The sequence below is a fragment of the Physeter macrocephalus genome, chromosome 14, assembly GCF_002837175.3.
Source record: "Physeter macrocephalus isolate SW-GA chromosome 14, ASM283717v5, whole genome shotgun sequence".
NCBI classification, from domain to species: Eukaryota; Metazoa; Chordata; class Mammalia; order Artiodactyla; family Physeteridae; genus Physeter; species Physeter macrocephalus.
In genome coordinates, this window is record NC_041227.1 from 21,992,431 (window position 1) to 22,132,420 (window position 139,990).

Here is a 139,990-nt window from a genome sequence, read left to right on the forward strand (position 1 = left end):
GGCCAACCCAGAGGGGGAAACTCACTGGTTTTGTGGCGACTCGTTTGAAGTACCTGGAGATGTTGGCGGATCAGGATGGACGGTCGTCAAGGGAGGCTGGAAAGAGAAAGGGGATCTCAGAGCGTGCCTGGATTCGCCCCAACGAGCTGTCCCTGCCAACTGCGCCAGCCATTGGAAGTGAGGAGTCCCAAGGCTAGGGCCAAAGGACACTGCCACTCCATCGGGCAAGAATGGTCACTCAGTATGGGACCGGCTTTTAGGTCTTCGGAAGAGTCGCCTCGGCCAGGACGCTTTAATCCCCGGTCTCCAGGGACCTCAGACCATAGGCAGTGTAGAAGAGGGGAAAAGACCGTTTCCAGAACGTACCCCTTGGGTCGACAGCGAGTCGGAGTCCCGTCCCGCAGGCCTTCACCTCCCGCCGGGGACCTTCAATTGCCTGGAGTCAGTAGGCTGATCGCTACGTGGTGGAAGACGGATCGGAAAGGGCAGAGAGAGCCCCCTACCTGCCACCAAAATGCCGCGGAGCGTGGCGATGGGGATGGCAACGCGGGCGGTAAAAGAATTTACTGAGCCAGGGACTTCCCTGGCAGTCCAGTGGTTAGGACTCCGCGCTTCCACTGCAGGGGGCAGGGGTTCCATCCCTGGTGGGGGAACTAAGACCCTGCATGCCGTGGTGCGACAAAAAAAGAAAAAAAGGAAAAAAAGGAATTTACTGAGCCAGAAGTGAGGGTACAAGTAGTTGTGGCACACAGGCTTAGTTGCTCCTCAGCATGTGGGATCTTCCCGGACCAGGGATCGAACCCGTGCCCCCTGCATTGGCGGGAGGATTCTTAACCAATGCTCCACCAGGGAAGTCCTGGATAGAAATTTTTAAATGGGAAAAAAAGAATCAGATTTTGGTTCTGTCAGGGCATCATCAGTAGAACTAGGCACCATTCTGTGGTCCATTTAATCCTCAATACAATTCTGCGAGGTAGGCAGTATTTCCCTCCTTTCGCAGGGGCTCAAAGAAGTGAAGCGATTGCACGAAGCCCAACGCCAGATACTGTTCGAATTCCAACAAGCAGCTTCACTCCCTTAAGGCGGAGCTACCAAGCAAAAGTCGCCGAGCTCCTCTGCCTCAAACCCGGGCAACTTCCGGAAGCTACCCGAGAACCTCCGCGCGCTTGCGCCGCCCCACCCCGCCCCGTGACGTCAACCATTCCATCCCGCCCTTTCTGGAACGCGGAGCTGCTGAGCGGTCTGGCGGCCATCTTGTGAAGCGGCGAAAGAGGTGGTGGCTGCTCTGGGCTCCGGGAAGCCGTTCGGGCTGGGGCTACCGACCGCGGGGCGGAGGCACTCGCGCGGGGGGTAACTCGGGTCTGGGTTCGGGTGCCGCGCAGCTCTCCCCGGTAAGACTCCCGCAGCCCCGGAACGGGCGGGGCTGTGCGGGGCTCGAGCCGCCCCTTGGTGGCCCGGGGCGGGGCCTTCGGAGGCCTCGGAGCCCGCCGCAGCGAGCGCCCTACGCTGAAGGGTCGGGGCATGGCTGCGGGGGGCCTGGGGCGCCGCTTGTGCCTCTCGGTTCTGAGCGGTTGCAAGTAGGACACAAGAGAGGAGGAGCCTGCCTACCGAAGAGGGGACGAGGCTGTAGCGAGGACGCCCCCGTGGTCTGAGAGGGAGGAGGCCAGAACTGGGTGGCCCAGCGGCCTGCGAACGAACGGGAACTGCAGTGAAAACACACTACATCCCGAATGAGCAAGATTCTCTATGCCCCCACGTGGGGCAGAGGTTATAACTGTGTCCCGAAGTGAGGAGATAATCGTAGTGAGGACACTCCCTCCACCGGAAGTGGAAAGGAGGCCCCGGTGGCCTACCAGAAAAAGGGGACTACAATCTGGACACACCTGGGGGGAGAGAGCTGTAGTCGGTGCTCTCCCGTGAGTGTAGGAAGGAAGTCGGAATTGGCCGCCTTCTTGGCCTGAAAAGTGTAGGCGGTTGCAGTGAAACGCTTCTAAGGCCCAGCGTTGGGGCGGGGCTTACCCTCCGGGGTGTCGTTAATTTGAGAAGCCGGCCCCGGTAGCGTGGGGTGAGTCCGCCTCCCGGGCCTCTTGGTCCCCGAGTAGGGAGGGGGCTGCTAAGAGCATCACCTTTACGCGTCCCTTGGGAGAGAGCTTCCAGCTTCGAAGAAGGAGGAGGTCCAATGGGATGTGGAGGCTGGGTTATTTTGATGGAGAGTGAACTGAGTTTCTCTTTTGAAGGCTGGAGGTGGTAGTTTGCGGCCACGTGAAGTGGGTGCGAGGGGCTTTGAGAATCTGCAGGTTAATGACGGGGATGGTCACTAGTGCAGGAGGCTTAGCTGCTGGATTGATAGTGCATGGACTGTATGTGTGCTTCCAATGTGTGATTTATAGTGAAAAATTTGAGCTCTGGTGAGGGTTATTCAGCCCTGAACCTGCCGAGAGTTGTATACTGAAAATAGCAGGCTCCGTAAGAGAGGTTTCTGGACCCTAAAACCCTCCTTGGCTCCGGATTCCCAGAGATGACCTAATATAAATTGGGATAGTTGGCAGGAACCATTTTATATTATTCAAGACTAGAGTGATGCCAGTCAATATAAGCTACTAACAAAAAAATGTGATCGCAACTGAAGGTTTTGTTGAAGGAGAGACTTGTGACGAGTATTTCTTTTAGAGCTTCTTGCTTGAATGGTTGTAAATGGTATAATTTTTGTAAAATGCAGTACTAGCAACATGAATTGCCTTGGACTTTGTTATCTAGTTTACATTGTTAATGCATTTCAGAGCCTTTGCAGTTGAAAAAAAAAATCCTAGAAGTCTGGACGTATAGGCCGTTCCTGTTGGATTTTGTTTTTTAATTATAGAAATATAATACAAGACTGGTTGTATTTGTTTTTGAAATTTGGTAGTTTGATAGCGTAGAGGATTCTGGATTTAGTGGAAGGAAATTGTGCTCAGGCATTTTCCAAGAATATTAAAACAATTGGGAAAACTGTTACAGGTGGTTAAAAAAATTTATGGTAATTAATATTTGAAGAAAAATGTTTGACGTGTTTATATAAAAGTTGAGGATGTGCTTAGTATTACTGGAAAAAAATGACGCAGGGAATGCATTTTTATATCATTTATATGCTTGATTATATATTGATTATTTTGTTTATGGATTGTGATGCATAATTTCAAATTTTCTTATGTTCATATTTGTTAGGTGAAAAATGTGAAGCTTTAGAAACCATTGTGGTAGTTACTTGGAACATACTGTTACGTGCTAATACCAGAAAACTTCAGGCTTCTTTCACTTCCTTTGACCTACCAAATGACTTGATTTTTGCATGAGTTTGGGGATTGTTGGTACAATTTGTAGATGTGAAACTTGATTTTTTGGACCAGTGTGTTCCAGGTGCTGAAATCCACTGACAACGTTCATGCTGTTTTTATGCCATTTTGTAGGTAGTCACTCCATCGTTTCAGTTGAATATTTTCTTCAGTAGATGAGGTAGGAAGAACTTCTGTCAGTAACCGTTGCACAAAAGATGTTTTTAGATATCCCTCCCTAAAATGCAGGGACTGTCATCCATTTCTGTAATCTTCTGCCTGGCCCATAAGTGCTTGATAAATATTTGTGAATAAGTGAATATTGTTACGTGTTTTAGGTCAACTAAGAAAAATCACTCAATTTTTAGTTTTATCAGATTTTACTACTACCATACATATACATTTTGGTTTGCGTAGTTTAGTTCATTAAGTTTAAAGCCTTAAAACCAGTAGTGAGGGTGAATGTGGTTGGCTAAGTTAGAAGAAATATTGTTTCTTTGAAGTTTAAAGCAAGTAAGATAACGAACATTCTTGTTGGCATTTGGGGGGATTGAAAAATAACTTACTATTGTAGTGTTTTGGGCAAGAGAATAAATACCTTATTTAGAAATGTCTTTTGATTTGCTGCCTTTGAGTACTGACTGGTGGTTAATGGGACAGTTGAGTAACATGCTATCAAAGGTTTATATCTCCCTCAGTGTCAGAGAATTGTTTTATTAAGAATGGTCCCAGAACCTGAAATGTGATCCATTTGGGGATGGGGACAAAATCAAGTTGATGAAGCTGTGTTTTTTTCCATAATGCATACCAAAATGTGATGATGCTGCTTGTAGCATTGTGCCCATTATGATTGGTTCTCTGTTGCTCATCTCTGTGGTGAACATTTGAAGGGTGATTTTTGTTTCTTTTGAATCTGAAGAACTTAGGTCTGCTGTACCCTGGTTCTTGTTGATCAAAGACTTACTGTTGAACAAAGTTAAAATTCACTTTTGGATGTTTATTACCAAATGAAGAGTGGAAATGGTCAAGTTCTGATTTTTGCCTTGGCTTCCTGGTAAAGAGGATTGTTGTCAGACATTTTATCCTGAAATTCCAAGTTTTTGGAATGGCTAGTATTTAAGAAAATCTGTCTTGTCATAATAATATGCTAAACTTTTGTAGTAGATATTTGTAATTGTGCATATGTCTGGAATTTGTAAGAAACAAAGCCACTATGTGGCTTAATTCTCAAGATAAAGTGCAAAAGTATACTAAAGCTTCTTGTCATAGATCTTCTGAAATACATCAATGGATTTAATGGCAAATCAAGCCCATTTTCGCTTTCCGTCATGCTCTGTGAATAGGTAAAACATGTATTTTAGGTGTTTTGTTGCTTAGAGTTGTTTCAGTCTTATCTTTCTAAAATTCACCAAAGTTTAAAGGTGACTGGAGTGAATTTTTAAAGGTCTCTGGAGTGACTGGTATCCTACATTCAGTTGCTAGCTGACATTTAGAACGCAGGAATAAGTAGGTTCTTGGAAAATAGTGATACTTCTATTAAATTATTGTGCCCCTGTCAAAGTGAGGTGTTGAAAACAAAAGTATTTGAGTTCTCAATTTCTATTTGAAGGAAGAGCCATAACACCAAGAGTTGTGAAGTTCTGGCTGCTAGCCTGAGCTTTCTGTGTACTTTCCTTTGGCATGGGGTGAGGTGTAGCTTCCCTTGTGCTGAAATAGAAAAGATTAACAAATTTATGACTAGATTGATTTTGTACTTTAAAATGAATGAGTTGAACTAGGGATTTGCTGAATTCAACTCGACCTTTCAGCTTTTCTCCTTGTTTAGTAATTTCTGGCAACCCTGTAAACATTTTAGGGAGTAGACCTAGAATGTTCTCTTTGGGCTTAACTGGCTGACCCCAAACTTGTTCCTCTCCAGTGGACATATGGTACCTTCTTGTATCTGGAAGGAAAGGGGCTGAGGAACCTGTTTCCTTTACCTTCAGGCCATGCGTCCTGGCCCCACACCAGGTCTTTTGAATTGGAATCTTCAGTAGGAGTCATCTCAAGTGCTTAACTAAAAAATTACCCTGATTTTGAGGCTCATAGAGTTAAACTTGTACATTTAGAAAAAAAAAATATTGCAATAATTCATGCTCTTCATTGTTGAGTGTAAACTTTATGTAAAGCAAGCTTTTTTCTGTTTTACATTTCCCTTTGTGACCCGTTAGATAAACTACTAGATGTGGCTTGTTTTTAAATGAAGACTTAAAATTCTAGATTTAATTAGGATTGATTGTACAACATTTAAAAGATTAACACAATGCTCTGGGCTTCTGAAGGTGTTGCTTATGACATACAGCATAGCTTTTTGTGGCAAAACAATCTCACTGTTCTTTAGTAATTTGAGTGGTTGTCTAGGTGATGTTTAGCTTGTTCTTTAGAAAAAGTTTGGAGTAATGCTAAAACGTTTGAATATGTCTTTCTGGTGATGAATATTAAGCTCAATGGTGGTATCTTGATCTTGAAAGATAGTTAAAAATAAGCATCATCATTCTAAGTAGGCGTCTATGGGTAATCTTATACCTAACAGTGACAATTTTCTTCTACTCTTTTGAATATAGTTATCTAATCATTTGGTCATATAAATTGCTTGTGAATTGTTCATAACTTCACTAGTTTGGCAGAAATTCCGGTGAAAGATGAGTGACCTGTTTTTACTTTGGAAGGACTCTTAATATGCTGGACTTTTTTTTTTTTTTTAACAACTTTCTTGGAACCATTTTGGTGTTAGAAGAAAAAGCACTCTTCCTTAATATATTGAACTCTAGTGGTTTTAACCACGAATTAGTCCTTATAGGCCAGACCTTTCACTTCACTTATGTTTTTTGTTGTTGTTCGATTGCTATTTTGGTGCAAAGGAAAATATGTTGAAAGAGTAATTGCAGTAATTTCCATGAATATCCTTGAATTGATGACTTAATTTGTCCAGGAACTGTTACTATGTGAACTTGTGCTTTTTCATCAAAAATTTGGTGGGAACCTGAGGAAATAGGTCGCCGTTGGACTTGTATTATGGAATTTTCTGGGCTGGTTTAATCATCAAGTGATTAAAGCAATTACCAGCTGTGAAGCTGATCTTTATGACTGTTTTAGTTTTCGATTGATTCTTTCTTGGGCTAATTTATGACACATTCTTGATGTATGTAAATATATAATGCTTTGAGAGAAAGCAATTTGAAAGCAATACCAAATAATACGCGTGTGGGATTTTGGTACGTCTTTTTTTTTTTTTTTTCCTAATACATTGTAATGATGTACTCCGGTGGTTTCAGACTCGCCCTTTAATATACAGTTCAGTGTGGCCTGTGCGTGTTTTGTGTTTCCTGCATTGATTTTTGCCTCCATTTATTCTCTATTGCAGTCTAAAAGTTGGTTTTAATTGGTTGCCCACAGGATTGACTTGGCCTCTACTTCTTGTTAAGAAAATACAGCTCTTGTTTTATCAGGTAAGAGATTTTGAATAGAGGGTTTATTGTTATACAAAATAAATTGAGATAGCTTATTAAATAACATGAAAATATGTGTAATAACTAAATTGTGGTTTTTTGTTTGTAATAAGCTTATTTGAGGGATGGGAGAGGGGTGGACTGGGTGTCTTGAACAGTTGTTGCTTCCTTTGGGAGTCAGTTTTCTGTGGATGCATTTCTCCTGCTGAATTCCTGATTATTAGGCAGTAAGTAGCTGTTTTTTTCGCTCAGTAGCATTCTAGACTGACTACAAATATGGGTGCTTGTTATTGGTACGGTTTTTTAATATTCCTTTGCGGAATAGATATAGAAAATGGGTCATGTTTTAGAGTACAAATTGACTTTAGGTGGAACCTTAGTGATTGGAATCTAGCTTCTTGTTAAATAACTAAGGTAGGCTCAAGCAAGATAGGTTGAAATGACTCATCTGTCAAACAGGTACTTTGTAGCAGAATAGCAGATCTTACTTCATGTTTTTCAGAACGTAAAAACTTTTCCTGTTTAGATGACTTTATGAATAAATCTTGTGCACTGCTTTGGTTTACTCAGCCCTTTTCTAGATGGTAATCTGGGCAGACTTTCAATATCATGTTTTCACATGTACCTTGTACAGACTTTCACTAAATCCCTTCCCTCAGCTGCAGATGGTTTGAAGACTTAATTGTGTATGTCACTTTAGCCCTGTGCTTAATTCTTGGGACCATATCAGATTTCCATTTTATTGTCCTAATGCAAACTAACATCTCTCTCTCTCTCTCTCTCTCAAGTTTTGGGGATCTAGATTACCCATGATGTTTCCCCCAATTAGTGATTAAGTGATTTTTGAAGTTGAACGGAATTCTGTCTCATCTTTGCGTACAGCCAATATTCTAGAGATAGTAATGAGTGAGAATTTGATTTAATGAATCAGAACCTTCTTGATGAACTTCTTAAAGACTGCTAAATAGTAAATAAGGGCAAAAGAGTCTGTTGGTGTGACGCTTTTAGTATTAATTTTTCTTGTTGACGCTTGCAGACCAAAAATGAAAAGCTTCCCCCTGCCCCTTCCCAAATTTCTAATGTTTTATATGGTCTCGTTTTCGGTTTGCCAGTGCATCTTTCTGAATTAAGTTTGAAGGTGGCTTTTATTTTTGTGTATGTGTGTGTGAGAAAAGTGTAAAAGCCAAACAATATAGTTCTCTTTTGTGTGCAGCAGTTGTAATATTGAGATATAATTGCAGATTTTGTTGCCTTAGATTAGTATTCATGTAATATTTGACGTTGAAAAACTGCTTTCATGGAGTTATAGAATTCTTAGTGCTTGGAGCAGGAAACTTTGCTCTTCTAATGTTCTCATTTGAGAAGTGATGAAACCAAAGCTCAAATAATTTATAATTTTCCTAAGATCACAGAGCCAGTTTAATATAGGTTTATATTGAAAAGTTGATTTTAAAAATGCCTTGGAAAACACCCTTTGTTGTTGACCATATAAATTTCAAATTAATATTTTTTTCAGTTGCAAGAATTTGTTTTGGATTACTTTATACATGGCTGCCTTTCCATTTACTCTTAGAAACCATATGAATTGAAATACTGAAATTTTATTTAAGTCTGGGAAAAACTTTTCTTTTTTGATTATATCAAAATGGACATTATCTACAGAGATTAGTGAGTACCCAGAAATTCCACAGGAGTTATGTTGGGTCACAACCACTGAATAAAGCTCGTACACTAGTTCAAAAATTAAAAAATCCCTCCTTCTCATTATCAGCCCTCCCCTGTGGGATAAACAAGACTTTTTATTAAATGGAGGGCTTGAGAATGAGTCTTTGGACCTGGGTTTTAATTCAAATAGCCATGGTGAATGGCACTGTAACCAGGTTCTAGTTTTTGGAGTGATGACTACAGGTAACTAATGTTTTGGCTGTTTTACTCAGTATTTCTTCTGGATACTTAGTATGTATTAACATTATATGTAATATGTAATTCCATATGTCATTTTCTTTAATAAATAAAGCTATTTCTTTAATAAAGTGGTTTCATCCTAGGATGAAATATGAAATCAGTTCTCATTTGAGACTTGAATCTGCTTTAGTGTTAAGTATTATTTGAAATTCATTATTATTCCTGCTTTGTTTCTGTTGTTTTGAGATTAAGCCATATAAAATGATACCAATAATTCTACAAAGTTGTCAAAAGTTTATAAGGAAGATGCTGAGCCAGTTTTAAATATTAACTTTGATACATCCTTTGTATCTTTTACCCTGTAGATTGTTAAACTTTGTTTCCTGATGTGACTTACACATTTCTTTTAAATCTTATTGAATAATTAGTGGTCTGAATGATGATATAATTGGTGATTTTCTTGTCCTATGGTGGTTTTTTCCTGAAATTTTTGAGTCTTGGGGCTGAACTTCTAAGTGTTTTCAGAATTAATGCCTTTTGGATGTTGAAATTGGGTTTTACATTGTAAACGGCATATAATATTCAGTTTTTAGAATATCCAAATTTAAAAAACGACATTGCTTGTGATAGTTTGAGGGAATACTTGAGGGCCTAATACGGTAGATGGTCATTCTTGTAGCTGAAAACTTGGTGTGATAAACAGGAGTCTGACCTGGCCGTTGCCTTTTCTCATCTGCAGGTGTGTGTGGTTTCAGCGCAGCATGGCTGTGGTCATCCGTTTGCAAGGTCTCCCAATTGTGGCGGGGACCATGGACATTCGCCACTTCTTCTCTGGATTGACCATCCCTGATGGGGGCGTGCATATTGTAGGGGGTGAACTGGGTGAGGCTTTCATCGTTTTTGCCACTGATGAAGATGCAAGGCTTGGTATGATGCGCACAGGTGGTACAATTAAAGGGTCAAAAGTAACACTATTGTTGAGTAGTAAAACGGAAATGCAGAATATGATTGAACTGAGTCGTAGGCGTTTTGAAACTGCCAACTTAGATATACCACCAGCAAATGCTAGTAGATCAGGACCTCCACCTAGTTCAGGAATGAGTGGCAGGGTAAACTTGCCTACGACAGTACCCAACTTTAATAATCCCTCACCCAGTGTAGTTACTGCCGCCACTTCTGTTCATGAAAGCAACAAAAACGTACAGACATTTTCCACAGCCAGCATAGGAACGGCTCCTCCAAATATGGGGGCGTCCTTTGGGAGCCCAACGTTTAGCTCAACCATTCCGAGCACAGCCTCTCCAATGAACACAGTCCCACCTCCACCAATTCCTCCAATCCCAGCGATGCCATCTTTGCCGCCAATGCCGTCCATTCCTCCAATACCAGTTCCTCCCCCGGTACCTACATTGCCTCCTGTGCCTCCTGTGCCCCCAATACCCCCAGTCCCTTCTGTGCCACCCATGACCCCACTGCCACCCATGTCAGGCATGCCACCCTTGAACCCGCCACCTGTGGCACCTCTACCTGCTGGAATGAATGGCTCTGGAGCACCTATGAATCTGAACAATAACCTGAACCCTGTGTTTCTGGGTCCATTGAATCCTGTTAACCCTATCCAGATGAACTCTCAAAGCAGTGTGAAACCACTTCCCATCAACCCTGATGATCTGTATGTCAGTGTGCATGGAATGCCCTTTTCTGCAATGGAAAATGATGTCAGAGATTTTTTCCATGGGCTCCGTGTTGATGCAGTGCATTTGTTGAAAGATCATGTAGGTCGAAATAATGGGAATGGATTGGTTAAGTTTCTCTCCCCTCAAGATACATTTGAAGCTTTGAAGCGAAACAGAATGCTGATGATTCAACGCTATGTGGAAGTTAGTCCTGCCACAGAGAGACAGTGGGTAGCTGCTGGAGGCCATATCACTTTTAAGCAAAGTATAGGACCTTCTGGACAAACCCATCCCCCTCCTCAGGCACTTTCCAGGTCAAAATCGCCCAGTGGGCAGAAAAGGTCAAGGTCAAGATCACCACACGAGGCTGGTTTTTGTGTTTACTTGAAAGGGCTACCCTTTGAAGCAGAAAACAAACATGTCATTGATTTTTTTAAAAAGTTGGATATTGTGGAAGATAGTATTTATATTGCTTATGGACCCAACGGGAAAGCAACGGGTGAAGGCTTCGTAGAGTTCAGGAATGAGGCTGACTATAAGGCTGCTCTGTGTCGTCATAAACAATACATGGGCAATCGCTTTATTCAAGTTCATCCAATTACCAAGAAAGGTATGCTAGAAAAGATAGATATGATTCGAAAAAGATTGCAGAACTTCAGCTATGACCAGAGAGAAATGATGTTAAATCCGGAGGGGGATGTCACCTCTGCCAAAGTCTGTGCGCATATAACAAATATTCCCTTCAGCATTACCAAGATGGATGTTCTCCAATTCCTAGAAGGAATCCCAGTGGATGAAAATGCTGTACATGTTCTTGTTGATAACAATGGGCAAGGTCTAGGACAGGCATTGGTTCAGTTTAAAAATGAAGATGATGCACGTAAGTCTGAACGCTTACACCGTAAAAAACTTAATGGGAGAGAAGCTTTTGTTCATGTAGTTACTCTAGAAGATATGAGAGAGATTGAGAAAAATCCTCCTGCCCAAGGAAAAAAGGGGTTAAAGATGCCTGTGCCAGGTAATCCCGCAGTTCCAGGAATTCCCAGTGTGGGAATGCCCAGTGCGGGACTGCCCAATGCGGGAATGCCCAATGCGGGAATGCCCAATGCAGGAATGCCCAATGCAGGAATACCTGCTGCAGGAATGCCAGGTGCAGGAATGCCCGGTGTGGGAATACCCAGTGCGGGAATGCCTAGTGCAGGAGGTGAAGAGCATGCCTTCTTGACTGTAGGATCTAAGGAGGCCAACAGTGGGCCTCCATTTAACTTCCCTGGTAATTTTGGTGGGTCAAATGCCTTTGGACCACCACTCCCTCCTCCAGGATTAGGAGGGGCCTTTGGTGATGCTAGGCCTGGAATGCCTTCAGTTGGAAATAGTGGTTTGCCTGGTCTAGGACTGGATGTTCCAGGTTTTGGAGGTGGACCAAATAATTTAAGTGGACCAGGATTTGGAGGGGGCCCTCAGAATTTTGGAAATGGCCCTGGTAGCTTAGGTGGGCCCCCTGGCTTTGGAAGCGGCCCTCCTGGCCTTGGAAGTGCCCCTGGGCATTTGAGTGGGCCTCCAGCCTTTGGCCCTGGCCCTGGCCCAGGCCCAGGCCCAGTCCATGTTGGTGGTCCTCCTGGCTTTGGATCTAGTTCTGGAAAACCAGGACCAACAGTAATCAAAGTACAGAACATGCCCTTCACTGTGTCTATTGATGAGATTTTAGATTTCTTTTATGGCTATCAAGTGATCCCAGGCTCAGTGTGTTTAAAATACAATGAAAAAGGTATGCCCACAGGTGAAGCTATGGTGGCTTTCGAATCTCGGGATGAAGCCACAGCTGCTGTCATTGACTTAAATGACAGACCTATCGGCTCTAGGAAAGTAAAACTCGTATTAGGGTAGCTGTTCACATCAGTTCTTCATAGGGTAGATATAGTCTTCGTAGTGCTGTGATAAATGCATTCAGATTGTTTTCCTAGTGTTTCCAGGTTAGAGCCTGTGGATTGTTTCAATTGCATATAGATTGGTTTCCATAACATAGAGCATTGGTTGACTGTTTACAGAAGACTCAATACCAGGATAAACATTGCTGTATGTTACAGTAAAGCTGTCCGGAGAAAACACAAAAACGATTTTGGCATACTATTAGAGAAACCATTTGTAAAACTCAAATGACCACATAAAGTTTATCCAGGAGTCTAGATTGGTTTTGTTTTATACCATATGGGATGAAGAAAATAGAAATGTCAATAGAGCTCACTGAGGGTGCTCTTGCCAGCTGCTGAAAAATAGAAGCTGGCTACTCTTGGAATTTGGTTTAAAGCTGGACAGATTTGCTTTGTTATAGGGTCAAAGCTTTGTCTAAAGTCCTCATTTTCTTTTAAAATTGAATAAAATCTCTGTATACAGATTCACTGTATGTACCTTTATTGCTTCTTGAGGGTTCTTGCTGTATAGACAGTCCTTCTGAAGTTGCTGCTTTATTTGCCTAATTGACTCATTTGTAAATGAGCAGAATTGTTTTGTTGATGTTTTTCTAATATAAAACTCCACACTTGGTTTGTGCTATAACCTTGAACTTTGAATTCTAATGTCAGTCACACTTAAAACTGTGTGGAATAAGACGTTTGCCACAAAAATAAAATATGGAGTCCTCTACCTACCAGAGCCTTTTTGGTTTGACCGCCAAGTTTTAGTTTAGTCAGTTTAAAAATCGTTTATGTTGTTTGGATGGCATCAAAAACCAGAAACCACTTTTAATGGTCATTGTTTAAGATGCCTGATTTGAAGTCTTGCCCAAGATAGACTAATGTTCTGGCAATTTCCTTCTGTCCCAAAGTTATGTGAAATTTTGACCTGTAACTAAACAAAAAGGGTTTATTCATAAGAAAGCATTATTATATATAGGTCTTTAAAATTGTAGTTGAAATTGTTAGCTTTGTTAGCAGTAGTGTTAACAGAATAAAAGATCCATAAGCTGGTCCATAGATCAATATATATTTAATCCTGTTAATTGGAGGCTTTTTGGTCTAGTTGTTTGATCAGGAGCCTGGTTACAAAAATTCCTTATACAGAGTACAAGTGCAGCTGCCAGAGGGGAGAGAATTGAGGCTCCTTGCCCTTTCATACTCTGGCATTCAGGACTAAGGCAGGAGGACCACGTGGGTTCTGGTTGGTGATTGTCCTTGTCACGAAAACATTTGCCTTACAACGTCCTGCTCACTGCCACAAAAGGCTCTACTTATGGTTACTTTTCTTCTTAGTTAAAGTGCTCTAAAGATGTGTCACATTATATTATAAACATGGAATGGGAGATTGGTGAGATATCATGAAAAACAAATTTTGTCTTTTACTTGGGCCTCTGTCTTGGTTTGAAACATCCCCAACATTTCCTACAAATCAATTTACTTACAAAGGGGTCAGCCTTTTAAAAGAAATATTTTCTATTTAAGAAAAATAGTGCCTTTTGGGTGTTGCAATTCAGTGGAACACTGAAATACAGCGTCGTGTAATTTAGAGTTAAGAGTGGCAACAGTTTAATTTGTGTGCTAAGATTTGGAAAGCTTTTTCATCACTACAATCTTAGAGGATTGACAGTACAGGATATTTTATTTAGGGAAAGGATTATTTAGACTTTCAAAGAAGAAATGGCTGTGTTGTGGGTCTTTTGCTAATTCACGAATACAAATTTGCTTTGACAGATCACTAGATATTGCCTCCTCAACTAAAAAAGCAATATGATGTTTGTATATGCTGTTCAATTTAAGTTTTCTGTTAAGTAATCATTTCTCATTCCAAAGACAGAGTGCAAAAAACTTCAGCGCTGCTTGGGAGTCTTATTTCAACTGCAAATTATTTTCCCCATTGGAAAGCTGACTATTTTCATTTTAGAAAAATGGGTTGTTTGAAGATGAAAGTCTTTTTATCTTTTTTCACAGTTTACTTTGGTTATGTGTTCGTACGTTCTTATTAAATATTTCGTATACTTTATTGCAACTACTTTGTTATTTCTACGTTTTAGATTAATGCTGAAAAGGAAAACTTGATTTCATTGTTCATCAAATTAAATAAATTAAGAAAATAGTGGTTTGTGTAGAAATTGGAGAGAATTGTGTTTCATATTTGGTTGAATCACAACAGTGCTTCTCTTGTTGTGAAATGTAATTAAATGCTTTGCCCTCTGGTACTTGATTTTTGTGTATCTGAGACTTATTAACATAGTGCTAACTGCTGAGCATACTGTTCATCTTGTTCTGGGCATTGGAGTTTGACTTTTTAAAAAATTCTTGAAAATATGTTCTGTGCAACTATTCATACCTCTCTTACCTGCAAATTTTTTCGTAAGAACTAGGTTTGGGGTGAAAATTTACATTATTTTCTCATTTGCTTTGTATGGTATGAAGGATTTGTAAAGCTTCGCTCAAAGTGGTGTGTATTTGTAAACGCTATCATGATATTTTTAATCTTATGTGTAAATTTTATTGCCTGTTTTTGGTGACTGACATTAATAGAAGAGAAACTTTTCCATTAGGTTTAAACCTTCCCCCCAACCCCCCATTTTTTTGTTTGCTTGGTTTTTTTTTTTTTTTTTTTTTTTTTTTAAGCTTAAAGGGTTAGAGAAATCTACAAAATGTATTTTATAAATAAGCAAACTTGTAAACTTTTCCTGAACTTTAGTGAAACAGTTCGTAAGCAAAATTTGGAGGTGTGTTCTGTGTTTCCACTGTAGTTTGAATGTATAATTATTAGTGGCTTTTTTTTTAATGCAACACTGTTAAGTGAAATGTAGTTTCTAGCTTTGTGCTCCAAGTTGTCAAAGCATTGATAGTGGAAATGGCATTAGGAAACTTTATTCAGAATTTCAGAGAGGTAACAGTGTAATTAGGTCAGTCTTAACCCACTGGATGAAAATCTAGGGCTGTGTATGGAAGTAAGCAAACATACATTTTGGGTGGAAATACCTTAGATAAAAATGAGGATGCACGAAAGCCTTAATCAAACTCAAAGTCCCTTTTATTGGATTCCGTCATTGTGTACAGGTGTGGGTCAAGTGTTTAAAAATAAATCCACTCATCAGTTGAAGAACACTTTAAAAATGAGTAAAGAAAATGTAAAATTGCTGCTAGTCAAATCTTCTGGAAAGAATTTCTGGCAGTGATCACTTTTAAAAATTATTTCCCATCTTGCAAACATTTAAATTGTTTTACTGGCAGTTCTGTAGTAGTCCAAACTTTAGAAACCAAACACAATAAAATAACTCATTGCCAATATGGCCACAACAGTGCCAGCAAATACTGCCTTGGCTTCGTTCAGCAGAGATTTTTGTTTATATAGATGAAGTCTTGAATACTGTTCAATAAACTTGTCACGAAATAAAACAGGCTGATGCTTTTAATGCTTTAACTGTACACGAGTACTCTACTGAGCTATACCATCAGATATTTGGGGTTTTTTTAAAAAACTCCTGAAAATATTTTGTGCCTTTGGAAAGGTGGCTTTGGTGATCTTGGAGGTAACAATTGTTGCTTATCCTTGTCTGCTAATGCTGAAGTGTGGAAAGAAGAGGATACCTGGAACTGCAGGGAGGAATCTTGACTCTAGGTCAAATCTGTGGTATCCACCTTTTCAGACTTACGTGAGTTTTGCTAGCCAGTCACTTTCTTATGTGGACTCAGAACTGGAAACGAGATGCTCCTTTTCACAAAAGGAGTTTTAAAGGGGGCTGTGAATTGTTTTTTAAAAACTGATTAGGAAGTGGGAAAACAAGTTTTCAGAATACATTGTCAGTTGCACATACCTCTAAAGCTTTGTTTTTCTTTTTTGTTTACTTATTTGTTTTTGCATTAGTATGTGAGGTATTTGAGGTGGGGAAGAGGGGAGAGGAATCAAAAGTATTGCTGCTGTCCGACATTGATGCTCTGGTTTTGTCCTTTCCACATTGGTTCAACTTCTACTGAAAAAATTAGCAAATAAAAAGTTTCCGTAAACTCCGCAGAGTCTCTTTTAAAAAAAAAAAATCTGGATTGGACTTGCAGAGAAATTAGTGGGCTATTCCTTTTAACCAAAACTCTTGAAAAATGTAACTTTTATCTTTATCATGAAAGTTTTAGCCTGTATTTGAGTTTGAATACCCAACTTGTTTTAGAGACGTTTAGACTAGACATAATTATTTCCAGGTAGTTGCTGATCTGTTTTTAAAATTACGACAGTTTGACTAAGCATTTGAAAAATCACAGAGTGAAATCGGCTGCCTAAGGATATCCAGAATGGCGTTTACCATCTTAAAGGGGTGGACTATGTGCTAATATGTCTCCGTTTCTTGCTCAGGAGCGATCACTCAACTTCTGTAATTCATTGTTGTCTGCTTTCCATTGTTTTACACTAAGTAATAGTCTTATCAATTTTGTGCATCGCCACTGTTCTCCTTACCCCCCAAAAGTAGAGCTTTTATGGGATATGGTAGAATCCAAACTTATGGCTGTCCTTTTTAATTAAAAAAATTGCTTGATACCGGTTTTTTCTTTTTAGCATAAAATCTTTAGATCACACTGACTTACTGTAAAATGTTCTGGAAAGAGTGTACTCTCGTGGTGGCACAGTTCTCTAATGCTGTAGTGACTTTTCTGGGAAAACTCTTCTGTTCAACAAATTAGCAAGCTCATCTCTTATTGGTGCCTGCTCACGTAAATCTTAATTCTTTAATGTGCTATTCCTTGGTGCCTTGAGCTATTTTGTGCCAGAGGATCTCACAAGCATCCTAGAATATGGGTCCTTTTCTGGATCAACATAACTAGCAACAAGCAACTAAGGTGGCAACTGCTTTTCTACATATTGCTCTACTACTGAAGGGGCAAAAAGCCACCTGATGCAAACATTCCAGCCCCAGGGACAGAGGGCAGCACCCCAAAACTCTGAGGACAGGGAAGTAGTGCTCATTAACCATATTCCTTGAATTCTGTCAAGAGTCCCAGGAACCTCTCCCCGGCAAAAATGTTGACCATTAGGTCATAGAGACTAAGCAAACACCAGCTGTAGAGAAGTGGTTAAAGAGCACAGCAGAGCATTGGAGTTGGCACCCTAGCTGTTGCGGACATCTGGACTCTGATTTCAGTGACTTAATAGTTTCATGTCATTTTTCCTAGTAAACTGATGGCCTGCCATTTCATGTTGAGAGAAGGAGGAGGTGACTATTTGGGGAAAATAGAGCTGTGACCGGCAAGAGAACATAATTAAATATGGACAGAGTTAAAGATGTTGAATAAGCATAACACATCCCAGTATTACAATATAGCAAGCTATGCCGTGTTCAAACAGACTGCCCCTTGGTGTTTGATTCCCTCTCTGTTTTGATGCTTTCAGTTTTCCCCTTTTACCTGCTTGTAAAATAAGCCTGCTGGTAACCAGCACTATGAGTTTTACTTAGACTGAAGCCCCCTCACTGGTGTCTCTGTAGCCCTAACCTCCTAATTGGGGTGGGGGGTGGGTGTGAGTTCAGTCACAGCTCTTGATTAGTGAAATAAGATTTGTCACTTAACGCATTTTGCTACACGTCAAATGTAACAACGACATTGTACTGCAAATCACTTGTTAGTCCTCGAAGAGTGGGAAAGTCTTAAGAAGGGTAAAGAAGTTCAGCTACTTAAGGGGTCTTAAATCGTACTAACAGGTGCTGTTGCTAATTTCCTCGTTTTTCTTTTGTTCCACACTTCTGCACATGTTGGGTTGCGGTACAGAAAGCGTCACGTCCTTTATACATAACTCCTTTCTGTAGTGTGGGCCCAGCAGGATCCCTTGGCTATAAATCTGGCTTAAGTAGTGAAAGACAAATGCACCTCTTACTGAAGTAGATAATGCTAATTACCTTTGCTTCTGTGACCACTGAATTGACAGGTTGGAATTGGAAACATCTGTTACCTCCAAACTTTTAGGACAATTTCACATGGATATTCAGCTTAGCCATAGCTGTAACCCATGCTAATTAAATGTTTTGAGCGGTGTTGTGCACCTAGCACTTAACGCATTGTGTTGGGAAAGGAAGTAAAAAAAATGCCTTTTCTTCAAGACTTTAAAGTCCTAAATGATACAAGTAAGTGCTCAGTTGTACTTATACATGTTCAGGGTATACTTATGACCCACAGGAACTAGATAAAGGGCTTCCTGGCCAGCTGCTAAATGGTCAGACAGAAATAAGTGTAATGGAATCCTTAGGTGTAAGCTGAGGGAAGGTGCGATCTCTAACCAGCGTTCTTGGGGACACAATACTGTTAGTTTAGTAAAATGAAATGATTGTGTGAGGGAGCACAGTAGCAGTATCTAAAATTGTGCCTGTCTTGAAAGCTCTTAAAATTGTCCCATAACAGCATAGCTTGAGGTTCTGGCAGCCTAACTGGTATGACTGAGCTGAATGGTCTACAGAGCAGGTAGGCAGGCAAGGCAAAGGTTGGTTCTAGGGATGTCCTGGCCTAGCAGAGGGATAGAACCTTTTATCTTTTTTAATAATCTTTTGACTAGCTGCCAGATAACAAATGCTCTAATATGTTCATAAACAACTCAGAATTAAGTGAATTTCCCCATCAATTTAACCACGTATATGCATAGTTGTCTACCTGAAATTCATTCCTTTGTGGTTTTAGATCAATTTGATACAGAGTTTTAGCTTTTCTGTATGAAAGTCCACCTTTTGGTTCTTGTTCTTCTAGGCCAACACTGTCCAATAGAATTTTCTCCAATGGAAATGTTCTCATGTGCACTAATATGGTAATTAAATTTGAATAGCTATGTGTGGCTAGTGGCTACTGTATTGAACAGCACAACTGTAGATTCACAATGCAGCAGCAGATTTCCTCTCCCAGGTCTGATCTTTGGAGATCTTGTTAGGCAGCACTATCCAATAGAAATAAGAATCACTTGATGTCATTTAAAATTTTCTGGTAGCCACATTTACAAAAGGTTAAAAGGAGCAAGTGAAATTTAAGAATACACTTAATACAACATTGTAAAGCAACTACACTCCAATAAAAATTAAAATATATATATTTAATTTAACCCAGTAGATCTTAAATGTTACAGTTTCAGCTTATACTCAATATAAGATTATTGAGCTATTTTACATTTTTTTTTGTACTAAGTTTTCAAAATTCAGTGTATATTTTACAGCACATTGTGATTCGAACTAAGCATCATTTCAAGTGCTCAGTAGCTGCATGTGGTTCGGGGCTACCCTTTTGGACAGCACAGATTTAGAATATTAAAAAAGTTATTCCCTGCCATTTCTCTCCTAGTTCTGCTGCCTCTTTCAGCTGTTTGTTCACTTTTCGGTATTCAAATTTTGTTGCATTCCTCCTAACCTTTACCCCTCCTGTTGTGTTGCAGGTTAGTTTTGTTTTTGAGAACTTGCCTCAGTTACCTTTTTTATGGGCAACACTGGAGGTTAACTAGGTGACAGTTTTATATTGTAAAATTACTAATCCTGCACTAGAAGCAGCCACAGAACTAGAATCTCTCCCCTCCACCCTGTACCCCATCCACAATGGCAAGTGGGCAAATCATTGTGTGTCTGTAACGTAGTGTCTTTATTTTTGAAATCCTCTCTCTTTAATTTCTCAACTTCCCTAACATAATGAATTCTGAAGATCAACCCATCTTAAGATCTCCCATGTATCCCAAGTAAATTTATTCCAGTGAGGGGGCTTGCATTAGCAGCAGTAGGTTGGTTTTTTTTCCAGGGGCTCTGGTCTGCTGCTTTTGTTCATTAACTCAATACCTTTTGTGCCATTGGTCACACTGAACACTGGAGATGCACAAGTTTTTGTTGATGCCCTTGCCCTGGAGATGGTAAGGAAGGTGGTCCAGTACTGTTGTCTTAGACACTCTGCAGACAATAGAGAGGCAGGTGTCTCATTTAAAGAACATAGATAGATTCCACCAGGGCAGGATGGGGGCAAAGGTGGCTGCCCAGTAGGTGTTCTTTGAAAATTTTGGTATAAGTCACATTTTCTACTTTATTTGCTGTATTCGTGCTTGTTATTTGAAGTTTATTCCTTTGATTCTTTTGCCTTGGCAGACAAGTAGGGGGAATGTGGTGGGTGCAGAATTATTTTTGATCTGTGTGCAAGATTAGTGTAGATCATGGGAAGAGGCCACATGAGCCTCACTGCTCTTTTAGTGGCCAAGTGGACTTCAGATTGAACTGGATTACAAGGTGTGAGCTGTTGGTAAAATGGATGGAAATCACATCCTTAGGGAAGCGAGTTGTGGTTCATCCAAGTTACTGTGTGTCCCAGGGCTAGTTATTTCCTTTCTCTGTGTTCAGTAGTAGTGATGGGATTAATTAACAAAATGGAGTTAAATTAGATAATCTCATTATATTCAGTTTTAAATTTCTGTGATTCTGTGAACCCAGCTATTTCATTTCTTCTTGGAAATCTGTAGTTAATTTGAACCTTAAAAGAGAGGCCAGTGGAACTAAAAGTTTTGGTCTGGCTACTGCTTGTGATAGCAGTTCCACACTTAAGCTTGAGAATTTCATTAGGAGAGCAAAGAGGGAAGGGTCTTCCTTTCCCTTTTTGGAGGCTGTTCCTTTCCTGCCATTTAGGTCCTCTGGAGCAGGTGGACCGAGGCATTCCTCCTGGGTGTCTCATCAGGCAACAAGTAGATGGTGATACCATACAGTAAAAGGATCCGTTTATGAGCACTGAAGAGAGGAGCAGTTAACACATGTAGGGCACTTATACTGGGTCAGGCAGGGGGCACTTTCCATGGTTAGCCCCATTTAATTCTCAAAATAACCCTCTAAAGTTGGCATTATTGTTATCCCCACTTTACAGATGGAGAAATCCAGGCAAAGAGAAGCAAAATAACTTGCCCAGAGTCTCATTGATAAGGGGTGAACAGAGATTATTCAATCATCATCTGTCTGCATGACTCCAGAGGCAGAGCCCCTCCTTTCCTCAGTTTCCTTCCTCTCCCTGACTTTTGGGGGGGAGATATGGGAGGCCAGTGGCAGCACTCTTCTGTCTTGGGTCCCGAGCTGGCTGGGGAAGGGGCTCCAGCCTTGTGCCAATGCTCCAAATGCTTATTTTGAAGTAAGAAGGTGGCGGCTTTGTTTAAGCACATTCAAAGTCGAGGGGAAAAATGTCCACTCAGATACAGTTCTGTCTTGGTGGAAGGCCATGTGTTCCTTGTTGGTTTGCTTCTTTCCCATATCTAATTCTCTCCTCAAGCTAGCTTCCCTTTGCAGAGTTGCACACAGGTTGGATTTGTCCATTTTTGGATAAGTCTTTTTGGGACGTTGGAGTTGGATCAGTGGCTTCCAAACTTTTTTGACCATTGTAGAATATAGCGGGATGGGAAACCCTGTGACCATTTACTATACCGTTATTTTCCCACTTTTCACTTTTTGTGTGAACATGCACATTTTAAGCTTTCTAATATTGCCAAATGCTGCATGGCAGCCAGACTTCGTAGTATTGTATGGATCTAAATCAAATTATTGCTTAAGATTTTCGCTTATAAACACAATTTTAGTAGCTCTTAGTCAGATGTATGAATAAAGAATGTGTAATTTTGTAGTAAGGATTTGCATATTTGATTCAGTTCGTGACCTAAGAGGACTGTCCTTGAGGCTGCTGATTTAAATTTGGGGAATTCCTGAGTTATAGAGGGAGAGGCAGGGGTAGAAATACTTTGTCTACCTTCATCATGTCCCTTGAGGCAGAGAGGGAAAAGAAGAGTGGTGGTGATGGGCGTCGTTTGTCTTTTTCAGTCTTACGAGAAAAGAGTACTCTGTGGGGTGGTGTTCTCATTGGGAGCTTATGGAGAATTTCCTGATGGGTTTTCAAGATTGATCCAGCATCTCAGCTGCTCCATTGCGCCAAGGTAGGCAACAGGAGTGAGAGCGTGGCTTTGGTTTGTGAATGAGTGATCCTGCCATACAGATGGGTGCTGTGTTCCTCCTCACAGCCTGGAAATGGGGTTGAAGTCTGGTGCCTTGCCTTGTTAGGCTTTTGGGAATGGAGGAAGGCAGTGTAACTCCTGAGCGTGAAGGACTGAAGAGTTTCAGCTCAGTTGGCACTGAATTGGATCCAACTAGATCCAGGAGGAAAGATCTGTTCTTGGATTTATGAAGAGCCAAGATAGAATCTCCCGAGGCAGGAGAGGGGAAGCTAAAGAAAATGAAGGGTGAGTTACTGCCAATTGGCAGTGAGATTCCCTATCAACAGTCGTGTGCTAGTAAACTGGCTAGCTGGGCGAAGGGAAGCCCTGATTTTTAGCATTTGCCCAATTTCTGTGGTTTAAAACTTAACAAGGCCACCTGCTTACAAAATTCCTTTACAGTTCTCTCTTGCAAACTGTACAAGCCTGCTCCGGCACTCTGCTGCAAGCCTTCCTCAGGTGTTTTGAATTTCCATTATGTTTTCAGGTCTGTGCTGTGTAATATAGGGGATACTGAAGCAGCGTCTTTTCTAAAGAAGCTTGTTATTTCATTGACAGGAGCTGGAAACATTGACAGGGTACAGTTGTGGTGTGGCTTGAGTATAGCTGTCCAGAATAAGTTGTTGAGTGCTGGAAAGATCATGAAAAGGGAAGCATATGAGAGCTAGGCTTGAAGGATAATAATAGCTAACACTTACTGGTAATAATAGTATCAGAGTCTGTACTAAGCATCTTGCATACATTATTTATGTCAGTCTTTTTTTTTTTTTTATGTCAATCTTTAGAAATAGATAATATCCCCTACTTTACACCTGAGTAAAAATTTTGCCCAAATTACAGAGATAGGACATCATTGTGGTGGGTGTGTAATAGTATCTCATTGTGGCTAGAAAGGAGTAAAGCCAGTACTTGGAGCCTGGTTACTTCACTGCAGAGCTCATACTCTTGCCCACTATATCAGATTGCTATTAAATATAAGAAGGGAGGTTCTTTCAGTAGAGAAGGGTGTTAGCTACAGTCCAAAGTCTTAAGACTAGGTAGGAGTCAGAATAAGAGTTCTGGTCCTCATTTTACTTAACGATATATGTCTTCTTAGCCAAATCACTTCTTCCCTCTCTGCCTTGAATTGAGGAACTTGGATAAGATGATCACTCAGTTCCTTTTAATTTCTGACATTTTGTGAATTTTAAGTTATAAAAATGAGAGTGTGTATAGCTTCTTTAAGGAATACTGGAGAAAGTGCCCTGCCAGGGTACGAGGCTTGGGAAGCACTAAGGTTGGCTGGCGATGGGGGTAAGCAGAGGAAAGCGGTCTACAAGGGCGAGTGAAGGGAATGAGACTCCCAAGTGGTAGAAAGCAAAAGCAGGAAAGGTTGGTGCTGAATACTCAGTTGTTTCCATTTGCAGTTTCCCAAATGGAAAGGTGTGGATTGTGGGTGCAAACAGAGATAACAAGCTAGTCTTTTGTATTGAATGTTCCTGGAAAGCTCACTTCTCCCTTGATGGCTTCCGCAGCAGGCCAGGGCTAGATTTGGGTTATTTCTGAGAATGCTTGGATTATCACTTCTTTCTTTTAGCATTAATTCAGCAGTTATTTATAAAGCACCTGCTATGTATGAGTCACTGGAATGGAAATAAGACAGATCTGGTCCATCCCCTATTGAATTTATATAATCTGGTAGGGGAAATAGATAATAAGCAAGTACACATCACTTCTCCCTTGATGGCTTCCGCAGCAGGCCAGGGCTAGATTTGGGTTATTTCTGAGAATGCTTGGATTATCACTTCTTTCTTTTAGCATTAATTCAGCAGTTATTTATAAAGCACCTGCTATGTATGAGTCACTGGAATGGAAATAAGACAGATCTGGTCCATCCCCTATTGAATTTATATAATCTGGTAGGGGAAATAGATAATAAGCAAGTAAGTTACACATTTTGATAGGTTTATGAGAAGCTGGGTTTTGTTGGTTTGGAGTCAGGGAAGATCTCTGACTTCAACATAGAAGAGAGATTGGAAGGGACTGAGAGTGGAAATGGGGAGACCAGAAGGAGACTGTTACAGACATCCAGGCAAGATATGCTGATTCAGAAGAGAGTGCACAAAGACCTGGCGAGTATTAGCCAGATCTCTCTTACAAAAATAAATGAAAAAAATTTCTGAGACTCCTTTTATTGAGTCACTTAAATGTAATATTTAACAAACTTTTGTAAAGCTCCAGTCCTATAAAGGATGCTGAAAATCCCATGACATTAATGACACTAGATGAAAGGTAAATTAGGCTGGTGTAAAGTATGTAGCTGTTAAAGGGATAGGGGACAGAAGAGTGACATGAACTAGTTTTAATTACAGAAGATTTCCAAACAGAGGTAGGTTCGGAGGTAAATTTTAAAGGAGATAAATAGGATTTAGGAGATATTAGTAATCCCATGCATTAGATGATTTAAAGGGAATATGACTCAAAGGATAGAAAACTGCACATTATAAAGATTTGCTTATAAGAGTCACTAATTCCAATGAGAAAGTAAAAGTCAGATTTGTGAAAAAACAAAACTAGTTATCCAGGAAGCTCTGACCTCTCAGAATGAAATCTAGCCCCATGTGCTCCTGAGGCATATGTGGGCCCACAGCATTCTGGTTGGGGTTTTAGTTTGGGCAGAGAAGAAACTGAAAAAAGAAAGAATAGGACCAGCTGTGGAGAAAGTGGTAGAAATGGTAACAGACTAGAAAAGAATAGTCTATCAGAAATAGAGGCCTAGCACAGGAGGAAGCTCCTGACCCTCTGCATTGTATTTGGCCCCCACCAAAAGCATCTCTTTCTGGGATCTTTCAGAAGTTATGGAGTGAGGGGAAGGGCAGCAGCTCCAGTTGTTGCCTGTAATCTTACCACCACAGTTAATTACTGCTAATGCTCTCATAGTTCACAACGTTTTTTTTTTTTTTTTGGCCGTGCTGCATGGTATGTGGGATCAGGGATCAAACCCATGCCCCCTGCAGTGGAAGCTCGGAGTCTTAACCACTGGACCACCAGGGAAGGCCCACAACAAAGTCTTTATCAGGGATAAACCTGTAGTCCTCCATTTAAATTTTTCCCCAACATTTTATTAAAACTTTCAACATACAGAAAAGTTGAAAAAAATGATAACAGTGAATTCCCATATATCCACCATTTAGATTCTACAGTTTATATTTTCCTATATTTGTTTTACCACATCCATTCAGCAAACCATTTTAATTTTCGGTGCATTTCAAAGAAGTTGCGAGCATCAGCACACTTCACCCATAAATATTTTAGTATGCCTTATCGTGAGCTGAATATTTGTTTATGGGTTTGGGGCAGGGGTTGATAAAATTTACATGCAGTAGGATGTATATACCTTAAGTGTACCATTGGATGAAAATGACAAATTCACCTGTGACTCACATTCCTACCTAGGTAAAGGACTTTCACATTCTCCCTAGGTTCTCTTCTGCCTCTTCGCAGTTAATACCTCCCCCTCCCCTGGGGAACAGGGGAAGAACAACCACTATTCTGAATTTTTTCACCATAGATTAGTTTTGCCTGTCATAAAACTTTATAAAGTGTAACTATGCATTTTATGCTTCAGGTTCATCCATGTTGCAGATATTAATAGTTTGTTTCTTTTGCTGAGTAGTTTTCTGTTACATATACAAACATATTATGGTTTGTTCATCCATTCTCATATTGATGGACAACTGGGCTGTTTCATATTTTTGGCTATTATAAATAAAGCTGCCATGAACATTCATGTACACATCTTTTTGTGAACATAATGTTTTTATTTATTTTGGATAAAAATCTAGAGTGTAATTGCTCTCGGGCTAGATATACGTTTGGTTTTCTAATAAGCTGCCAGACCGTCAAAATGGTACGTTTAGTGCCTGCACTAACAACGTATGAGAATTCCACATCCTTGCTAACATTTGGTGTTGTCAGTTTTTTACTTTTAGCCATTTTGATGGGTATGTAGTAGTATCTCATTGTGGTTTTAATTTGTATTTCGTTGATAACTAGTGCTATTGATCACTTCCTTTGATTATTTCCAATTCATATGTTTTCCTTTATGAAGTATCAGATCAATTTTTTTGCCCATTTTTTAATTGACTATCATTTGGCATTGACTTCTACGAGTCCTGCATTTAAATTTTAAAGCTTAGTTGTAGAAGAGTACAACTTCTGCATTACTGCTGGACATTAGTTCAAATGGAAAAGGCATGAAGGTTTGAGTTGAGCAGAAGCACATTTACCATTTATTCAGTAAATGGTTATGAGTACCACCTAAGCACTAGTATTAGGGATACAGAAACAGTACCTAGCCCTAGTTCCAAGGAGTCAAGATTATGAGGGTAGACAGACAAAAGTAAAAATTCTGTTGTAGTGGTTTCACCGTTAAGTCACTAAATATTTACTGAGTACCTACTATAGGATAGGTACTGTTGTAGGTATTGTACATGTAGAGGTAGGCGAACCAGACATAGTTCCTACTCTAATACAGCTTATTTGTTTTCTGGAGTGTATGTGGGGGAAGACAGTGCAGAGCCCCTGAGATAGGGAATGAGATTGATGTTGAGTGTATGTGCATCAGAAGTGAAACCTGGCTGGAACATACTTGCATGACTAGATGATTAGTTAGGTGAGGGTCAGGTCTTGCAGGGCTTTGTAGACCATGGTAAGAACTTTGGATTTTATTTTGAGTGTTTTGGGAAGCCATTCCAGAGTTTTAAGCAGAGAAGCGGCATGAGCTGGTTTCTGTTTGGCTAATAAACGCTGGTGTGTGTGTGTGTGTGTGTGTGTGTGTGTGTGTGTGTGTGTCTGCGCGCATGCATGTGCACGTGCACACACACACATACAGAAAAACTGGTGAAGAAACCACTGCAGTCATCCAGAGGAGAGATAAATCCTTTGAGAAACGAGAAATAGCTTTGGATGAGTAGTTGGGTGGACAGTGGAACCGCAGGAGGTAGAACAGTCTAAGAAGGGCTTTGAAGGTTGAATTACAGATGCAGGGTCATCGTATTAGACAATTACTTAGTTCTGTATAGATGGGCCCTCTGGAGTTGTGCCACAAGGTGGCCATGGTAGGGAGTTAGGCTTTGAACCTAAGGGTCATGAGCAGCTATACAGGGCTTCTAGTTAAGAGATTTTCTGGAAGCTGGCGTCAGGGATGACTGGGTAAGGCACTGGTAAGGATGAAAGACCAGGGAGGAGGCAAGAAACAATGGGGCCTGAAGTTAGGTAGAAGTTGTTGAAGTGAAGGTATAGAGGCTTTGGGGTTAGAATGAATTGTCATGAGGACATGAGGTGTGGATTAGGGCAAAAAGCTAATGAGTCCCTTTAAAAAATACAAAACAAACAGTATAAAATATTGAAACAATACAGAAGTGTATAAGAGTGTAAAATTCTCACCTTTATTCCATTCCTCTGAGGTGTACCTAAAAGTTGCATTTATTTGGTGTGTCTTCCATTTTTTGTGTGTATTTATTTTGTATATGTATTTATTGTATATACACATACAGTTGAAGTTTAAAATGGGGTTATACTCTTCCTACCATTTTTTTGCAACTTTATTTTTTCATATGATACCAATATACTTCTGCCTTAATTGTTTATTTACCCGCTACTTGGCATTCCATTGACTAAGTACCATAGTTTACTTAGTCACCACCTAATTGATAGACTTTTAAGTGGTCTCAGGTTTTTTACTGTTCTGAGCAATGGTGAAATGATCATTCTTCTTTATTTGTCTCTGTACTATGCAAACACTGCCTGAGAGAATGTGTGAGGTGAGAAGCATGGAGTCAGATTATGACGGGGGAAGTTGTGGTTCTGTGCCCTCAGGAGTATGTATTGTGCTCTGGATCTGTCCTTGGGGAACCTCCAAAGCAGTGATCAGGCTGGTCAGAAGTCTAAAAGCCACATTCTGGTGGCAATATTCAAAAGAACTGGGGCTCTTTTTCCAGATTTTAGCTTGCGGCTCACTGCTTCCAGGTATCAGATGGTTCTCAGAGGGAGATGGAATAAGGCTTTCTTGTGGAATTTTAGATGGGAAGCAATAGGAATAATGTGTAGAAGTGAGAATTCAACAGACTTGGGTTAGTTTGGGTAGGACTTTATGGAGCAGGACTTTCTGATGATTGGATTATAAGAGTGGTGGGTTTTCCATCATTGGATGCATTCAAGCAGAGACTGAGGTGCTATGGAGGGGACAGTATGTGAAGCAAGTTGAACTCTAAGAATCATTCCAATTTTGGTTGATAACAGCATTCAAGACAGAGACCATGAGGCACTAAGATGGGAATAGCACTAACTGGGGCTGGGTTGGGAGAGGGATTGACTGAAGGTCAGTTTAGGGGAGGTTGAGGCTGGAGGCGTCCTAGGGTATAGTGCTGGGAAACCTGGAATGCTGAGTGAAGCTGGGTGAGAGATCTGACCTCATCTGCACTCTTGGTACAGATGGTCTGCAGGCGTATCGGTCAGCGGGGACATAGGGTTAGTGAGGAGTCTGAGGATAACTGTTTTGGTGACTTAGGAGGCAGGGTTTATATGGGAGTCATGGTGATCCATGCAAGAAGATAGTGTTTCTAGCACAGGGAATGGATGAATTGGAGAAGCTTGGTGCTGTTTGATTGCCAGTCAGTTTGGAGATGGCTAAGCTGGGAGCAGAGGCTGGAGATGGCCTTTTGGATTTCATGCAGCAAATATTTATTAGGTGCTTGAGACAGAGCAGTGAATAGAACAGACATATCCCTTCCCTCATGGAGGTTACATTCTAGTGGGGAAGACAAATTACATAAATATATATAGTATATTAGACAGTGATAAATGCTAAAGAGAAAAAACAGGAAATGGGTATGTGATGTGGTAGTAGGTAGTAGTGGTAGTAGGGTTGAAATTTTAGAGTGGCCAGAAAAGGAGAACCTTTTCCTTCAAACTGGAGAAGATGATTTTTTTGGGGGGCGGGGGAGCTGCATTGGGTGCTGCGCATGGGCTTTTGCGACGAGCGGGGGCTGCTCTTTGTTGCGGTGCTTGGGCTTCTCACTGCAGTGGCTTCTCTTGTTTCAGGGCACAGGCTCTAGGCGCACAGGCTTCAGTAATTGTGGCTCGCAGGCTCTAGAGTGCAGGCCCAGTAGTTGTGGCGCACGGGCTTAGTTGCTCCGCGGTATGTGGGATATTCCCGGACCAGGGCTCGAACCTGTGTCCCCTGCATTGGCAGGCAGATTCTTAACCACTGTGCCACCAGGGAAGCCTAAGAAGATGATTTTGAATAGAGACCTAGAGAGAATGTGAGGGAGCAGCAAGCCGTGTGGGTTATATGAGGGAAGAAAATTCTAGGCATTGAGTTAGAAACAAGCATATTTGAGGATAGACAAGCAGACCTGTGTTGCCAGAATGGAGTGAGCAAGAAGGTGTTAGGAGATCAAGTTAGAGAGATCTAGAGCTTTCAAAACCTTGTAGGCCAGTGCAGAGTTTGGATTTTTTCTAAGCAATGGGAAATCATTATTGGGTTTGGGTAGAGGTATGACATGACCTATGTTTTACCAGGATCACCCTGGTTGCTGTATTGAGAGTAGCCTGTTGGTGTGAGGATGAGGGAGTAGAGGTGAGGATGGCATAGGATAAGCCTGGTGAGAGATGATGATGGCTTGGACTAGGTAGTGCAAATAGTGAGGAGGTGGACCTGAACGGCTGATTATAGGCTAGGAGAATCAGTGTGGGGATCATAACTCTGCCTCAAGATGTAAGGTCCCAGGGTTAGTGGGAAATCATTGGAGGAAGAGATTTTGGGGAGCAGAATCTGGATCATGGCTGTATTGGGGGCAATATTGGGCTTGGAACTTGGATTAGGGTCTGGTCTGGGGCCAGTAAAGGCATCAGAGTGAGACTCAGGACTGTGAGAAGATCAGGGTTGGAGTCTGGGTCTGGGGAGCATTATTAGGATTGGGACCAATTTTGGGCTGAGGACTAGTTTGGGGTCAAAGTTGTTGATGGAAGCCAGTGCACTTTTTCGCATCTTCCCGTCAAATTCTTGGACCAGGGTTGGTTGTAACCACCATCTCCCATCCCATTGAGCTTACCCAGGGGGATTGGAGGAGTATGGAAGCTATAGGGCCTTCTCTTCCTTGGGTGTCATGGGGGTAGACACAGGCTCAGCCCTGCCTGGTTGAAGCCAGCTGACTTTACAAGTTGGGACCTACAGTCAGGGAAGGGTGAGGAAGGTGCTTGATTCAGGTCTTTTTCCCCCCAGATGGCCCACTGCGTGACCTTGGTTCAGCTGTCCATTTCATGTGACCACCTCATTGACAAGGACATCAGCTCCAAGTCTGACCCACTCTGCGTCCTTTTACAGGATGTGGGAGGGGGCAAATGGGCTGAGGTGAGAAGGACTATGGGGGATAAAGTTGTGGAGGGAGGCTAGGACTGTTTTGGGTTGGAAGGTGCATGACTGTGATGCTTATTGGCTTCTGCCCACAGCTTGGCCGGACTGAGCGAGTACGGAACTGCTCGAGCCCTGAGTTCTCCAAGACTCTGCAGCTTGAGTACCACTTTGAAACAGTCCAAAAGCTCCGATTTGGCATCTATGACATAGACAACAAGACACCTGAGCTGGGGGATGATGACTTCCTAGGAGGGGCTGAGTGTTCCCTAGGACAGGTATGCAGAGCCAGGGATTAGAATCCTTCAGACACAGGTTAAGTAAGAGTGCTGTCAGATAAACCAGACTGCTTGGAACTTGGAGGTTGGGGTCAAACAGGACCTAGCCTTGTCTGAGTCCTTGGTACCCCACCCACCCCTGCTCTGCCCCAGATTGTGTCCAGTCGGTTACTAACTCTACCCTTGATGCTGAAGCCTGGAAAACCTGCTGGGCGAGGGACCATCACGGTAAGGAGGAACTCTGCTGGGGTTTGTGGGTGGTTGTGTACTTATATCCATGAGGAATTCATGAGATGATACAGTCTCCTGCTTCTTCCCCTACCTAGGTCTCAGCTCAGGAGCTGAAGGATAGTCGTGTAGTGACCATGGAGGTGGAGGCCAGAAACCTAGATAAGAAGGTGTGTGTGGAAGGAGGCCTTGGGAGTTCAAGAATTAAGCAGGCAGGGATGGTGTGTTGAAGGGGGAACGGTGGGAAGGTCTTTCATAGTGGTTGTCAGGTGCCTGAGTCTTAACTGCGGTCTCTGTGATATTGACAGGACTTCCTGGGAAAATCGGATCCGTTCTTGGAGTTTTTCCATCAGGGTGATGGGAAATGGCACTTGGCATACAGATCTGAGGTGTGAGACCCCTGGGATTGGGTATGATGGGGTAGGAGAGAATCTCCTGGGGCTTGTGATTACCAGGGTTTGGAGCACAGGGCTAAAGAGTCTGCATATGGGTAGGAAGAATGGCAGCTCCCCACATGCCAACGCAGAGCTCACTAGAGGCCTTGCCCTCCACCTTCAGGTCATCAAGAACAACCTGAACCCTACTTGGAAGCGCTTCTCTGTTCCCCTTCAACATTTCTGTGGGGGAGACCCCAGCACACCCATCCAGGTGAGGAGCTTGCCTCCTGAGTGGACTGAGCAGGGGCAGAGAGCCTGGGGAGGGATTTATTCTCACCTGCCACCTGCCTCCTGGTCTTTATATACACATACACACCCTCCCTCCTAGGTGCGATGCTCAGATTATGACAGTGATGGTTCACATGACCTCATTGGTACCTTCCACACCAGCTTGGCCCAGCTGCAAGCAGTCCCAGTGAGTGCTGGCTCAGGGGTATTGAGGTGGGCCTGGGGGCTGCAGCTCCAGGAAGAGAGGGAGGGCAGGGCAGCTCCAATCCTGGCTAATGCCCTAGAAGTTTCCTACTCTTAATTTTTCTTTCCTTACCAGGCTGAGTTTGAATGCATCCACCTTGAGAAACAGCAGAAAAAGAAAAGCTACAAGAACTCTGGAACTATCTGTGTCAAGATTTGTCAGGTGAGACAATAGCCCATGTGACCCAGTCTCTGACTTCTAAGCTACATGACCCCAACTCCTTCACTCCAGCTATGACCCTGGTTTCATCTACAGGTAGAAACAGAATATTCATTCTTGGACTATGTGATGGGAGGCTGTCAAATCAATTTCACTGTAAGTTGCTGCATCAGGGGCAAGAGAACAGATCCGGGGCGCAAGATGGCCTTCAGTTCCCCTCCTCCCCTCCTCTCAGGTGGGCGTGGACTTCACGGGCTCCAATGGAGACCCTTCCTCACCTGATTCCCTGCACTACCTGAGCCCAACAGGGGTCAATGAGTACCTGACAGCACTGTGGAGTGTGGGCAGCGTGGTTCAGGACTATGATTCGTAAGTAACTTTGTCTCTTGCCCATCCCCACTCCCTGCAGATGCTTTAGCCTCTGGGCTCATGGTCCTCTCACTGCTTCTTCCCCTATTCACTGTCTTCCCATAGGGACAAGCTGTTCCCAGCATTTGGATTTGGGGCCCAGGTACCCCCTGACTGGCAGGTGAGTGTTTTCTTCCCCTGCCCTACTCCTGTTTTTTAGTTTCAGGATCCTGATTTTGGGGGATGTGGTAAACTTGCTGCTTGGCACCCAGCTTTATGAGGAGTTGCAGGGATGTATCCTTACAGGCATGTATATAACAAATGCTCAGGACTAAATACTTCCTGTATGTTGCTTGGTACATACCATAATGCCCTTTTTCTTAGCACAAAAGTGGTCATGGGAAACATAGGGTGGATAGCTAGTGGGAAGCAGCCGCATGGCACAGGGAGATCAGTTCGGTGCTTTGTGACCACCTAGAGGGGTGGGATAGGGAGGGTGGGAGGGAGGGAGACGCAAGAGGGAAGAGATATGGGAACATATGTATATGTATAACTGATTCACTTTGTTGTAAAGCAGAAACTAACACCATTGTAAAGCAATTATACTCCAATAAAGATGTTTAAAAAAAAAAAAGTGGTCATGGGGAAAGAACCTCGTTTTTTTCTTGCCCTCAGGTCTCCCATGAATTTGCTTTGAACTTCAACCCTAATAACCCCTACTGTGCAGGTAAGTCCCCGATCCTCCAGCGTAAGGTATATCTGTCCATATCTAGAGAGGCAAGGGAGAATGGGTGTGGGGAGATAGACACCTGACTCCATTGGCCAGAGGAGTGGATTTTAGAGCTAGGCCTCTGGAGTCAAATCTTCATCCTGCCACTTGCTAATCATATGACTTGGGGCCAGTTGCTTAGCTTCTGTGTGCTTTGGCTTCATAATAAGACTAAATATTATAGGATATTGAATATTTAAGAAGATGCATATAAAGTTTGAAGCAGTAAGCCTGGTACATACTAAGTGTTCTCTAAACTATGATAGCTGTTATATTATCATTATTATCTTTGCCTAGAAGCTCACAGGGCATCACTGGAAGCCTTGGTGCTTCTCTGCAGCTCTATTCAGGGTACTTTTTGCCCCACACTCTTTTGTCTAGAGAGGGCCAAACCCAGTGTTTCCCTAGCACCCACACAAGAGCAACAAGCTGAAGTGGGAAAACTTGACCTGACCTGATCTGACCTGGGTTTTTATTTTTGACATGGGTTCAGACTTAGAGAAAAGTTGCAAGAATAGTTAACAGGGATTCAGGTCACTGGGGATCAGGGGTCAGGGCCTGGGTCACAGGGGCTGTTGTTTACCTTCATCCAGATTCCTCAGACATGGACATTTTACCACATTTGCTGTGTCATTCTCTCTCTCACTCAGATTTTCTCTCTTCCTCCTCTTTCTCTCTCTATATATACATTTTTTTTCCAGAAATGTTTGAGAACTGTGGTGAATAATCCCTGCCCCAAGTCTGCCTCCATGGCCCCATCAACTTTGCACTCATCATCATCCGCATGGCCCTTTATCCCTGAATACTTCAGTATTCCCTAAAATCAAACATTCTCTTATATAACCACAGTGCAATTCTCAAAATCAGGAAATTAACATCAATACAATACTATTACCCAATCTATAAAATTTATTCAAAATTTTCCAGTTGTCTTCTCTTTTATAGCAAAAGAAAATCTTGGATCACACATTTCATTCAGTTATATTCCAGAGTTCTTCATGTCTTTCATAATATTGACATTTTTTAAGATTAAAGGCCAGATCATTTGTAGAATGTCCTTCAGTTTGGGTTTACCTGATATTTCCTCATAATTAGATTCAAATTATGCATTTTTGGCGGGAATACCACAGAAGCCATGCTGTGTGTTCAGGAGGCACACGATGTTCATTTATCCTCTTACCAGTCATATTAACTTTGATCACTTGGTTAAGGTAGAGGCTACCAGGTTTCTCTACTATACAAGTACTGTTTTTTTCTTTATATGTAATTTTAAAAAATTATTTTTATGAAGTGTAGTTGACTTACAATGTTGTATTAGTTTCCGGTGTACAGCAAAGTGATTCAGTTTATATATATATATATATATATATATATATATAAATTCAGTTTATACATACACACACACACATACACATACCTTTCTCATATTCTTTTCCATTATGGTTTATTACAGGATATTGAATATAGTTCCCTGTGTTACACAGTAGGACCTCCTTGTTTATCTATTTTATGTATAGTAATTTCTATCTGCTAATTCCAAACTCCTGATTGATCCCTCCCCTATCCCCTTTCCCCTTTGTTAACCATAAATTAGTTTTCTATGTCTGTGAGTCTGTTTCTGTTTTGTACACAAGTTCATTTGTATCATATTTAAAAATATTTCACTTTTTATTTATTTATTTGGTTGCGCTGGGTCTTAGTTGTGGCAGGTGGGCTCCTTAGTTGCAGCTCGTGGGCTCCTTAATTGCGGCCACTAGGCTCCTTAGTTGTGGCATGCGAACTCTTAGTTGCGGCATGCATGTGGGATCTAGTTCCCTGACCAGGGATTGAACCCGGGCCCCCTGCATTGGGAGCTCAGAGTCTTAACCACTGTGCCACCAGGGAAGTCCCTGTATCATATTTTAGATTCCACATGTGAGTGGTATCATATGGTATTTGTCTTTCTCTTTCTGACTGACTTAGTGTGATCATCTCTAGGTCCATCCATGTTGCTGCAAATGGCAATATTTCACTCCTTTTTATGGCTGAGTAGTATTCCACTGTGTGCGCGCGTGTGTGTGTGTGTATGTATCACGTCTTTTTTTAAATTCTAATTTTTAATCATTTTTAATTTTTTAATTTTTATTTTTTGGCCATGCTGCGTGGCATGCGGGATCTTAGTTCCCTGACCAGGGATCAAACCCATAGCCCCTGCAGAGGAAGCACAGAGTCCTAAACACTGGACCACCAGGGAATTCCGTGCATTTCTCTAATAATTAGCAATGTTGAGTATCTTTTCATGTGCCTATTGGCCATCTGTATGTCTTCTTTTTTTTTTTTTTAATAAATGTATCTATTTATTTTTATTTTTGGCTGCATTGGGTCTTCATTGCTACATGTGGGCTTTCTCCAGTTGTGGCAAGCAGGGGCTACTCTTCGTTGTGGTACACGGGCTTCTCATTGTGGTGGCTTCTCTTGTTGTGGAGCACGGGCTCTAGGCGTGCAGGCTTCAGTAGTTGTGGCTCGTGGGCTCTAGAGCACAGGCTCAGTAGTTGTGCATGGGCTTAGTTGCTTCATGGCATGTGGGATCTTCCCAGACCAGGGCTCAAACCCGTGTCCCCTGCATTGGTAGGCGGATTCTTAACCACTGTGCCACCAGGGAAGTCCCTGTATGTCTTCTTTAAAGAAGTGTCTGTTTAGGTCTTTTGCCCATTTTTCGATTGGGTTGTTTTTTTTTGTTATTGAGTTGTATGAGCTGTTTGTATATTTTAGAGATTAATCCCTTGTCAAACGCATCATTTCCAAATATTTTCTCACAGTCTGTAGGTTGTCTTTTCGTTTTGTTTATGGTTTCCTTTGCTGTACAGAAGCTTGTAAGTTTGGTTAGGTCTCATTTGTTTATTTTTGCTTTTATTTCTATTTCCTTGGGAGACTGACCTAAGAAAACATTGGTACAATTTATGTCAGAGAATGTTTTGCCTATGTTCTCTTTTAGGAGTTTTATGGTGTCCTGTCTTATATTTAAGTCTTTAAGCCATTTTGAGTTTATTTTTGTGTACGGTGTGAGGGAGTGTTCTAACTTCATTGGTTTGCACGTGGCCGTCCAGCTTTCCCAACAGCACTTACTGAAGAGATTGTCTTTTCTCCATTGTATATTCTTGCCTCCTTTAGCAAAGGTAATTGACCATAGGTGTGTGGGTCTGTTTTTTTCCTTTTAATTAATAATTAATAAGTATCCTTTGGGAGGATATTTTGAGGCTGTATAAATATCCAGTCACTCATCAATTTTTACCCTCTAGTTTTAGAATCCGTTGATGATCCTTACCTGAATCAATTATCTCTGATTGTCAAATGATTTTATAATTTCTCCTTCTACATTTATTAAGGAAGAACTTTTCCTTCTCTCCCATTATTTAATATCTCTGTGTATTCTTATGTTATTAAATGGGTGATAATTCATTATTTTATTAAGTGGGTTATAATCTGATGCTCTCAGCATGCCTAGATTTGTTCAGGGGATTCCCCCTAATCTGGGTTTTAATTCAAGCTGTGATTTAGGGCATGTGCCTTTCCTCTCTTTGGCCTTAATTTTCTCATCTGTAGGAGAGGGTTAAGAACTGTGGGCTACAGGGGTGACTGAATGAAATGCACCCAGGTTCCTAAATCTCCTTGGCCAGTATAGAGTGATGTCAGGACTCGCTGAACGCTGAGAGGCCCAGTATTTTATGGTATTCTTTGCCTTTCTTCTCTAGGCATCCAGGGCATTGTGGATGCTTACCGCCAGGCCCTGCCCCAAGTTCGGCTCTATGGCCCCACCAACTTTGCACCCATCATCAACCATGTGGCTAGGTTTGCAGCCCAGGCTGCACATCAGAGGACGGCCTCGGTGAGGGTCATGGGAGGTAGTGGGTGGGGAGGGGGGACTTGGTCAGGGGCTCCTTTGAGGGCTATGTAACAGGAGACTTCTTGTCAGTGTGGGAATATGTGGCTGGGATGTTTAGAGGGTCTGCCTCAGTATATGAACGGACTTGCCCTTAGCAATACTTCGTGCTGTTGCTGCTGACCGATGGTGCTGTGACAGATGTGGAGGCCACACGTGAGGCTGTGGTTCGTGCCTCCTACCTGCCCATGTCAGTGATCATCGTGGGTGTGGGTGGTGCTGACTTCGAGGCCATGGAGCAGCTGGACGCTGATGGTGGACCACTGCGTACACGCTCTGGGGAGGCAGCTGCTCGTGACATAGTGCAGTTTGTGCCCTACCGCCGCTTCCAGAATGTGAGTAGGGACAAGCTCGGGGACAGAATAGATCTGGGAGTTTAGCCTTCCACCTCTCTCTGATGTGAGTGGGGATACTTACCCTTTCATCTGAGCCTGGGGCAGGGTTGGGTGTTGGATTTTGTATCCTTTCTGGGGTATGAAATGTAGACCTGGGGAAGCTGTCATGGGTCATCACTGAACTTGCCCCTCTTCTCCTTGGCAGGCCCCTCGAGAGGCACTGGCGCAGACTGTACTTGCAGAAGTACCCACGCAACTGGTCTCCTACTTCAAGGCCCAAGGTTGGGCCCCATTCAAACCACTTCCACCTGCAGCCAAGGGCCCTACACAGGTCCCTCAGGCCTAGATTCCCTTGGAAGGGTAGACTGTGGCCAGTCCTCAGTCCTGTGTTCGTAAGGTCCCCCAACCCTGAACACACATTCCCTAGTGCTAGCATTTTATGTTTTATACTTTATGCTTACTTTTATACTTGCTATAGCCACTCTTGATCTCACCTGCTTGTCCCTGGAGCCTCTCATTCAATAAAGATCAATGAAGACCACACTTTTCTACCACTCTGTGTTTCTGGGTGGGAATCTGCTATTAGCCATGTTTACTTCTCTCTGAGCTTATTTGTTGACCTTAGGGATTGTTGAGTGAAGGATTCATCTTATATAATAGCCCCACTCAAAGAAATTGGGTATTCCTGGCCACATATCTAGAGACACTGACTCTGTTTTTGAAAATGCAAAGATTGAATGTAAGCCAAACACCTAGCCTGCCCTGCCTCAGAGCAGAGCTGAGCTGTGAACACAGACAAGGTGGAAAGTGCTAGGGGAGAGTTTTAAGATGGAGCAGGGGCTATGCTAGACTTCCTGGAGGGATGGAGCAGTGGTGGTTCTAGTCCTAAAAATAGGCTATAAGCCTGAATTTTTTTTTTTTTTTTTTTTTTTTTTTTTTTTGCGGTACTCGGACCTCTCACTGTTGGGGCCCCTCCCGTTGCAGAGCACAGGCTCCGGACGTGCAGGCCCAGCGGCCATGGCTCACGGGCCCAGCGCTCCGCGGCATGTGGGATCCTCCCGGACTGGGGCACGAACCCACGTCCCCCGCATCGGCAGGCTGACTCTCAACCACTGCGCCACCAGGGAAGCCCCCAAGCCTGAATTTTTTAATAGCTAATTTTTTTTCTTACTAGAAAATAAATATGTATATTCATTATAGGAAAAAATAAATATCACCCAAACTCCCATGTCCCAATAAAATATTTGGTGCATATTTTTTAATACTTTATGCATATTTTGAGTGATACATGTTTTTTGTTTTACAAAATTGGGATCATACCATACTTACTATTTTAGTATGCTTTAAATGTTTTTTAAATGTGTGCTAGTTAGCACAAAATTATTTCAAATATAAATATTGTATAAAATAGATTATGGAGCAGGGTGTATTTTCTAGGTCTGACAGATTTTTCCCTAAATAGATACTATACTGCTTGCACTTTGTTTTTATTATGTTTTGGGTATTTTATCCATTAGAACTTATTGCTGACCTCATTTTTTCTAATGCTTATGTATTACTCTGTGTATGAGTGTACTATAGCTTATTTAGCCAATCCCTAATTTATGAAGATTTGGATCCCTTCTAGTTTTCTTCTGTTATAACAAACAGTGCTGTAAGGCATATCCTTCTACATTTATCTGTGCATTTACAGGAATGTTTCTGAAGGATTTATTCCTACAAGTGAAAATGCTCAATCAAAAGATAGGAATAGGGCTTCCCTGGTGGCGCAGTGGTTAAGAATCCTCCTGCCAATGCAGGGGGCACGGGTTCTAGCCCTGGTCTGGGAAGATCCCACATGCCGCAAGAGAAGTCACTGCAGTGGGAAGCCCGCGCACCGTGACAAAGAGTAGCCCCCGCTCACTGCAACTAGAGAAAGCCCGCGCGCAGCAATGAAGACCCAACACAGCCAAAAATAAATAAAATTTTTGGAAAAAAAAAAAAAAAAGGAATATTTAACATTTTAATAGATATTGTAAATTGCCTTTCATAACAATTTTTTACCCAATTTGTTAATCTTGACAGGCAAAAAAAATCTCATTTTTAGTTTGAATTTATTTATGAAGGCTAGGTATCATTTTATATGTTTATTTGTCGATTGTATTTCTTCTGAACAGCCTTTTTATAGATTGTTGTTGTTGTCCTTATAGCCCTTATTCTGTTACAGTTATTCAGTTATTAATACATGTTGAAAATATTTCCTCCAAGGCTATTGTCTTTTCAGTTATAGTATCTTTTGGTCTATGTAACTCTTACCAACCTAGCTTGCTTTTTAAGAAATTATCCATATATCATTATTTACTTTTCAGGACATTAAACATTCCCTTATATTACCATTTCTATTGTCTCCATATTATTTTTGTAGTGTACTTCTTAGATACTACTTCCAGTTTTTTCCTTCATAAACAACAGTATGATGGACATCCTTAAAGTATTAACTTAGATTATATCTAGGTATCCTTTGGATCCATGCTTAGAAGTGGAATTGCAGTGATTAAAAAGTATTAAAAAATTTAAGGCTTTTGGTACTTACTATGAAGTTGCCCTCTAGAAAAGCTGTATTAGTTCATTAGTTAGAAAACCTTAGGCTTTAAGAGTAATAACCCCAAAATTTAAACAGATGGATGCATGTTCTACTCCCCCCACATACTCATGCATTCCACTTTCTAGAGGTGTAACCACTGTTAATAGTCTATATATTCTTCCAAAACATGAACACACTACAAAGGATCCTAACAGTCAAGATGTTGCATGTTTCTTTGTTCACACTTGTTCCCCTTTTCTCCTCTCGGCCTGGGTAGAACTCATTAACCCTTTAATGTCCGTCTCCTCCCTCTTTTTCCCTCCAATTCTACTTTTGACCCTTAGAGTGAAGAGTTCTTGGATAAGTCTATGAATTCTCCCGTTTTCTGGAGCATCGTCTCTCCCCTGTCAGGCTCCTTGAGGGCAGGGACTGGTAAATACTAGACCACCTGTACTGTGCCTAGCATAGTCGGGCACTCAGGTCCCAGTAAAGACAACCTGAGTAAAGGCGACCAGGCCTGCATCAACTCTGACTCGGATGCTTCCTAGAGGTTCTCAAGTCTCCCTAGTTTTTACCTGAAGGGGTAGTTCCTCTTCCACCTGCACCTAGCAAGAGTTGGGGTGAGAACTGAGGTGCACAAGCATGGCTTCATGCTGACTGGCAGCTCTGCAAAAGGGTGGTAGGCTTGGGGTCCTGCTGTGTTTCAGCTCTTCGTTAGCTGTGTGACCTGGAGCAACTTTCCTGACCTGAGTGGCTTCCATCTCTGTGGTTGTGAAGATTAGTTAGGGTAAGGCATATAACGTACAGAGTGCTGTCTTGTCCACATGGTAAACACTCCATAAACATCGTCTACTGCTGCTACTGTATTGATCTGGACTTCTCAAAGAGGGCGTTTTGGTAGACCCCCCAACCATGTTTATATACCAAAGGCAACTAGAGCGCCGCACACCCCCCTTCCTGCAAGAGACTTCCCAGCACTGATGGAGCTTCTTTCAGCACAGACCTCCACTCTACTCCAACAATCAGCATGTTTAATGGGCCCCCCCTGTGGCACTGTCCCCTGACCCCTCTGAGGTTTGAATGCCATGGGCTCGGACTCGATACAAGCATGTGAAATGGGGGTGGCCCCAGTTGCTTAGAATCTGGATCTTCACCTTGGGAAAGGCAGTTGGGGGGTCATTCTGGGGAGACAAATGGATCATGCCAAGGCCCGGTCTCCCAAGGGCTGCCTTCCTCCCCAATCTTCCTTCACTGTGAGACAAACATACCTCTAGGTGGAAAGTCTGAATCTCAGATTTCTCCACATCGAAGGTGAATTTCCCCAAGAAAACTTCAGTCTCATCATCAACCTGGAGGCCCTAGTAAGTGAAGAACGAGTGGAGGAACAGTGAGGCACAGGTGGAGGAGGGAGAGAGTAACTTTGTTTAGCACCTACTCTGTGTTCAGTATCTATGCATACTCTCATTTATTTTTTGGTGTTAGGATAGTATAGTGTGGAATGTGGGCTCAAAGAAATCAAGTTGCAAATTTTAATTCGGCCACTTGCACTTCATAGGTTGTTGTGTGGATGAAAGGATATATAATCCATGTAAAGTACTCCGCACAGAGCACTCAATAAACCGTAACTAATATTTGAATATTATAACCTACAGCAGCCTTGAGAGGCAAGTGGTAGTATCTCCATTTTATGGATGAGTGAGCAAAGGCTCAGTAGTCTCAGTTTTCATGACTGCCTTGTGCTCTCTAGGCAAAAATCCCCCACCTCCTTGGCCTCAGCCCCACTTACATAGACTGCAAAGTCACGCGGGGCGCTCTTGGCTCCCCGGGTGTGTGCCACGCTGGGCGGTGGATGCTGCAGAGTGATGTCGCTCAGCTGCACACGACCCGGCAACTGGATCACCACCTGGCCCTGGTCGCCCTCAAAAGCCCAGCAATTCCCAGGGAACACATCTGGCTGCAGGCGGGCGGACAAACATACAGCCCATCAGAACCACAGGACAGGTTGACCCCATCATGGGCCCCGCCCAGTCCTCCACCCCCAGCCCGGTGTCCGCCCAGGGCCCCAGTACCTAGCAGGGCCAGGTCTCTCCAGTATCACGTTGTCCTTGGCCTCACCCAGAGCCTCACCCCAGACAAGCCAGGCCCTGCCTCCAGAACTTCTGCCCAGCAGGGCCCTGCCTGGCGCCACGACCTCAGTTCAGTCAGGTCCCACCCCAGGGGAGCTGCAGGGGTCCTTTCCCCAAAGTCCCGCCCCAGGTCCCGTTCTGGGATCTAGGTTCCAGGCCCACCTCCAGGATAACCGTGGGTGGTCGCGCATAGTTCCAGAAGCTGAAGTGATTCCAGAAGTAGGCAGTGTTCGCATCCTCATAGTCGGGGGACGTCTTCTCTAGGTCGATGGAGGCTCCTGGAGCAGGGAGAAGCAACCACTCAGGGGCTCCTAGGCCTGACCAACAGCTGGGGCAGGGTCTGTCTGAGGTTGGTCTCCTGGAGCCGGTCATGTGCATAGTTCTGTCGGTGTCTCTGAGTCTCAGTCTCTCAGTGTCTCTGGGTCTTACCCACAGAGCTCAGCGCATAGTCGGGTTTCCGCACAAAGTCCTCACTCAGCCTCTGGAATACGAGTTTGGCCACTCTCTGAAAAGAGAGAGGGCGGGGCCTGGAGGGGCGGGTCTTGCGGGCAGCTTTTATAGTGGGGCAGAGTTCTCTGGGCATAGACTTTGTGGGCCCCGGAGAAATTCCGAAGGCGGGGCTCTAGGCAGGGCCTTAAGGCTCAGGACCCAGGGAGCGGAGCTGCAAGGTGGGCCGGGACTGTGCAATGGGCGGAGCCACGGGGCCAGGCTCCTGGGGCCGGAGCTCCTGGACCTGGTTCTGAGAACAGGATGAGTCTGCGGGGCTCACCTCGCTGTTGGCTGCGCGAACGCTGGACACCTCCTTGTGGAGTTTAACCAGCTCAGCCTGGAGCTGCTGCAGCTGCTGTCCCTGGGAAAGCACGCGCTCGTGGTATTCGCTGCAGGCAGAAGGTTGGCACGGTGCAGTTGGCTCCCTGTCCCCCTGGACACTTCAGCACCTTTGAGGCCCCCAACTCCCCACCCCAGGTGCCCTCTCTCACCTTAGAGTCAGCATCTCCTTAGGTTCCTGTTGGAGGGAGGAGGGAGGGACAAAATACAGTGCTGCTGAGCTCCCACCCACCTCTGTTCCCACTTCAGTGTGGGAGGTCAGACTCAAGGGGCCTTGCTTCTGAGGACTGCCAACCCCTGCCCCCCTGCCCCCCTTCCCTGACCTTCCAGGACCTCTCAGAGACAGACCCTCAAGCACCTCTGGGCACAATCCCTCAGAAATCTCCTGTTTATATCCAGCCTTTCCTTAGGGTTATAGCTTCCAGCACTGCCCCGCTCCCAGTGGCCCAGGGGACTCCACACAACCTCCAGGTTCACAGCCTGCCAACCACCCACCCTGGGACAGTCTCCCCGACTCACATTCTCCAAAGGAGGGGCCAGGTACAGGAGCCCCCACCAGAGTGCTGGAGAAAGAGGGGGCTGGTCTCAGGGGAAGGGAAGGGAGAGGGTTTCCCTGGCATAAAGGGGACAGTGGGGAGAGAAGAGGCTTGAAGGGGCTGAGTCTGAGGGGGCACTAGAAGGCTCTGAAGGGGACTGTGAGGGGCTGTGAGCCTCTGAAGAGACTGAGTGGGCTGAAGGATACAGGAGAAAATGTGCCAGGTTTGCCTCCAAAGCAGCCAGGGCTGAGACCCTAGGGAATTCACCGCCCTCTCACCTGCCAGAAAGAGGCTCAGCAGTGACACAGCCGTGAGCAGGAAGCGGATGGAACAGACCTCCCTGAAGAACCGGAGGGACGCTGAGGCCCGGATACCCTAGCGAACCCCACAGACCCCACCCCAGTGTCCTAGACCCAGCTCCTGTGAACACAGGTGTGAATCGGCTCAAGCCTCAGCCGGGTCTGGCCCTGCTCCCCACCCCCTCAAGGAGCAGCCCCTGGGGCTCCCCTTTCCCTCCCTCTGACCTGTACACACTGACCAGCACACCTCCTACCAGGGATAACAACACGCTCAGCACCTGGAAGAGTGGGCCTGAGGAGAAGAGAGGGGGCTCAGAGAAGGGACTAGGCTTAGGGAACGGGAGAGGTGAGGGGCTCACAGAGCGTGGTGTTCGAGGTTCAGAAGGGGCTTAGGAAGGGGGCTTGGGGAAAGGGGCTCAGGAACAGCGGTGTGGGCTAGGAGAATTAGATGCGGGCAAGGAGAATGAGTTGGATTCTCATTCTTTGAGAAGATGGATCTGGCTCAGAGAAAGGGCTGGAGAATCAGACACGGGCCGGGGGCTCAGAACTGAAAACAGGGCTCCAAAGGTGAGAAATGGAATTAGGAGAGGGGGGCCGGAGGGGATCTGGGCTGGCCTGGCCCGTACTCAGGAAGCTCTTGGACACTCGCGGGGGAGGTATCTCCTGCCTCAGATCCAGAGTTGAGAGAAGGTCGAGCTGCTCCTCAGGGACACCGGGAGAGCCAGCCGGTTCTGCGGGAGCCCAAGGGGCTCCATTGGGGCCTTGCGCACCGCAGGCCCGCTGTTTCCCCGGCACCTGGCCGCAGGTTCCCCAGCCCAGAAGCAGAGCAGCCTCAGAGGATTTGGTCCAACCGCAGCCCCGTCCCGGGTCTCTCGCAGCACTCTTAGGCCCCGCGCCCGGAAAGCTCAGTCTAGCCGTGGTCCCACCTCTCAAACGGTGGCCCCGCCCCCAGCCTTAGGTCTTGATACGGCCCTATTTCCCTGGTAGCCACTCATGCTTAACACCGAGGCCGCGCCTCCTCAGTGGTGCCCAATCACAAGACTTTCCCCGCCCCTCCCCGGGACCATGCACCACACCGGGGCCCCGCCTTGGGGCATCTTATCTAGTGCCTCCTCTTTTCACCCTACAGGTCCCGCCCCTTAGGAGGCGCCCAGATAGTTTTATCCCGCTTCCGCGCCAAGGCCCACCCCTTAGGCCCCACCCACTCCCTCCTCTCACCCGGGTTCGACCCCGCCCTCACCCGAGGCCCCGCCCCTCACGGTTGCCGCGCCACAGGCGGTCGGCCCATTGTGGTTCCGAGGCGCCGGCTTCAGCCGAGAGCTTTCAGCCCTTGCGGTTCTTCTGGGCACTCCAGCACTCAAGGCGGGCTCACCGCAGCTAGAGCCCCGGGCTCTTCTGCCCTCGGGCTCCCCGGGCTCCGGCCCAGCTGACTGGTGCCCGCAGCTGTCCCCCGAGGTGACGCTCACAGAGCTGTTGCTATTGTCGCTGTAGAAGTTGGGCGTGTGCTTCTGCGGGAACGCGGCAGAGCCCGGGCGGGGTCTTCGCCGCATCCTAACCCCGGGCTGCCCCCCTCACGGACGCCAAAGTCACCGCCTGAGCCTCGGCCCTCCCTCAGCAGGTGCGCGCCGCCGGGAACCCAAGGACTCTGCGTGCAGCCGGCGTGCCCCGCGGCCTGACCCAACCCTCTCCCCTATATCTGGGCCTGGCTGCTGACTTCATAGAGGAGACCGGGGTCTCCGCCGAACGCTCTGGTGTGGCGTCACAGAGCTAGTCGTGACGTCACTGGGGAGCCTTGGCAGTCTCTCTTATTCTTTCCCAGGTTATAAAGCAAGCAATGACATCACAGCACTTCCCAGAACACCCCGTCCAAAACTACACTCTGCGTAAAAGAATTTCTATCCCCCTTCCTGCTTTGTTTTTCTCCTTAGCACTTATTACTGACATGCTATGTGTTTTCTTTTTCTTCTTTCTTTCTTCCTTCCTTCTTTCTTTCTTTCTTTCTTTTTCTTTCTTTCTTTCTTTCTTCCTTCCTTCCTTTCTCTCTCTCTCTCTCTCTCTCTCTCTCTCTTTCTTTCTTTCTTTCTTTTTGTGAAGGCAGGGATTTTTGTTTTGTTCTCTACTGTATCCTCCAGCGCCTAGATAGGCCTAGCATGTGGTAGGTGCTCAAATATCTGTGAACGAATAAATGTTAAGGAGCAAGGGATCACCCACAGCACTTCTCAATAAAGTCTTTTAGTTTCTTAGTCTCTTTTGCTCTACAACCCTTCAGGCCCCTCCTCTCATCCTAGTCATTAGGCCAGAGAACTCTGACCTCAGGGATCTGTGGGCTCCTCTCCCAGACCCATATTCACCAGGGGTCTGTGGGGTGAGAATTCAGTACCCAGCAATCTCCATACCCACACTCAGACCATCTGAATCACCTAGAAGGGAATGAGGAATCACACATGATCACAGCCAAGAGACCAGATGTTCCCAAACTCCTGCTGTGCAACAGGATAGTACCAGTGCATCTTATAGAAATTCAGGTTCCCAGGCACACATTGAGATATTACTTTAGCATTTCTAGAGTGGGTGCAGGAATGTTCATGTATTTTTTTAAAGATTTATTTATTATTTATATATTTTATTTATTTTTGGATGTGTCAGGTCTCAGTTGTGGCACGCAGGCTCTTCCTTGCGGTGCGTGGACTCCCCTCTAGTTGTGGCACGAGGGTTTTCTCTTCTCTAGTTGAGGCACGCGAGCTCAGTAGTTGTGGCATGCGGGCTTAATTGCCCAGAGGCATGTGGGATCTTAGTTCGCAGACCAGGCATTGAACCCAGGTCCCCTGCATTGTAAGGCGGATTCTTTACCACTGGACCACCAGGGAAGTCCCAGAATGTGCATTTTTAAAATAAATTATTTATTTATTTATTTATTTATTTATCTTTGGCTATGCTGGGTCTTTGTTGCTGCACGCGGGCTTTCTTTTTTTTAGTTGCAGTGAGCGGGGGCTACTCTTCGTTGCGGTGCGCAGGCCTCTCATTGCGGTGGCTTCTCTTGTCGCGGAGCACAGGCTCTAGGCGTGCGCGGGCTTCAGTAGTTGTGGCACGTGGGCTCAGTAGTTGTGGCACACGGGCTCTAGAGCGCAGGCTCAGTAGTTGTGGCGCACGGGCTTAGTTGCTCTGCGGCATGTGGGATCTTCCCAGACCAGGGCTCGAACCCGTGTCCCCTGCACTGGCAGGCGGATTCTTAACCACTACGCCACCAGGGAAGCCCAAAATGTGCATTTTTAACAACCACATGTGTGATCCTGATTAGGGACCATACTCTGAAAAGCAGTGCAGTTCATCCTGTGCATATTACACAGCTAGGCAAATAGATCCAGAGAGGGGAAAGGATTTTCCGGAGACCAAAGATTAGAATTCCAAAATCCTGCCCTGGAGTTCAGTACTCACCAGTAAACCACCAGTAAACCCCAAGTGAAGGACCTCTAGCTTTTGGTTAAGAAGTGTTTTGAACACCTGCTATGTACAAGCTAGGGACACACATTCAATCACTCATTAAATTCAATAAATGTGTTGAGTGCCTCCATGCTAATGCTGGGAGCTAGAGTATTCATTTATTAATACATCCATTCGGGCAGTGTTTTGAGGGTTTGCAACGTGCCAGACCCTGAGCTGGACATTGAGGACAGTGAGGTGAACAAGGAACAACATGAGGTTCCATGTCCTTGAGTCCTCACAGGCTAGCAGAGACCAGCCTGGGGTCTGGCCCTCTCCCCTTGCCTCCATCCCCACCCTGTCGCAGCTCCCACCCTACAAGCAGGTAGGAAGGAGTCTGAAGCTGGTGCAGGCAGGGAGGACTGAGCTGACCACAGGGACCTTACCCCTATCTCTCTGTCTTCCCACTTCCTCCCTACCCGTGACCCCCAGGCCTGCTGATTTTGTGTTTGACTAAAGGGCAGGGATTGCTGAACCTGCTGGGTGAGTCCAGTCAGTCAGAGGCGATTCAGGTGGGTGGGCAAGTGGGCAGGAGGGCAAGCAGGCAGAGGCAGAGCCAGTGGCCCTGGGACAATGGCTCTGACCGTGTGTGTGCGGTGACTGACAGGGCTGCCGGGCACCCATGACCAACAAGTGAGGCTCAGCTTTCGAGGTGAGGTTTGCAGGGGTGCTCTGAGAATTTTTGGAACTGGGGAGCTCCAGTTCCTCCATTCCCCAGGCCCCCCACCCCATCCCTAGGCATCTCTACAGCCTGTCCCCTTTCTCCCCAAGCCCAATGTCTCCAACTCTCTGCTTCCTTCCCTCCCTATCTTCTATGTCTCTTTAAGGGTGAGTCCAGGGGGATTAGACCCTGGGCCAAGGGTGAATGGAGGGATGATGTTTTGTGTGCGTGGGGAGGAGCTGATAAATGACTAGATTCAATTCTGAGCAGGTTTTATCCAGAAAACAAGGAGAATTCACTGTGGTCAAGAAGCAAATATCGGTGAGGTCAGTGGGGTTGGATTCTGGATGGGGAGAAGCCGATCTGTGCCCCATCTGAGTCCATCCTGGGTTTGGGAGGTTTATTCCTGGCTTTGGGAGGTATAGTCTCAGGAGGTGGGGTTGATTTCCGGCTAGAGAGGTTAGACTCAGTTTGGGCAAGTCAGAATCAAGACGGGGGCAAAAAAAAAAAAAAATGGGGTGGATTAGTTCTTGATTGGTAGTTAGCCCCAGATCAGCCCTAGTTTGGGAGGGTTGGTTCCAGGTTTAGGAGATCAGTCATAGAGTTAGCTCTCAGTTTTTAGGATTGGCTCCTATTTCAGGCTTGGGAATAGGCTCTGGATTAGGGGTCAGTGTCAGCCCAGCATTGGGTGTCATAAGGTTCCTCCTATTCCCGGCTGTTCCGTTGGCCACACTATGGGGCTCCACTGGCTGGGGAGTGACTGTCTGCACAGGTGGTCAACTGCAGCCGTGTGTTCAGCCCCAGGTGAGCAGGTCTGGGGAGCCAAGGATGCAAGTAGGGGTAGAGGGTGGCTTGCGACCATTCTCCTGGGTCATTCTTCTGCTTCATGCCACACACCCAGGTCTCTAGGGACGCTGGTGATCTCCCTGCAGCAGCTACAGACTCCAGGGCATCTGGTGCTTCAGGAGGCCCTAGTGGATGAGAATCTGCACGTGTCCCCGGTGAGTTCCGTCAGCCCCCAGCCTGCCACCCCCAAGCCTGAGAGTCCCTCTAGATAGAGGGTTCCGTTTGTCCGAGGGGAAAACCCAGACCCAGACAGGAGTGGTAACAAGGCCTCTGAGACAGGGCGCCTTTCATTACTGCCCCCAGGCCAAGATTCCAGTTCAGCTCTGAGGGCCAGGGTTGTGTGGCAAGGGGAGAAGATAAGGAGCTCCGTGCTGCTCCCTGACCCTGTACCAGGCATAGCTCCTGTGGGGGACGAAGATGAACCTGGCTGGATTTTCCTGGTGTTTCATGGAGGGGCAGTACAGCCTGGTAGAAATGAACCTGGGTTCAAATCTCGAGTCCACCACTTCCCAGCTGAGAACTTGGACAAGTTATTCAGCTTCTCTAGGCTGTTTCCTCACTTACCTTATGTGGAATTGTACAAAATGTCCAGCTTTTCATTCAGTCTGTTGTCATTCGCTGAGCTCTGATTATAAGCCTAGTGCAGTGCTGAGCAATGACGATTGAGTGGTGAACAAAACCAGATAAGGACTTGCCCTCTTAGAGCTCCGTATCTGAAGAGAGAGGCAAACATTAAACAAATATTCACACAAATAAATGTAAAATTGCCACGGATGGGTGTTACAAAAGAGCTGGTAGGGGGCTGGGAGAATGTATAACAGAGGGATGTGACCTATTTGGGGTTCAGAAAAGGTTCCCTGAGGAAGTAATGTTTGAGCTTGGAATTGAAGGATGTGATAGGAGATAAATAAGTGGGAGAAGAGAATGTTCCAGGCGGAAGAACCAGCATATGCAAAAGCCCAGCGCCCTGAGAGAGCATAACCAGGGTGCAGGGCAGGAGCAGACCCCATAAGGGATGGGGCTGGAAATGTTGGCAGGGACCAGATCACGCAGAGCTGTGAAAGCCACATTAATGGATTTCCAAGAGCGATGAGATAATTTTGGAATTGTGTTGGCCCCCTTAAAGAGGTTTCTTGCACCAGGTAAGTTCTTGATAGCTTATGAGTACTCACTATTATTAATGATCATAGAAGAACCACAAGTCATCAGAGATGCAGGCCAGGAGGGTCTCTGTTTATAGGTGGAATAAAAGGCATTGTCTTTGGGCTTTTCTTAGCATCAGGGTAGTGTGAGGGGCCCAAGGCCTACTGTGTATCTGGTTTTAGATCCAGGTTGAGCTTGATCTGAAGTACCAGCCCCCAGAGGGTGAAACTGGAGCCTGGGCAGAAGAGGACTTTGGAGCACCCATTCAGGACAGGTAACCCTCCCACCCACCTAACCAAGGCCCAGGCAGGCCTTGGTAAGGGAGAAGTGGTACCCAATTCCACTGTGGATCTGCTGGATATGGTGACCCTTGGACCCGTGCTGCCCAGGTTGTAGCTCTGTAGTCAGGCCTGGCCCTCTCCTGTCATTTCTCCTCCCAGATCAGAGCTGATCATTCCCAATGTGGGCTTCCAGAAGCTGGAGTAAGTATGTGGGGATGACCTGGGATTACAGGGTCAGTCTTGGGATTGGGAGCCAGTGATGTGGGGTCAGTCCCTGGGTCTGGGATCAGTACTGGACCAATTCCAGGGTGAGAAGTCAGTCCTAGAATCAGGGGTCAATTCTGGAACAAGACGTTTCCCAGGTTAGGGGTCAGACCAAGGGGCAGGGGTGGGTCCTAGAGTCAGGGAAGTCAGAGATGGGTGCCCAGAGATGGGTGATAAGTCCAAGACATGCTCCTTGATGGCCTTTCCTGTCAGACCTGGGGAGGCCCGGCTGGAGCGGTGGGCAGTGGCATTGGGCCGCAGGCTAGCTCGAGGAGTAGGTCAGCAGGACGATGGGGACAATGAGCTGGAGCTGGAGGATGAGCCTGATGTGGAGCTTTCTGGCGTCGCGTTCAGCCCCCTCAAGAGGTAACTTGTACCCACTGAACACCTGCTCCCATAGCCTACCAGTGTGTCAACCTCACTCGCTCATACATGCAGGCCCATGCCTGTCCACCCTCACAAACACATGGTCTCAGGGTATGGGTGGGGAGTGGATATTCTGGGGTCAAGGGTCATTCACTCCTAGGCATAGACACTGCTACATTCACACACAGTTACACTGGCTCACACATGGCTTCTGGAACCCATGAAAGTGATGAAATCCTAATAAGGGCAAGGAATTTTGCCTCCTTTGTTCACTGCAGTGTTCCAGTGCCTAGAACAGTGTTGGTACGTAGAAGGTGCTCAATCAATCTTTGTTGAATGAATGAATGGTTTTAGGGCTCCAGGATTGAGTCAAATTCTGTGTAGGACTGAGATGGAGACAAGATAAGGCTAGGACTCAGAATCCAAAAGTTCAGAGGGAGAGAACTTATCGCCAGCACCAAGCAAGGGTGTGTGTGTGGAGGGCGGGGTGGAGGGGAGGAAGTGAAGTGAGAGCTGAGTGTAAGCCTCTCCGCAGCTGAGCTCGGGGCCTGGCCCGCGGGTATCCCTTCCAGGTATCCAGGGCCCAGGACTTCCAGGTACTGCTCCCCCTCCAGGCCTGAACCCTTGGGGAATACCACCCGCCCTCCACACCCTTTCTTCCCTCGTACCGAGGCAGGCTTGGCTTCCTTTTCTCCTCCTTCCCCACCCTTTGGGTGGGGGTCACGGTGCTCGAGGCCCGGAAGCTGGTGGGAGTCAACATTAATCCCTATGTGGCCGTGCGCATTGGGGAGCAACGCCGAGTGACCGCCACGCAGCGCGGGACAAATTGCGCCTTCTTCAAAGAAGTGGGTGCAACAAAGGAAGGGGGAGCCTGAGGGAATGGGCGGGACCCAGGATAAGAACTGGGTGGAGGGGGCGTGGCCTAGGTGGAAGCGAGCCTATTGGCGGGCCTGAAGCTAAGGGCTCTGAGGGAAAGGGTGCAAAGAGGTGTGGTCTCCGAGTTGGGGGCGGTGGTGGTGAGGAAGGGTGGGGAAGGAGAGTGTTCTCTTTGCCAGAGGCAGGGACCACCTGGCGTGAACCCTTCACATATAACCTTCTCTCACTTCTCTCGCTTCCCCACTTCAACCCAGTACTTCTTGTTTGAGTTTCATGAGACCCGGCTTCACCTCCAGGACTTGCTGCTGGAGATCACGGTGAGGGGGGTAGGGGTGAGAGGTTTCCGTCAGAGAAGGGGAGATGCCGAAGCTCCAGGACTAACGCCACCTTTCCCCAGGCTTTCCATTCGAAGACCCTCCCCTTTATGGCCACCCGGATAGGCACCTTCAGGATGGACCTGGGCATTATCTTCGACCAGCCAGGTACTGAACCCTCCCCTCACTGAGACTCCTCTGCACGGACAAGGGAAGCTGAACCTCTGGGCCCTGAGCCCAATGTACTAACTTGTGAGACAGCAATCTCTTCCGACGTCTGACCTCCACGCACTCCCGCTCCTCCTTCCTGAGCTGGGCTTGAACCCCGGCCGTTGTCCAACACTCGGATCGCAGCCCCACGACCACCCTGCGCATCCCGCCGGTCTCCCCTGACCCCTGGTCCGCTCCTCCGTCCCCAGATGGCCACTTCTATCAGAAATGGGCTTCTCTGCACGACCCCCGGGATACACTCGCCGGGACCAAGGCTTCGTCAAGGTCACTTTGTCCGTGAGGGCGCGCGGGGACCTGGCCCCTCTGCTGCCACCCCCGGGCCCTGGCCACAGTTCGGACATCGAGAAGTGAGCTGGGGTGAGACGGGGAGGGGAGACTAGGACGGGGCGTGGCCTCCGGGACGCAGAGAGGGGAAGGGGCCGAGCCTCGGGCTTCTGGGCCCCTCAGCGCCCGGCTCCCCTAGGAACCTGCTGCTGCCGCGTCGGGTGCCAGCGGAGAGGCCGTGGGCGCGGCTGCGAGTGCGCGTGTACCGCGCCGAGGGGCTTCCGGCGCTGCGCCCCGGCCTGCTGGGCAGCCTGGCCCGCGCCCTGCACGACCAGCGTGTCCTCATGGACCCCTATGTGCGGGTGTCTTTCCTGGGGCAGCAGGTTAAGTCCCTCCCGTCCCCACTCGGCGGAGGCCGAGGCCCTGATCCGCGCTGACCCCTCTCCGCCTGTCTTCGCCGCCGCGCTCAGGGCGAGACGTCATTGCGTGGCGAGGCGACAGCTCCCGAGTGGAACGAGCAGCTGAGCTTCGTGGAGCTCTTGCCGCCGCTGACGCGCGGCCTTCGTCTGCAGCTACGGGACGACGCGCCCCTGGTCGATGTGGCCCTCGCCACGCACGTGCTGGACCTGAGGCAGATCTCGCCTCCTGGCCGGGCTGGTGAGCGCATCTGGCCGACGCGTGCCGCCTCCGCCTGGGCCCTGTCTGCCCTGGTTCCCGCCCCGAATGCAAACCCCATCCTCGCGACCTAGCTCCGCTTAGAAAGTCAGGTCCACGCCACATAACAACCTTGCTGCAAGCCGGCTCCTTCCTTCGGAACCTCACCTGTCTCCCGCAGACTTCAAACCCTAACCCTCGGTTTGGCTCCGTTGACAAAATCCTAATTGCAGCTGAATATCCAGTAATCACTTCAGCCCTGTTCTCCCTACAGATTTACACGCACGAAAACAAGCCCTGTCCACATTAACCTTTTACTCAGGACCCTTAGGGGGTCACCTGTAGCTCCACCCGAGTCCTGATTCCACCTCCAGGACTCTGGCTCCGCCCCTAGGGCATCTCTCCTGTCCGCAGCGCCTTTGGGAATACAACAGGTTTAGAAGTGCTCCCAGGTCTTGGTCCACAGCTGTCGGTCCGCAGCTGTTCGCAGGCTTCCCTTCCAGAGCAGCCGAGGCCCAATCTGACACCCCTCCCCCTTTGACCTTGCAGGAAATAATTCCGGGTGTGGTGCATAGACTGACCCAGTACCCACCTGCTCCATGCTTCCCTCCCAAACACTGTTTTTGTGTCCCCCACAGCGGGGTTTAACCCCACCTTTGGCCCGGCCTGGGTCCCTCTCTATGGCTCACCCCGCAGTGGGGGGCTCCGGGATGGTCCTCAAAGTCTCAATGAAGACGTTGGCCAAGGCATTTGGTTCCGCGGCCGCCTGCTGGTGCCTGTGTCCGTGGAAGTGTTGGAAGGGAGAGCTGAACCTGAGCCTCCCCGGGCCCCACAGGGGTCCAGGTTGTCCCGGCTCATGGGAAAGAAGAAGAAAGCCAGGCGCAGCCAGACTCCAGCGAGGATTCAGCAGCACCCGGATGCCAGCTCCAGTGCTGATGCGCCTGAGATTCCTAGTGCGATGGAGGTGGAGGTGGAGGTGGAGGAGTTGCTGCCGCTGCCAGAGGTGGGGGCTGGAGTTTAGTAAAGGGGCAGGGTCACTCTCAGCTCTGGAGTGTATAACCGGCTCCCAGGCATGAAACACAGGGGTAGGGATTGTCTCAACTTGGGGGCCTGGGTGAAGACTGCAGTGTGTGTACACATGTGTACAAGAGCTCATGTGGAAGGAGGAGGGCTGACAAATCAGAGGTGAGCCAGAGAGGACTAAACCCCGGGTCCAATGGGTTGGGACAACAAGGGGCAGAGGAAGGGAGGACACCAGCAGTGAATCTTCTAGGACTTGGTTGCAACGTCTTTCTGTGGGCATTGTAGCCAAGCATAGCCTGGGCTGCAAATCGGGAGGGTGGAGGCTGACTCCAGGCTGACCCATCTTTTCCAGAACGCCCTGGCGCCCTGCAAAGATTACTTGCTCCTCACTGTGCTCTTCAAGGCCACCATGATAGACCCCGCCATGGCCTCCCAGCCCATCAGCTTCGAGAGTTCCATTGGTGCGCGGCCTAGCCAAAACCCCAAGGGCCATGGGTTTGAGGGTGGTCACTCTTGTTCCAGAATTAGGCCCCTGGGCTCTGACTTCTATCGAGGCAGAGGAGGTTGAGGGAGGGGACCCTCAGACTCTCAGCCTGGCACCCGCTGACCCTTGCTGCTCCTGACAGGTCACGCAGGTCTCTGGAAGGAGCAATTGAGCTGAGGGTCCAGGGCCAGGGAGGCAGCAGAGGGTGCAGAAGGGGAGGCACAGCCTCTGCTGGAATTGGAAGTGGGAGTCGGGCCAGTGGAGGAGGAGGAGCTGGGGACCCCTGCTCAGCGGCCTGAGCCCATGGAAGGCAGCAGGTGAGTGCTTCTCATGGCGGCAAGAAAGGCATTGGAGGATTCCCAGCGGCCAGGACTGCCCCTCCTTCTGCTTGCCCCTGCGTCACCACAAGCCCTGCGTGCATGTGTGGAGCCACTGGGAGGACCACTCGTGGAGCCTGCAGAGCACTAACTGCATGCAAAAAGTGGCTGAGAGGCTGGTGAGAGTCCAGGATATAGGGGCTTTCGGGAGCCTTGGCCTGTGAAGGGAGTGCTGGAGGGGGGCTAATGGGTAAAGCACCAGGGTTACTCACCACCTCGTTGCTGCAAGGCCCGAAGGCCAAAGAGCGCAGCTTCTGGGAGAACTGAGAAGGCCAGAAATTGTGGGAGGCTGGAATTCAGAATTGTTGGACCCAGGAAGAACAAGAGAAGAGCTGCTGGGGGCCTGGCCTCACAGGTGCGGAGCCAGTAGAGGGCTTGAAAAACTGAACAGAGAACTAGCTGGAGTCAAAGGGTGGGGCCAAGAGGTGCAGTTTTGAGTGGGCGGGGCCTCGGGATGAGAGTGGGATGAGAGTGTGGTATAAAAGAGGTCGGAGTCTGACCTTCTCACCTGGTGCCGCAGGACCCGGGGGCTGCAGGAGGTTGAGTCTGCAGCGCAGGCCCACTTCCGGGGCCTGCACACGGCTGAAGCAGGCACTGGAAGAGCTGGTGGCTGGGAGCAGGTGAGCTGAGAGCCTCCCCCTCCTTGCTGCCAACTCCAGGGTGAGGGAAACTCATGATGGCTGTCTGGACCCAAGGGCTCTGGAAACCGCGTTTACTCAACACTGTACAGAAGAATGAGGAGATGATTGTTGAGGGAACTTGATAGAAATTATTAGGGGTTAGGCCACTCCCCTCCAATAAACTCCCTTTGCCGAGCTCCTATAGGCTTATGCATTTCCCCCTCTCCTCAAATCTCCCCTGCTCTGTTCCTCCACACTCCTTCCAGCTAATGACTTCCTTTCCTACTTCAGGGAGAAAATAGAAGCCTCACCTTCCTCCATCCAGTCTACTGCCTTGCCAGCTTCTGCAACCATCTGCTCTCCTTCTCTTCCTGCTACAGCAGAGGAGGTGACCTGCTCCCAAAACCACAGCTGTGATCCTGATTTCATCTCCTCTCACCTACTGGAAGAATTAGCTCTGCAATTGTCCACTTTCTCTCCTGCAGCATCAACTGGTCCCTAGTTACCAGGTCATTACTGTAACCACATATATTTGTTCTAGTCACTAACATCTTTGACCTTCACTGCCCTGGATTCCATAACCTGCTCCAGGTACTTCAGTGTTTTTCTGATCCTCTTCTCAAAAGGGTTGTTTATCCATTTATTCACTAATATTTATGAGACTGACTATGCCAGACACTGTTTTAGGCACAAGAATAACCGTGAATAAGCATTCTTGTCCACAAAGATTTCTGGAACTTACATTCTGGTGGGGGTGGAGGCTGAATGGAGACACAGATAATAAACATGTAAACAACAAGGCAGAAATATAAGAAGTACGATAAGGGTAGTGTTAGGGAGAAAATAAAGCAAGGAAGTATTTCAGAGAGGCGTTGCAATTTTAGAAAAGGTGGCAAGGGGAAGCCATGGTGATGTTGACATTAAGAAGATGAAGGAGCAAGCCATGTCTGTAAGGGTGTTCCAGGCAGCAAGGACAGTATGTGCAAAGGCCCTGAGGTGAAGCATGCCTGGTGTGTTTGAGGAAGAGCAAGGGACCAGTGTGAGTGCAGCAGAGTGAACAGAGTAGCTGAGGCTGGAGGGTGTGGGGGTAAAGGAGGATGATAGTGGGGAGAGGCATGTGGGAGTCACATAGGCCATTGTAGCGGCCTTGGCTTCTTCTTTGAGTGAAATGAGGAGCCACTGAAGGTTTTGAAAAGAGAAGGGATATGCTCTAATTTATCCTTAAAAAGGATCTGTGTGGGAGGGATGATATGATAGGAAGCAGAGAGATTACTAAAGAGGGCATTGTAATAATTCAGGTGACCGATAATGATGAAATGAATCTAGGGTGGTTGCAGTGGATACAGGGTGACAGGAATGGATTCAAGAGCAGTTGAGACTTTGGAAGTGACGCCTCAGGACTGGCTAATGAATAGACTTAGGGGAGGAGGAAAATGTGCAGAGGAGAGTCATGAATGACTCCCAAGGTTTTGACTTACACAGCTATGTAGATGGTGCTATTTACTGAGCTATGGAAAACAAGAGAAGGAGAAGTTCTGATGGGAGTGGAGGGGATATCAGAAGCCCCTTTTTGGACATGTTAACTTTTTTTTTTTAATAAATTAATTTATTTTTATTTTTGGCTTCCTTGGGTCTTTGTTGCTGCGTGCGGGCTTTTCTCTAGTTGCAGCAAGCGGAGGCTACTCTTTGTTGCGGTTCCCGGGCTTCTCATTGGGTGGCTTCTCTTGCTGCAGAGCACGGGCTCTAGGTGCGCAGGCTTCAGTAGTTGTGGCACTCAGGCTCAGTAGTTGTGGCTCACGGGCTCTAGAGTGTAGGCTCAGTAGTTGTGGTGCATGGGCTTAGTTCCTCCGCGGCATGTGGGATCTGCCCAGACCAGGGCTCGAACCCGTGTCCCCTGCACTGGCAGGCGGATTCTTAACCACTGCACCACTAGGGAAGTCCCTGGACATGTTAACTTTGAGATAGATGCCTGTTAGACTTCTAAATGGATATGTCTGCCAGGCTGTTAGCTATAGGAGTTGAGCTCTGGGGAGAGTTCAGGGCTAGAAATGTAAAACTGGGGGGTGATAATATGTAGATGGGATTGGATAAGATCACCTAGGGAACAAAAAAAAAAAGGAAAAATCTGGACTTCCTTCCTTGGTGGTCCAATGGTTAAGATTCTGTACTTCCAAGGCAGGGGGCCTGGATTTGATCCCTGGTCCACATGCTGCGCTGTGAGGCCAAAAAAACCCCAAACAAACAAACAAACAAATCTAAGGGCCTGGCAACCTCCAGCATTTAGAGGGAGGGTCAAGGAGGAGGATTCAGCCAAGGACTGGGTTGTTGGTCACTTTTCTGTCCTCATCTTACTCAACCTTTCAGTATCAGTGGACACAGTTGACCCCACCCTCCTTCTTGAAAGACTCTGGTGTTGATTTCCATACCCTTGGTTTTCCTTCGGCTTCCCTGGCCATTCCTTCTCATCTCTTTTGCTCACTGTCTATCTTCTTTACCTTTGAATGTTCCAAATGTTCATATGGGTATGTCTTAGGGCTCATTGTAGGGCTCTCTTCTCTGTCTACATTCTCTATGTCTCCAAAAGAGCAACCAACTTTAATCCAATTTAATTCCTTGCTTGATTTTATATAAGGTGCAATTAAACTCTTTCCATTTTCACTTTACTGAAATTATTTTATTACTAAAATTATTCTTGGGCTTCCCTGGTGGCGCAGTGGTTGAGAGTCCGCCTGCCGATGCAGGGGACACGGGTTTGTGCCCTGGTCCGGGAAGATCCCACATGCCGCGGAGTGGCTGGGCCCGTGAGACATGGCCGCTGGGCCTGCGCATCCGGAGCCTGTGCTCTGCAACGGGAGAGGCCGCGGCGGCGGGAGGCCCGCATACCACAAAAAATTAAATAAATAAATAAATTTATTTATTTTATTTATGGCTGCATTGGGTCTTCGTTGCTGTGCGCAGGCTTTCTCTAGTTGCGGCGAGAGGGGGCTACTCTTTGTTGTGGTGTGCGGGCTTATTGTGGAGCACGGGCTCTAGGCTCGTGGGCTCAGTAGTTGTGGCTCACAGGCTCTAGAGTGCATGCTCAATAGTTGTAGCACATGGACTTAGTTGCTCTGCGGCATGTGGGATCTTCCCAGACTAGGACTCGAACCCGCGTCCCCTGCATTGACAGGCGGATTCTTAACCACTGCGCCACCAGGGAAGCCCCATGCCTTACATTCTATTTGGAGAGATGGATAAAGCAGAGTATGAGGGTGGAGAAAGTAGCAGGGACTGTTTAAAGGGGATGACCTGGGAAGGTCTGTGAAGAGATAACATTTGAGCAAAGACCTGAATGAAGAAGGGGAGAGTGAGCCATGGAAAGACCTAGGGGCCTGACATTCCAGCAGAGGGAGCAGCTAATACAAAGGCGCTGAGGTAGTAATGGGCTTGGTGTATTCAGGGAGCAGCAAAAAGGCTAGTGTGACTGTAGGGCTGTGTGTGAGGGGAGAGTAATATTTGGTGAAGACAAGGAGACAAAGAGAAATAGAGCATGTAGGGCCTTCTAGGCCATTTAAAGAATTTTATTTTGGGGGTTCCCTGGTGGCACAGTGGTTAAGAATCCGCTTGCCAATGCAGGGGACACGTGTTCAAGCCCTGGTCTGGGAAGATCCCACATCGGCATGTGGGATCTTCCCAGACTAGGACTCGAACCCGCGTCCCCTGCATTGACAGGCGGATTCTTAACCACTGCGCCACCAGGGAAGCCCCATGCCTTACATTCTATTTGGAGAGATGGATAAAGCAGAGTATGAGGGTGGAGAAAGTAGCAGGGACTGTTTAAAGGGGATGACCTGGGAAGGTCTGTGAAGAGATAACATTTGAGCAAAGACCTGAATGAAGAAGGGGAGAGTGAGCCATGGAAAGACCTAGGGGCCTGACATTCCAGCAGAGGGAGCAGCTAATACAAAGGCGCTGAGGTAGTAATGGGCTTGGTGTATTCAGGGAGCAGCAAAAAGGCTAGTGTGACTGTAGGGCTGTGTGTGAGGGGAGAGTAATATTTGGTGAAGACAAGGAGACAAAGAGAAATAGAGCATGTAGGGCCTTCTAGGCCATTTAAAGAATTTTATTTTGGGGGTTCCCTGGTGGCACAGTGGTTAAGAATCCGCTTGCCAATGCAGGGGACACGTGTTCAAGCCCTGGTCTGGGAAGATCCCACATGCCGCGGAGCAACTAAGCCCGTGCACCACAACTACTGAGCCCGCGTGCCACTGCTACTGAAGCCTGCGCGCCTAGAGCCTGTACTCTGCAACAAGGGAAGGCACTGCAATGAGAAGCCCGCGCAACGCAATGAAGAGTAGCCCCCGCTCCCCGCAACTAAAGAAAGCCCGCGTGCAGCAATGAAGACCCAACGCAGCCAAAAATAAAATAAATAAATTTTTTTTAAAGAGGAATTTTATTTTTAACTCTGAGATGAGAAACTTCTGGAGAGGAGTGAAATGGTCTGGAAAGCATTGAAAAACTCATTCTGGATGCTATATTGAGAATATTCTGTAGGAGGGAGGGTAAGAGTGGACGTGGTGAGAACAACTAGGAGGGTGTTGCAATAATCCTGGTGAGAAGTGATGGTGGCTTGGACTAGGGTGGTCCTGGAAAAGGGGGAAAGTGGTCAGATTTCGAATATATTTTGAAAGTAGAGCCTAAATGATATGCTGACAGGATCAATGTGGAATGTGAGTGAAAGAAAGAGCAGTGAAGGATGACTTGGAGGTTTACGCGGGCCTCTCACGGTTGTGGCCTCTCCCGTTGCGGAGCGCAGGCCCCGGACGCGCAGGCTCAGCGGCCAGGGCTCACGGGCCCAGCCACCCCATGGCATGTGGGACCTTCCCGGACCGGGGCACGAACCCGCGTCCCCTGCATCGGCAGGCGGACTCTCAACCACTGCGCCACCAGGGAAGCCCAACTTGGAAGTTTTGAAGTGAAGCAGGGTTCGCTTTCAGGGTGGGGGCCTGGGGCAGTCATTGGAACTCATGCACTTGGTTTGAGCATGTAATGTTTGAACTTTCTTTGGTCAATGTTGGAACTTTCAAGTACAGCCCACGTGAGCCTTTAACATGCATTTGAATCCTCCAGGGTATAAAAATGCAGATTTCTGATGCAGCAGGTCTGGAGTGGGGCTGAGCTTCTGCGTTTCTAAGTAGGTAATACCAATGCTGTTGGGCCTGGGCCACACTTTGAGTAGCCAGGGCAGTAAATAGTTAAATGCTAGTACATTCTGGGTCTCCAAAGTGAGGCTGGCCTTGATGAGTTGGGGAGTGGTTCAAATATAGAATCCATCCTTGGCTGAGGAAGGATGCCTCCTTGAGAACAAGACTGAGAGGACCTGTGACGGAGGCTGGGCATGGGAGGTCTGCTCTGAGGGAGGTGGCCCCAAAGGGTCAGTGTTCCCTCCTTTGACTCCCACCTGTCACGTCCGCTCCTGCTCTTGCAGACAGTTTTGCCGCGGTGTTGAGCACAGGACAATGACTCGGCCCAACACGCTGGATCGATGCAGATGCCGAGGGAAACAGCTGGTGTATAGCCTGGTACAGTCTGGGGAAGGGGGATCAGGGGCACCCAGCAGGGACCCTCCACTCATGTTCTCTTCCTGCCCTTTCAGAACCTGTTGGCAAAGCAAGGACTGCGGCTCCTTCGGGGCCTGAGACAGGGCAACGTGCAAGAGAAGGTGGCACTGGCCAAGAAGCTCCTGGTGAAACTACGCTTCCTGGCCCAGGAGTTAATGCCTCGCCCACCCATTTCCCCACCCTGAATACCCTTTCTCCTAAGCCTACCGGAGGTCTTTGGGCAGGGGTGACCTAACATTTGTCCTGTGGATTGATACCAGGCCATGGGACCTGTTGCTCTGAGCATAGGACTAAGCTCCATTTGGAGCAGCTAAGGGTGATGATGTACATTCTAGGGCCCAGCAGGGATACAGGGAACATGCAAGATCTCTTTGGAAGAAGGTTTGAGAGTACATTTCCTTGGCATAACTTTCCTGGTTTGAAGCTCTGAACACAACACATGGGAAGGGTAAAGGAAGTTCACATTTATAGAAAGCTTCCTTTGCTAAGCATCTGCATGTGTTACCTAGTGTGACTCAACAGCCTTGGGAAGATGTTACCCCCATCTGACAGGTGCAGAAACTGAGGCTTAGAGAGGGAAAGTGACTGATCCACCATGTCATAGCTGGTTAAGTGGCAGAGCTAGAATTCAAAGCCAGTTCTGCCCCACTCTGAAGCTCAGTCATTCCCAAAGGCACAGAAAGTTTTGACCGCTGAGGCCAATATGTCCTCAGGGTCAAACAGTGAGGAGTTTGGATATTGGTCTCAGATCTCGAAGGGCAAGTTGGAGTTTGGCAAGTATGAAAGAATGGAGAGCACATGCAAAGGCGCAGCTGGAAGGCAGAGTAGTGGAAGGAGATACAGAATAGAGACCTTATTAAAGTGAATTTTAGTGCAAAATTATTTTTTTTAATTTAAAAAAAATTATTTATTTATTTATTTTTGGCTGCTTTGGGTCTTTGTTGAGGTGTGCAGGCTTCTTACTGCGGTGGCTTCTCTTGTTGCGGAGCGTGGGCTCTAGGCACGCAGGCTCAGTAGCTGTGGCTCATGGGCTCCAGAGGGCAGGCTCAGTAGTTGTGGCACACGGGTTTAGTTGCTCCACAGCATGTGGGATCTTCCTGGACCAGGGCTCAAACCCGTGTCCCCTGCATTGGCAGGCGGATTCTTAACCACTTCTCCACCAGGGAGGTCCCAAAATTACTTTATTTATTTGGAATGAAAACCTTCTATTGTCAGCTGACATTTAGTAAAAGGCGAAAGATTTATGCGTTTTGAAGAGAAACCAGAGTTGTCAGCTGACATTTAAAAACATTTTCTGATTTAAATATGCCTCCTGAAATAATATAGGTTAGTTTCGCTATTTTTCAAACTGTGTATAATACTGTTTATATTATTTTGCTTTTTTTAAAACTTAATATTATGTTTATTGTATGTAGCTGTAATTTGTCCATTTTCATTGCTGTATAATATTCCACTGTATGACTATACTATAATTCACTTATCCATCCCACTACTGATGGATATGTGTGTTGATTACAATGCACAGTGATTAGAAACAATGTTTCCAAGACTATTTTTATACATGTCCTGGGTGTAAGTGGAAGAGTTTCTCTAGGGCAGTGATTCTCAAACTTTTTTGGTCTCAGGACTCCTTTACAGCCTTAGTAATTACTGGGGATCCAAATGAGCTTTTGTTTATATAGATGTATCTACTGATATTTCCTATTCTATAAATTAAAATTGAAAAAATTTAAAACCATAGAAATAAAAAATTATTTATTAACTCATTTAAAATAACAATAGTAAACCTATTGCATGTTTTTTGTATATTTATATAGGGAAACATAAATATATTTTTAGAAAAATAAGTATACTGTCCAAAACAAAAAATGTAGTGAGAACAATGGCATTGCTTTACATTTTTTGCAAATATCTGGCAAAGAATTTTTATACTCTGTTATATTAAAATCCATTGGTCTGTCTTGCACTTTGAATGGATCTATTATCCTTGAATGACTTTGAATCATCATACATAGGTTATTTGGAAATTTGGTTCCCTGAATTATGCATACTTTCCAAATGTTCATGCAATTCATTATACAGTATTAAGAAATCACATTCGTTAATATCATCACAAATCTCATTAGAAAAATCTTTAAGTGTTGGGAAGCTGTCAAGCTTACAATGGCTGATACAAGAGATACAGTTTTTCCAAAATTGTAATTTTCCATTTTGTTTTGTTCTTAATCTTGGAGGAAAAGCTTTCATTCTTTCACTATTAAGTATGATGTTGTCTGTGGGTTTTTCAAAAATGCCCTTTATCAGGTTGAGGACGTTAACTTCTGTTCTTAGTTTTCTGAGTCAGTATGTTTTTTTTTTTATCATGAAAGGATGTTGAATTTTGTCAGATGCCTTTTCTGCATTAGTTGAGATAGTCATTTGTGTTTTTTCCCTTTGTTCTATTATTGTGGTAAATTACATTGATTGATTTTCTTAGGTTGAACCTCTCTAGAATTCCTGAGATGAATCCCACTTGCTCATGGTATATAATCCTTTTTATATGCTGTTGGATTCAGTTTGCCAATATTTTGTTCAGAACTTATTCCTAAGGGATATATCTATATTCATAAAGGATACTATTCTGTAATTTTCTTTTCTTATGGTGTCTTTGTGTGTTTTTCATATCAGGGTAACGCTGGCCTCACAGAATGAAATAGGAAGTGTTCCTTCCTTTTCTGTTTTTGGGAAGAGCTTGAGAAGTATTGGTGTTAATTCTTCTTTAGATGTTTGGTAGAATTCACCAGTGAAGCCATTTGGTCCTGAGCTTTTCTTTGTTGGGAGGTTTTTGATTACTAATTCAATCTCTTTACTTGTTTTGTCTGTTGAGATTTCTAGTTCTCCTTGAGTCAGTTTAGATAAATTTTATGTTTCTAGGAATGTTCTCATGTTCATTTCTTTTTTAAAAAAATTAATTTATTTATTTTTGGCTGTGTTGGGTCTTCGTTGCTGCGCGCAGGCTTTCTTTTTAGTTGCGGCGAGCGAGGCTACTCTTCGTTGCGGTGCGCAGGCTTCTCATTGCGGTGGCTTCTCTTGTTGCTGAGCACGGGGTCTAAGTGTGCGGGTTTCAGTAGCTGTGGCATGCGGGCTCAGTAGTTGTGGCTCATGGGCTCTAGAACGCAGGCTCAGTAGTTGTGGCACGTGGGCTTAGTTGCGACATGTGGGATCTTCCTGGGCTAGAGATTGAACCCGTGTCCCCTGCGTTGGCAGGCGGATTCTTAACCACTGTGCTACCAGGGAACACCCTCTTTCTTCTTTTTATGTGGGCATTTATAGCTATAAATTTTCCTCTGAGCCCTATCTTTGCTGCATATCATAAGTTTTGCTATGTTACATTTTCATTTTCATTCACCTATAAGTATTTTCTAATTTCCTTTGTGATTTCTTCTTTGATGCAGTGTTTAAGAGTGTGTTGTTTAATTTCCACACATTTGTGAACTTTCTAGTTTTCTTTCCATTATTGATCTGTAGTTTCATTCCACTTTGGTCAAAAAAAGATACTTTGTATGATTTCAATCTTTTAAAATGTATTATACTTGTTCTGTGTGTGCATTTGAGAAGAATGTGTATTCTGCTGTTGTTGGATGCAGTGTTTATATATCTCTGTTAGGTCTAGTTGGTTTATAATGTTTTTCAGGTCCTCTGGTTCCTTGATGATCTTCTGTATAGGTGTTCTATCCACTATTGAAAGTGGTATATTGCAGCCTCCAATCACATTTTTTAATTCAATTATTTCCATCTGGCTCCAGTTTTCTTACGTTTGTTGAAATTATCCATTTTAAACTCTGTACTTTTCCCACTAGATCCTTTAGAATTTTTATCACAGTTATTTTAATATCACTGTCTAATAATTCCAACATTTGGGTTATCTGTGGGTCTACTTCTATTGATTATTCTTGTCTTGACCATGGGTCACAATTTTTGCTTTTCCTATTCTTATAATTTTTCATTATGTACCTGGAGTTTTGTATAAAAGAACAGTAGAGGCTAAAATAAATAATATCTCCAGAGAGTTTTGATGAAGTCTACTTTAACTAATTTTTCTTTTACATTTATTGTTTTCTGATGCCTGTGTAAGAAAATTTTACTACCTCCAAGCCACAAAGATATTCTCCTATGCTTTTAGGAGAATAAAGATAGTCTCCTAAAAGTTTTATGGTTTTAGATTTTACATTTGGGTCTCTGACTGTTCTCAAGTTAGTCTTTGCATATGGTGTAACATCTGGGTCAAAATCCTATTTTTAAAATATGGACATTGAGATAGTCTAGCACCATATGTTGAAAAGATTTCTTTTTCCTGTTGAGTTGCTTTGGCTTTTAAATAGAAAATCAAGAGGCTGTATAAGTTCCTCTGTTGAATTTTTCATTTCAATCATTGCACATTTTTTTGCTTTGTTTTGTTTTTCTTTTTTTTTAAATTAATTAATTATTTTTGACTGTTTTGGGTCTTCACTGCTGCACGTGGGCTTTCTCTAATTGTGGTGAGCGGGTGCTACACTTCGTTGCGGTGCGCGGACTTCTCATTGTGGCGGCTTCTCTTATTGATGAGCACTGGCTCTAGGCATGTGGGCTTCAGTAGTTGTGGCACATGGGCTCAGTAGTTGTGGCTCGCAGGCTCTAGAGCGCATGTTCAGTAGCTGCGGTGTATGGGCTTAGTTGCTCTGCAGCATGTGGGATCTTCCTGGACCAGGCCTCGAACCCCTGTCCCCGGCATTGGCAGGCGGATTCTTAACCACTGCGCCAACACGGAAGTCCCTGTACTTTTTATTTCTGTAAGTTCTATTTTTTTCAAATCCACTGTGTTATTTTTCACTGTTTATTATTCCCAGTAAGTATTTATCAGGTTTGTCTTTTGTTTCATTTAAGAATAGTAAGCAGAGCTGTTTTTATAATGTTAGATGATTCCAGTAGTCGGTTTTTGGGGGTTTGTTTTCACTCTCTGTTTCTGCTGATACTTCCTCATGGTTGTTTCCTTCTGTGCTTAGTTGCTTTAAACTGTGAGCTATTCATTATAGTTTCCTCAAAAAATTATTTGTGGGGCTTCTTTGAGTCCTGGAATAAAGGTACATTCTTCCAGAAAACATATGACTTTGCTTCTGCCCTTGATCACCTTAAACTGAAATTTGATGTTTAACGACACCCAGGCACAGTGAAAAAAATTGGCTTATGGTTATTCTTTTCAGGGACAGTTTCCAACTTCCACTACAGTCAGCCAGACAACTCTCTTTGTTGATCACTGGATGTGAGAAAGTGGGGCAGGTTCAATTATGGTTTATCTTTATCCTGAAGGTGTGATTCTCTGGGGTTCTAGTTTTTAGGGAGGGGAGATATCTCCTATGAGACTCCTGTTCTGAATGGTATCTGAGCTCTTTATATTGTTTTTACTCATTGCCAGGTCATGAAAAGCTCAGGGTTGCCAGGTTTGGCAAATGCCCTTGTGGCAAAAGTTGCTGAAATGCTCTGTTAACTTCTCTGGATTCCTATCTTCATTCAGGGCTTGGTATGATAATTCTTCATTCTTATTATCTCACCACTGCCTTTAATAAATATTTAAAAATATTTTATCAAGTCATTTTAGTTGGTTTTAGTGAGAGGTAGGTCTTAATTCCTAGCTCATGATATTACTGGAGATGGAAGTCAGGCATGATGATTTTTTTTTTGTGATAATTTTTAAAAATATTTATTTTATTGAAGTATAATTGATTTACAATGTTGTGTTAATTTCTGCTGTACAGCAAAGGGATTCAGATATATATATATATATATATACATATATTCAGATATGTGCATATATATATATATTCTTTTCCATTATGGAAATACTGGATACTGAATATAGTTCTCCGTGCTATACAGTAAGACCTTGTTGTGTATCCATTCTGTATATAATAGTTTGCATCTGCTAATCCCCGATTCCCAATCCATCCCTCCCCTACCCCCCAATCCCCTTGGCAACCACAAGTCTGTTCTCTATGTCTGTGAGTCTGTTTATGTTTCATAAATAAGTTTATTTGTGTAGTATTTTAGATTCCACATAAAGGTGATATCATATGGTATTTGTCTTTCTCTTTCTGACTTACTTCATATAGTATGATAATCTCTAGGTCCATCCGTGTTGCTGCAAATAGCATTATTTCATTCTTTTTTATGGCTGAGTAGTATTCCATTGTATATATATATCACATCTTCTTTATCCATTCATCTGTTGATGGACATTTAGGTTGCTTCCATGTCTTGGCTATTGTGAATAGTGCTGTTGTGAACATTGGGGTACATGTATCCTTTTGAATTAGAGTTTTGTCCGGATATATGCCCAGGAGTGGAATTGCTGGATCATATGGCAACTCTATTTTTAGTTTTTGAGGAACCTCCATACTGTTCTCCATAGTGGCTTCACCAATTTACATTCCCACCAACAACATAGGAGGGTTCGCTTTTCTGCACACTCTCTCCAGCATCTGTTATTTGTACATTTTTTAAATGATGGCCATTCTGACTGGTGTGAGGTGGTACCTCATTGTAATTTTGATTTGCATTTCTCTAATAATAGTGATGTTTGAGCATTTTTTCATGTGCCTGTTGGCCATCTGTATGTCTTTTTTGGAGAAATGTCTATTTAGGTCTTCTGCCCATTGGGTTGTTTGTTGTTTTTTGTTGTTGAGTTGTATGGTCTGTTTATATATTTTGGAAAGTAAGCCCTTGTTGGTCGCATCATTTGCACACATTTCTCCTGGTCTGTTGGCTGTCTTTTCATTTTGTTTATGGTTTCCTTTGCTGTACAAAAGCTTGTAAGTTTGATTAGGTCCCATTTGTTTATTTTTGCTTTTATTTCTATTTCCTTGGGAGACTGACCTAAGAAAACGTTGGTACAATTCATGTCAGAGAATGTTTTGCCTATGTTCTCTTCTAGGAGTTTTATGGTGTCCTGTCTTATATTTAAGTCTTTAAGCCATTTTGAGCTTATTTTTGTGTATGGTGTAACTTCATTGATTTACAAGGCATGATGATTTTAAATAGGGGAAGGAGAGGGTCAGCTTTGGAGTGATCAGTTCTAGCTATTGTTTGTTTGCTTACTCAATGATATTTGAAGTCCTATTTTATGCCAGGTTCTGTATGAGACCCTGGGGGTCCACCCCTGTCATGTTTCTTGCCCTTTTGGGGCTTATGTTCTGGCGAGGGAGACAGACTATGCATCTTAAATGCATAAGAAAAATAATGATGATCTGTAGGTATTGCTAAAGAAGATGTTATAGAAGCTAAGGGGTCAGGGGAGAACCAGCTTACATAAGGTGGTCAGGGAAGACTTCTCTGCAGAGACAGCATTTAAACTGAGACCCAGAGGATGGGAGCAAGACAGCCATTCATGAGAGAATGAGTTGGAAGGGAAGACTGAAGACGGGAAGACTGTCTCAGTTGTCTGGACAAGAGTGGACTGTCTTGATCTAAGAGAGTGAGGAAGGGGGACATTGGCAGGACTTGGTGACTAGATGTTGGAGGAGAAGGCTGACACCAGCTCAGGTACTTAGCTGATGTGAATGGGCACACAGTGGGGATCACTGGGGAGAGATCAGGTTGAGAGGAGGGAAAAGTAAGGAAATCAGGCTGACACAGGCTCCAACATGGTGAACCCTGAAGACCTTATGCTAAGTGACAAAAAGCCAGTCACAAAAGGACAAATGATTCCACTCATATGAGGTACCCAGAGTAGTCAAATTCATAGAGAGAAAGTAGAGTGGTGATTGTCAGGGCTGGGAGAGGGAAATGGAAAGTTAGTGGGGTGGTTTCTTTGTTGTTTTCATTTTCTTTTTTTCTTTTTTCATTTTTTTTTTTTCAGGCAAGGCTTTATTGGGGCCCCTGCTGCAGCAGGGGGCAGTGACAACAAATAACAGTTTCCCTTGCCGGCTCACTCCCTGAAGCGGGGCGAGCTTGTTCCTTATATGGGGTGAGGGTAGGGGTGTGTCCAGGGGTCGGGCCGGCAGGGTGGCTTAAGTGTTTTGCCCACCCCTTAGGTGGTGTGGTGTGCAGGGGGCATGCGCAGTACGCTGCTTTTGCTCCCGACCCCCCTGCTTCTGCTCCAGGCTCTTCAAAAGTGGCAATTGGGCTTTTTGGTCTCTTTGTGTTTAACGGATACAGAGTGTAAGTTTTGCCATGAAGAAAGTTCTGGAGTGGTCGGTAGTGATGGCTACTGAGCCTACGCTCTAGAGCCCGTGCTCTGTAACGAGAAAACCACCGCAATGAGAAGCCCGCGCACCACAATGAAGAGTAGGCCCTGCTTGCGGCAACTAGACAAAGCCCACGTGCAGCAACAAAGACCCAAAGCAGCCAAAAAAAAAAAAAAAAAGTGAATGTCATACTGAACTGTACACTTAACAGTGGCTGAGATGGTAAATTTTACGTTATTTGTATTTTAACACAATTAAAAAAAAAGAGAGAGACCAGAAAATAAAAGTCAGGTTGGATTTTTGAGTCTGATGTGGCCTGTGGGGGCATCCACAGGGGAGAGATGTCCAGGAGGCAGGTGGCCAGATGGATCTGGGGTTGAGGGGGAGGTCAGGGCTGGAGATGGACTTTGGTCCATCCATCCAGTGGCAGCTGTGGGAGCAGGTGATCTCAACTCCAGATTCACCTCCGTAACCCAGTTCTCTGCCTGCAGCCCCAGCAATCCCTCCTGGATGTGCTGGTCTGGATGCTCAGTGGGCGGCGCCATGTGGCCTGGGCCCGGTCCCCCGCCCAGGATGTGCTGTTCTCTGTGGTGGAGGAGGATTGGGGCCGGGGCTGTGGGAAGATCCAGAGTCTGCTGCTCACAGTGAGGGGTCCCGGGGGCGAGGGTGCTGGGACTAGAATGGGCTGAGGCTCATAGGGCAGCACAGACACTGGGGTGGAGCCATGTGGTGCACAACAGGGGTCCCCAAACTATTTATTTGTTTATAATTTTTGGCCACGCCATGCTGCATGCGGGATCTTAGTTCCCTGACCAGGGATTGAACCGGTGCCCTCAGCAGTGAAAGTGTGGAGTCCTAACCACTGGACTGCCAGAGAATTCCCTCCAAACTATATTTTTAAATTAAGTTTCTGGTCAAAAAGTTTTCAAATTTTAATTTTTTTCAATTAAAAAATGTTTTAATTAAAAAATTTTTTAACTTTTAAAATTGTTTTAAAATTATTATTTTTTAAAGTGTACCAAACTCTTTTTAATTATCCAAAGTGCCAAAAGGAGATTGTGCCTTTACCCAGATGAGCTTTGATGTGAGATAAACCCCAAATATTGTCATCTCTGGGCCTGAACTGGCCCTTTTGCTGACTAGGCTCTGACAGATGAGCAGGGTTATGAAAATGGGAGTGTGACTAATTAGTTCCTTATAAGTGCAGCTGATTTGGAGGCAAAAGATTTGTAAATGAGGTGTCCCTGGGAGAGACACCAGCAGGGGTCCCTAGTGGTGAGAAGCTGTGACCACAGGGTTAAGGGACAGGGAATCTGAATGTGTTGGGGATGAGGGGACAGATGGGTGAGGGTGGGGTAGGGGAGAGCAAGCTCAGAGCATAGTTTTGGGGTCTGGGGTCTGGGCTATAGGACGTGGCAGTGTCGGGACAGGGGGGATAGGGAATGAGAGGGAGTTTAAGGGTGATAGGGCATCGGATGGAGGGCATGAAGAGGGTGGGGTACAGGAGTACTCTTTGGATTAGTGATCTGGTGATGCAGAGAGTAGGGGCCTGCCTTGGAGGAGCAAGATGGTTGGCCTAGCTGGGGTAATAAGAGGTGGTCCCTAACATGCTTCCTCCCCGCAGCAGGCACCTGGGGCAGCCGCTGGCGAGGTCCGTGCCAAGCTGGAGCTCTTCCTGGGGCTGGAGCTGGGCAAGCAAGCCAAGGCCTGCACCTCAGAGCTCCCCCCGGACCTGCTGCCTGAGCCCTCGGCTGGGCTGCCCCTCAGCCTGGACCGGGACCGTGAGTGCGGGGCGTGGGGCAGGCGGGCCCAGTTCTCCATTTGCCCGAGGTGTGGGGCTAGATGCTCAGCTGGGGGTTCGGATCGGAGGGGTCTGGGGTCAGGGACTCCAGTGGTCCCTGAGCTAACATGACCCCTTCCTTCTCTCCACTCCAGACTTCAGCTACTTCCAGCTCCGGGCTCCCTTGTACCAGGCCCGAGGTGTGCTGGCAGCAGATGACAGTGGGCTCTTGGACCCCTTTGCTCGAGTCCTCATCTCTACCCAGTGCCAGACCACACGGGTGAGGGCTGGGCTGGGGTGTTGGTGGAGGAGCACTGGGAGACAAGGCAGGGTGGAGGCTGAGCTTTTCCCAAGACCCTTAAGTCTCTCTTCCTGCCTTGGATTTTCAGGACAGGATATTGGATCAGACTGCCCTGCTTTAGGGGGTGGCGTAGAACCAGAGGGTCTTAGGGGTGAGGAGTTCTTCTGACAACTGCTGTTGCCTCCTTCCCTGCGTGTCCCTCAAGGTCCTGGAGCAGACGCTGAGCCCTCTGTAGGATGAACTCGTGGTGTTTGATCAGTTAATCGTGGGCGGGAAGAGGCAGCACCTGCAGGAGGAGCCCCCACTGGTGATTGTCAATGTCTTTGACCACAATAAGTTTGTGAGTATGGCCTGGGCTCCACCTGGGTTCCCACCCCCAAGGACCCCCTCTTCTTGTCTTGATGTGCCCTCCCCTGGTTCCTGAGCCTCTTCTACTTTTGTCTTCACTGCCCTGCTCCCCGAAGGGCCCCTCTGTGCTCCTGGGCGGGACGCTGGCCGCCCCGAGGGTAAAGCTGATGGAGGACCCTTACCAGCGTCCTGAGTTGCAGTTCTTCCCCCTGAGGAAGGGGCCCCGGGCAGCCGGGGAGCTCATCGCCACCTTTGAACTCATTGAACTGGACTACAGTAGCTGACTTGAGGTCAGAGTGCTGTGGTCTAGCTGGCACACACCGTGGATCGCTTCTGCTATTTGTTTAGGTCATCCAGCTCCAGGGATGTGGGCGTGTCCCAGGGTTGCCCCTCCAACTCCCTTACCCCCAGAGAATGCAGGCTGCTGGTCTGTCCTGGGACCGCCTCATTGGACGTCCTGACTCCAGGTAACACTTGAAGTAGACCTACCCTAGGGTCACCTTGCTAGGCCTCCAACCCCAGGGAACCCAAGCCCGGTTGATCCTCATGCCTCAGACACCCAGCCTCCTTCCTGTACATGGCTGTTTTCTGAGACACGCCCCTCCCATCAATCCAGCCTTGCCAGGTTCCTCTGGATTTATATTTCACCAGCAGTCCTCCATTCCTTTTTCCCGAGCCCAGGCTTTCGCTCCTTTGGCCTATTCCTCTTTGACCTCTGATCTCTTGCTCCCTTCAGCCCTCAGTGCCTAGTGATGTGGAGCCCCAGGACCTGACTGCCCTGGTTGAGCCCCTCTCCGGACGCCTATCCCTGCCACCGCACGTGCGCCCAGTGCTTAGGGAGTTCCATGTTGAGGTAGCACCAGGCACTCACATCCTCCTCCCTTCCCTACACTTGGGTGTCCTTTAGTCAGGTACAGGCCCCTGAATCTCCCACTTCCCAACCCCAGGTACTGTTCTGGGGTCTGAGGGGCCTTGGCCATGTGCATCTGTTTGAGGTGGAGCAGCCCCACGTTGTGCTGGAGGTGGCCGGTCGGCGAGTGGAGTCCGAAGTCCTGACCAGTTACCGTGAGAACCCCAATTTCACTGAGCTCATCAGGCATCTGACAGTGGTGAGGGCATGGGCTGGGGGCCAGAAGTGCTGGGCTGAGAAATGAAAGAGGGCAGTGAGATGGTGAATTCCCAGCTGGTTATATTACATTAACCCAGGGGTCACCAAACTTTCTATAAAGGGCCAAATAGTAAATATTGTAGGCTTTGTGGGCCATACAGTCTCAGTTGCAATTACTCAACTCTGCCATCATAGCATGTAAACGTTCATGGGCGACAAGGAAATGAATGAGTATGGCAGTTCCAATAAAACTTTATTTACAAAAACTGGCAGCAGGCCAGATTTGGTTTACAGGCAATAATTGGCTGATCCCTGGATTAATTCATGAACTGGTTGTGCTCTATTGGCTCTGTTGATTGAGTGGATTAGCCAAAAGTTATGAAGCCTGAGTCCAAAGGAATCTGAGACACCAGGTGCTATGAAGACAAATACATTCTTTGTTTAATTTGTAATTACTGTACTCTAGTATGGGCTTTGGAGTCAAATTCTGGCAATGTCACTCAGGAGCTTGTCAAATCACTTGTCTGATTTGAGCTTTAGTTTTTCTGTTTGTTTGTTTGTTTGTTTGTTTAAAAAAGGGACGAAAGGGTGCTATAAGGAGCCAATGAGAGAAAGGATCTTGGTGAAAGGGCTTTGTAAACTGAAGAGTGCTGTGCCGGGGCAAGGCAGTGACTGGGACAAAGCACAGCGGTTCCGGACTGCAAGGGGGAGCACAGCAACAGCAACAACAAAAACCCAACACTATTCATGACTCTCTTTCACATGCAGCAGTTTTCAGTTTGAAAACTTCATTGTGGGGGCTTCCCTGGTGGTGCAGTGGTTGAGAGTCCACCTGCCGATGCAGGGGACGCGGGTTCGTGCCCCGGTCCGGGAAGATCCCCCATGCCACGGAGCGGCTGGGCCCGTGAGCCATGGCCACTGAGCTTGCGCATCCAGAGCCTGTGCTCCGCAACGGGAGAGGCCACAACAGTGAGAGGCCCGCGTACCACAAAAAAAACCAAAAAAACAAAAAAAAACTTCATTGTGCTATAAGATGATGAAACTGAAAGCACTTTGCTCACTGAACTTCTAGGGGGTGTTCCTCTCATTTCCCATTTCATAGTGCAAGTTGAGGAAAACACCCCTGTCTCCACTGTGCACCTGAAAAGAATGTGAATGCTTCTGTTGTTGGGTGGAGTGTTCTATATCAGATACCAATCAGGTCAAGTTGGGTTGATAGTATTATTCAAGCCTTCCAAAAAAAAGCCTCCTTGGGAATTTTATGTCCAGTTGTTCTATCCGTTATTGAGAATATGGTATTGAAGTTTCCAACTTTTGTTGAATTGTTTGTTTCTCCCTTTATTTTTTTGTCTTTTTTTACTTGTATTTTCAGTTTTTGTTGTTAGGTGCATATATATTTATAATTGTTATAGCTTCCTATGAATCGATCTGTTTATCATTATAAAATGTCCTTGTTTGTCTCTAGTTTGTCTCTCTTTTTTGTCTTAAACACTATTTGTCTCATAATATAGCTACTCCAGTTCTCTATGGTTAGTATTTGCATGGCATATGTTTCCCAGTCCTTTTACTTTCAAACTATATGTATCTCACGAAAGTGCATCTCTTAAACAGCATGTAGTTGCATCTTTTTTTTTAATCCAGTTGACAATCTCTGTCTTTGAACTGTTTAATACAGTCACATTTGATGTTATTATTGATATGGTTGGATTTACATTTGCCACTTTGCTATTTGTTTTCTATAAGTCTCATATTTTTTGTTCTTCCTTTACGGCCTTCTTTTGTATTACATAGATATTTGTTAGTATACTGCTTTAATTCCTTAGTTGATATTTACTTAGTAGTTGCTCTAGGGATTACAGTATGCATACTGATTTTTCACAATCTATTTCAGATTAATACTAATTTAGTTCCAGTAAAATAGAAATACTTTTCTCCATTATTACTCCATTCATTCCTCCCCCCTTTTGTGCTGTAACTGTCACATATATGTAAAATAAAGCCAACAATACAGTATTATAACTGTTGTCCCTGCCCCCCGCTTAGGATCCATTGATAGATATAGAATTTCTGGATTAAAGGGCATACATAGTTTTATGGTTCTAAATCTATATTAGCAAACTGAGCATTGGTCCTTTACATAATGATAATAACAACAACAACAACCTCATATTTCTGATGGCGCTTTGTAGGTTCCAAAGTACTTTTGTACTGTTATGTCATTTGATACAATAGTCTTTCCAGTCCAGGATTGTGTCCCCTTTTTAGCTGGGAAATGGGTTCAGAAAGCAATGACTCACCAGAGATGACTCAGTGAGGCTGTGGGCTTTGAATGCATATTTAGCTACACTGTTTTCTCATCTATCTCTGCTGCTGCCTCTCGTCCCCCTGCAGTCTGCAGACACAGGTCCTCTCTCCCTACCCCCAGGACTTGCCAGAGCAGCCTTATCTGCAGCCCCCCTCAGCATCCTGGTGATTGAGTGCCAGGCCTTTGGCCGCACAGTGCTCGTGGGTTCCCACATTGTCCCCCATATGCTGAGATTCACACTCCGGGGTCAGGAGGATCCCCCTAAGGAGGAAGGAGAGGAGGAGACAGGGGACCTGGTGCCCAAGATACCTCAAGGTAAGAGGCTTTCCCCTTAGGGGCCACCAGACAGAAGTCCATCTGGTTCCTGGCTGAGATGGCTCCAGGGGACACTCCAGTGGAGCACTGAGTCTGACTTCTACTTACCTGACCTTCTCCTGGTGTCTTTTATCCCCTCTCAGAACAGAGGTCCCGGGATCCCTTCTTGGCTGAAGTGGGGATACCCAGGCGGCTCCTAAAGGTGATGGAGTATGGAGGATGGGTGGAGAAGGGACTGGCGGGGCTTGGGGTGGTGCTAGGTTAGAGGCGCTGAGTTCTTGCTCCCTCAGGCTCCTCTGAAGAAGCTCCCTCTGGGAGGCCTCCTGAATCAAGGCGCAGAGCTGGAGGAGGACATCCCAGATCCTGAAGAGCTCGACTGGTGGTCCAAGTACTATGCATCTCTTCAGGAGCTCCAGGGGCAGGGTTCTGGGGGTTGAGGTGCTGGAGACAGAGGGTAAATGGTAAGAAGAAGGATCTCATCAAACATGGAGCTCTGCAGTTTTTCAGAACTCTTTGTTACAGCCATCTTTTCTCATCTTCACAACAATTTGAGAAGCAGGGTATTATTAACTCCATTATCTAGAGCTGTGTTGTCCAACAGAAATATCGTGTGAGCCACATATGTGATTTTAACTTTTGTAGTAGCCACATTAAAAAAAGTAAAAGGAAACAGATGAAAATAATTTTAATAATATATTTTATTTAACCTAGTATATCTACAGTATCATTTCAAGAAGTAACCATAAACAATTAATAGTGAGATTTTTTTAATTAATAGATTTTATTTTTTTATTATTTATTTATTTATGGCTGTGTTGGGTCTTTGTTGCTGTGCGTGGGCTTTCTCTAGTTGCGGTGAGCAGGGGCTATTCTTTGTTGCGGTACCAGGACTTCTCATTGCGGTGGCTTCTCTTGCTGCGCAGCATAGGCTCTAGAGCTCAGGCTCAATAGTGGTGGTGCACAGGCTTAGTTGCTCTGCGGCATGTGGGGTCTTCCTGGACCAGGAATTGAACCCGTGTCCCCTGCATTGGCAGGTGGATTCTTAACCACTGTGCCACCAGGGAAGCTCAATAATGAGATATTTTATAGTCTTATTTTATACTAGTCTTTAAAATCTGGTGTGTAGTTTATACTTCCAGCACATCTCAGTTTGGACCAGATGCATTTCAAGTGCTCAATAGCCACATGTACCTGGTGGTTACGTATCAGGACTATATGATAAACTAAGGCTTTGAAAATGCAAGTGGCTTACCCAGCTGGAACTTGAGCTAAAGTTTTCCAACTCCCTATCCTGGAAAAGGCGTAGATTAAGGAGGTAAAGGGTAGGGAAGAATCTTTGACCTGCGCTTTTTTTTTCAGACCAACTTTTTAGGGAGAGGCAACCCTCTGGGGCCCCTTATATAAGGGCCCCAATTCTGCCCTCATGGCCTAATCACCTCCCCAAAGTCCTACCTCCAAATACCATCACACTGGGGTGTTTTTTTTTTTTTTTTTTTTGGGGTACGCGGGCCTCTCGCTGCTGCGGCCTCTCGCGTTGCGGAGCACAGGCTCCAGACGCGCAGGCACAGCGGCCATGGCTCACGGGCCCAGCCGCTCCGCGACATGTGGGATCTTCGCGGACCGGGGCACGAACCCGTATCCCCTGAATCGGCAGGCGGACTCTCAACCACTGCGCCACCAGGGAAGCCCCTCAGACCAACTTTGATGAGGATGAAATGGATGATGCTGGGGATTCAGGTAAGAGATTGGCTTTCTTGTTTTTCCTCTTTCTGTCTCCCTCCCTCCCCCACACCAGTATTTCTAATGGGACACATCTGCTGTTCCCAGATGGGGGCAATCTCCTTTCTGTGGATGGGGAAGCCCAAGACCAGGGTAAGGCTGAAGTCAAAGGCTCTGTGTCCCAAAAAGAAGCAATCGCCACTCTGAAGGTAACTGGGTGTTGGAAGAGGGGATTCCGCTCGGATTCTGGACATGGAGCTGTCACCGAGGCCCTCGCCTTTCAGATTTACAACAGCTCCCTGGAAGAAGAGTTTAACCACTTTGAAGTCTGGCTGAATGTGTTTCCCCTGTATCGAGGGCAAGGGGGTCAGGATGGAGATGGAGAGGAAGAAGGGTCTGGAAACCTTGTGGGCAAGTTCAAGGTATGTTTGGGGGAAGGAATGGGGGACCAGGGAGCACAAGTGGGGATGCAGGAAGAAGACTGTCTTACCAGTGTTTTTTCTGCTCCATACCCCCCCATCCCACCCAGGGCTCCTACGTCATTTACCCTGAATCAGAGGCAGTGTCCTTCTCTGATCCCCAGATCTCCATGGGGATCCCACAGAATCGGCCCATCAAGCTCCTAGTCAAAGTATATGTTGTAAAGGTGAGCATCCATTGGCCTGGCATGCCTCTGACTCTGGCAAAGGTGATGTACACAAAACCTACAGACTGAAGGGATCAGAGTCCAGCTTTTTCATTTTTCAGATGGGAAATCTTAGGCACAAACTTAAGAGACTTCACAGGATTACACATCTTGCTCATGGCAGAACCTGAATTTAGAGCTTAGATCCCCTAATTCCTTATTTGTAGTTTTAGTCTCATAGAATGGGGAGTGTAATTCCAGGAAGAGCACAGCTCTGTAAAGCTTTGTGATGGCCTGTCATCAAATACCTTTGTACAGGTCCTCCCATCCCTGTTGAGACAGGGCCCTGAAGTTTCCTTAAAGGCATCTCAGGGAGTGAGGGGAATGAGTGGGTTGCTACCCCTTCACTCCCGGCACAGAGCAGATGCTGTACTTTTATCTAGTTTAAATATAGGCATTCTGACTAAGATGTAATTTAAAGAAACATTCTGTGGCACTCTTCTACCATAATGTAAGCATCCTAGTGCATACATTAGATATAGTAGACATCATCTGGACCTTCTACTTCTAGCAACATTGCAGACCAGATGGTCTGAAATAAATTCTTGATATAATAGATCTAGAAATGCTAGATAAACAATCTTTTAAACAAACGTTAAGCTCATAAGAAAGGGAATTCCCAATGGGCCAAAATGAGGAAACAGCAGGAATCCCTGTACAAGCCCTAAGTCAGATTCTCTTGAGAGGGTTTGTCCATACCTGGACCCCAAGCCTTAGGTTCTAATATTTAATAGCCTATACAAGGTGGGAGACACAACCAAGACCCTTGCACGAAGCAGCACCCAGGAAGGGCTCTACTCTCAGTGAAAGGTGGGCAAGAGGAAGCCCACCCACTGGGAAAGAAGCCTGTAAGGTAAATGGTCTATCTCAGCCTCTGTTCCAATTGGGGGAAATAGAAAAAATGCCTTCCCTGAGGATTTACTATTAGAGTTTTGCCCTCACATTGATTCAAGACTTGAATTTTTATTATCTGCTTAGTCCACAAAACTCAAAGTTGAGAGACTGGCTTAAAGGAGTCCCAAATCAGGCTTCACAGACTTCCCTAGATTTAGATAACCAAATTTGGGTTCACAGTCCCAAATTATAAAATATATAAGAAAACAATCTCAGGAAAATTTGTCAGAAAGACACAACACAAAAGAGAATTAGATCTCTAAGGGCTTTGGATGTTAGAATTTTCAAATATTAGAAATATAAAACAGCTTAAAATTACTCCACAGTTTAAAACAGTTTAAAATGATTTCACACGCAGAGAACAAAAGGCTATAAAAATTGGGCAGTTTTTGGCTTCCCTGGTGGCGCAGTGGTTGAGAGTCTGCCTGCCGATGCAGGGGACACGGGTTCGTGCCCGGGTCCGGGAAGATCCCACATGCCGCGGAGCGGCTGGGCCCGTGAGCCATGGCCGCTGAGCCTGCGCGTCCGGAGCCTGTGCTCCGCAACTGGAGAGGCCACAGCGGTGAGAGGCCCGCGTACGGCAAAAAAAAAAAAAAAAGAAAAAGAAAAAATTGGGCAGTTTTGAAAATAATAAAATAAAATTTCTAAAGATGGAAGACCATTAAAAATCAAATCTTGGGCTTCCCTGGGGCGCAGTGGTTGAGAGTCCGCCTGCCGATGCAGGGGACGCGGGTTCGTGCCCCCGTCCGGGAGGATCCCGCGTGCCGCGGAGTGGCTGGGCCCGTGAGCCATGGCCGCTGGGCCTGCGCGTCCGGAGCCTGTGCTCCACAGCGGGAGAGGCCACAACAGTGAGAGGCCCGCGTACCGCAAAAAAAAAAAAAAAAAAAAAAAAATCAAATCTTATTAAATGCCCATACATAGCAGAAGGGTTGAATAAACTATGTTATGTCCGTACAACAGAGTACTATGCAGCTGTAAAATAAAATGAAGAAGATGTCTCAACAGATACGAAGTGATTTCCGGGACACAGTATAAACTGAAAAAAATCAGAGTACAAAAGAATACCTACAGTGTGCTACTCTCCATGTAAGAAGGAAGAAGACCCAAGAAAATACACGTTTGTTCCTTTGTGCCCCAGAAATACAGGAAGGATAAACTAGAAACTAAAGGGAATGGTTTACCTAAAAAGTGTGGACAGTTAAGGGGTGGAAAGAAAGGGAGAATGGGATTCAAGCAGTATAGTGTCCACTATAAGCCAGGCACAAGGCTAAGGGTTGCTACCCTGTAATTAACAAGCTAATTCAAAAATTTCTATGGAAGAACGAAGCACCAAGAATAGTCAAGACAATTTTGAAGAACAATGTAGGAAGACAAGAATTATGATAAGCTATGGTAATTAAGACAGTGTGGTTTTGGCATGGGAATAGATGATTAGGCCAGTGGAACAGGGTAGAAATTAAAAAAACAGACACAGATGGAAATTCCCTGGTGGTCCAGTGGTTAGGATTCCGTGCTTCCACTGCTGGGGGCCCGGGTGCGATTCCTGGTCGGGGCACTAAGATCCCGCGAGCCGCCTGGCACGGCCAAAAGGAAAAAAAAAAAAACAGACATAGATAGAAACTTATACCAGAGTTGGCACTGCAGATCATTTTGGGGGGAAATGGGACTGTTCTATAAGTGGTTCCATGAAAATGGATTATCTATGTGGAAAAAAAAATAAAATGAAACTCCTAACTTACAGCATCCCCCCAAAAATCCAGCTAAATCAAATATTTGATTATGAAAAGGAAAACCGTAAGGAAATATTAAAATATCTTTATGATCTCGTGTGGGGGTAAGTTTTCCTAAATTAGGAAAAAAATGATACATGTAACTACCTTCAGACTAAACTTCTGAGCATCCATAAACACTTTAAATTAAATGATGGACTGGACACAGACTGGGGTCAGGTGTTTACTCTCTGCATAATCAGTAAAGGGCTAGTGTCTGCAGTATGTATAAGTAACTCCCACAAATCTGTAAGAAGCAGACAAAAAAAGAGAAAAAACATGAAAAGGCAGTTGACTGAAGAAGAAACTCCAGTGGCCAATAAACATATTAAAAAACCCCTACACCTTAATTGTAATCTGACAGGCAAATAATTGAAACCATGAGAAACCAATTTCCCTCCCTTAGATTGGCAAGATTAGACAGGGGCTGGGGCAGCGGTGCTGGTGGGAAGATGTTCTTTATTGCTGCTGTGACCAGTTACCACAAACTTGGTGACTTAAAGAACATAAATCTATTATCTTACAGTTCTGAAGGGCAGAAGTCCAAAATAGGTCTCACTGGGCTGAAATCAAGGTGTTGGCAGGGCTGCATTCCTTCCACAGGCTCTTGCGAAGAGTTATCATTTCTTTGTCTTTTTGACCTTCTAGAGGTGGCCTGTGTATCTTGGCTCACGGCCTTTTCCTTCATCTTCAAAGGCAGCAGCACCTTCAGATCACTCTCTCTGACTCTCCTGTTTCCCTCTTTCACTTATAAAAACATTTGTGATTATATTGGACTCACCTGGATAATCTAGGCTACTTCCTTCATCTTGTGATCCTTAATTTTTTAAATTAATTAATTAATTAATTAATTTTTGGCTGCATTGGGTCTTCGTTGCTGTGCACGGGCTTTCCTTAGTTGCAGCAAGCGGGGGCTACTCTTCCTTGCAGTGCACGGGCTTCTCATTGCGGTGGCTTCTTTTGTTGTGGAGCACAGGCTCTAGGTGCGTGGGCTTCAGTAGTTGTGGCACATGGGCTCAGTAGTTGTGGTGCACGGGCTTAGTTGCTCCATGGCATGTGGGATCTTCCCAGAGTAGGGATCAAACCCATGTCCCCAGCATCGGCAGGCGGATTCTTAACCACTGTGCCATCAGGGAAGTCCCCTGTGATCCTTAATTTAATCACATCTGGAAAGTCCCTTTTACCATGTAAAGTAACATATTCATAGGTTCAGGGGTACTTAGACATCTTGTGGGGACGGATTATTCTGCCTGCCACAGAATAAATATAAATTGCTGTAACAACTTTAGAGAACAATTGGCAATATTTAGTTAAATGGAAGATTCTCATAACCAATACCCAGTAATTATACTTCTAGATATAATCTTAGAGAAATTCTCATATGTGTGTATAAGGAAACAGATAAGAATAGCTCATTCTAGTGTTATTTGTAATAATAAAAAATTTAGAAATAACCTAAAGTGTTCTGAAGTAGGAGAGGGAGAGCGTGTGTGTATTGGTCATATAACAGATACTACAGTTCAATTGAACAAACTACAGTAACGTATCAACAAGGATACATCTCCCAACAGAAATTTGGATGAAGTAAGCAAGTTCAATGATTCCCAGTCTGTGGAAAGTGGCACCAATGGGGCGTTTCCCCTTCCTCTTCCTGAAAATCACCCCAAAACAAAGAGAACAACTAACAAAAAATCCAGCTTCCAATTATGGTGAAATCAGAGCATGAAAACTGCAAACCACCAGGAAGGCTGGAAGATCTTCCAAGAGCTGTGCAGGTGGAGTTATATGCATGAGGGAAAGGGGAGAGGAGAGCACTCAGCAGAGTTCAGGCTCAGCAGAATCTGTGTCTCAAGAGGGAAGGGCACACCCTGACGATTAAAGCTTGCATCACTCACCAAAAGCTAAAAATGCTGGATAAAATTTTAAAAACATCCTTTAAAAAAATTTACTGAAGTGTAGTTGATTTACAATGTTGTGTTAATTTCTGCTGTGTATCAAATTGACTCAGTTATACATATATATATTCTTTTTCATATTCTTTTCCATTATAGTTTATCACAGGATATTGAATATAGTTCCCTGTGCTATACAGTAGGACTTTGTTGTGTATCCATTCTCTATATAATAGTTTGCATCTGCTAATCCCCAACTCCCAAACCATCCCTCCCCCAACCCCCTTCCCCCTTGGCAACCACAAGTCTGTTCTCTATGTCTGTGGGTCTGTTTTGTAAATAAGTTCATCTGTGTCATATTTTAGATTCCACATATAAGTGATATCATATGGTATTTGTCTTTCTCTTTCTGACTTATTTCACTTAGTATGATAATCTCTAGGTCTATCCATGTTGCTGCAAATAGCATTATTTCATTTTTTTTATGGCTGAGTATTATTCCATTGTATATATGTACCACATCTTCTTTATCCATTCATCTGTCAATGGGCATTTAGGTTGCTTCCATGTCTTGGCTATCATGAGTATTGCTGCTATGAACATAGGGGTGCATGTATCTTTTTTTGGTTATATTTATTTATTTACTTGTTGTTATTTTTTTGGCTGCACTGTGCGACATGCAGGATCTTATTTCCCTGACCAGGGATCGAACCTGTACCCACTACAGTGGAAGCAAAGAGTCCTAACCACTGGACCACCAGGGAATTCCCTGTATCTTTTTTTTTTTAATTAATTTATTTTATTTTTGGCTGCACTGGGTCTTCGTTGCTGCGCGTGGGCTTTCTCTAGTTGTGGCAAGTGGGGGCTACTCTTTGTTGCGGTGTGCAGGATTCTCATTGCGGTGGCTTCTCTTGTTGTGGAACACGGGCTCTAGGTGCACAGGCTCAGTAGTTGTGGCATACGGGCTCAGCAGTTGTGGCTTGTGGGCTCTAGAGTGCAGGCTCAGTAGTTGTGGCACACGGGCTTAGTTGCTCCACAGCATGTGGAATCTTCCCGGACCAGGGCTTGAACCCGTGTCCCCTGCATTGGCAGGCGGTTTCTTAACCACTGTGCCACCAGGGAAGCCCTCCTTGTATCTTTCTGAATTATAGTTTTTTCAGGATATATGCCCAGGAGTGGGATTGTTGGATCATATGGCAACTCTATTTTTAGTTTTTTGAGGAATCTTCATACTGTTAAAAACACCTTTTAGAACTTCCATGGTGGCACAGTGGTTAAGAATCCACCTGCCGATGCAGGGGACACGGGTTTGAGCCCTGGTCCGGGAAGATCCCACATGCCACAGAGCAGCTAAGCCCATGCGCCACAACTACTGAGCTCACATGCCACAACTACTGAAGCCCACGTGCCTAGAGCCCGTGCTCTGCAACAAGAGAAGCCACCACAATGAGAAGCCCACACACCACAACGAAGAGTAGCCCCTGCTCACCGCAACTAGAGAAAGTCCGTGCACAGCAACGAAGACCCAATGCAGCCAAAAATAAAATATAAATAAGTAAATAAATTTATTTTAAAAAATCTTTTAAATGCAATGCTGAGCTTCCAAGAAAGTAAGAGATTTTAGAGTGGAAAAAAAAAATCCAAAATAAAATCAGGAACTGCTTTAAAACGTACCCAGGATTTTGTTCTTATCCATGTTTGGTGAAGCCAACAGATCAGATGGTTGCCATTGAAAAGATAGTCTGTTGTTTCAATTTTCTGGGGTGGGGGTGCATGCTGTACCCTGCAGGGCCACACGGGGAAGCATGAGGGCCAGTCCAGAGGCAAAAGGAGGAAGGGAAGTGTGAGGGCCAGAGCCTTTATTGTGGTTTCTGCAGGAAAGGCAGGGCAAGGCAGTGTAAGCAGGCTTGGGATTGGCTAGTTTGAATAATCCCTGTGGGCTCTGCGGTACAGGGCCTGTCTCACTGTCTCTTGTTGTCTGAAACCTGGCCCTGAGGATGATTAGGGCAGAGGAATATTACTTCCTGGAGTATAAGAGCCAGATAGAGGAGGTGGTTGGACATTGTATGGGCTCTGGATTGGTTGATTTGTATATGAAAGGTGCTCTGGCAGGTGTGTTGTTTGCTAACTCTAGGAATTAGTAGCCCTGGCAGGTGCAGTTTCTCCCGGGTCAGTATGGCTCCAGATACCAGAGCATCAAGATTACAGAAAATAAGAAAATATAGTTAATAACAGGGACCTAGGGAAAAGGAATGCTAAAGCTGGCTTTCACCCCACACTTACTGCTGACCTGGGAAACCTCATCTTCCTCGTGGATGGTTGACAGGCAGTGAGGACAGAAGATGAAGTCCTGGGGCTACCTAGGGGAGGAGTTTGACTGAATGGCCTTATATAAAGTGGAGCCCCCCAAATTACACCCTCTGCATAAGGATGAACAAAAATAGGAACTTGAAAGTCAGAAGGAGACACCAAGGAAACTTGCCTGTCTTGAACTTGGCATTGGTTAGAGGGGAAAAGTCTCCCCTAGCATCCATGACCACAAGCTGGCTCTAATACAGTTCAGGGCCTGAGTTCCCACCATCTGTGTGATCCCCAAAACCTCAAGTGGAGGATTTAATTTAAAGTGGCTGCAGGTTGGTAGTTTGCCCAGGAAACTGGCAGGAGTGAAAACAAGCTCTCTCTGGCAGAGAACACCCACAACAGCCCCTCAACATGAGTTAAACCAAATATGAATCATGATTAAAAAGTACTGAAATATAAAGAAAAAAGCCATATGGGAGGGTGGGAGGGAGATGCAAGAGGGAGGAGATATGGGGATATATGTATACGTATAGCTGATTCACTTTGTTATAAACCAGAAATGAACACACCACTGTAAAGCAATTATACACCAATAAAGATGTTTTAAAAAAAAAAGTCACCATGAGTAAGAATCAGCAAAAATAACAACACATTCAGACCCCCAAGGTCATTGATATTGGAATGACTAGATAGAGAATGTAAAATAAGTATATATGAAATGTTTAAAGAAATAAAAGAATGAATTTAAAATGAGCAAGGAACAAGAGACTATTAAAAATAAACAGCAAGTTTAAAGGCCCAGTTAGAATGTTTAGAAATTAAAAGTGTAATTTTTTTTTTTTTTTGCGGTACGCGGGCCTCTCACTGTTGTGGCCTCTCCCGTTGTGGGGCACAGACTCTGGATGCGCAGGCTCAGCAGCCATGGCTCACGGGTCCAGCCGCTCCGCGGCATGTGGGATCTTCCCGGACCGGGGCACGAACCCGTGTCCCCTGCATCAGCAGGGGGACTCTCAACCACTGCGCCACCAGGGAAGCCCAAAAGTGTAATATTTTAAAATTTAAAACTCAATAATGGAGCAAAAAATTTGAACAGTCACTTCACAAAAGCAAATATATATATAAGGACAATAAGCACATGCAAAGATGCTCAACATGCTTCATCAGCAGGGAAATGCAAATTAAAACCACAATGAGCTACAATTTCACAAGCGCTAGATTGACGAAAATAAAATGACTGACGATACCAAGTGTTGTGAAAGATGTGGAGCAACTGGAACTCTCATACATGGCAGGTAGGAGTGTAAAAAGACTAAAAATATATTGCTGTGTATAAATTATACTTCAGTAATTTATTCATAAGTTATGAATTTAATTCCATAGTTATCAAAAATAGAAAAAGTAAGTTTACCACATATAGTTTAAACCATGCAATACAGTGCTATATATTGCTTAGGGACGTATGTATATGTAGTAAAAGTATTTTTCCTTTTTTTTTCTGTGAGTGAGAAACCCCAAATAAAGGGTTCTGGCTACTTCAGGGATGAAAAGGGAATTAAGTCAGGTCAGGGGACTCAGGGGACATTTGTCGGTAGTGTTTAATTTATGAAGCTGGGCACACACATGCTCATTGTATTATTTTTTAATACAATTAAAAAATTGTAATTATTTTTATTTAGTTAAAATATTCTTAATTTATAAAGTAAAAACATGGAATAAAAAGTAAAATATGCTCATTGTAAAAAATGAAGGTCAAACAATATGGAAAGTTACAAATTGAATAGTAAGATGTATAAGGGTGTACATCTTTCCACATATGTTCTGTTTCATTATATCTTTTGTTATACTTACTTGTATGTCTTAAGTATTTCAATAATTAATTTAAAAGTAAATACAAGTCATCTTGTCCAACCTCTCAGCTAACTCCTTGAGGTGGAAGATCTCTCCCTGGTAACTTCCTGTTTACACTCAATCGGAGATTAGGTCCGGCAAGAGCCACCTTGGGTTATGACAATGACATTTCTTTCATTTCCACCCCATACTGTCTCCCTAGGCTACCAACCTGGCTCCTGCGGACACCAACGGCAAAGCAGACCCCTATGTGGTGGTGAGCGCTGGCCGGGAGCGGCTGGACACCAAGGAGCGCTACATCCCCAAGCAGCTGAACCCCATCTTTGGAGAGTGAGGCTGGGCCCTGGGCTTGGGGATGGGGAGCAACTTTGCCATCCTGCCCTGTGGCTCTCACTCAGGCAGCTGGTGTGGTGTGCGGGAATGGACAGAAGCTGTTGAGTCCCCTCACACCCCTACCCCTCACAAGACTACGTCCTAGGGTGTGGAGGTGTTCTCATCATGCTCTCTCCTGGCCAGGGCCCTAGAGTTCAGCATCTCTCCCTGCTGAGCCAGAGCTGACCGTGGCTGTGTTTGATCATGACCTCGTGGGTTCTGATGACCTCATCAGAGAGACCCACATTGATCTGGAAAACGGATTCTATAGCCACCACAGGGCGAACTGTGGGCTGGCGTCCCAGTATGACGTGTGAGTCCAGCAGGGCCCTCAGGAGTCATTCTAAGTCTGACCAAAGACATTCAAGTTCGCATCCCACCTGTCTGTCCAGATCCTTTGATTTCATAGAAGGGGACTCCCCTGCGACCAAGACATTATAGCTTAGTGGTCAAGAAATGGGCTTGGGAGTTGGGATCCTGTAACTAATAAGTCACTTGGCTTTCCTGAGCTTCAGTTTCCTCATCTGAAAGACGGGTAATATCAGTATCTCCTTCATAGGAGCACCTGGCATGCATATTTGATTTTCACCGTTACCGTAAGCGAGGACTAACCTGTCCCGCAGAGGAGTTACAAACCTGGATCCCAAGTCCTCAAGGGCACCCATCCCTGCCCCTGTGCCCAAGTACGTTCATATGTTGGATCCAACTGAGGCACATTCCTTTTCTGCCGCAGGGATGCCTACAGTGCCTGGCGTGACGCATTTCGGCCTTCGCAGATCCTGGCGGTGCTCTGCCCACCCTGTGGCCTCCCCCCACCTGAATACCGAGCCGGGGCTGTCAAGGTGGGCAGCAAACTCCTTCTGACACCGCCAGAGACCCTGGCCCCAGGTACCAGCCCCTCTCCACTGCACAGTCCAGAGGGGGCAAGATGGAAGAACAAGGTACAGGGGGACCCTGGTGCCCAGCCTAGTGTGCCCCACAAAGAGCCCGCCTCCCTCTGCAAGCAGAGGAGGTGAGTTTTGGCTAAGGATGATAGTGGAGAGAAAATGGTCTTTGTTGGTGAGTGTGAGATCTCCAGGGAGCCCTAGTGAACCCCTCAGAGCCATAGCTAATTGGGGACACAGGGGTCCCATACAACATAAAATATGGATGCAGAATTTAGCTCATGCTTCATATATGGCCAGTGGTCTGTTCTCTAAACAAGGTCTGCACAAAGACCACAAACCCTCCAATCCCACTGTGCCCCTGACTGCTGGCTTTTCACTGGCAAAAGTTGTTAGAGCTTTCTGTGCATTGTGGACTTGCCCTCCCAGCCCATGGGTTTGTCCAATGCAGCAGCTGCCTCAGCCTAGAGCATCTATTGAGGGCAGATGGAGGAAGGGAGGAGAGTTGGGAACTGTGCGGAACCCAAGCTCACACACCTCTTGTTGCAGGTAGTGGGGACTCCAAGGTGGCAAGTGAGGTCCCTGAGGAGGCCCAGGCATTGCTGGTGCTGCGGCGCTGGCAGGAGACACCTGGGCTTGGGATCCAGCTGGTACCTGAGCACGTAGAAACACGGCCCCTCTACCATCGCCGCAGCCCAGGGCTGCTGCAGTTGAAGGAGGGCTCAGCACCCAACCCCGGGACCCCAGGACTCCTAGCTGGTCCTGGACCTGGGCCCCCAGGATGCCCTTTCTCCAAGACCTCCACCTGGGCGCTGCCACTTCTAACTTGGGCTCCTGATCCTGGTCCCCAGCATCCCCAATCCAGTCTTGGACTTCCATCCTGGACCCCATACCCACACCCTGGACTCTGTTTCTGAAGGATCCCCACCCCTGGGCCACCAAGGCTCAGACCTGGCACTCTCAACCTGACCTCTACCCCAGATTCCTAGGATCTGGACCTTGGAACACTAGATCTTACTTTTGATCTCAACCTTCCACTTCTGGGGCCTCATCTCTGAACCCTCAGGCTAACGTCAACCCTGGAATTCCCAGTTCAGACTCCACCTTCATCCTCATACCCCAGGATCTGCCCTCTTGATCCCAGCTCTTCTCTCCACCTGAGGCAAAGCACAACCTCTGGCCACAGGGCCGTTGGGGGGGTGGGACCCAGCAAGACCCTTTAGCCTCTTCCTGTGCCCTCAGGGATCCCTTCATGTGTGGATTGACATCTTCCCCCGAGATGTGCCTGCCCCACCTCCAGTTGACATCAAGCCTCGGTGGCCAATCAGGTAAGAGAACCTCCCATGGGGTGGGCACATCTTGGACAGCCCACATCTTGGACAAGGGCGCTCTGAAAACCTGTGCGAGGGCCCCCATGAAGCAGGCAGAGCTGATCCAGGCTTCAGGTAGGTGAGCCATTAAATTCCCTTTTTTTTTTTTCATAAGCCATTGTGAGTTGGGTGTCTGTCACTTGCAACTGAAACAGTCCAAATACCAGTTAACCCCCTTTTGACCTGAGCTACTCTGAGTGGAGGGTGTGTGCACTTCAGATGTCAGCAATCTGTCACTTTCTACCTCTGGGCTCTGTTTTCCTTGGTGTCACTCTCATGGAGACTTACGCAGTCTGGGGTCAAAGTGGCTTTTAACAGTGGAGGCTTACATCTTACCAACCGGACTACTTGAGCAGGAAAAAAAAACCACGTCTTTCCCAGTTAGAGCAAAAGTTTCGAGCTGACTCTCACTGGACCAGCTTGGGTCAAATGCTGATTCCTGAACCAGTCTTTGTGATCAGGGAGCTGTAATGCATTGACTGGCCAGTCCTGGGCGATGTCGTAGGTGATATACCCACCTCTGGAGCCAGAGAGGGGTTGGTCCGTCCCGCCAGGATCACACAGACTGACAGTAGTTGGGGGTGGAGTGGGAGTCACCAACAGAAAATCAGAGTGCTGTCAACAAGTGAGGGGAAATTGATACGGGGCAAAAGAAAACAATAGATATCCAGGAAACCTCATGACAGACAAGGACAGGGCTATTTGGGGTAGGATCAAGAATGTCGCAGCCCTTCCTCCTGTCCCCCAGGGGCTGCGTGCTGTCATCCCCACTTGGTGTCTGTCTGCAGACTGTCTCTCTCTGCTTGCACAGCACTTTGGCTTGTGGTGGCTCCAGCTCTGCATCTGATGCTTTTTGAGTCAACCTTTCAGGGTCTTGATTCCAAATTTATGGGAGGGAGAAGCCCATTGGCCCAGCTTGGGTCAGCAGACCATTCCTGGTGCCATCCGGGGCGGGTGGTGGTGGTCGGTGATACCTGGGGCTGTCCCTTCAAGGGACCACAGACATCCTGATCACCCAGCTGGGCACACATCAGGTGCTCCATGCATGTCAGTGGCCCTGGCCCAGGTCCTTCCTGCAGCCCCTCCCAGGACCCCTCTCGAGAGTCTGAAAACCCTCCCCCAATACATCCCTCAGCTATGAGCTCAGAGTCATTATATGGAACACGGAGGATGTAGTTCTGGATGATGCAAACCCACTCACTGGAGAGACGTCGAGTGACATCTTTGTGAAAAGGTAGGCCTACAGGCCAAGCGGGCACATGGCTGTTCACTGAGGTGAGATTTCACACAGGGGCTTGGGCCCTGGGCTGAGCCAGAGCCCTGTCCCCTAAGCCCTCGATGGCGCCCGGAGCTGGGTGGAGGGGCCAGTCTGGTGGTGAGTGGAGGGGCAGGCTAGGTGAGGAGCCGGTTTCTGGGCTCCGTCCAGCACAGATGCCCATCCCCTCCGCCTGCACCTTTCCCCTGGCTCCAGCTGGGTGAAGGGGCTGGAGCAAGACAAGCAGGAGACAGACGTTCACTTCAACTCTCTGACAGGGGAGGGGAACTTCAACGGGCGCTTCGTGCTCCGCTTTGACTACCTGCCCACCGAGCGAGAGGTGAGCGTCCGTTGCTGGCCTGGACCCTTCGCCCTGGAGGAAACTGAGTTCCGGCAGCCGTCTGTGCTGGCCCTGCAGGTCTGGGACTATGACTGCATCTCCGCCAACGAACGACTTCCTTGGTACTGCTTAGCTGCCCTCCTACCTCAACCCCTGGCCCCGATTTCTGCTCTCATTGCCTTGTCCCCTCTCCCCTGGGTTCCTTACTCTAACCCAACCCTCAATCCTGGATTTCAGACTCTAGGTCTGCTTTCTGGCCTAATTACTGAACTTATTCAGCTCTGAGCACCATAACGTCCATTTCCACCCAAATCTCCCACTCAGTCCTCTAATTTGACCTGAGCTCGGGTTACACTGGACTCTGACTCCGTGGCCTTTAGTCCCTGCTTTGGCGGTCTGGTCCCATCCTGGGCCCTGTATCATCAGGGTCTGACAACCTGCTGACATTTGGGCTGTGGTGTGATGTCCATAGCTGTGGCCTGACCGCCACATTCTAACTCTGGATGCCCCGATTTACAGTCCCGCTGTGCTGCCCCTCCCCCAGGATGCTCTCAGCCATCTTGTCACTTTCTACCTCTGGGCTCGGCTTTCCTTGGTGTCACTCTCAGGGAGGGGAGGTGGGCTCAGATAGACCTTGAGCTCCTGCCTAACCCAGAGAGCTCTGGACCTGCACGATCCCTGGAGCTGCAGCTACCGGACATGGTGTGAGGGGCCCGGGGCCCCGAGCTCTGCTCCGTGTGGCTGGTCCGGGCCGGGGCCGGGCCCAGGTGTAATCTGTTTCGCGGCCGCCGCTTGCGGGGCTGGTGGCCTGTAGTGAAGCTGCGGGCGCCGGAGGCCGAGGAGAGGCTCAGGCTGGCAGGAAGAGGAGGAGGAAGAGGAGGAGGGGCCGGCCAGAAGACTTAAGAGTTCTCGGGCTCAGGAGGCAACGTCTACATCCTCACGGTGGGTGCGGCCAGGGCAGGAACCGGGCCAGGCAGGGGCCAGGCCTGAGCCGGCCTAAGAACTTGGCTTGCGTCACCCCTTTTCCAGGGGAAGGTGGAGGCAGAGTTTGAGCTGCTGACTGTGGGGGAGGCTGAGAAACGTCCAGTGGGAAAGAGGCACAAAGAGCCGGAGCCCCCGGAGAAGCCCAAGGGCGCGGGCGGTGCGGTGCAGGAGGCGGGGCCAGAGCCTGGGGGAGGGGGGAGGGGGCAGCCGGGGGGCTTCCTCATCATTCCGACACCACCTGCTTCCCCGCAGCCGCCCCAAAATCTCCTTTAACTGGTTTGTGAACCAGCTGAAGACCTCCGTCTTCTTCGTCCGGCGCCGGTACTGGCGAATCCTGCTGCTGCTGGCGGCGCCGATCACTGTCTTCCTCCTCCTCCTCTTCTACACCAGGCCTGGCCTGATCAGCCAGGTCACCGTCCGCCCCCTCCACCGCCCCTGACTGACCTTGGACGCTCATCCCGTAATGCCAGCTCCTCAGCTCCTGCCCCTGGTGTCCTTCCCTGCTTTCTCTGTGTAAACCTTTCGGGGTATCCACTCTGTCCCCTGAACACATGCTGCAGATAATAAATGACACTAGGGGCAGAGAACAGATGTGTTCTTGGATGGCCTCGGGTGCTGGGATTCTCTGCACTGATGAATACGCAGGATGGGAGGCTGCCCACGTGGCCCTAATGCCAGGAAGAATAGGGCCTCGCGGGCGGGGGGGGTCACAGCCGAGGAGCCCTGGCCACTGAGGTGTCAGGCCCTCGAGCGGCCCACCTGCTGCTGCTCCTGCCAGCGGCTGGGTCCCTCTCACCCCATCTGCTGTGGCTTCTGCTGTTCCATGACAGCTTTCTGTGCTCCGTGAACTTGTACCAACCCTGACAGTAGGCAGATCACTTAGGACACTTGACTGCAAGTGATAGAAATCCCAACCCACGCTGGCTTAAGCAAAAAGGGAATTTATTGGCTTACACAGCTGTAATTCCCAGGAGTTGCTTGGCTTCAGGTGCTGTTTGTCTCAGGGTTCAAACAATGTCACCAGGACTGGTTCTCTGCCTGAGCTTGCGGCTGCAGTCCTCAGGAGAAGCTCATTTGCAGACAGGGTCTCTCCTCGGAAGTGTGGGATGGCTGCAGCAACCCCACATCTCCCCATACTCACATCCGGAAGGAAAGAAAGCTTTCCTAGGCCTGACTGATCCTAGGTTGCTCTGGGTCACTGGGGTGGGGGTGTGGGATGGGATATGCTGATTGATTGGGGCCCTCCCCTGGAGCTTAGGGTGGGAGATCAGCCCTCTTCCCAAATCACACAAGCTGAGGAGTGGGCAGGGAAGTTCCCAGAGGAAACCCAGGATACCGTTAACAAGGGGGAATGGTTCCCGGGTGACCAAAAAAGGCTCACTACAGCTGACAATATCACCCGCAACTCATAAATGAGACAAGGGCCCACCAATAACACGTCCAAGGTCACAGCTCGTAAGTGGCCACATCAGAGCTGGGTCTCATGTCCGGCTGCCTCCAGAAGTTTTGCTGTCATTGCCCTACTCTGCTTTCTGTCCTCCGCTTCTCCCCCCACTACTGTCTTACACTGAAACTCCCTGAGAAATGACTGGCTGAACTGACCAGCTACTAATGTCCCTGGTTCCCTGGGCTGTGCAGTGGTGAGGTCTCAGGGCCGGTTCCCCACACATCTTAAGGGCTGTAATGGGAAGGCCTGACTAGGTCCAGGGCCAGAGTCTGATGCTAGCCCTGCTCCAGAATGGCCACCACTACCTTCCCTCCCCGTTTTTCAGTTCTGTGTCCACCCAGGAAATTGCAAAGGACCTGGCTGTACCCCTCTGGGCACCAGGAGCCAGCAGGCGCTTGGCACGTCGCAGGGTCAGTAAGCAGGAGGGGATCAGGTGACTGAGCCCAGGGTGGCAGGGAGGGGCCCCAGCTTTAGCCACCACTGAGGTGGCAATCCCCAGCCTGCAGCCAGGGCCTATTACCAGTGGGGTCGGAAACTCACAAGGCTGGGGGCCAGGATGACTCCAAGAAGCTCATCCTGGACAGGTCCATCTAAGCCCTGGGGCTGAACCCCAAAGGCCTGAAGGCCACGGTGGGAGGGACTGATGATGGGGCTGTGGAGTGAACATCAGTCTGGTTTGAATCAAGTCCTATTAAGCAGGGGACTCCACGTGGGGCTCCCAGAGGCACCTGGTTCTGATCAGTCAGTCCTGACTGCCTTCGATAAGTGGCTGTGATGAGGGTTGCTCCCACGCTCCAGCCAGACCCAAGAACCACACAGAGACCAGCGAGTACTATCACAATCGATAGATTTACCAACCTGGGGCTGCAACTGACTCTTTGCAGAGGGGGTGTGCGGGGTGGGTGGGGTAAGAGGCTGGGAAAATGACCACAAGGCCAAAGAAAAACAGGGACTTGTTGGGGGGGAAGGGACGGACAACTATGTTGTCTTCCCTAGATCAATTTTCTTCTGGATGGCTCGAGCTGAATGGTAGATGAGAGAGTCGATGAGTCCGGCCACTGGGGAGAGAGACGAGGGCTGGCACTGGCCCAGGCGGGCTCTTGGCTTGACCTCCGGGCCTCGTCACCTGACTGGCCAGGCCAGCATCCCCCCTTGGCCCCTGAAGTGCCCCTCCTCCCTCAACCAAAACCTAGTGGGGGGAGTCAAGCTTTACACTCCCCACCACGCCCTGAGCCCCAGACAGACACCCTCGAGCTTCTAACCTGTGAACATGCCGCCGATGATAGCGCACACGCCTGTCAGGAAGTGTGTGAAGGACCTGGCAGAGGGGCGGGGGAGGGTCAGCAAGGCACCCCGCTCCCTGCCGGCCCAGGCCCCTCCCTTTCCCCGCCCTCACCTGTGCTTCTCCGTCAGCTTCACCATCATGGGCGAGAGCTCGTACAGCACGAAGACTCCAGGAAGCCCCTGATCGCCCATCAGCCCATTGGCGACCTTCTCATGTCTGGTCACAGAGAACTGATTTGTCCTCAGCACCTGGGACGGGAGGGGAGCCTGGGCCAGGGCCGGGTCTATGACCTGGCTCCCAACCCTGCCACCCCACCCCTGCTCCCACCCCTGATGTTGCAGTGCCTTGACTGTGTAGAGGAGAAAACAAGGCCCCATGTTGGAAACAAACACTGCAAGGCCTGGGACCACCTAGAAGCCCTCTCCCAGCCTGACCATCCCAGCTTCCCCTCCAGTCACCAGCTCTTTACAGTTTCTCAATCCCAGCTACGTTTGGTGGACCCTCTCAATGGGGGTCCAGGGGTGAGAAGCAACTCTCCAAGGCTGTACCACAAGCTCCTGGCGAGGCTGGGCCTGACTTCCTCTCTGCTCAGTCCCATGCATTCTACCAGTCTGCGGAGATGCTGCTCCACAGGCCACAGCAGACGCGGGAGGAAGGGGCACGGGAGGGTTGACCTTGCTAGCTCCCGGCTCAGGGCAGATAACGGGGGACAGTGAGGCAGACAGAGAGTGGACACGGGAGGAGTGGATGGAGGCACTTTGGGCAAGTAGGAAAAGTGCTTTGAAATCTGACAGCCTGGGGCCTGAGCTCTGGCTGTGAGGGCAAATCACCTACCCTCTCTGAGCCTCAGCTTGTCACCCATCATATGGGGATAAGAGCAGGACTTCACTTCCCAGCTTGAAGGAACTCAAGTGCCTGGCACCAAGAGGGTGCCCGGATGTCTGAGCTCCCTCAGACTTACCTCCCCATCTACCTTCATGTACACCGTGGGCACCACCTTCACAAAGTACTGGAACATCATGGAGGCTGCAGGGAAAAGAGGGCACTGGGCGTGGGTGCAGGCAGGCCTTGGGTAGCTGGGGGCTACCTCCCGGGCTGGTACCTTGGGGTGCAGTGACGTTGGTGTGGTCCAGGGGGTTCACAATGCCCGGGTAGTCCTCCCCGAATGACAGGTGCTGGATGTAGTGGGTCATGTTGATCTGCAAGCAACACCAGCTCCTGGGTCTCGGAGCACTCGAGGCCCCGACGGGCCCCTCCCTCTCCAAGGCTCTTCAGACAGGAGCAGACAGGGGCACCTGGGTCTGGGGAGTGGGTGTGTGGAGATGGACCAAGGGCTGGGCCCTGCCTAGGAGAACCTGCTTGAGACAGGCACCCCCACCCCACCTAGGAACTCCTTCCTCAGGGTCTGGGGGCTCCTGGGGCTCCAGAGTTTGAGGTTCTGGCTGCACCCACCCATTAGCCAAGCACAGACTGGACATGGGCCCTGTGTGGCAGGTGCTGGCTTTGCCTGGAGGCGCCCCAGATCTCCCAGCTCCGGCTCCCGTCCTGCTCCCATCTAGATCAAACTTAGCCACTAGAGGGATCTTTTAAAAAAGTGCGAATCTGATTATGTCATAACCCTGCTTAAGGTAAGCCAACAGCCTCCCAACTGCTTGGGAGAAAGTCCAGACGCCCTAGCCGGCCTGCCAACCCTCCAGCCTCATCCTCATCCAACCACATGGCCCTGTTGTTCCTTAGAAGTGCCCCAACCCTCCTGACCTCAGGAGGCTCCCTCTTCCCGGATGCTCTTGTCCAAGCCCATCCCGTCTCCAGCCCACGCGGATCTCAGTTCAAAAGTCACCGCCAGTACCCTCGGACCGCACCCCCTGTCAGAACATGGTTTATTTTTCTATATCTGCTCCCCACCCCAGGATGTCTCTACAGAGAATGAAGGCAGCAGCATGCTTCCACCTCCACCCGCCCTCCATGGTTTCTACCTGGTACGTACATTGTCGAGGCCGAAGCTCTGCAGGTCATGGACTAGGAGAGAAGGGAGAAGATGTCAGCAGGTGGAGCAGGCTCCCCACACCCTCGCTTGGGCCTCCTCACTCCTCCCTCTGGACTGTGACCCGCCTGGCTCGACCTCCACCCCTCATTCACTCACCAGCCTGGCCCTGCTTGAGGGCAGCCAGAGGGCCTGCCGCAGGCCTGCGTGAGAGTCCATGCCCTCCGCAGGCCCCACTTCCTCCCTCACAAACACAGGGAGCCCTTCACGGGCATCACTCCAGGCCTTTGCTCCCACCAAGGCCCTGCCTGCATCTCAGGAAAGAAAACCCACTGACTCAGGTTTAACGAGAGCTGATGGCCAATCACTGAACCCTAGAGTGAGGTGGGACCTGAGAATGTGGTCAAAGCTCTTTCCCTGCCTCCTCTGCCCTCACCCTCAACCCACCAAAGGAAATCCCACAGGCAACCTGCACCCTCTGTTCCAGAACAAGCTCTTCCTGCCCTCTAACCCTGATCCCTCCCTGCTACAAGGAACCCCACCTAAAAGATACATCCCACTGCTTTTTATAGTCAGTCGGCAGCCATCCCGCCCATCCACACCTCCGCCCACCCTGGGAGGGCAGGCTGCCCCAGAAATGGGGGCTTGGCCTCCCTGGGAGGGCAGGGCCACTTACTCTCCACAGCATGTACTGCAGCATGGGGGAGGGAAGAAGAGAGAAGGGGGAAAGAGAAAAAAGATTCAGAGCTTCACAACAAGAACTACGAGAATTACGGACCAAGATATGTGATAGAAGGGAAGACTGGATATTCCTGCCTCAGCAGCAGGGTCTGGACTCAGCTAACAAGCCTCCTCCTGGTCCCCTCCCCAGAGGAGCCCTTCCCTGGCCAGAGAAGAGGGCAAGGGGGCTTGGGGGCAGAAGTATGGTGGCCTAGGAAGAACAAAAGACTTAGAGCCCAGTCACTTTCCTAGCTGTGTGACCTTGGGCAAATCACTTGTCCTCTCTGAGCCTTGGTGTTCCCCTCTGCACAGGGCTGTCCTGAGGACCAGGCAGGATCTAGGATGGGAAAGTACTTGGTAAACTTTACAATCTTCCCCTTTTCTCTCCCAATCAACATAATGTCAGAAACTAGCTCCCAGGCCTTCAATTCAGCCTCTGGCCTCGGGCAACTGTAGTTCTGTGTTTCGAACATCCTTCTAGGATATGCAGTGCCTTTTGCCCTGGGCTCCCTGACTATGACAACAGCCCAGACAGAGAAGCAGAGACGCACCACCTCTTACTGAGTGCCTGCAGGCCCTGCGCCCACAGCTCCACGCTGATCGTCTTCCTAATCCCAGTAAGACCACCCTTCCCCAGCCCCCTCCAGATCCACCTGCCTGCTCCTTTCCAACACTCAGCCTCATCCCCGACTGCCTTAAAGACCAGCAGGGCCATCTCCATCAGGCCTGTCACTCCTGCCGTCCTTCGTCACCGGGCAGCTCAGGACTGCCAGGTCATCTCTCATCCCCTGGACTCGTCACCATGCAGCTCTGTACATCCCCTTGGTATAATCCAGACTCCCATCCCTCCCAGACCCTTCCACGTGCCCTGTTACTCATCAGCAAAACCTCGACATCCTCAACCTCCAAACCTTCCCTCCACCTTGTGCTCTGGCGGCAGCCCAGCTCTCCTCTGAGGGCACTATTTCCCTTGCAGACCCCAAGCAGTGACTATTTCTCTCCCACACCCGTCCTCCTCCTTGGCCTTAAGAGAGGTCCTCCTTGCTCCTTAATGCTCCTTCCAGATCACTGTCCCTTGATCTTCCCTAAAAGTCTCCAGGTCTGCAGCTCCTGGAACACTATACCACCTCCCATCCCCATCTGTTTGCTGGAGAGCCACACAGAACTGCCGGTCAGTCCTCCCATGCCGGTTCTCAAGAGCTTTAGCCACTGTCACGCTCTCCCATACGTATGATGGTCCTGTCACAATTCCTGGTGATTTCCACATCACTCAGCTGCCAACCTACCCATACCTGTGTAGATCTGCCCTTCCTCCTGTTGCCAAGTTGGGGCTTTCTACACCTCTAAGGCACTACATTCTGTCTTCCTTTTCCTTCTCAAGGACTTCACTCCAGTAAATGTCTCTCTCATCTCCGGAGCATCGCTTCTGCTCTCTTCAGTAGGTAACTTCTGACAGCATATTAACACACTGCTACATCACACATCTTACAAAACCCCCCTTGACTCCACATTTCCCTCCAGCCACAGCCCGCTCTCTCCCTTCCCTTTAGAACAAACCCCACAAGAGCTGCCTCTGCTCACTGGCTCCAGCTCCTCTCCCATTCCCTCCTGAACCACTCAGTGGTGCTCCCTGGCACGCCACCCAAACTGCTCTGTTAAGGTCACAATGACCACTGCCACGTTATACACCCAATGGTCATTGTACTTGATGTCCAGAAGCATCTGATACGGTTTTGGAAACACTTTCATCCATTAGCTTTCAGGATGCCTGGTTCACACTCTCATCTCCTCGGTGTTTCTTAGCAGTCTCCTCTGATGCTTTCTCCTGATGCCCTGTCTTCTAATGCTGGGGCCCGGTGCTTAGGCTCCTGAGCTCTCCTGTTCTCCATCTACCTTCACCTCCACCCAGAAGGTGATTCATTCAGTCCCATGGTTTTAATACACTGATGACTCCAACATTTGTATCTCTAGGCCAGACCTCTCCCCTAAACTCCAGACTTGAATGGCCAACTTCTTACTTGACATCTGAGGCGTCTAAAAGGACACCCACATCCCATTGGTCTGAACATGTTGAAAGTGGCTTTATGCCCCCCATTCCAACCATCTAAACTTGTTCCTCTGAGTCATCCCCCATCACTAAATGGTAACTTCATCCTTCTCGCTACTCAAGTAGAAAACTTCGGAGTCATCTTGACTCCTCTTTCCCTCACCTTCGCATCCATCAGCAGCTCCACCTTCAAAATACCCACAGTCACTTCTCACCACATCTACCACCACTCTGGCCCTGCCCCCATCACCTGGTACCTGAACGGATCGCCGTAACGGCCTCCTGATCGGCCTCTCTGCCTCTGTCCTTCTCTGCCACACCCCCCACCCGGGCCCCCGTCTTCTCCACAGAGCAGACGGTTGCCTGTCTTTTCCAAGTTAAGTCAGATCACGCGCCTCTTCTTCAGAGCCCCACGACAGCCTTCCATCTCACGCAAAGCAGCAGCCCGAGTCCCTGCAGTGCCCTCCTGGGCCCCGTTACCTCCCGCACCTTACTGCTAACCACGCAGCTCGGCTAACTGTGCTCCGGCCACCCTCACTTCCTCACTGTGCCCTGAGTTCACCCAGCACATTCCTGCCTTAGGGATTTGCATTTGCTATTCTCTCTGCTTGAAACACTTCGCCCCCGTCATCCACATGGCCGGTCCCTTCAGTTTCTTCAGGTCTTCACTCATATGTCATCCATCAGTCTTCCCCTGACCACCCGATATGGAATGGTACTCACACACCGTCTCACCCAACCTCTCGGCCTCATCATCCTTATCCTGCCTTTTTTGGGTTTGAGTTACTTAATAGCATCTGATATTCCATATATTTTACATACTTGTTTATTGTCTGTTTCTTTACTAGAATGTTCTGAGGGCAGGGACTTTGTTTTTTTTTCATTAAAAAAAATTTTTTTTGGCTGCGTTGGGTCTTCGTTGCTGCGTGTGGGCTTTCTCTAGTTGTGGTGAGCGGGGCCTACTCTTCACTGCGGTGCATGGGCTTCTCATTGCGGTGGCTTCTCCTGTTGCGCAGCACAGGCTCTAGGCGCACGGGCTTCAGTAGTTGTGGCTCACGGGCTCTAGAGCGCAGGCTCAGTATTTGTGGCGCGTGGGCTTAGTTGCTCCGCGGCATGTGGGATCTTCCCGGACCAGGGATCGAACCCGTGTCGCCTGCATTGGCAGGTGGATTCTTAACCACTGTGCCACCAGGAAGTCCCAGGGACTTTGTTTTGATCACTGCTGTATCCTTAGCACCTAGACTAGCACATGACACACAACAGGTGATTACTAAATATCTAGTGAATGTACGAATGAATAAATGAATGAGAATAAATCTCATTTATTCATCCTTGTGAACAACCCTGTAAGGTAGGCACTATTTCAGGCCCATTTTATAGAAGAAGAAATTGAGTAGGGCTCAATACGTCCTAAATGCGACACAGCGTGGGAGAGGCAGAACCTGGGTTCCAAATCAGCTCTGCTTCCCCCAAAGCCTCACACACAGGTCATCTGATACTGGGGGCTACCATTTAAATAAGTACCTACCACAAGCCAGGCTCTGTGCTATCATCTTTAACCTGCCCAAACAGCATAGGAGATGAGTACTATCATTCCCACTTTAAAAAAGAGGAAACTGAAGCTCAAAAAGTTAAGGAAATTTCTCAAAGTTTCAGACAGGCTGTAAGGTCTAAAACTGAAATCTGAAGCCAGGCAGTCTGGCTCCTCAGCCTGTGCTCTTAACTGTTTACCAAACTGCTGCCCTGGGTTGAGGGTCTGCTCTGGGCCAAAGACAAAAGAGCAGCAGGCAGTCGAATGGGCACTCAAACTCGCCAGGTGTCCAGGGGCTAAAGCTCCCAGCTGATGTCGGGTCACTTACCGTGCACGTGGGACTGCTGGAAGCTCTTCCCGGGGGCAAAGTGGAAGTTTCCCGCCACCTGTAGGGGAGACGCCCTCTCATTCTCCAGCCATTTCCTGCCTTCCCTTTGTCCCCTCGATTCACAGTGGAGTGGGGCCAACCCACAGCCCAGCCGGCCCTGTCCCGTCTCGGCTCCTCCTGTACCTTGTTGACTTCCAAGAAGCCGTACACCTGGCAGCCTTCATTCTTCTGCTCCTGCATCTTCTGGCTGAAGCCCTCTCGCCGGCACTGCTCAATAGTGTCTGGGTTCTTGAAGGCCCAGCCTCGACGGCGATATGCCTCCCGCACATCCTCACAGGAGTTACAGCACCTGTAGGAGAGGAGGTGCAGGGGGAGAATGTCAAAGAGGCACAGAAACAGCGCCGGCACCTTGGGAAATAAAGCAGTTCTGCCCACTAATGAAGCCTCTGCCAGCCTCATCCTTGACCATCCAGTGTTCTCAAAGTATGTTTCCTCAGCGGCAGCAGGACTGTTAAAAATACATATTCCCATTTTCTTTGGGGCGATGAGAAGTTTTAGACCAGATTGTGGTGATGGCTGCACAATGCTATGAATGTAGTTAATACCACTGGATTGTACATAGGAAAATGGTTAAAATGGTAAATTTTATGTAATATATATTTTACCTAAAAAATTTTTTTTGAAATACATACTCCCAGGCCCTGCCCTAGACCTGGTGAATCAGCCTCTCACGGGTCAGGGCCCGAGAAACAAACCAGCAGTTACCATATATGGGAGGCTTAATTAATAACCTGGGCTGGGCCCTCCATCTCACTGCTTTACATACATATTCCTTATGTGACTCTTATGAGAAAGGTGCCATTATGGTCCCCCTTCACAAGAGAGGGTTATGTAGCTTGGCCCAAGGACCCATGGGTAGAACCCAGGCAGCTGGACTCCAGAGACTACCTCTGAACCAGAGCAAGGACCACTTCAACCTCATCCCCAGCTCTGCAGCCCCCAGGTAGGGCCTGGCCACAGAGCCTCAGTCGCCTGCACCAGGATCAGGGACCAAAGCATGCAGCCTGTCCCATCCCGTCTAAATTCTTGGTCTAACCCACAGAGTCCAACAAAGGCTGAGGATGACTGACAAAAAGCACCTGATGGGGGCCCTGCTCCCCACCCCCCACCTCGACCCCTGACCCTGGCTCACTTGATGTCTTCCGTCTCGGCACCATAGCAGCTCTCACAGCGATTAGGATCCAGGGAATCAGGGTCAAACACCTTCATCTCAACTTTCCCGAGCTCTAAGGGGAGGGCAGAGGCAGGGGCATCAGCTGGGGGCAGGCACAGTGAAATCTATACCCTTAACCCTTGCATGGGCCCTTTGGGTTAATAAACATTATAACAGCTAATAGTTACATCATGTATACTATGTGTCAGGCACTAAGCATTTCTACACATATATTATTTCTTTTAATAAAGGTAATAGTAATAAAACAATAACAGTGAATACTAATATTAGCTGAGTACAGGTTGCTGTACTTTACATATATTGTCTCTTTTCAACCCCACAATGACTGTGAAGGTGGAGGTTATTATCCCCATAGTACTTGAGAAGGTGCTGAGGCTCAGAGATGAAAAGTGATTTTGCCCAATGCAACACAGTAAGTGGCAGATTTCAGCTCTAAATCCAAAGTGTAAGCCCTTAACCATGGTGCTTGTCCTCAGACTGCTGTCTCTGCACCTGGCTCCCTGCCTTTAACTACTTCAATATAACTGGCGATTTCAATATTCAATACCCTGACCTCCTGTCCTCCAATAATTGTTCTATTTTTGTCATCCAACCTCAGCCACGCATTTCCATACTCAGTTATTACCAGTTACTACAAACTTTCCAAAATTCAATTTCAAGTATCCCAATCTTCAATCTTATCCTCATCTTCCCACATCACTCTCTCTGGTACCCAGAATCTACCAATTCTTTGACACCACTGACACTATCACCACTTCACATCCTCACTTCCCTCCGTGTTTAAATTCTATGGTCCGAATGAGGAATGAACAGTATCTTCAATAAATGGTGCCGGGAAAACTGGATGTTCACATGCAAAAGATTGAAATTATACCCCTACTTTACACCACTCACAAAAATTAACTCAAAATGGATTAAAGAATTAAATGTAAGGCTTGATACCATAAAACTCCTAGAAGAAAACATAGGGAAAGAACTCCTTGATATTGGTCTTGGCAATGGTTTTTTGGATACGACACCAAAAGCACAGGCAACAAAAGTAAAAATAAGTGCAACTACATCAAAATAAATAGCTTCTGCACAGCAAAGAAACAATTAACAAAATGAAAAGACAACCTATGGAATGGGAGAAATATTTGCAAATGATATATCTGATAAGGGGTTAATATCTAAAACATGTAAGGAACTCATATAACTCAATAGCAAAAAAATCAATTTATTAAAATGGGCAAAGGACTTGAATAGACATTTTTCAAAAGAAGACATACAGGTGGTCAACAGGAACATGAAAAGGTGCTTAACAACACTAATCATCAGAGAAATGCAAATGAAAACCACAAGATATCACCTCACACCTGTTAGAATATCTATTATTAGAAAAAACAAAAACAAAAATGAAGTAAGTATTGATGAGAAAGTGGAGAAAAGGGAACCCTTGTGCACTGTTCATTGGAGTGTAAATTGGTACAGCCATTATGGAAAACAATATGCAAGTTCCTCAAAAAATTAAAAATAGAACTACCATTTGTTCCAGCACTCCCATTTCTGGGTATATATACAAAAAAAAAAAAAGAAATCAGTATCTTGAAGAGATATCTGTAGTCCTATGTTTATTGCAGCATTATTCACAAGAACCAAGACATGAAAACAACCTAAGTGTCCCTCAGCAGATGAATGGATAAGGAAAATGTGGTGTGTGTGTGGGTGTGTATATGGTGTGTATATATATATGGTGTGTATATATATATATATAAAATGAATATTATATATGTCATATATTAGAATATTTTATATGTATCATATACATATATTGGAATATTATTCAGCCATTAAAATGAAGGAAATCCTACCATTTGCAACAACATGGATAAACCTTGTGGCCATTATATTAAGGGAAATAAGTCAGACAGAGAAAGACAAATACTGTATGATCTCATTTTATATGCAGAATCTTAAAAAAACAAATTCATAGAAATAGAGAGTAGACAGGTGGCTGCCAGGGGCCGGGGGGTAGGGGAAATGGGGAAATGTTGGTCAAAGGGTACAGACTTTCACTTATAAGATGAATAAGTTCTAGGGATCTAATGTGCAGCATGGTGACTATAGTTAACAATATTGTACTGTATACTTGAAAGTTGCTGAGAGTACATCTTAAATGTTCTCACCACATACACAAAAAAGGTAACTGTGAGGTAATGGATGTGTTAGCAAACCCTATTGTGGTAATCATCTGACAACAAATATGTATGTTAAATCATCATGTCGTATACCTTAAACTTACACGATGGTATATTTCAATTATATCTCTACAAGGCTGGAAAATAAATTCTCTGGTCCACTGCTGCAATTATTCTCTTGCACATAATCACAAGTCATTTGTTCCTCTCTCCCTCTGTCGTACAAGTCTAGCAAAACTCAAATCCGAGTTCAGTTCAACTCCCTGTGCCTTCTTGCCTGTGCCTCCCTTAAGACTGCCTGGCAATCCTACTTCCTTTCAACAATCAGTTCACTATCCCATTCCCCACGATGACTAATTTCTATCTTTTCCCCTTTCCTTGGGCTTCCAAAATCCCTTCCCCTTTCTCCACTCTTAGCTAATGACTTTGCTTTCAATTTCCACTTAAAAAAAGAGAAGCAATAGAACCTCACTTAATCTCAACACCAAACCTACCAACCCGCACGCACTCTCTTCTAGCCTCCACCCCACTTCTCCGCTCTGTCTCGAAGGGTCATCTATACTTGATGTCTCCACTTGCTTTTCTGCTCTTTGGTTAGATTTTCGTCCCCAACAGTATCAAAACTATTCCTTTCAGTCTCCAGTGACCTCCGTGTTGCCAACTGCAATGGTCAGAACAACCCAACCAAGTCACTCCTGAATTCCTGACCCATAGAAACTGAAAAAAAATGTTTGTTGTGTTAAGTCACTAACTTTTGGGGTTACTTGTTACACAGTAGTGAATATATATTCCCCTACCTCTCCCACCTACACACACAAATCTTCTTCCTCCTTTCTGGTCATCAAGTCATTCATTTCCTCAGACCAAAGCCTTGGAATCAACCTTGACCCCACGTCCAATCCTACAGCCAATTCTAATGGTTTTACTGGTGTTCAACATATATTTGTTGAACAAATAAATGATAAAGCTCACCAACAGAGAAATCCCTAAGGTGTGAAAAATCATAGCTTTCAGGAAGGTTTTGTTATGGAGGGAAACTGACTTAATGGAGGCATTGGGAGGACACCTAGAGAGAAGAAAGGAAGCTAAAAGTGAACAGACACTCTGTACTAAGCATTGTACACATATTACTTCATTTGATCCTACAGTTCCACGTGGTGGGTACAACTGTTTATCACCACTTAATAGCTGAGGTCACAGATGGCAAGAGACGAAGCTACATCCAAACGCAGGCAATCTAACTCAAGAACAAACTCAACCTTAAGCCACCCTTCATTCCAAGAGGGAAGAGCATTCAGGGCTGAAGTCAGTCTATGGGACAGGGAAGCAACACCCAGAGAAGCGTGGGTCCACCTAGAGGAGTTCTGCCAAGGCAACAGCACATAGGACCCATCCTCAAACTTCTGTTACTCAGACCACAACAGGCAGGGATTGGGGACCTCTAAGAATGACAGCCCTGAAGAGTACTCTTCTCAATATTTAGAGGCTAGAAAACTGGATTTCAGCCCACTCTGATTCTTAATAGCTGGGGGACCCTAGACAAGCCACTTGACTTCTCTGGGTCCTAGATGTTTCATTTGTCACTGGGCCGGTCACAGCCCACTTGCCAGAAGGTAGTGCTTGGGCTTGTCCAGCTCTGGGATTTGAGAGCTGGACTCTCCCCCCCAGTTACCATGACGTTCCGCCTCTGAGCTCACGGGAAAGCCATCCTTATCTAGCCGTTTTTTGAACAGGTTGTGTTCCACATCCAGCTGCTGCTCCCCAGCCACATCCATGGCATCGATGCTCAGATCTGGAAGCAGGAAATCAGGGTAAAGTACTGGGAACCTAAGGACAAGGGAATCTGGGTTTTGGAGGGTAATGGGATGCTGGGCTTGTCTTGGGGCAGCAGTGGATTAGGGGAAGGAGGTTGTCCTGGAGTCATGTCCAGAACCTAAGGCTGGAGGTGTGAACCTGGAAGCCGATCTGAGAACCCTGGGACTTGCAACTCCCACCCATGGTGAGGTACTCACAGGCACACGGCATGTGTGGAAAAAGCACATTGATGTTGATCTTCAGTTTATCTCCCCGTGACTTGTCCACGTAGAGTTCAGGATGCACCTGGGGCAGGACGACCTCTGTAAGATTTGGCCCCAAGTCTCTTTTTCCCCATTCCCATCCCTAAAGCGCCTTACCTCTAGAACGCCAAGCCCCGCCCACGTACTAGGCCCCGCCCCTTACCTCAGTGGTGAGGTAATACTGCAGCTCGGACAGGAACAGTAGCAGCATGAGAAGGCCACTGACAATGGTCACTGCAGGGCAGGGAGCGAGGGTCAGGATGGCCTCTGTTCCTCTCCCTCAGCCCCTGGCAGGCCGGGCAGGTTCCAGGCGCCCCAGCCAACCTCTAGGACACCCCACTCCCCGCCACCCCGACCCCGCCACCCCGACCCCGCCACGGCCTACCCGTGGCGCCCCCGCAGGTCTTGACCCGGAAGTCCTCCAGAGTCTTGGGGTAGGCATCGAACTGCTTCAGCTTCCCCAGAGCCTCCATGGGGACCAGCCGGAAAGAGGACGCCAACCGACCCGCCCCTGCAGCCTCCCGCTTCCGGCCGAGCTTGAGCCACGCCCCCTCTCTGCACGCAGGCGCAGCAATGCGTACGCTTGGCCCCACCCTTCGCCCGCGTTCTCACTCAGGCCGCCCCGCCCACCCGTGCTGTTGGCACTTTTGTCCAGCGGCTAAGGAGGGCTCCAGCGGAAAGGGAGCGGGGGAAGGCGGGGTGGGGGGTAGATCTTTTGCGGAACTGGGTCTCCGGAGGAGGACTCCGCCGGGTAGACCCAGTAATAGCAGCATTCGCTTGCCTTGCGCCAGGAACTGCGCCTCGAGTTTCACATGAGACTCCTGGAACAACTTGGAAGCTCCTAGAACAGTGGTTTTCAGTCTCCCCAAGCGGCAGCCCCATTATCACCTGGAATTGGTTAGAAATGCAAGTTATCGTGCCCCAACACAAACCTGATGAATCAGAAACTCTAGGAATGGCTCCCAGGTGATTCCCTGCAGTTACAGCTTGTGAATCACCTCTGTAAAGTAGGTGTGACTTTTATATCCGTTTTCTGAAGGAGAAACTGTGGCGTGGAGAAGCTAAGTAACTTGCCCTAGATCACAGGAATTAATGGCAGGGCCTGATTCCAACCCATTTCTTCTGGACCTCAAAGTACTCTGGGAGCCAGGGCCTCTGGGGTTGATTTTACCGAAACAGCCTGAGCACGGCTAGTGGAGGTGCGCGGTTCAAATCATTTCAGTGGCATTAGACCAGAACTTTGATAAGAGGTGGTACAGGGGACTGTGGACAGAGTGCACAGAAGAAAATGACTGACACGTTGGGTCAGGGAAGGCTTCCAGGAAAAGGAGAAGGGACACAAGCTGGGTGCATTCTGGCAATCCGACTCAGGAGAAGCTGAGTCCCTGCTTCTGCCCGCAGGCTGCAGTTTGCTAGGAAGGGGAGAAGGAAAGGACTAATACATATTAACTGAAAACTGACAACATGCCAACTGCTGTCGTCCATTCTACATCAGAACAACCCTGGGAAGTCGGTGCTATTTCAAATCCCATTTTATAGATGAGGAAGCCAAGAGCTGGATTGACTTTGCCCAAGGTTGCAGGGGTAGTTAATGGGGCCAAGGTGGGGTTCAAGGCCTGGTTTCTCTGACTCCAGAGCATGGGTCTTCCACGCATTAGCTACCACCACCAAGTACAGGAGAAATCTATTCTCAGTTGGATGCCCAGGGAGAATGTTGACAGAAATTGTCCTCTCCTCTCTGCCGTAGGTCTATGTCGATTCTGTGCCTTTTCATGTTTAACTTCCAAGCCCTCCTTCCTCAGTGGGGCGCCATGCTAAGTGACTCACTCCTTCAACACATATTTATCAAGCTCTTCCTATTTCCCAGGTCTCCCCTGTGTTATGGAATACCATGGTGAATGAAACAGATATGGTTTATACCTACTCTTGAGGAGCTTTCAGTGGGGGTAGGGAGAGGTAAACAAAACAAAACAAACAAACAAAAATATATACCACTGAACTGTACACTTAAAAATGGTTAAACTGGTAAATTTTATGTGTATTTTACCACAATAAAAATATTTTGAAAAAAATAATAAAGTAATTAATTAATAAACTACCTAAAGGAGAATGTGCCTTGTACTGTGAAGGAAAAAGCAGAGAAATGTAGTAGGGACAACAACAGTGGGAGACTTTCTGCTTTAGGAATTGTAGAATTAGGTAGTCCTTCCCTTTATGGAGCCTTTTTAGTTGGCCATGACACAGAAGTCACAGGAGACCAAGGTACTGACCAGTTGGAAACTTTGCTCCTCACAATGTCAGGCTTCCCCCTAATGCTTCAGCCCTCTCCCTCAAGGTGGGATCCTTTGGCCTTGGGAGCAGCGGGGGGCTGCACAGGAGTGCCTCACTCTGCACACAGGGCTGCAGGAAGAGGGGGGCCACTGGTCACCTGTAGCTGTAGCCTAGAAGCCTGACCAGAGAAGGGGAAGGTTTCAGGCCCTTTCATTAGTTCATTCTGACCAGTCACAGCCTTCTCTCACCTTGTTTGGGACACGGATAAATGAACTTTTCCTGAATCATTAAAGAAATAGGTATATTTGTAGGTGTTACATGTTCTCCTTCTCTTGGGAGAAATAGAGATCTCAGTGTATCTGGGTTGAAAACAATAGTTGCAGTGTAGAAACCCCACTGCTTCCCCTGAGAAGGAAAAATCATGACACAGCTGTGTTAGGGGGTCTCAGGGCCTAATTAGGAGAGCTTCTTAGGGACTTCAATAATACAGGGGTCAGGGAAGGAGCCCCCAAATGAATGATATTTAAAATAAGACTGGAAGAAAGGGAAGGAACCAAGGAGGTGAAGTGCTGAGGGTACGAACAGGAGGGAGTAGTGTGTTCCAGGAAGAGAAACTGGTCCTGGGGCAAGGTGGAACTTGGAAAGTTCTGGGAACAGGAAAAAGCCAGAATGGCTGGCAAATGTGTGAGATGAGTGAGGATTTTGGATTTTATTCTGATGCAGTGGGATGCCATTAAGGATTCAAGTAGGAAATTAAGATCTTGCCAGTTGCTGGGTGAGGAATGGATGAGGGATGGATAGAACAGAGATACCAGTTAGGAAAGTATTGCAGGCTGTGGAAGGAAAACATTATAAGCCCCTCTTTAGAAAGCAGAAATATAATTCCTTCTATGAAAGGAACCAGTTTTTCTCTGTAAAATACTTTGCTGGCTGGATATGTTTCTTTTTTTAAATTTATTTATTTATTTTTGGCTGCCTTGGGTCTTCATTGCTGCATGAGGGCTTTTCTCTAGTTGGGGCGAGCGGGAGCTACTCTTCGTTGCAATGCGTGGGCTTCTCATTGCGGTGGCTTCTCTTGTTGCAGAGCACAGGCTCTAGGCGGGTGGGCTTCAGTAGTTGTGGTGCACGGGCTCTAGAGCACAGGCTCGGTAGTTGTGGCGCATGGGCTTAGTTGCTCCGCGGCATGTGGGATCTTCCTGGACCAGGGCTCGAAGCCGTGTCCCCTGCATTGGCAGGTGGATTCTTAACCACTGCGCCACCAGGGAAGCCCTGGATATGTTAAGCTAAGGCAGTGGTTCTCAAAGTGCAGTCCCTGGACCAGCAGCATCACCTGGGAACTTGTGAGAAATGCCAAAAACTGAATCAGAAACTCTGGGGATGAGGCTCAGCATTCTGTTTTTAATTAAGGCTTCCAGATAATCATGCTCAAGTTTGAGAAGCACTGGATTAAGAAGAGTCTCAGGCAAATACCTTTTATTCACACTATAATACAATCCATTCAAGGAAGAACCTTCTCTCAATGTTTGTAGAACGTCATTTAAGTCATTACATATATCATAAAACAATGATCAGTGAGAAAATTAATTATAATGGTTCTAGTTCCAGTAATATACAGACTTAATCCTGGGAGCCTTCCTGCTGTAAAACATCCTGAAATGCTGAATAACAAGTATCCCTTTGAATGTATAGCTGAGTGGTGACAAAGGAAGAGAAATTCCCAGGGGTTAAAAGTGAAGGTTTTGGGGAGCTTCCCCGGTGGCGCAGGGGTTGGGAGTCCTCCTGCCGATGTAGGGGACACGGGTTTGTGCCCCGGTCTGGGAGGATCCCACATGCTGCGGAGCGGCTGGGCCCGTGAGCCGTGGCCGCTGAGCCTGCGCGTCCGGAGCCTGTGCTCCCCAATGGGAGAGGCCACAACAGTGAGAGGCCCGCGTAACGCAAAAAAAAAAAGTGAAGGTTTTGAAAAAAAGCAGTAAATTTATGAGCTGGCTTTGTGGCTCTGGGGACGGGACAGGGAGGGGTGGCTAATGGAGCTAGTGTGTCAGTAATCTACAGGCTTGGCTTCCCTCCCCTCCCCTCCTCTTCCTTCCTTCCTCCCTCCCTCTCTCTCTCTTTTCTTTCTTTCTTCTTCCTTCCTTCCTTCCTTCCTTTCTTTCTTCCTTCCTTCCTTCCTTGCGCGTCCGGAGCCTGTGCTCCCCAATGGGAGAGGCCACAACAGTGAGAGGCCCGCGTAACGCAAAAAAAAAAAGTGAAGGTTTTGAAAAAAAGCAGTAAATTTATGAGCTGGCTTTGTGGCTCTGGGGACGGGACAGGGAGGGGTGGCTAATGGAGCTAGTGTGTCAGTAATCTACAGGCTTGGCTTCCCTCCCCTCCCCTCCTCTTCCTTCCTTCCTCCCTCCCTCTCTCTCTCTTTTCTTTCTTTCTTCTTCCTTCCTTCCTTCCTTCCTTTCTTTCTTTCTTTCTTCCTTCCTTCCTTCCTTTCTCTTTCTTTTTTATTTTTAGCACATAATACTTATATTAACATAGATGTTTACAGTTTACAAAGCCCTTTCATGTAAATAATCTTGTTCCTCGGAGAGTAGTATGTGTTAGGAGCTGTAATTTGGTAAGATGCTACATTAGTTTTAGGAAAGCTTTTGGAAGGAAGTGACTTTTTTTTGGAGTCAAATAGATGGGGAAAAAAATGGTTTCACAAAGTATTTTTTAATCAATGTGGCCTGAACTGCCCCATGACCATATTGTACTTGCCTTATAATCATTGTCAAAATATTGGGTTGGCCAAAAAGTTTTTGGCCAACCCAATAGCTAGGGGTGGGGGTCTTCTTTAGGTATTGGATATTGATGCCTACATAGAGAGGAGATGACAGCCAAATGAGGCCTCAGTAAAAAGATGGAGTCTTGACAGAGCTAGACCCATAGGAAAAGGTTAGTCTGGAAAAAAAATTATCCACTTGTATAGGGAGAAAAAGAGAATGCTTGAGATTGTCTCAACCTGTGTCCTGGATAAGAACACAAGAGCACAGAAAAATTAAACATTGCTGCGACATCATAATCACAGGCCTGTCCTCACATTTGAGGTTTGGATTTATATTATCTGCTTAGTCTGAAAGCTCCAAAGTGGAGAAATTAGCATAAAATTGAGGGTACCTGGCAGATGCAAACATGAAACTGCTCTGAGGGAACACACACAATTTAAGCCACATAGCATTCTCAAGGATAAAACCCTGCTAAAAATGAGCACCTGATCTAATGTTACAAACATATGAGGACACAATCCAACATGATCAAGATTCACAGACAACATCATCAGCATGATTAGATGCTTATCAACTTGAGATCATAGAACTTTCAGATAAAAACTATAAAGCAGTAAGTTTAGAGTGATTAAAGATATTTAAGAAACAATAAAAATGTAAAGACGAAGGAATACTTGAAAATAAATTTAAAATAAATTTAAATGTAACATAATTTCTAGAAATGAAAAATATAGTAATTTAAGTTCAAAAATCAGTGAGTTGAGCCACCAATTAGACAAAATTAAAGAGAGAAATATGGCACTGAAAGAGTTGGAAAAATTACCCAGCATGTAGTATAGAAAAATAAGATCATAGGTATAAAAGTTTCAGAATGAAGAAATCCAACGTATGACTAATAGGAGTTCTAGTAGGAGAAAGTAGTGAGAATGAGGGAGAGGCAATATTGGAAAGATATGACTGAGAATTAGCCAGAATTGATGAAAGGCATGAGTTTTCATATTCAACAAGGCTGAATCTATTCAAACGGAACAAATAAGCACATATTCACACCTAGACACCACAACACCAAAAACAGAGGAATTGTTAAGATGTGAAAAAAATGCATAGTGGCTACATGAATGTCATTATATTCATTATATAATGAATATAATGTCATTATATTCATAACTCTAGTGCTGTTAATTACATTGTTCACTACAGTGTCCTTGAAATATTTTATAATAATAGAAGAGAAAAATTAACAATGGTTTGAGAGCATATTGGTTAAGGGATGGGGCTTCCAGAATGACTGAGAAGCCCAGCAAATCCTCTCTTTAAAAAAACAATGATGAGGGCTTCCCTGGTGGCGCAGTGGTTGAGAGTCCGCCTGCCGATGCAGGGGACGCGGGTTCGTGCCCCGGTCCAGGAAGATCCCACATGCCGCGGAACGGCTAGGTCCGTGAGCCATGGCCACTGAGCCTGTACGTCCGGAGCCTGTGCTCCGCAACGGGAGAGACTACAACAGTGAGAGGCCCGTGTACCACACAAAATTGTCATAACAATCACCTTAGGACTCTGGAAATTGACCAAAGGCATACATCAAATTGAGAAGCATTTATCTGACAGAACCTATCAAACCTCAGTAAGAACAATGAGATTTCATGGCATTTTAGGCAGTGACTGTTCCCATCTTCCCCACTCCAGCTGTGGTGACAGTCCTACCAGAGTGGCGACGTTTGTGAGCACTAGGAGATTTGCCCTTGGAAGGGGCCGATTTGATTTGGAGCAGAGCTTGGAAAACCCTTGCCTGTGGATGTTGTTGAAAATAATAGCAATCTAGTGGCAAGCAATCAAGGAAAGCCAACCGTGCAGCTATCCTGAGGTCATGATACTGGTTGGAACAAGCAACAGACCAGTAAGCCAGCCAGAAATTTAACAGAGAGATCTGGGAACAAGATAGCCATAGTGGGTCTTAATAAGCTTTCATGCATCCCTGGTGGTCTGGAAGGCTGCCAGCTTGCACAAGCCTATACACATGCTCAGAAGAGACTGGAGAGGGTCCTAGATATCTAGTCATCCCTGGCTGAAAGTGAGACCCCGAACATGCAGAAAGCAAAAGGGGGGTGAATTTGTAAACTGCCTGAATTGTCAATGTGTTCTCCAAACCACATGGAGATCCACTGGTAAAGGGCAGAAGTTTTATAAGCTCAAGTTGTTTAATTACGCGTAACCTACAACCAATCATTGGCTCGACCACTAAACTATGTTGAACCTAGGTAACCCCTAACCCTTCATGATCCTGGGTTAGGCAAATCATATGATACAAAGGCATGATCCACATAATAAATTGGACTCCACCAAGATTTAAGTTTCTGCACTTCAAATGATACCATTAAGAATTTGAAAATACACAACTAGAGATTCACACTAAGTGAAGTAAGTCAGAAAGAGAAAGACAAATACCATATGATATCACTTATATGTGGAATCTGAAATATGACACAAGTGAACCTATCTATGAAACAGAAACCGAATCAGGGACATAGAGAATAGACTGGTGGTTGCCAAGGGGAAGGGGGATGGGAGAGGGTTGGATTGGGAGTTTGGGATTAGCAGATGCAAACTGGTATATATAGAATGGATAAACAACAAGGTCCAACTGTATAGCACAGGGAACTATATTCAATATCCTGTGATAAACCACAATGGAAAAGAATATGAAAAAGAATATATATATGTATCACTTTGCTGTACAGCAGTAATTAACACAACATTGTAATTTAGCTATATTCAATAAAAAATAAATTAAGGGCTTCCCTGGTGGCGCAGTGGTTGGGAGTCCGCCTGCCGATGCAGGGGACACGGGTTCGTGCCCCGGTCCGGGAAGATCCCACATGCCGCGGAGTGGCTGGGCCCGTGAGCCGTGGCCGCTGGGCCTGCGCGTCCGGAGCCTGTGCTCCGCAACGGGAGAGGCCACAACAGTGAGAGGCCTGCGTACCGCAAAAAAAAAAAAAGGAAAAAAAACGAAGACAGTCAAGGTCAGTCTCTACCCGCGTGGATCTTGCACTCAGTGCAGGCAGCTTGTGTGTAACAGACAGGCTAGGGTGGTGGCTTTGTGCCTAAAGGAGGGAGGTCACAATGTGTACTTTGTGATGAGAGCCATGATATACCCAGTGGCACTGAGGACCCCACTGAGAGCTCAGCCTTCCTCCTGCAGGGAGGATAGGGCACACACCATATGTTATCTCTCTGCTCTCACACCTTCCATCCCAGGCCCAGCCAGAGTCCCCTTTGGAGGTGGGCAAATGGATAGGGAAGTGGGAGATGAGGGGTTGGGAGGAGGTGTGGTGTGGAGGGCTGGGGAGCCGTGGAAGCCAACAAGACAGAGGGTTGGGGGGCTATCTGTGGCCTCAGTTCCTCACCCCTCCCACTCCCAGGTAGAGGAGCCAGTCAGCTGCCTGCCACTGGAGCCTTTGCCTGGGCCAGACATGAAGCACTGCTGGCAGATTTTTGTCCTGTGCATCTTCTTGATGCTCATCTTGTGGCTGATGGCCGCCTGCCTGGATCTGAAGCCGGAATCGGCACCCCAGGAAAAACGGATGAAGGTGGTACCATGGCGTTGCAGCTGCCCTCCGTTCAAATTCAGGAAATGTGGCTGCCCATCCGGGACACTCAACGACTCTGTCTGCCACCACGCGGCTGGAGGGAACTGGTTTGATGTAGGTTACGAGAAGACGATGGGCTACATCATGGGAGCAGCAGAGCCCACCAGCCCTGACGCTGTGCTCTCGTGGTGGGTCAGTGGTCAACACTGGGCCAGCCCATCCCGTCCTTCCCAGGCCCAGCCCACCTCCCACTTCCTGGCCCAAACTCCTGCCCTCGGCCCTGGCTTCGTGTGCCTCCTATCCTCACGGCCTCAACCCCTGACCTCCGGATGGAGGTCTCACCCACCCAGCTCTGCTTTCCTTCCACCGGGGGCCAATACCTGGATCTCAACCCCCAGTCTCCTCCCTCCTGCTCTTTTCAGGGCATGAACTCAGCAAGCGAGCTGGGCAGAGTGTGGGAGAAGCTGTTCAAGGTGATTCCCAGGCCCTCGGTGAGCCATTTTGATCTCTTCTGTGGAACTTGTGCATCGGTGGGGAACTCGAAGATCCTGTGGGCCGCCAGCCTCGTCAAGAGTGCCAATCACACCGCGGTCTCCAGGTGGGCACTGAGGACGGGGCAGGGGACTGGACGTCCAGGCCTGCCCCCAGAGTTTTGTCAGTTTCTGCTCTCCTTCCCAGGATGAACCAGGTCCCTGTTCAGGGCTTCGAGATGCTGGGGAACCAAACCACAGGACCCTCCATCTCCCGCAGGAATGATAGGGACCAGGGTTCTTGGAGCCAGTTGGTGCTGCTCTTCCTGAAGCTCTTTGTTCTGGCATGGACTTCAGATGCTCTGAGTGAAGAGGTGATGGTCTGGGAACCCAGACATTCTTAGTATGGGGGGTAAGGAGAGGTCACTGCAGGGGATGACAGAGGGGGCTCCAGGGAGACCCTCTGCTGGCTTATTGGGAGCACCTGCAGGACCTTCGCAGGTCTCAGGGGCTGCTGAAACTCCCCCACCTCCTACTTCTTCCTTAGATTTCGGAAGATGGTCCAGTTCCCTAGTAGAATGGAAGATAGAAAAGACCAGGTAAGGGGACGAGAGGCAGGAAGACGTAGCTTCAGGCTGCTGTGGGAAGGGCCCCAGGTCGGCCCTCTCCCCCTTCTTCCCCAGGTCCTGGTGATCAGCCCCACCTTCCTCAGGTACACCCAGGACAACAGGCTGGATAAAAGGGTCAGTATCCATCCCAGGGGCTCGTGGCTCTGTTCTGTGCCTTGCACACCTGTGACCCAGTTAAAGATTCATGTCCTTTCCTCACTTAAAACTTTTCCCTGCTATGCCTTCAGCATAGAGTTTAAAAGCTCCTGTCTGGCTTCCAAGACCTGGCATGGTCTGACCCCTCCCCCATCTCTCTCCCAGGCTCACACCATGGGCTTCTCAGCGTTCCCCAAACACACCATCTGCCTCGTGCCTTTTCAGACGCTGTTCCCTCTGCCTGGAATGCCTTCCCCCTGTCTCCCCGAGGAATGCCCTCTTCCTCCAATATGATGAGAATCAGCTAGCTGGTGCTGTCTTTTCTGGGCTCTGGGGTCCCTCTGTGTGTTCAGAGTCTGTCTCCCCTGGGGAAGGTGAGCTCCGTTCTCCTCCCAGCTCCGGGAGGCGGCCTGTCACCCTTGATGTTAAGTGAGTGTTTGCTGAAGGAATGGTCGGGGGGCATGGAAGCAGGGCAGGATCCAGCCTGCTGCCCCACAACCCTCTCCTGTCTTACCCCATCTTCCAGGTATCCTTGTTTGGTTTGGGGACAGACCGGCTCAGGAGGTGGTCCCATTACTGGGATGAAGAATATTGGTTCAAGAGCAACCTGCACAGTTTTAAAGAAGAGCAACAGGTCATTCTTAAGCTGCAGTGTGAGGGGAAGGTTGTTATTTACAACTGAGATGGTCCTCAGCCTATTCAGCCCACTGGAGGCCCCAGGAGGCTGACAGGTAGTCAAGGGGACCTTGGAGTGTCAGAGAGGGATTGGGGCTTCAGACACACCCTGGAGGAAGGTCACTCTGCTACTGAATAGAACCCTACATTGTGGCATTAAACGGTTACATCCTCTTCTAGATTCTCAACAGCAAACATTTCATTGTTACTTATATATATATATATATATATATATATATATATATATATATATATTTACCTGACCAAAAAATAAAATTAAATGAAAAAGAGGAAAAAGCAAACCCTAAAGTTGAAAACACATCAAATGGACCTAACTGTATATCAGATTGATAACATAACCACCAGGGAAAGAAGTAGTTCAAGTTCCTTTAGAATTCAATATACTGTGTAGGATAGATTTTGTGGACAAAAAGAACCACAAAGACATTTTAAACTTCACTCAGTAGATTTATTATAATATTATAATATTGTAATTTATTAAATATTTATAATATTATAATATTATAAACTATATAATAAATATCACAGAATAAAGTAAATAAGTAATTATATTAATATCATTAGGAACCAAATACAAAATCAGACAGGTATAATAAAAACCCTGTGACATTAAATTCAAACTGGAAATATCATTATGAACTCAATTTTTATGTTATTTTTATTGTGGTGAATTATACATAAAATTTGCCATTTGAAGGTGTACAGTTCAGTGGCATTAAGTATACTCACATTGTTGTGCAACCATCACCATCCTGAACTCACAATTTTCAAAACACATTTTCTGCTAGTCTAAAAACCGTAACATCCCAGAGGCAATGATCAACTCTGGAATGCAGATTTCATTTTCTAAATATTTTTTCCCATTAAAAGATTCCAGGTCTGAACAGGAAAAGTACAAGGAAAAACTGGACATCAAATTTGGGACAATTTGAGCATCAGAAATAGCAACTGTCACGAATGAATCACAGTGAATATATAAAAATCCTTGGGTCCATAATGATACTCAAAGAGAAATAAAAACAATCGTTGGAGAAGACTATTACATCAAACGAGGGCAGGGGGCAAGCATTTATCTTGCCTTCTTGGTAGAAACAGTAGTTCAAGGTAAGCAAAGAGCCTTAGTTAATGAGGGTTTTCAGTTGCTGGGTGTATCCAAAACAAATCCACTACGTTCTTACTTTGGCTGCCCGACAAACACACATAACCTAACAAAATGTAAATATCCCTGGTACAGCTGAGAGCACGTTTACCCGCCTCCCTAAGGGCACTGAGATGCCAGGTGTCTGGCTCAGAACCAGAGTCCAAGAATCCCCAAAGGTGTGGGCAGTGCAGCTACCTATCACCATCTTGTTCCAGATCCTGGGCCCATATGGCATTATATAAACATTATTTAGAGGAACAAAGTTACCCTCTACGAAAATAGAGTTTAAAAAATTGGAAAGGGGGACTTCCCTGGTGGCGCAGTGGTTGAGAATCCGCCTGCCGATGCAGGGGACACGGGTTCGTGCCCTGGTCCGGGAAGATCCCACATGCCGTGGAGCGGCTGGGCCCGTGAGCCATGGCCGCTGAGCCTGCGCGTCCGGAGCCTGTGCTCCGCAACGGGAGAGGCCACAACAGTGAGAGGCCCGCGTACCGAAAAAAAAAAAAAAATTGGAAAGGGCTTAAAAAAGAATGGGGTGATGGGACTTTTTTGGCCTTCTAGTGGTTAAGACTCCGCGCTTCCACTGCAGGGGGCGTGGGCTCGATCCCTGGTTGAGGAACTGAGATCCCTCATGCTGCGTGGCGTGGCCAAAAAAAAAAAAAAAAAGGAATGGGGTAGGAAACTGCTGCCTTCTATTCTATTTAATTTTTAACCATGTGCATGCAATTGTTTCATTTGAAATAAATGAAAATCTAGGGAATTCCCTGGCAGTCTAGTGGTTTGGGACTCAGCGCTTTCACTGAGAGCCCTGGGTTCGATCCCTGGTCGGGGAACTAAGATCCCTGCAAGCCATGTGGCCTAAAAACAAAGCAAAACAAAAAAAACTACCCTCCCCCCAAGTTTGGTTGAATAGAAATTTGTTTTTAAGCACATCACGAAGTTTTCTCGTAGGCTCTTTTCTCAAGAGGCGCCAAAAGGCTCTTCCTTTCCCCTGTCTGCCTCGTGCTTAACAAGCCTGCATCGGAAATAGCTGGCATCCCTCTCAGAGATGCACCACACTAGCCTTGGCATGTAGTCTTGCCCTTTTCATTCCTGTCCCCATCATACTTGGTTTCCAAGCCCCCCCTCGCCAGCTGGACCCTGGGCTGAATGCCAAGGTGAAGGCGATCTTACCTACAAAGCCTACATTCAGGAACTCACAATGTGACTTGCACGGTGGGGTCCCTGATACAAATGGGCTGGCAGGAAGGACCCCATTGGGCATCAACCCCTTCTCCAGGGAGGCCACAGGACACACCAAAAGGCACTTCTCCCCTCCCTCCCCTCATCCTCCAGCACAGCACCCTGTAGGGCTTAGCAGGTGGCTGGGGAGGTGAGAGGTGAAGTGCTATAAGGAGGTGTGGTGAGGAGGGTTGAGGAAGCGATGGAGGCCACCAGGGCAGTTGGATGCTGGTGGAGGCTGTGACCACAGCTTCCTACTTTTTCCGGAGCCTGCTGTCCGAGTCAGCCTGCCACTTGCCCTGTGAGTTGTCCCACGGGACAGGAATGAAGGCTTAATGGTGGGTTTGAGGCTGGTGGGCTGCCTCGATGCTCACCTGTGGCCGATGCTCCTGTTCTTTGGTCAGAGCGGTCTCACCTGACCGGGCTAGCTGGTACAACTCCCAAGAGCTGCCATTGCTCCCGGGACCTGCAGGTGCAGCCCTTGACGCCATGCACCCAGTGTAACCAATCGGCTTGACAAACACTTTGAAAGGGCCCTCAAGCCCTCTCTTCCTCCAAGATGTTCTGTGACACTTTCCCTGGCCTCATTACAAGTGGCCAGTGAGTCTCTTCCCAGCACCCGGGTCATGCTGTGGGTGCTTCTCTACGTCCAGGGTCTGTCTCCCCTGGAGACGAGCTCCTCCTTTCAGTGCGTGTCGTGGAGCTTTGTGACACATAGCTTTGATGAGTATTTGCCAGATGAATGAGAAGCTGGATTAGGAGCAGGGGGCAGCAACCAGTCCATCTGATCTCAACCACAGGGTTTCTCTATTTGCGGTCGGGTGGACAAGCTGAAGAGATGACCCCTTATGCGGGAAGAGAGTTATAGCTAAAGGCTCCAGCATGACTTGCCGAGCATCACGCAATAGCAGAAGGCAAGGGAATTAGCCAGCTCCGATGTGAGCCTAGCCTTGGCCAGCAGCAAGCCTTAGACTCTTGGTAGGGCTGGAATTTGCAGATACAGGAGAGATAATGACAGGAAACCAAGACAGGAGGTGCAGGAGCAAAGTATGGGTTATCAGGCACTGAAAAAAAGCCTTCCCTGATTCCCTCACCCAACAAATAGTAGTAAGTAAGGAAGAACTAAACTTGAATACTAATTCTTACCCCTTTCTGCGTCCACTCAAACGACCACGAGCTGGGAACAGCGAGCACCCACTCTCAGATGGCCACCTCACAGCCTTTGCTCGCGTCTCTCCTCTGACCCCGGACCCATTCAACTTCTTGCCTCCAAGCCCTTCCACCTGTGCCAAGCTTCAGGCCCTATGAAGGCATTTAAAGAGCTGGGGGCATTAATGACAAAGGACTAAGAAGAAAGAGGTCATAATGTCCACTCTGTGACAGGCTACTGATGTGAGTCAGGTGAGCACAGCGGGGCCAGGAGCACAGTCCTTTCTTCTCTGGAGACGCCTCTCTCCTTGCCTTCGCCTCCGTCAGGGTCTAGGCAAACCCTGGACTCAGGAGAGCAGGGGAGTAAACTGCAGGGCCCCAGAACCTTGAGACCCCTTGCTCTTGTCCTTCCTTCTCCCTTGCCTCGTTTCTCGGTGTGGTGAGCGGAGCGAAGCCTGTACGCCAGGACTGCGCAGAGGGACCTCACGGCTCGGGGCACACTGGCCCCGAGGCCCCCGCTCCTTGCTCCTCTCCGCCTCTGCTCACCACTCCCCCGGCTCTTCAGGACTCAGCGTTTTCATATTGCTCAGCTGGACCCTTCCTCAGCCCCAGGAGCACGTGCCAGTAGGTGGTTCGTGGGACAGGAGGTAGGAGGTGCAGTACTGCAGGGGGAACAGCTAAAGGCATCATCTGTCCTAAGATCGAACAACTGAACCAACTCACTGCCCAAGGGACCTGTCCCATGGGCTGAGATGAGGCCTGCATGTGAAGTCTCGGGCTGGAGGATGCCTTGCTGCTTTTGTGGGTGGGGTCTCCCCACCTCCACAGGTACTTCTGGAAGTTCTGCTGCTGGCCCCAGAGCATCTGCATAGCCTGCCTGCACCAGCAGGGTGTCTACCTGGTTTGCCTGGCACTCCTGATGGGCCCTGCAGCTCCTGATGGCGTTAGAGACCACCCTGCTAGTCCCCGTGTGGGAAGCAGATGAGAAAAGGTAATTAGGTTGCAATGTGGTGATTGTTGCTCTAACATGCAAAGCATGGAGGCTTGTTGAGAGAACAGGGTATCATACCCACCAGACCCAGCGCTTCCTGGGAACAAGAACATTGCCCAGACTCTGACTCAGCTCTCGCCCCCTTCTGTTCTCAGGACTTTGGGGCCTGTAGCAGCCTCTATCAAAGCAGGAAAGGAGAAGGCTGGAGGGAGGGGGAGGATTTGTGGATGGAGAAGACCTGCGTGCTCAGCTCTGACCTCCTTTCCCCCAGGTTCTGGAGATCAATCACACCACCCTCTACTGTATCCGTGAGAACTGGCTGGATGGTCAGAGACAGTGCCCATCCACTGGATTCACTGCTCTGGTTACGCCCTGTTGCATGTGACAAAGGGAAGGAAAGGGAGCTATGGGCCTGATGCCTTGGGGCAAGGTTGGGTCCTGCCTGGAAGACCCATATTCTTTCCTTCATGCTTCTCCAATTTAGGTCTCTCTCTTTGCGTTTGGAGCTGATAAGAAGAGCAGTTGGCTCTGTTACTGGTGGGACCCTCCAAACAGCTGATCCTACTGTTGGTCAAAGAAAGTGTATTTTAGGAAGTTGGAGCAGAAAATCATCCACAAGCTAAGAATGTGAGAGCAAGATCGTAGTCTACACTTGAAGACTAACCCTGGCCAAACATCTGGTGGGGAGGGGAGGCCCTAGCCTGAGGTCTAGAGTGGGGGTGAGGGGCTACTGAGGGTTGGATGGGGAGTGAGGCGCAGATATAGATTAGCTTATTACTGAATGAAGACCTCGCTTGGCTGCCTCTAAAATGCCTTTCATCTGCTGAAAGCTCTCTCCCTGCTCCCAGAAGGTGTGTGGGGCTTAAGGCCTTGGCTTACAACCTACAGATACCGGAAGTGAGAAGAAACTCCAAGGTAAACAACAGGGTCCCTCTGTCAGGCTCTAAGCTACAGAACTAGAGTTGGGGGACCAAAAAAGGTAAGGAACCCAGAGAAATCTCGTTTGTCCCTGAGAACTCCTACCATCGAAAAGGCCAGGTAAGGATTCTGAGCCACAGGGATGTGACTAGAGGCAGGGACCAGCTGGCATCTTGGGGGCCCCAGATTTAGCTCTGGGGGGCTTTAAACTTTTTTTTGCTAAGCATCTGTGCAGTCCCATGCATGGGCTTTGGAACCAAGCTCCAGCAGTTGTGAACAGCCCCCTTCCCACTCTGTGTGGTGTGATGGGATATCATGGGGCCTGAGCCCCGGGTAAGTAGGTCTGGGGGACCGTGGTGCTGCTCCTAAACTCCCACGTTCTTAGCCGGCCTTAGCTCCATCCCCATGCCTAGGTAAGAGGAATCACAGATTACGGTTGGAGGGCTGGAAGAAGGTCATGCCTGCTTCTTTATTATATTTTTTAAATTTTTATTATCATTATTTTTTATTTATTTTTTGGCTGTGTTGGGTCTTCGTTGCCGCACACGGGCTTTGTCTAGTTGTGGTGCGCGGGCTTCTCATCGCGGTGGCTTCTCTTGTTGTGGAGCACGGGCTCTAGGCACGCAGGCTTCAGTAGCTGTGGCTTGTGGGCTTCAGTAGTTGTGGCTCGCGGGCTCTAGGGCACAGGCTCAGTAGTTGTGGCGCACGGGCTTAGCTGCTCTGCGGCATGTGGGATCTTCCCGGACCAGTGATCGAACCCGTGTCCCCTGCACTGGCAGGCAGTTTCTTATCCACTGCGCCACCAGGGAAGCCCTATATATATATTTTTAAATTAATTAATTAATTTAGGCTGCCCCGGGTCTTAGTTGCGGCATGCGGGATTTTTTTTTTAGTTGCGGCACGTGGGCTCATAGTTGCAGCATGCATGCGGGATCTAGTTCCCCGACCAGGGATCGAACCTGGGCCCCCAGCATTGGGACTGCAGAGTCTTACCGACCGGACCTCCAGGGAAGTCCCATGCCTGCTTCTTTAAAGAAAACTGTTCTCTCTTAGGCTTTGAGGAAGTTGTCAACAAGAGGTCTTAAGCCTGTACACTGCCTAAACCAGGGCCAGGCTATAAGTGACAAGTCCTGCCACACTCCATCCTCCTTCCTGGCTTGACCTATGGCTGGAGTACAGGGGGCCACAGTCGGTTGCAGCTGATATGCCCAGAAAGGGACACCCCGAGGCCTTTCACCCAGCGCAGAAGGGGAATGAAGCCAGATAGAACTTCTGAACTCAAGAGGCTGACTTTAGCCAAAAGCCAACTCAGTGTTTTTGAAGTCCCCAGAACATGTTTTAAGTCAAGAACATATGATGGCTCCTCATTATCCATGAGTTCAAATCTAGATCTCAAGGCCCTCCCTCCTCTCCCTCCCTCCTCATCCCTCAGCGCAAACACACCCTGCTAAGGCAGACCAGTCTTCTCACCAGTATGCTTAGCAACCCTCCCAACTCCTCTCCAGCCACCAAGGGCCAGTTCATGCCTTCCTGCCTCAGCCCCTGGAATTTCTACAGCACTTCTAGGCAGCACACACAACTGTCTCTGACTCATCTGGCTGTTATTGTCAATTGGGCTCAAGCTTCCTGTGGGCAGGGGCTTTGTCTTGTGTATCTTCTGTAGCCCTTCTCTATCAGAATGCAGGCAGATTGACAAATGCATGCCACCTGACAGGAATCTTCAGCGAATTCTTCCTTAATAGATGCCCTTGATGTATGGCTGTTGCCCAGCTACACAGTAGAGACAGCAGCAGAGAACAAATGCAAAGACCTAGGGTTTATTGCTGGAGGGGGAGGTGTCTGAGAGGGTGAAGGACTGGATAATGAGTTCTAGGCGAGAGGCAGCAGACGCCCCTTGGCCAGGGCAAAACGCTCTCTGGGTGACTGCAGGCCGGCAGCAAGTGTGATGTGCCTCATTCCCATGTGAGTCAGGGCCTTCCCCCAGCCTTGCAGCTTTCCCTCCCTCTTCCTGGGAATGCCAGCTGACCTGGGGCTCCCAGGCTGGGTAACAGAGTCAGAATTTTCTTTGGCAAACAGCAGCTGTGTGGAGGGGCCAGGGCCCGCTCTACGGCCATCTGTCTGTCTGTGTGCTCCAAGGCTGGCCCGTGTCCTGCTCTCGCTGCAGCTGCTATCTGGAGGCGCCTTGAGCAGCGCTGGGGCTGGGGCACAGCAGGACCGGCCCAGGGGATGTCAGGCTTTGAGTCAGGGACTCATCCAGCTTTCGGGTCTCGGCCTCCAGGACAGTGGCCTCGGGGGCCTGGGCCACGGTGAGGAGGGAGTGAGAGAGGCTGTGGTGCAGGCCCGCCAGCTCACGGCTCGTCTGCACTGAGCGGGCGACGTAGTCCTGCTTCTGCTTCCGCTCCAGGGCCAGCTGCGCTCGCAGCAGGGCCACCTGGGGGGCAGGGAAACCAAGAGGGTGAGAGCAGCGGAGGGCCTCGAAGCTGCCCCAACCCCTCCTGCTTGGCTCCTGTGGCTCCCGTGAGACCAGCGTTTGAATGAACACCTCACGCACGAATCTCAGGATCAGGCTTTACAGCGTTTGGGGGAAGGGCTGCTGGGAATCAGAGAATCCAGTGATTGTCAACCCTGGCTGCACAGGAGACTCAGAGAGAGAGCTTAAAAAAAAACCAACCAGACTATTCACACGTTTACATGTAATAAAATGCCCAGATTTTAAGTACATTTTGACCAACTTCATAACATACATACCCATATATAACCACTATCTCAATCAAGATACAGAATGCTTTAACCCCTGCAGAAAGCTCCATCGTGTCCCTTTTGGAAGGTTTTAAGAAATTTTCTGACTTAATTAGACAGGTGTGAGGCCTGAGCATCAGTATTTTTTTCAAAGCTCCCCAGGTGGTTCTAACGTGCAGCCAGGGTTGAGATCATTGATTGATCCATTTCTCAAGATGAGTATACTGAGGGCCCCAGGAGGTGAGGTTATTGGGAGGTCAGGGCACATCCAGGACTAGGGTGGGGCAACAGATGCTCCTAGGGTGCAAAATTTAAGGAGGAGCTCCAGGTCACCAGTGAGGCCTGTCTTGCCTCCCCCTAGTCCGGGCCCTGTCTCAGCGATTGCTTCGTATGAGTTTAAGAGAATTCAAAGTAATAGCTTAGGTCTAGCTGTATAGTCAGGCCCTGCCAGTGGTGACTACTGATTTCTGAAACAGGTCCAGAAATCAAAATTCCACAGTTCTAATTACTCTTGGGCCTTGAAAGACAGGGTGAACCTTTAGGGGAGGCCTAAGAGGCAAGAAGGCACTTTACACAGTTTCCCTGAGCTTGACCTGAGCTCTAGGGTATGGATCCTGGCGCTGGTGCCAGGCAACTCTGCCTGGTGTGCTGGGTGCACGGGAGGGCAGAGGAGGCCAGGATGCTTCTGCGTGCTTTAGACTGTCCTCTTAGAATCTTCATCTGCTCCTCTGCCTTTTCCTTTTCTTTCCTAAGTAGGAGGTATGGGGCCTGGAGTGTGCTTTCTTCCCCAGTCCCACCCTAAGCACGTGGGAGGTTAAGTCCACTCAGTGTGGGAGGTGGAGTTGAGACGGGGCTCTGCTTGCCTCCCAGGAGGACTGAAGTTCTCTAGGCAGGAACTATTTCCCCTCTCCCTGCTGGAGGTGCACAAAGGGCCAAGCACATAGCAGACACCAAAGCCTTGCTGCTTGAGTGCAAGGGAGGGAAAAGGGGCTTAGAAAATGGATCCTTCCAGAACGTACCTCTTTCTGCAGTTCAGCCACGTGCCTGGCATCTGAGGAGCCCTTCTGTCCTCCTCTTCCATCCTGTGGAAGACAAATGCCATTCCTGTTGGAACAGGCCTTCCACCAGGGTTTGTGCAGGCCTCCTCACAATCCTGGGGACCAGGGCAAGGGCTATGGGCCAGAAGTGCTTGAACTCAGATTGAACTCTCTGGGGCACCATGGCCCTGGGGCAAGGAGAAGCCCCAGAGGGCCCAAACCAACCCAATGGAGACCTGAGGCCAAATGTCCCAAAGGCTTGTATGGGACTGGCTTCTTTGAGGTACCTCTTGATTTAAAGTTCAGCACACACCTGCTTCGTGCTAGCCCTGGTCCGTGAGCTAAGGATACAGAGGGGAAGTAAGACAAGGGGCCTGTCCTTTGGGAAGCTTTCCTTGAAGGAAGGGGGATGGAGGGTTAGGAGGTGCTCAGCCACCAGCAACAGTCCCTACCTGCCGGGCCCCAGGGCTGTCTACTGATGGGCATAACTCAACTAAAAGAGTGCTGGTTTGTGGTGTCTTCCCCCAGATCCTTCTGGCCCCAGGAAATACCCTGGACCCCTATCTTGTAAATTCAGTACTGCAAAGGGCAAGGAAGTCTAAGAGGTCCACGAAGCTGCTATCAAGCTCCTAGGAACACCCAGGTCTGGCAAGCACCACCCGACACCTACATGCAGGGAGAGACCAGAAGCCCCATGAGGCCTGCTCCTGGGAGCCTGAAGCACTGGTCTGGGGGGCAGGTGGACTGCGTATCAGTGAAGGCTGGGTTCCTCAGAATGCAGGGCTGACTCCAGCCCTGCCCACTGATGTTGGGCCTCTTTCCCGGGTCAGGGACAGTGCTGGGTGGGGCAGAGCCCGGTCAGGAGGGGCCCTACGGAATGGCTGGAGTGGCTCCTCCCCTTGCAAGGGGAGCCTGGGATACGCACTGCAGAGGGCTGTTTCTAGTGGCTGGGCTTGGGCTCTCCTGAGGCTGCAGTCAATGAAACAGACAAACCTGCTGGGTGGGTGACGGTGCCGTGGCTTCGCCGCTCTCCAGGACGCCCGCCCGCGATGCTCGCAGGGAATCCCTCTTCAGTTTCCTCCGCTCTCGCTCCACCTGCCAAGATGCGAGTGAGAAGTCAGGGCTGGGCTTGGCTCTGGGTCTGGAGCAGAGCCGCCTTTTTTGAGAGGAGGCCGGTGTGAGGGTGGGGCAAGTGTAAGGGGCCAGCAGCCATGGGAAGCTGAATTGGGCTGAGGAGAGCACTTGCTGGGGCAGCCCTGAGTGCAAAGTGCTGCTGCGGCAGAGGAGGTGGGGCCGGCCTCCCGAGCCTTTGAAGCAGGGCCAGCAAACCTTTTCTGTAGTATTTTAGGCGCTCTGGGCCATTTGATCTCTGTCACAACTACTGCAGTGTCTCCAAACAGCTTTATTTTCAGAAACGGGCAGTGGGCCGAATTTGGCCCCTAGGCTATAGTTTACTAACCCCTGCTCTGGGGGCTGCATGAGAAGTGGAGATGCATGCCCAGCGGACCGGGGAGGGAGCTGAGGACAGGAGTCACCCACCTGCTCCAGCGTGGTCCGCAGCTGGGCATTGTGGTGCTGCAGTCGGCTTCGGTCAACCTCCAGCCGCGCCACCGCTCGCTGCAGGTGTTCAAGCCTCTGCTCCCAGAGCTGCTTCTCCTCCACCTCAGGACTCGGCTCAGTCTTCGCCCCCGAGACCTGAAGGAGAGACCTGTCAGTCTCACCCGGGCAGCCCCTCACACAGGTAGGGAACAGATAGAGGGCAAAGGACTAACCTGGCAGGTCTGGGCTTCAGGGACCCAATTCCCAGGGGAAGGGGACAAGCCCCTGGACAGGCGCTCCCTCCTGGGCCATCTGTTCCCACCAGGCCCCCAGCTCACCTCTCCCAGCTGGGCACCGGGGTCTCCTCTGGGCCCCTCTTCTGCTCGGCTGGTCAGGCCTGGGTTGTGGAGTCGCTCCTTCTCCAGAGCTTGTCTGCTGAGCTCCAGCTCATCCTGGGGTGAGTCACACCATGACGACCTCATATCAAGACCCACTCCACCCTCCATCCTCAACAATTTTCTCATCAGGTTATAGTCTTACTTTTCCTGGCATCTCTGAGTTATTATAGTGGATAACTTTCATTTTACAGGTGGATAAAACCAAGGAGCAGAGAGGGATCTTCCCAAGGATACATGGTGGACTAGGACTAAAACCTGTCTCATTTTATTTATTAATTTTATTTTTATTTTTATTTTTTTGGCCGCGCCGCGTGGCTTGTGGGATCTTAGTTCCCCGACCATGGATTGAACCAGGGCCACGGCAGTGAGACCCTAACCACTAGGCCACCAGGGAACTCCCGTCTTAGATCTCCCCTAAGCTAAGCGACAACTGGGAGCACTAGGTGTTGTGGAAAGAGCATGGACTCAGGAATCACATAGAGCCGGGTATCGTGTCACCACGTATTGGCTATATGACTTGGGTCAAGATATGAGCTCTCTCCAAACCCCAATTACCTTGTTTGTAAAATGACCACAATGAGGACTTCCCTGGTGGTCCAGTGGTTAAGACTCCGCACTCCCAATGCAGGGGGCGTGGGTTTGATCCCTGGTCAGGGAACTAAGATCCCACATGCCGGGAGGTGCGGCCACACACACACACACACAAAGACCACGTGAAGCGTAGATTAAGCCTCTGGGATTAAACCCCTTTAGATAAATGGGAAGACTAGTGCTAGATATTTTCTAGGCACCCTAGGGTTCATAAATGGTAAAGGTCAAGAGGACAGACAGAGAAGGGGAACAGAAGGTACACGTGTGGGTGGAGGCTGTCTGGAAGAGAGAAGGAGCTTAGTAGTACGAGGCCAGCCTGCTTAGGTCTAACCCTAGTTCTGCCCTTTACTAGCTGGATGACCTTGGACAGGTTACTAACCTCTCTTAACTGCCGTTCCTCAACTATAAAATGAAGATAATAACCATTCCTACTTCTCAGGGTTGTTGTAGAAGAAAGTGAGAGTAACAGTTCCTGGCATGTAAAATGCTTAAAGTAAAAAATGGTGCTACTATATAAATGTCCATTGACAGATGAATGGATAAAGAGGCAGTAAATAACAATGGAATGCTACTCAGCCATAAAAAAGAATGAAATAATGCCATTTGCAGCAACATGGATGGACCTAGAGATTATCATACTAAATGAAGTAAGCCAGACAAATATCATACGGTATCAGTTATATGTGGAATCTAAAAAAAAAAATGATACAAACGAATTTATTTATAAAACAGAAATAGACTCATGGACGTAGAAAACAAACTTACAGTTACCAAAGGGAAAAGGGGGAGGAGGGATAAATTAGGAATTTGGGATTAACATACACACACTACTATATATAAAGTAGATAAACAACAAGGACCTACTTTATAGCACAGGAAACTATATTCAACATCTTGTAATAACCTATAAGGGAAAAGAATCTGAAAAAGAATATACCTCCTTCTATATATATAACTGAATCAACTATACTTCGATTTTAAAAAAATGCTGCTACTGTGATGAAGGGCTGTTTCTGAAAGGTGTCCCTGAGTGTTTTGGGAATGGGAGGACCCTGACCTGAGCTTCATTATTGAGTAACTACTGCTCAGTAACTCAAAAGTATGGACAGGAAGTGCCTTCCCACCCACCTACGTATCTGACTTTTTCTGTGCCCGTAAGAACAGGCCTGGAAACAGGAAAGGAGTCCCACTTACTGAATGCCTTTTTCCTGTGCACTTTATTCACATTATCGCTTTTTGGACTCAAAATGGCTCTATGGGGCTGGTACTATCATTCTGTATTTTATCAATGAGAAAACCAAGAGTCAGAGAAGTAAAAGCACTTACTTCAGGTCACACAGCTAATAAACTGCAGAACTGTATTTCAAATCCAAGAACTCGACTCCAAAGCTCATAAATGTAACCCCTTGTCTGCATATTGCCTTTTCACCAGAGCAGAGCTTTTGGGGCTCCCAGAAGGCAAGTCCCTGCAGGGTCGTGTGTCTGAATTGAGGGAGGGGGTTCTCTAGGGCTCACCTCAGGTCAAGGGACCAGGATATAAAGTCAACTTCCCAGGAAAAATGGGCTGGGTTCCTCTTGGCAAAAGAGATAATACTATGTCCAGTAGTCAGGCCAGCTTTCCTGATGGCCCACTCTGCAGACCTTGCGCTCAGTGCAGGGTGCAAAGATGACTGAGACGTGGCCGTGACCTGAGGCTAAAGGTTAGACTCTAAGGTCACTTCCTCTGTCACTCAACATCCCACCTAGAGGAGCCCACTCCCCCTGACTGCTGACAACTCCAGAGGCTCTGCCCCTAGCCTCAACCTCACGCTTTAACTTCAGATCACATTAGCAGATCTGCCCGCTGACGTGTGCGCTTGCTTGGCCCCACAGGTACCTCGCTCCATTTCCAAACTGAACTCACTGTTCCACCCCGCGTCCCCAAACCTGCCTTTATCCCAGTGAGCAGAAACCTGGGCGCTGCCTTTGATTTCTTTCTGTCTTTTCTTTACTCCCTTCATCTCTTGGGCAATCATCTGCTGGAAATCCTGTGGAACTCTAGGTCCACCCACGTGACTCCATCCACACTTCTTATCTCAGGTCACCACCTGTCCACCGACTCCCATTACAGCCTCCTGGTCAGTCTCCTCAGGTCTACAGTTGCTCCCCCAGCAGCCTGAGCCATCTTTCTGAACTATATATCTGATCGTGTCACTCCCCTGCCCCAAACCCTTCATCCACTTTGCACTGGTCACCCAGGTCCTTAACATGCTTAACAAGCCCTAAATGATGGCCCCCTGCTGTCCTCTCTTCTCTTGCCAGAGCTTCTTCTCTGTCCCAGGCAGCCTGAACTCCCTCACAGATACTCCATGCTCTCTCTCCTCCTTCTTCCTCCCCCTCCCCCAATCTGTGCTTGGCTCTTTCCTTACTGGTCCCTTCAGATCTAATCTTCAACACCACTTCTACCAGGAAAGGTGGGGGGTTCCCTCTGGTATGCTCAGAGCACACGAAACTTCACGTGTCAGGCACCAACCCTAATTAGGCACTGCATTATAATTGCTTTTCCACTAGACCGTCAGCTCTAGGAGGGCAGGGACTGTGGACCCCACATCTTCCCCCACCGCACTAGCACAGTAACCTGGATTCCACTCTGTTGAGGTGCTCGTGACCTCAGCTTTCTCACACCCTGAGATGCAGACAGCCCCGGAGCCCAGGCAGACCGGGCTCTGCCCCAGCCCTTACCACCCACGGGGTGACTCACCTGCAGCCTCTGCTGTTCCGAGTCCCGCTCCAGGACAGAGGCTTGCAGGAACAGGGCTACCTCCTGCAGACTGCTGACGCTGGCCTTGCTCTGGGCCAGGGACAGTGCCAGGTCCTGGGCCTTCTCCCTCCACTCGATCTCCCTGGCCTCCGTCTGCCTCAGGGCCACCTGCAGTCGCTCCAGCTCCCGCTGCAGCCTGGGCCCTGAGGAATCAAGTGTGGAAGACGGCTCCTCCCCTGGGGAGGCTCTGTGGCTGGGGGGTGAGTCCTCCAGACCCTTCCTTGGCTGGGCCTCCCTCAGCTCCAGGATCTCCTCTTCCTTTTGGGCTAGAGTCCACCGTAGCTCCCTTAGGCTCTCACGAAGGCCCCTCGTCTCTTCCTCTTCTCTCTCGTGCCTCGGCTCCTGCTTCTCTTGGGTCGCATCCTCTAGGCCCCGCTGGGCCGGAGGCTTCTCCAGCAGCTGTCCCTGTCTCCTCTGGTGTCTCAGCTCTTCATCCCTCTGGGCAAGTGCCTCCTGGAGCTGCCGCACGGCCTCCTGGTGTCGGAGGTCCTGGTCCTCGATCTCACCTTCCCGCTTCCTCAGGGCCTCCTTCAGCTGCCGGGCTTGTGCCTGGCAGGAGTCCAGGGCAGCCTGCAAGGTGGCCGTGCTGGCCTCCAGGCTGCGGCTCAGCTCTGCCTGCCCAAGGAGATGCTGCTCTTTCTCCTGCAGGGCGGCCTGAGCCTTGCTGAGGGCCTCCTGCAGAGCCTCAGCCTGGCCCCAGGCAGCCTCCTCCCGACACTGGGAGGACTGGCCATCTGCCCGTAGGGCCTCCAGCTCCCGGTCCCGTTCCTGGAGCATCACCTCTGCCTGCAGCCAGCTGTCCCTCAGGGTCCTGGCCTCCGCCTCATGCTCCTGGGCCCGCTCGGCACACTGCTGCTGGAGGGCCAGCAGAGCCTTCTCCTGCTCCCGGGACTCAGCCCTTAGGTCACCCAGCACCTCCTCCAGGGCCTGGAACCGCTGTCCCTCCACTGCCAGCTCTTCCTGGAGCCTCCGCGCGTGTTCCTTGTGGTCCTCCAGCTCAGCCTGGCACTCCTTCAGTGTGGCGTGGGCCTGATCCAGAGCTCGCTGCAGTGAGCCTGCCTGTTCCTTCACGCTCTCCTCCTGGCCCTGGGCCTGCTGCTGCTGGTGCTGCAGGGCTTCGAGCTCCCGGGCCCTCTGGGCCAGGGCCCTCTGGGCCTCGTCCAGCTGACCCTGAAGTGCCTGCTCTTTCAGCTCCCCCTGCTCCCTGGCTTCCTGCTGGTGCCGCTGGAGGACCACTATCTCCTGCTCCCGCTGGGTCAGGAGTAGGCTGGTCTCACCCACCTTCCTGTGGAGGCCCTGGAGCTGCTGCTCCAGCTGGCCCTTGCGTTCCTCAAGTTCCTGGATAAGCTCCTGCTGGCATTCCAACTCCTTCTCCTTATCACGCAGGATCAGCTTCATGTGCTCCAGGCTCCCTCGCTGAGCTTTACTCTGGCCCTTCCCTTCCTCTGCCCGCTCCTGCATCAGCTGCCTCTGAGAGGCCAGCTCCCGGCCTCGTTCTCTCAAGGACAGCTTGATCTGCTCCAGGTCCTCCTCCAGGATCTTGGTCTGCAGGGTCCTCTGATCTTCCAGGACCTGAATCCTTTCCTTCAGCAGCACCATCTCCTGCTCCCTCCTCTCCAGGTCCTGAGTCAGATGCTCTTTCTGCCTCTGCAGCTCCTGGATCTGGTCTTGCTGGGACGTCACCTCCTGGTCCTTCTCCTGGAGCTCTCTTGCCAGAAGGGTGCTCTGGCTCTCCAGCTCCTGGATCTGGCTGCCCTGCACCTGCAGCTCCTGGCTCCTTTCCTCCAGGTCCAGTGTAAGGTGGGTCAGAGCCACCCTCTGCATTTCCCTCTGGCCCTCCAGCTCCTCGATCGCCTTTTGCTGGCATTCCACTTTGTGATGGTTTTCCTCTAGTTCCAGGGCCAGGCGTTCCGTTGTAACCAGCTGCTTCTTCAGGTCCTCGATCTGTCCTTTCTGGGACTCAATCACTTGGGCCTTTTTCTCAAGTTCCAGAAGCTGATGCTCCAAGATGTTCCTCTGTGCCTCCTGGTCCTTCTCAAGCTCCTCGATCTGCTCCCTCTGCAGAGTCAGCTTCTGCTCTCGCTCCTGGACGGCCGTGGGGAGATGCTCTAGAACAGACCTACACTCCTCCAGCTCCCGAATCTGTCCTCGCTGCAGATCCACCTCTTGGGTCCTCTTCTTCAGGTCCAGAGACAGCACTTCCAAAGCAGCCTTTTGCATTTCCCGTTGCTTCTCCAGCCCCTGGATTTTTCCCTGCAGAGTCTCCACCTCCTCTTCTCTTTCAGATAGGGTCTGGGCCAGGCGAGCCAGATTCTCCTGCAAAGCCTTCCCCTGGGCCACCTTCAGCTTGCTCTGCTCCTGCAGGGCCTGGGCTCGCTCGCGCTCACTCTCCACCTCCTCGTTTTTCAGTTTCAGTGCTGAGCGCACAGTTCTCAGGTCTTCCTCCAGGACCCCGGCAGCGCTTGCCTGAGCCCTGGCTTCTGCCACAGATGCTTGGAGATGTTCCACCTGGGCGGTCAGGTTCTCCTTGGCCGCCTGCAGTAACTCTCGCTCGTTCTGGAAATCAAGATGCAAAACCACCTTCAACTATACTTCCCTGAAACTGTCACTCCAACACAGGCCCTTCCTTTCCTTCCTCTGTGGCACCAGCATTGTCAAGGATTTGGGCAAAAGGAACTGGGTGTTCCACTTAGGCTGATACTGTAAAAGAACATCCCTACCACACCCCCGGGCTCTGCTGTGCTCAGAGGGGAAAACCTGGTGCAAATGAGTCATCCCAGACTCTAGTTCTTCAGGGAAAGGGACAAAAATCTCAACCTCAATTCAGAAAAAGTAATTAAAGGAGGATTCACTAGGGCCTTAATAATGGCCCTCAGGGATGTGGAGAGAGCCAGAGAAACAGAGACACTGCTGAAGGAAGCTGGGCACTACATATGGATGGGGTACGACCGTGGGCCAGGATGGGCTCGATCCTGGTCCCTGAGGGACTAACTCCTGAAGCAACACCTCCCCCAAACCGGAAACACCTTACCTGGGCTTCTATTCCCTGGAGCTCTGCGTGCCGTAGGCGACTCTGGAAGGATGTCACAGTTTCACGCAGCTCCCTCAGCTCAGATTCTAGGGAGTTCTGTTTTCCTTCCCACTTGGATTTCTCTTTGGGAAGAGAGGTAGTGGAGGAAGAACCATGATTGGAGGAAAAGAGGGATGTAGAGGCAGATGGAAGATGGGGAATAGAATCAAAGGAGGAAAAGACCAAGAAGGAGAGAATTACATCCAGTTTCATAGAGGCATCACCCGTCTGCCAGCTGCTCCTGTCTGTCTAGGCTCCCCGCTGCTTCCAGACTCATGTCTGCACCTGCTGCCCAGCCCAGCCCAGCCCAGCCCAGCAGGGCCTGACAATCATCCTAGCACTTCCCATCCCGATCACACGGATTCTCAACCTTGGATTCCAGACAGGGTCGAGCCAGATGATGTTGGAGGTCCTTTCCAGTCCCTAATTCTATGATTTTGCAGAGGTTCCTAGAGACCAGGGTTGCTCTGCTGGGTACCCTCCATTTCTGCAAAATGCACCAGAACCCAACTGTATGTGTGTGGCTCTCAGGGAGCCATCTGGGATACTTTTAAGACCCAGACCCACTCCCCACGTTGTCTTCTTCCCTTCTCCAGTTGAGCCTTGAGTCACAAGACCCTCCCCTCTCCTTTCCTTTCCTAGTAGTCACCACCCTTCCTAGCCCTTGGCTGTGGCACAGTTTCTCCCCAGATTCCCCCCTCTTCCTATCTCCCAAACAAGCCCATAATCCTTCTGCTGTCAAAGGTTAATCATTTGAGAACATAGTTGGAGATAACAAAATAAGTAACACTGATAAATGATGAAAGACATAGAATTTCAGTGTTCTTATAGACCTGACCTTAGGTTGCCAGTTTTTAAATCTTCACAGAAAAAACAGAAGCCTAGCTAGCAACTTCCCTCAGTTCACCAAATCTGTTCCTCCTAATCCCTTCTTCCAGGAAGGCTCTCAAAGGCCAAGCAAAGTACAAAAAATAGTTCACGGGGGTCATCACCCCTTTGGAGACGCCTCTAGGTAAATCTCACAGTTGTGGGTCAGCAGTAAGGAGTGGCTCCCAGGCCCGATTCCGCCCCTCTGGGCTTCCTGCCTTTCCTCTTTCTTCTCCCCCAAACCCACCCCTGCCTTAAGCTTCTCACCTTCCTGGCTCTGGGAGAGCTGTCTCTGCAGAGCCTGCAACTCTGTGTGGATCTGGTTCTTCTCAGCCTCTGTATCAGTGAGACGCTGTTCCAGCTTCCGGGCCTGATCCCTCAGATCATCCTGGGAAAGAAAGGGTGTGGAACTCAAGTTCCTCATCGTCCACAAAGCCGCCCCAGTTCAGGGCCCGATCCCTTTCTTCCCTCAGCCTCTGTCAGGGTCTGCCATCACGGACCTACTCTCAGATTGCTGGGTTATTTACCTCTGAACTCATGTGCATTTGGCTCCTGGAAGGGATGACAGGCTCTGCTCCGACTGGCTGGAGCCTAGGGTTCCCCTTCTGACTCGTCTGTCTTTGAAACAGAACTCCTGCTGAAGTCTTAGCCCGGGGTCACCTCTCCTCTCCCCCAACTCCTACTTCAAAGCTTAGCTCAAAGGTCACTGCTTCCCTCCTTCTGACCCTCCCAATTGTCCCTTCCTCCTATTATTATCATGTACATCTGTTATTGATCCAATTATTTCTATCATTTCTGCTTTATCTTAGGATGCAGTCTGGTTGCTCAGCCCTGTCACAAGCCTTCTTGAGGGCAGAGAGCAGGTCTTTCTCCTTTTGTATCCCCAGCTCAGAGTGGCTGGCATATAGGTGACACTCAATTTTTACTGACTGATGGGTTCACTGTGAGGTGGAATCTGGGGGACAGTTCAGTCTTAGGCCTAGAATGTTCCTATAAACGGCAACCTCAAATCTCAGTGATCCCCAATTTGTCAGGTTTTTCTTGGAGGTCTTGGCACCAAGAACAATTCATGACTGAGAGGAAAATGATGCAAAACAGTATCACAGATCTATACAGAGTATCATGGTTTACAGGGTTCACTTGAGTCCCTCACTCATTTATTCCTCACAGCCCTGTGAGGTAGGCACGATTTGCCTTACTTTACTAGTGAAACCAAGGCCCAGGAAGCCAAATGCTTTATTCACAGTTGCCGGGTAGTAAGTGATAGAGGTGGAACTCATCCCAACTTTACGTCAGAAATAAAACAATCAGTTTTATAGATCCCAAGAAGATCCCAAGATCTTCTTGGACCAGGGATCGAACCCTTCCAGGTCAAAGTGCTTCACAAGTCTTTTTCGCCGTAGGTGAAGAGCCTAAGGAAGGAGAACAGAGACACATACCCGGGCCCGCTGCGTCTTCCACAGGTCTTGGTGAAGCTTCTGGAGGGCAGATGCCACCGCCTCAGCTGAGAGAGCCGTCTGGAGGGGCCATCTCTTAAAGAGGATCCTAGCCCCATTCTGGTCTGAAAAAATGAGGAAACACCTCCTGACCTGGCTGCACTATGAAAAGAAACAGCCATACCTCCCAGACCTGGCCTTGGCCTTCCCACCCATCCCTCTTCTCCTCAAAGAACCCCTTCTCAGCAGTTTGTTCATCATGCCCTGTCTGCATACCTACGTGCCAGGCACTGTGATGTGCACTAGAAAATGCTATCATTTGTTAGGCATTTAATAAGTGCCAGGAACTGTGTGAACGATTTTATTTATCATCTCATTAACTCCTTAAAAAAATCCCAAGAGGTAAGTACTTTTTCTAAAAAAAATTTATTTATTTATTTTTGGCTGCGTTGGGTCTTCGTTGCTGCGCTCGGGCTTTTTCTAGTTGCGGATGGAGGGGGCTGCTCTTCGTTGCGGTGTGCGGGCTTCTCATTGCGGTGGCTTCTCTTGTTGTGGAGCACGGGCTCTAGGCGAGTGGGCTTCAGTAGTTGTGGCACGTGGGCTCAGTAGTTGTGGTTCGCAGGCTCCAGAGCACAGGCTCAGTAGTTGCGGCGCACGGGCTTAGCTGCTCCGCAGCATGTGGGATCTTCTTGGACCAGGGATCGAACCCGTGTCCCCTGAATTGGCAGGCGGATTCTTAACCACTGTGCCACCAGGGAAGTCCCGGTAAGTACTTTTAACACTCTCATTTTATAGTTGAGAAAACCAAATTCAAAGAGGAGAGGTGACTTGCCCAAGGACACACATCTAGCAAATGGCCAAGCTGGGGTTCAAACTCTGATTGAATTAATCCCAGAGTCTGTGGTCTTGGCCTTGATGAGTATTGCCTAAGAAACTGCATTCCCTTTCCTTCTCCCCTGGGAGCTAGGCCTGGCTTTGACCAAAGGACTGAGTTCCGGGGTGGCTGCCTCACCTGGCTCAGGGCCCCAGAGGGAGGAAGCTGAGTCTCCCCCACCACTCAGCTCAAGCCTGCTCTCATAAGGAGACCCCAGGGCCTGCTGCAAGACAGAACAGAGGCTGGCCAGCTGGACCTGGGCCTGGTGCCCAGGCTGCTGTCCCGCTGCCAGGGCCTCCAGCTGGCTCTCCGTGCTGCGCAGTCGCAGCTGTAGTTGGGCTGCCTTGGTTTCCTGGGCCCACAAGGAAGATCGTAGCTGCTGTTCTGTCACTCGAGCTGCCTCTAGCTCCTCCAGCAGCTGTGCTTCCTGGGCCAGAAAGTCAGCCTCCTTTTCCTTCACCTCCTGCTTCAGTAATTCCACCTGCCAGAGAGGAAGTATGGTCACTCTGAGCAGGGGCTGGATACCCTCTGCCCAGACCCCCCCGGGCCTGACCCCACTCAATCCCTGTGCAAACCCTGACCGGGGCCGGGAGGATTTCAGTAGGCTCAGCTCTCCAGCAGGAAGGGACAGCTCCGGAGTGAGTGTAACCCTAGGTCTAACCTACATGCCCACCTACGGACTCCTGACACATGGGCCTGGGCTATGCAAATGGGCTTTGGCCCCGGTCCCCCTGGCAACTATGCCAGCTCCCTGCTATGATTAGAAATCTGCCTGAAACGCTGACACTGAGCCTAAAAGACCAGTCATGATAATAATGGCTACCATTTATTGAATGCTTACTGTGTTCCTGACACTTTATATATTCCTATAACGATTAAGAATTATCATCCTTGTTTTACAGTTGAATAAAGTGATGTTCGCACAACCAGGAAGCAGTAGAGCTGGGAGTCACACCCAGGACCGTCTAACAAGCACACCTGGGTCCTCATCTGCCGCAGTCTACGTCTAGCTCTTACTCCCTCATTATTCTCCTCCCGGTTCCATCTTTCCTCTGTGCACAAGGTCTGGGGTCCTGCTGTGAGCAGACCGAGTCCCTGGAAGCAAGAGGCTGCCACTGACCCCATCTGGAGTAATACTTGTTCCCCCTGCTGTGTCTTGCCAGGCAGACCAGGCACACTTGGCAGCAGATGGGCTTGAACCAGGCCTGCGTGAGTTCTGCCCCTCTAGGCACTGTGTTCTGGGCCATCAGGTTCCCCACGGGGTCCGTTCTCAACTCTGGGTCAGGTTCCCAAGCCCCACCCAGCCCGGTCCTGGCTTCCCCCTCCTGCCGGGGCTGCTGAGGTCCCAGCGTGACTGAGCAATCACCTGCCGACTCCAGAAGCAGGTTTCCACCAAGGAAGAGGGCTCTTGGTGGGGTGGGAAATACCTGGGCGCTGAGCTCTTTCTGCCCTGCCTGGGCCTCCTGCATGTCCTGGCGCAAGGAGCTCAGCTCTTGCTGTCGAACAGAGTCAGCCTCTTGTAAAACAATGAGTCTCTGTTCCTTTTCCGCCAGCGACAGAGTCAGGCTAAAAAGAGAGGGTTCAGAGGGCTGGGTCATTCTCTCAGGGAATGAAGAACTACCTTCTCATCTGACTGCTCTAACACAGCATTAATAATTAATAGAAGCAGTGATGATAGTGATTCCAGTATAACAATAAAAGCCTCCATATACTGAGCACCTACTGAGT

General features: G+C 47.8%; 6 protein-coding genes across 23 annotated transcripts in view; 3 read left to right on the forward strand and 3 right to left on the reverse strand.

Annotated features, from left to right (window-relative positions):
- The first annotated feature begins 1,205 nt into the window (after positions 1–1,205).
- On the forward strand, positions 1,206–38,178 carry LOC102994005 (copine-1). 13 transcript variants are annotated; one of them, XM_055090924.1, is made up of 18 exons: positions 1,231–1,391; positions 6,715–6,799; positions 9,444–12,255; positions 30,566–30,694; positions 30,793–30,972; positions 31,126–31,200; positions 31,299–31,370; positions 31,509–31,589; positions 31,759–31,848; positions 31,966–32,052; positions 32,185–32,271; positions 32,365–32,424; positions 32,504–32,637; positions 32,743–32,797; positions 33,292–33,343; positions 37,117–37,250; positions 37,403–37,639; positions 37,845–38,178. In XM_055090924.1, exons 3-18 carry the CDS (start codon positions 9,466–9,468, stop codon positions 37,983–37,985), a joined length of 4,404 nt encoding a protein of 1,467 aa, XP_054946899.1. In that variant the 5' UTR covers positions 1,231–1,391; positions 6,715–6,799; positions 9,444–9,465; the 3' UTR covers positions 37,986–38,178. The 13 variants fall into 13 exon arrangements, with proteins under 13 accessions (XP_007101770.1, XP_007101771.1, XP_007101772.1 ...); XM_007101713.3 differs by lacking the exon at positions 9,444–12,255 and having other exon boundaries at positions 1,237–1,391; XM_007101714.3 differs by lacking the exon at positions 9,444–12,255 and having other exon boundaries at positions 1,237–1,391; positions 6,747–6,799.
- A 2,794-nt stretch (positions 38,179–40,972) lies between these two features.
- On the reverse strand, positions 40,973–45,641 carry SPAG4 (sperm associated antigen 4). Its single transcript, XM_007101723.3, has 12 exons — positions 45,232–45,641; positions 44,618–44,722; positions 44,217–44,283; positions 43,971–44,032; positions 43,676–43,719; positions 43,309–43,334; positions 43,098–43,206; positions 42,758–42,833; positions 42,491–42,606; positions 41,989–42,156; positions 41,471–41,560; positions 40,973–41,383 (listed from the first exon to the last, which is right to left on the reverse strand). The coding sequence occupies exons 1-12, from the start codon at positions 45,539–45,541 to the stop codon at positions 41,234–41,236; spliced, it is 1,323 nt and encodes a 440-aa protein (XP_007101785.1). The 5' UTR covers positions 45,542–45,641; the 3' UTR covers positions 40,973–41,233.
- A 2,403-nt stretch (positions 45,642–48,044) lies between these two features.
- On the forward strand, positions 48,045–92,582 carry LOC102976186 (fer-1-like protein 4). The gene is given in 50 exon segments (XM_007101735.2): positions 48,045–48,060; positions 48,063–48,123; positions 48,387–48,455; positions 48,844–48,936; positions 49,034–49,133; positions 50,304–50,395; positions 50,562–50,603; positions 50,880–51,032; positions 51,568–51,627; positions 51,745–51,877; positions 52,163–52,295; positions 52,298–52,410; positions 52,641–52,701; positions 52,704–52,800; positions 52,917–53,100; positions 53,188–53,374; positions 54,010–54,374; positions 54,747–54,855; positions 55,021–55,195; positions 55,242–55,411; positions 55,776–55,875; positions 61,343–61,436; positions 61,511–61,637; positions 70,151–70,317; positions 71,301–71,454; positions 71,609–71,733; positions 71,960–72,094; positions 72,219–72,392; positions 72,839–72,955; positions 73,050–73,211; positions 75,615–75,666; positions 75,669–75,830; positions 75,974–76,032; positions 76,121–76,253; positions 77,517–77,567; positions 77,658–77,758; positions 77,834–77,971; positions 78,079–78,195; positions 87,141–87,268; positions 87,465–87,647; positions 88,044–88,191; positions 88,773–88,903; positions 89,418–89,522; positions 90,700–90,798; positions 91,036–91,281; positions 91,819–91,991; positions 91,994–92,061; positions 92,063–92,101; positions 92,189–92,286; positions 92,393–92,582. Coding segments are annotated over 50 exon segments (6,189 nt in total).
- Positions 92,583–94,420: 1,838 nt separating this feature from the next.
- On the reverse strand, positions 94,421–107,484 carry ERGIC3 (ERGIC and golgi 3). Of its 3 annotated transcripts, XM_028499343.2 has the most exons (14): positions 107,339–107,476; positions 107,117–107,187; positions 106,909–106,996; positions 106,569–106,688; positions 102,678–102,771; positions 101,669–101,834; positions 101,486–101,543; positions 97,536–97,550; positions 96,863–96,894; positions 95,978–96,074; positions 95,837–95,901; positions 94,987–95,123; positions 94,853–94,908; positions 94,421–94,648 (listed from the first exon to the last, which is right to left on the reverse strand). In XM_028499343.2, the coding sequence occupies exons 1-14, from the start codon at positions 107,424–107,426 to the stop codon at positions 94,569–94,571; spliced, it is 1,167 nt and encodes a 388-aa protein (XP_028355144.1). In that variant the 5' UTR covers positions 107,427–107,476; the 3' UTR covers positions 94,421–94,568. The 3 variants fall into 3 exon arrangements, with proteins under 3 accessions (XP_028355144.1, XP_007101786.1, XP_028355145.1); XM_007101724.2 differs by lacking the exon at positions 97,536–97,550 and having other exon boundaries at positions 107,339–107,484; XM_028499344.2 differs by lacking the exon at positions 107,117–107,187.
- Positions 107,425–116,746, forward strand: C14H20orf173 (chromosome 14 C20orf173 homolog). Its single transcript, XM_024128614.3, is given in 5 exon segments — positions 107,425–107,530; positions 115,082–115,161; positions 115,163–115,753; positions 115,984–116,159; positions 116,240–116,746. Coding segments are annotated over 5 exon segments (1,149 nt in total). The 3' UTR covers positions 116,436–116,746.
- A 7,798-nt stretch (positions 116,747–124,544) lies between these two features.
- CEP250 (centrosomal protein 250) overlaps positions 124,545–139,990 on the reverse strand; it is a 49,400-nt gene continuing 33,954 nt past the window's right edge. For all 4 annotated transcript variants that reach the window (XM_007101726.4, XM_007101727.4, XM_024128526.3 and 1 more), the window contains 11 exons: positions 139,690–139,828; positions 138,401–138,743; positions 137,392–137,513; positions 136,220–136,340; positions 135,047–135,168; positions 131,956–134,571; positions 128,565–128,678; positions 128,227–128,382; positions 127,681–127,782; positions 126,670–126,732; positions 124,545–125,342 (listed from right to left, as the gene is read on the reverse strand). In XM_007101726.4, the coding sequence (XP_007101788.2) occupies positions 125,079–125,342; positions 126,670–126,732; positions 127,681–127,782; positions 128,227–128,382; positions 128,565–128,678; positions 131,956–134,571; positions 135,047–135,168; positions 136,220–136,340; positions 137,392–137,513; positions 138,401–138,743; positions 139,690–139,828 (4,162 nt within the window). In that variant the 3' untranslated portion in view covers positions 124,545–125,078. The remainder of the gene's footprint in view (positions 125,343–126,669; positions 126,733–127,680; positions 127,783–128,226; positions 128,383–128,564; positions 128,679–131,955; positions 134,572–135,046; positions 135,169–136,219; positions 136,341–137,391; positions 137,514–138,400; positions 138,744–139,689; positions 139,829–139,990) is intronic.

Excerpts from the sequence above, each read along its gene's own strand:
- LOC102994005 (XM_055090924.1), top strand. The coding sequence starts at position 9,466 with ATGGCTGTGGTCATCCGTTTGCAAGGTCTCCCAATTGTGGCGGGGACC. Across the intron at positions 12,256-30,565 it reads GCTCTAGGAAAGTAAAACTC|ATGGCCCACTGCGTGACCTT; the intron begins GTATTAGGGTAG and ends TTTTCCCCCCAG. Across the intron at positions 30,695-30,792 it reads GAGGGGGCAAATGGGCTGAG|CTTGGCCGGACTGAGCGAGT; the intron begins GTGAGAAGGACT and ends TTCTGCCCACAG.
- SPAG4 (XM_007101723.3), bottom strand. The coding sequence starts at position 45,541 with ATGCGGCGAAGACCCCGCCCGGGCTCTGCCGCGTTCCCGCAGAAGCAC. Across the intron at positions 43,335-43,675 it reads TGGCCCCTCCTTTGGAGAAT|GAACCTAAGGAGATGCTGAC; the intron begins GTGAGTCGGGGA and ends TCCCTCCAACAG. Across the intron at positions 42,157-42,490 it reads CACCCACGGTTATCCTGGAG|CCAGATGTGTTCCCTGGGAA; the intron begins GTGGGCCTGGAA and ends GCCCGCCTGCAG.
- ERGIC3 (XM_028499343.2), bottom strand. The coding sequence starts at position 107,426 with ATGGAGGCTCTGGGGAAGCTGAAGCAGTTCGATGCCTACCCCAAGACT. Across the intron at positions 106,997-107,116 it reads AGTATTACCTCACCACTGAG|GTGCATCCTGAACTCTACGT; the intron begins GTAAGGGGCGGG and ends GTCCTGCCCCAG. Across the intron at positions 95,124-95,836 it reads ACATGAAGGTAGATGGGGAG|GTGCTGAGGACAAATCAGTT; the intron begins GTAAGTCTGAGG and ends CTCCCGTCCCAG.